At 47.1% G+C, this 139741-nt stretch overlaps 9 protein-coding genes across 9 annotated transcripts; 4 read left to right on the forward strand and 5 right to left on the reverse strand.

The window, feature by feature from the left end:
- The first annotated feature begins 2084 nt into the window (after positions 1–2084).
- On the forward strand, positions 2085–15893 carry FHIP2B (FHF complex subunit HOOK interacting protein 2B). The gene is made up of 17 exons (XM_056860398.1): positions 2085–2143; positions 2744–2822; positions 5321–5490; positions 6715–6819; positions 6958–7065; positions 7988–8203; positions 8383–8579; positions 9494–9602; positions 9749–9825; positions 9955–10156; positions 11210–11379; positions 11766–11906; positions 13487–13577; positions 13817–13960; positions 14380–14520; positions 14732–14835; positions 15788–15893. The coding sequence occupies exons 1-17, from the start codon at positions 2093–2095 to the stop codon at positions 15891–15893; spliced, it is 2211 nt and encodes a 736-aa protein (XP_056716376.1). The 5' UTR covers positions 2085–2092.
- A 1879-nt stretch (positions 15894–17772) lies between these two features.
- NUDT18 (nudix hydrolase 18) lies at positions 17773–21687 on the reverse strand. Its single transcript, XM_056860742.1, has 3 exons — positions 21538–21687; positions 19825–20038; positions 17773–18374 (listed from the first exon to the last, which is right to left on the reverse strand). Exons 1-3 carry the CDS (start codon positions 21685–21687, stop codon positions 17773–17775), a joined length of 966 nt encoding a protein of 321 aa, XP_056716720.1.
- A 4111-nt stretch (positions 21688–25798) lies between these two features.
- REEP4 (receptor accessory protein 4) lies at positions 25799–32441 on the reverse strand. Its single transcript, XM_056860484.1, has 7 exons — positions 32196–32441; positions 31366–31442; positions 29795–29915; positions 28819–28932; positions 27356–27485; positions 26127–26317; positions 25799–25920 (listed from the first exon to the last, which is right to left on the reverse strand). The coding sequence occupies exons 1-7, from the start codon at positions 32439–32441 to the stop codon at positions 25861–25863; spliced, it is 939 nt and encodes a 312-aa protein (XP_056716462.1). The 3' UTR covers positions 25799–25860.
- A 9386-nt stretch (positions 32442–41827) lies between these two features.
- Positions 41828–58805, forward strand: SFTPB (surfactant protein B). Its single transcript, XM_056860762.1, has 11 exons — positions 41828–41904; positions 47801–47934; positions 49041–49112; positions 52356–52481; positions 52778–52927; positions 53646–53732; positions 54624–54807; positions 55904–56052; positions 57132–57212; positions 57875–57982; positions 58770–58805. Exons 1-11 carry the CDS (start codon positions 41856–41858, stop codon positions 58803–58805), a joined length of 1176 nt encoding a protein of 391 aa, XP_056716740.1. The 5' UTR covers positions 41828–41855.
- A 1699-nt stretch (positions 58806–60504) lies between these two features.
- Positions 60505–73908, reverse strand: USP39 (ubiquitin specific peptidase 39). The gene is made up of 13 exons (XM_056860302.1): positions 73677–73908; positions 70900–70969; positions 70391–70485; positions 69208–69344; positions 68394–68546; positions 65973–66198; positions 65442–65519; positions 64266–64337; positions 63262–63446; positions 62640–62782; positions 61444–61579; positions 61015–61101; positions 60505–60613 (listed from the first exon to the last, which is right to left on the reverse strand). Exons 1-13 carry the CDS (start codon positions 73906–73908, stop codon positions 60563–60565), a joined length of 1665 nt encoding a protein of 554 aa, XP_056716280.1. The 3' UTR covers positions 60505–60562.
- A 133-nt stretch (positions 73909–74041) lies between these two features.
- On the forward strand, positions 74042–81393 carry C14H2orf68 (chromosome 14 C2orf68 homolog). The gene is made up of 5 exons (XM_056860103.1): positions 74042–74179; positions 76380–76597; positions 79140–79255; positions 79670–79815; positions 80831–81393. Exons 1-5 carry the CDS (start codon positions 74042–74044, stop codon positions 80951–80953), a joined length of 741 nt encoding a protein of 246 aa, XP_056716081.1. The 3' UTR covers positions 80954–81393.
- A 9280-nt stretch (positions 81394–90673) lies between these two features.
- On the forward strand, positions 90674–97252 carry TMEM150A (transmembrane protein 150A). The gene is made up of 7 exons (XM_056860578.1): positions 90674–90797; positions 93297–93344; positions 93460–93546; positions 93799–93866; positions 95509–95636; positions 96069–96246; positions 96990–97252. Exons 1-7 carry the CDS (start codon positions 90733–90735, stop codon positions 97229–97231), a joined length of 816 nt encoding a protein of 271 aa, XP_056716556.1. The 5' UTR covers positions 90674–90732; the 3' UTR covers positions 97232–97252.
- A 3072-nt stretch (positions 97253–100324) lies between these two features.
- RNF181 (ring finger protein 181) lies at positions 100325–106010 on the reverse strand. The gene is made up of 5 exons (XM_056860782.1): positions 105922–106010; positions 105619–105758; positions 102014–102123; positions 101844–101918; positions 100325–100407 (listed from the first exon to the last, which is right to left on the reverse strand). Exons 1-5 carry the CDS (start codon positions 106008–106010, stop codon positions 100348–100350), a joined length of 474 nt encoding a protein of 157 aa, XP_056716760.1. The 3' UTR covers positions 100325–100347.
- Positions 106011–112201: 6191 nt separating this feature from the next.
- Positions 112202–114650, reverse strand: LOC130487303 (vesicle-associated membrane protein 5-like). Its single transcript, XM_056860789.1, has 2 exons — positions 114454–114650; positions 112202–112466 (listed from the first exon to the last, which is right to left on the reverse strand). Exons 1-2 carry the CDS (start codon positions 114535–114537, stop codon positions 112308–112310), a joined length of 243 nt encoding a protein of 80 aa, XP_056716767.1. The 5' UTR covers positions 114538–114650; the 3' UTR covers positions 112202–112307.
- Between the last annotated feature and the right edge of the window lie 25091 nt (positions 114651–139741).

The raw sequence follows: 139741 nt of genomic DNA on the forward strand, positions 1-139741 counted from the left end.
GGGCAATAAAATTCAGCTCCAAAAACAACAGACACATAATACCATTTATTAAGACCAACCAAAATGTCACAAAACAATATGCAATCTTTTAGTACTTTCAAAATCCTTCATCAGGCTGAATGTTAAAAACAAAAGGACAGAGGGAAGAAAAACACCTGGAAAAAGATCCCTTTGTTTGCAATCCATAGGATGTCTAACCTGGATAGCCCAGGTTAGCCTGATCTCATCAGATCTCAGAAGCTAAGCAGGGTCGGCACTGGTTAGTATTCAGATAAGAGGCCACCAAGGAATACCAGGGTTGTTATGCAAAGGAAGGCAATGGCAAACCATCTCTGTTAGTTTCTTGCCTCAAAAATCCTACTGGGTTGCCATACATCAGCTGTGACTTTAGGGCACTTTACACACACACAGGATATCTAAAAGATACCTAGCTTTTTAGACAGCCACACCCTGTGCCCAATGAAGTCAACTAAGCATCCTGCAGGCATCCTGTAGGAGGCACACAAAGTGGCCTTAACACCCCAGCCTGAAACCCCCCCCCCAACTTTGTTTAAAATCCATGGATTTTAATTTGGGCCAGTGCAGCTACCTGCAACCATATTCTGTTCTGAGGTACTTCCCTATCCCACAGAACAGCCTCATCCTTTGGGCTGGAACAAGAGAACCCTTCATGACTGCACAGGTCCTCCCTTGCCGAGGATTACGAACCCCATCTTCGGACATTCTTGGAGATTTGAAGGCAGTGCCCGAGAAGGATGAAGTTTAAGAGAGGGAAGTGAGCTCAGCGGGGATGTGATACCATCTACCCTCCGAAGCGGCCATTTTCTCTAGGAGAACTGATCTTTGTGATCTGGACAGCAGTAAAATTCCGGGAGAACTCCAGGCTCCACCTTGAGGTTGGTAACCCTAGCCCTGCCCTGCAGCCTCACGACACCTGGAGCGTCCCGACGGCTGCTCTCGCAGGTAGGCAGGGAAACAGACCGCTCTGCTGAGCAAGGACAATATTTCAAGCGCGATCAGGCACTGATGTGGTAAACGGGGGTTCGGGGCTGGGGAGAGAGAGACCCGAGATCGTTATCAAGAAAAACAGTTTATTCCAGCTGGTCACCCAGTCGCTCTAGCAAGCAAAATAACTGGGCCCCGATTATACTGGGGCGCACACTTTTAACCAAAATTGATGCCTTGAGAGGACGTGTCAACAATCCATGCCCATCAGGTTGTTTACAAAGACTGGAGCCTCTAGAGCTCAGGCAGTTATTTCCAGTTCCAGTTCTTGTTATTGTTCACTGTAACTTTCCCCTGACATTTACCCTACTAACTTAGCACACACACACACACACAGCTAGCTAGTATCCAGGCAGACATTCTTCCCCTGGTAACTCAACACACACACATAGAGTTATCCTGCCCAGCAACAAGCTAATCCCTTGCTGTCCTAATACATTTTCAATACATTTACAGAAAGGAAAAGAGGTCATTACAAACTTATTAAATCAGACTGCTTAAATGGCTCTTCCATATTCAGGGGAAATCTATCTGGCTGTCACAGCACACATGCACACGCTCCGAGCCCCACCCGCCTTTCCTCACCGTCCGCAGAGCACTAAGCCCAGAGCGGCCCCGAACGCCACGGAGCACCGGCCCCAAGGACATGACGGCCGCGGAGACAGGCGCTACCGCCGCCTACTTCTCCTGCGCCTTTGACCGCCGAAGGGCCCCGCCAGGTCGCGCGAACCCTCGTCGCGGGCGGATGACGACAGAGACACAACACTCTCCGGTCGCCTCGGAGATGGCGTCTCGTTTGGCGCGCAGGAGAGGCGGGACATGCGTTTGTATCTCCTTTCTCATTGGGGCCCGCTTCTGATATTTGTGAGGGACTGGGCAGCGGCCCTATCAGAAGCGGCAGCCTTTTGTTCCCCCTCCCAGAGGTGAGCTTGCTTTGTCTACGTCTTTCTGCCGCTCCACCCCACCCACCCACCCCACCCCCCAGCAGGGAAGCCGGAGCAGGTTGGCACCGCCTGCTGGGGGGCGGAACAGGGCCGCCGCCTGGCCCCCGGCGGCTCTCCAGCTCATTGCCTCCTACCGTGCAGCCATGGCCCTGCTCGGTCGCCTGGGCGCCCTCCTGCAGCGGGCAGTGGCGACGGTGGGGCACGGGGCATCCGGCGGGGTGGGTGGACGGTGAGGAAGGATCGCGGTGGGCGGCGGCGAGGGCCACCGGGGATCCTGCCCTTCGTGGCTCACTGAAGGGAGGGGGAACGGTGTGGGAGGGGGCGAGGCGACACCAGCGGTCCCTGTCCCTACGGTTTCCAGCGCTGGATTGGGAAATGCCTGGAGATTTTGGGGTTGGAGCCTGAGGAGGGCGGGGTTTGGAGAGGGGAGGGACTTCAATGCCATAGAGTCCAATGGCCAAAGCAACCATTTTCTCCAGGTGAACTGATTATATCAGCTGGAGATCCGTTGTAATAGCAGGAGAGCTCCAGCCACCACCTTGAAACTTGATATTGGACGTCGTTTCGTCGGAAGATAGCCATTGTGCTTGATTCAATATTGCTTTCACATTGTGAATAGCTTTGTATATAATTGTATTCTTGTGATAGTCTTTATGTATAGCACTGTTGTTTGATGTCTTGTACCTTTTTTGAGTATATGTTTTGGATATAATTGCCTGCACTGTTTTCTTCCTGCCACCACCTGGAGATTGGCAGCCCTACCTGCCCCCCTTCACCGACTCTTTCTCCTGCAGGAGGAGCCCGACATAGATCTCCTAGCAGCCTTCACGGAACACTGGAAGGGCCTCACCCACTACTACCTGGAGACTACCGGTAGGTGTCTCAAACTCCCCCGATTATGTTCCCTGGTCAGGGTTATTATTACTCGGGACAAAGACACTGGGAGAAGAGGGATAGAATATCAGGATGTAACCCGCCCATGAGGGCTAAAAGGCCTCTGAAAGCCTATCTAGAGGACAGCTGAGTAAAGTGGCCTGGGTATTTGGCAGAACTGAGACACTTCCTTCCCGTCTCATGAGGACCCTTAACTTGCTTTTTTGAAACTTACAGCACAACAGATTTTTAAAAATAAGCAGAAAATTAAAGTGGCACTGACAGAAAGTTTGCAAACAGGTTTTCAAAGGCTGACAAATGTAGAACGTGTTACGCTGATCCAATCCTAATCTGGAGGCTACAAGAGCGTGTATAACGGTGGGTGGGTCCTCATTTCCTATTAGGTGCTACCGGCACATCTGTCAAAACTGGTTGCAGGCACTTCTGGCCAGAAAGGCTTCCCTCGTGCCTTGGAGCACAGGCAGGTCCTGACTGCACCTCTGATAGCATACCTTGATCCTTTTTTTTACCCTACCCTGATTTGAGCAAGACATCTTTCTATCACCAACTGACACTTCAATATTATTTTTAAAGTGTCAGAAATTTCCATTAACAGTAATTATAAAATAGATACATGGTTTGGTTGGGAAATTACCAGGTTTGGAGTTAAGCATAGGACTGGTCTCTTCCAGTTGTGCCTACTTGGGGTTTTGGTGCTGCTTCAGCCAAGATTCTGTGATTGGGGAGAATGCTTTCTCACTTGCTGTGTGTCCTGGCCAAAATAACATTAGATTCAAGTGTCGGTACCTGGTGCCAGGCAATCCGAATAAACTGGAGGTTCTGTTGGTGTACTGCCCAACTAGCTATATAATGGATTTCCTGCTTCAGCTTCCTAATATGGTCTTGGATTCGGTGCCAAACATCATACTGACAAGCTCATAGCAGCCGTGACAAGTTTGGGGTTACCAATAAGGTTCTGGGCCCTATGTAGATGGTATTTTGGGTCAGACAAGGTATGTAGGGTCCAGCACAATGAGAGAGATTTGAAGATGGGAAAGATGTCAACATTGCTGTTGGTCTGTCACAAATCTCTGTCCAGTAGACTAACAGTGTGTTCAGATATTCATAAGACTGGAGAGCTAGTTCAACTGGTCTCTCCTCCCCCCTACCCCAATTCTAACATGGTTACAGATGGTTTCTTGATGGCCCTGATGGAGATTTCTCACTGACATGGCTGGCAGTCCTATCAGCACCATGGTCTACATTTTGAATTCAGAGATGTGTCTATTGCCAGTCAGTCATTCCCAGTCCTCTGCTCCCATTGAGCGAGACCAGGGAGCTAGAAGTCATGAAGCATTTGGGATATCTAGATTGCAGATGGAGAAGTTGGAATAATCTAGCTAAATTTAGGCAAGAGCCTATTTGAAGACTTACTATTTACTTCCTTACTACCATCACATGCACAAGCAGAGTGCTTCGGGGTGTTGAAGAATCTTTTTTATGAGGAATCCAAGGAAGGTCAGTGTTTTCAGGGCTCAGATCCGAGGCTACTGCTATAGAATACAGGTTGTGTAAGTTGTGGGGAGGGGTCGTGGCTCAGTGGTAGAGCATCTGCTTGGCACGCAGTAGGTCCCAGGTTCAATCCCCAGCATCTCCAGTGAAAGGGACTAGGCAAGTAGGTAGTGTGAAAAACCTCTTCCTGAGACCCTGGAGAGCCGCTGCCAGTCTAAGTAGGCAATACTGACTTTGATGGACCAAGGGCCTGATTCAGTATAAGGCAGCTTCATGTGTTCATATGTGAACCCTCAGTGGCCACTGTAATTTGCTAAACTGAATAAAATTGTTCATATCTTCCCTAACTGGGGCTCTGTAAGTGATGTAGCAAGTTTGTAGATGTTCTCTTAGCACCACATAGTCATGATTGCATGGATGAATTTCACTAACTGCAGCTATTCTAAAGAGGGCCTTTTTAGTGTTATGCACCTGCTTTGCTGCTGACTGCCTCAGGGAGATTTGCTTGGTGCCATCATTATTTTCATTCAGATGTCAGGGTGGCTCTCAGTTAGCTGAGCTTTTTAATACTTATTCTGACATGTTCTTGTGCTGCTGCTGAAATCAGAATGTCCGCTGTTTGGTTTTACTGATGTACTTCTTACAAGTAAAAGCCATTTTAAGACCTTTTAAAGAGGAAATGTGGGGTACACTTTAAAACTATAATACAAGTCTGGCAATTTATTTATTTAGAACATTTTTGAACATTTTTATGCCACCGTTCCTCCCAGTCAGGGTCCACAGCCTGATCACTATCTCATCCATGGCAATATAGTATGAATCAACATCCAGTTGAAAAGAGTCGGGCATTAATGTTTTGCAGACAATAATGCCTGGTGTTTTTCATCAGTCTTTATTAGTAGTGACTTCAGGAAGGAGTGAATGGGATCCCATGTACAACGAAAGATGGCTTTTGTGTGTTTGATAAATATTTGTCTCCTTTCCAGATGAAAACAAGCCAGCAAAGCAGACAGACATCCCCTGGCATTTAAAACAGATGCTGGACATCCTGGTGTACGAGGAGAAGCAACAGTCATCAGGAGAGACAGGACCCTGCTTGGAGTATTTGCTTCAGCACAAAACGTTGGAGACTCTCAGTACCCTGGGGAAAGCTGAGGTATTGCTTCATTTTTGGAGTCCCTCAATTTGTGTGGCTACCACTGGCTGGCTTTACAAGTAGTGGGAAGGGGGGGAGAGAGAGAGAAATGGTGGCAATATTTTTAAAGTGTTTGTGTAGATTATCTTAGTAATATTACAGGTTCATTATTAAGGTAGATCAGTATTACTATCCTTATTGGTGAAGAGACAAAAAGCTAAAGCTAGAAGGGTATTATTTTCCTAAGGCCTTCTAGTCAGTTTGTAGCCAAACTGATAAGTGAAATGGGGACTTCTTGAATCACAGCTGAATCATACCACCTCTCTTGCAATGAACATTCATTTCTTGTCTTTTCTTTTTTCCCATCTTGTCTAACATCTCAGTTCTTCTCTTTATGCAGATTATTTGTGCCATATCTCAATGGCCTTTACCTTTCTTCCCATCTTTGAGATTCTGTAATTTCCCCCCTTGCAAAAAGGTACATCTTTCACTGATCTGTGGTACCTTAAAGCCATGTCAGTTGGTTTACCATCTGTGGTAGTTTAGCATCTCTTGTAGTTTTACTTAAGCGGGCTGATCCAGAAGTCCTACACCAGAAGACAAATCACAATAACATGTAACTTCTGTGCAGGTCTATGTGGAATTGAGTCCCATTGGGATCCATTGAACTTGCTTCTTGAGAAACATGGTTGGGTTTATAAAAGGTTACATCATAGGCTAGCAGTAACATCTTTCTAGTGTGTGGTTTTTGAATGGCTGCATACCAGCCTTTCCTATTTGCCTTTCATGTCCACTTTCAGCTCAACAGACCTTCCTTCCTTACTGCTCTCTCTTATCTTTTTATATGGTACAATTGCATGAGACCACATGGGAAATGGATAGAATCTTTAACCCTGGACATGCCTTTTGATAGTGGTGCCTTCAGTATGAAACCCTCTCGCAAAAGAAGATTGGCAGGGCAGTCTAGCTTTACTTTTAGGAAATAGGTGAAATGCTTTTATTTGCGCAGGAAAATTGTTTTATTGGCTGTTAATATGCTGTGTTTTCTCTGGTTGTTCGTTTTGGATGATCTGTTTATAGTCATAGCTATATTGTTGCCATACATTGTTGTAAGCCACCATGAGGGCTCCTTGAAGCCAAGTTACAGGATATAAATCCAGTGAATAAAGAATAGTACATGCTGTTTTCACAAGAGATGTTAAATGGGTGAGACCCCTGCTCTAACCTTCCTTTTCTGGTCCCCAGTATCCTCCGGGTATGAGGTCTCAGGTGCTCCTTTTCTTCAGCCGTCTGCTGGGACAAATGCAGTGTCCCTTGCTGCATTACTTGAGTGTGTACCGGCCTGTCCAGGTGAGCATGATGCTTCTCCTAATTGCATGTGTGGCTCTCAGTGGCTTGCAAGTGGTCCCCTGGGCCAGAGCTCCTTCGGGCGTCTCTTCCCAGTTGCTTCTTGGAGCCACTGCTGATTACCCCAATGTCCTCCTGCAGAAACTCCTTCAACTGGGCCCAGAGCTCGAGAATGAAATGATGCAGCTTGTTGCTGTTTTGTGCCCCAAGATCAGGCAGGAACCTGCCCTGCTCCCCTATGTTCTTGAGGTGAGGGATTGTTGCATCTCTTTTTGACCCTTATGTCATGGGCCGGGGGCAGGCTGCATGTAGCTGTTCTGCCTCTAGGTCTGCCAATGTGTAAATGCTCCCTGTCCCTGGCGGATATGTACTTGATTGCTCTGTCCAATGGAGGTGAAAATCAGACTGGTTCAGAAGGAGTGATGTTGGGGCTGGGGCTGAAGTTGCATCTGCCTTGTGGCCTAGTGATGCAGTTGCTGAAACACCATTGTCTCCCCACTAGGGTTGCTAGCCTCCAGGCGGGACCTAGAGATCGCCTGGAATTACAACTGATCTCCAGACTAGAAAGATCAATTCCCCTGGAGAAAATGGCTGCTTGGTGGATGGGCTGTATGGCATTATACCCTGCTGAGTTCCTGCCCCTTCCCAAACTCCTCCCCTCCCCAGGCTCCACCTCCCCAAATCTCCAGGAATTTCCCCACAAGGAGTTGGCAACCCTATCTCCCACCCAGCTGGACCCACTGGGCTTCCCACTGACTCTTCCTTCTCCCACCGCCTAAGTTGCCTAAATGGCCTAAACAGCGCTAATGGCATTGTTTATTAAAGGTGGAGCAACAAACTGCTAGGGAGCTGGAGGTAGCACAGCTCTTTAAACAGTTTTTCTTTTTCTTTATGGATAGAGTTTGGCAAACTTTTTCCCCAACGGTTGGCTCTTACGGTTGATGGGCTAAGAATCAAGTGGAACTAGTTTGTGTGGAGAAGTTCAAATTGCCATGCGTTCTGCTGCCAAGGCCTATTGGAAAGCCTGCAGATATCTAGCTCATGCAAACGCTGTTGTCTGTTGAGGAGCCCCATGTGAGCTACACCCTCTTTGGACTGCAACTACACTTTATTTCTGAAAATAAATCCAGACAGTGAAAAGGTCTTTCTCTCCCACAAGGGCAAGCACAAGGGCAAGCATGCAGCAAATGGGCAGAGCATGGATCAGCCCTTCCAACTGCAGGAAGCAACAGTTGAGCTCCCAGACCCTGTGAGCACGGAGACAGCCCCCGCAGAGCAGGGCAGGAGGTTGTGCTCAGGGGAAGTTTCCTGTGGGGTGTCACGTGTGGAACCGGTCTCCCCTGGATCAAACTTGGTGACCTCTCTGATCAGTTTGTGCAAGAGCAAGGTATGGAGGTGTAGCACTGTGGAGGGAGGGGGAAGAGAACATGTGCGAAACAACAGCTTCTTGCTAGTCCTACTCCCTTTTCTCTCTCTCACCTTGCCCTCCCCAGCATCACAGCTGGAAGGAGAGGGTTTCCAGAGAGAGATGAGGCTGCAGGAGTGTAATTTTTTCATCCCATGTAGAAGAGGAAAGTTGCTGTAAAAGCTCAAGAGAATCTGCTGCTCCTTACCAGTATTGATCGTCCGACAGCTGCTCTTGCTCTGGCACAAGACAGCATGCTGTGCCCGCTGGTGGCTGGCCATCTCTGCACCCTATACGATGCCATCCCTGCTCATATCGACCCTGCCAACCTTGCCATGCTTCAGCCAGTCAGTTGGAGGTAGGAAGCTCTCTGGGTTACACTGGGATGCCATTGGAACCACCCATGTCGCGGCAAGGAGTCCTAGGCCCTGGCCCATAGGCAAGGAAAGAGGCCCTGATTTGCATAGTTTGATCTTTTGCGAGGAGCAAGCTTGGGTGGGTGTACAGTTGAGATATCCAGTGCTCTGGTGCCGAATACTGATGGGATCAAGAAACCCTCATTTGGGTGAGCAGGGAACTGATAGTAGGTTGATTCTGCCCTCCCAATCCATCATCATGGCTTGCCCAGACCAGAGGATATTCTGAACCCCTGGTGGCAACTGCTGGGTCCCAAGTTGCCTCATACACACTCATGAATATGAGTGTGTGTGTGTGTGTGTGTGTGTGTGTAAAAAAGTGCAGACATGGAGTGCATTTTTTTCATCTTTGATCCAGCAATACTAATCTGTTACATCTAGACTGTATTACTGTAATGCACTTTACACGGGGTTGGCCTTGAAGGCAGCTCAGAAGCTACAATGAGAAGTAGGGTGAGCATGCCACCACCTGAGATTCAAAGTACAATTTGGGCCTGGGTGGATATTTATCCGGCAGATGCAACAGGAGCTGTTGGAGAGAGTGCCTGGTCCTGGGAATTCACCTTGGTAACAGTCTTTTATGAGCAGGGCCTACCTCTGGGTTATGCAGTAATTCGCCTGTGCTCCCTGCTAGAGGTCTGCTTTACCAGTGTAGAAAAGAGGATTTCTTTCTCCTAAATGGACATAGTGAGGAGAGTCCACAGCCAATATGAAGAGGGCTGCCTTTGGCTATTTCTGGGATCAGGCTTTCTTCCCATGAGGTTGTCAGGTTCCAAAAGGGAGAGGCGTCTTGTTCCCCACCACTACAGTGTCTCTATCTTGATAGCAGTTGGTGAGTTTTTTTATCTTCTTGCAGGTTGCAGGGCAGCTCTGCTGAGGAGAACTCTTTTCCAGGACAACCAGACCTGGAGGCTTTCTTTGCCTGGCTTGACTTCTGCGATTGCCTTGTAAAAGGGGCCCCTCCGGTAAGAAACTTAAAGCCATCCCTCTGCACCTGCATGTATTTTTGTGGCATTGGCCTCCTAGCTGACTCTAGTTTATGAAGGCATGTGAAATTGGCAAGGGGGAGCAAATGGCAGAGTTGTGACATAATAGTTTTGCACCCCACCAGATCCTTGCACGCCCTGTAGCAGAGGAAGTGGCTCAGAGGCTCTTCGTGGGACGTCTTCAGCCTCATCTCCTACAGATGTGAGTCTGGGCTCACTGGGTCAAGAGAAGGGGGAGCTCTGAGCAGTTGCTTTGCCAGCAGAGCCCAGAGGCCTTTCAAATCCACCACCAAAAGCTGCTCTGCAAATTCAGCTTGGGCTTTTCTGGCAGGTCGGAACATGGCATTCTCATCTCAACGACCATTCTGACAGGCCTGGTGAGACAAATCCGTGCTCCTGCCCTCCTCCAGGAGCTGGTGGTATTTCTGCTGGGGACTGGAAGGAAGCCTCGAGTGCTTGAGAACCCTGACTACCAGCAGCACCCCTCTCTGTGCTCCCAGCTGATCGAGCGCTGCAACCATCTGTCCGATGAGGTGAGCAGGAATACTTTGGACACACAGATGCAGATGTATATGGACTTAGCCTGCTTTGGCTCTTAAGCCAGGGTTCAGCCCCTTGTTTAATTTCCCAAGGAGTTGAGCTTGTGACTGTCCAAAGGTTACGCTTGTTGCCTTGGAAGCTCTTTGTCTCTCAAGCTTCAGGTGAGCATGAGCAGGAGCTAATCTGGTGAACTGGATTTGTTTCACCGCTCCTACACACGAAGCCAGCTGGGTGACCTTGGGCTGGTCACACTCTCTCAGCCCCACCTACCTCACAGGGTGTCTGTTGTGGGGAGGGACAGGGAAGGTGATTGTAAGTCAGTTTGAGTTTCCCTTAAGTGGCAGAGAAAGTCGACATGTAAAAACCAACTACTCCTCCTCGGTGATGAGGAAAGGACCATTATAATTGCTCCATGCAATGCAGGGCTGCTCCCTGGCATTCAAAGCATTCACTGGAGCTGAGCCTCCCTGGCTCAGATTAAGCTCTGCACCAGCAGCCCTCTGGCACTTCTCCTCCTTTGCTGCCGCAGTTTGCAGTTTCATCCACTGCTTTGCTGGAGCCAGTTACTCTTTAACCACCAGAAAGATCATAGACCTTAGTCAGCAGCATCTCTACATAAGACAGTTGGGAATTCTTAGAGCTAGTTTGTGATGAAACCCAGGTCTGGGACTGGATTTTCCAAGCCCCAATATCCCCGTCGAGCCCAAATCAAACCACAGCATGGGCTGGAGGCTCTAACCTTTGCTGGCCAGCGATCTGAGCGTGGGAGGCCCTTGTCTTCCCAGCCCTGCACCACCTTTATTACTTTCTGCAGACTGGCTGGAGCTGTGTGAGCTTCAAAGGGATTGTTTCAAGATGCTCACCAGAAGGACTTCCCTGTTTAGAAGGAAGGTTTTGAGCTTATTTTTCATAACCTGCAACCCTCTTCTCTTCCCGTGGTATTCCTGGCTCCCCTCTGTTGGGGAGTGGGGAAGGTGACACTTCTCAGCTTGGAGTCCCAAGCAGGATCGCATTGGCACTTCTGTCACTTTCCTGCCTTTCTCCAGATCAGCATAGTCACCTTAAGGTTCTTTGAGGAGTTGCTTCGGCTTCCCGACCCACACATCCTACAGAATCTGGTGTTGCGCAACCTGGAGGAGCGCAGCTACATCCTGAGAAGCCCATATGGGCAGGAAGAACACTACAGCCGAGAGCAGGATCTCTATGAGGATGGGCTGTAAGTGGGTTTGGAAGGGGGAAGAGCGGGAGAGGTTGGTGGGTAGAGCTAAAGCTGCCATCTTGATGCTTCTTCCCAGCATGGTGTAGTGGTTAAGAATGGTGGTTTGGAGCAGTGAACTCTGATCTGGAGAACCGGGTTTGATTCCCTGCTCCTCCACATGAGTGGTGGAGGCTAATCTGGTGAACCAGGGTGGTTTCCCCACTCTTCCACATGAAGCCAGCTGGGTGACCGTGGGCTTGTCACAGCTCTTTGAGCTCTCTCAGCCCCACCTACCTCACAGGGTATCTGATGTGGTGAGGGGAAGGTGACTGTAAGCCAGTTTGATTCTTCCTTAAGTGGTAGAGAAATTCGGCATATAAAAACCAACTCTTCTTCTATCCCAGCGGAGAACTGGAAGAGGACCCCTATTTTGTCGATGGATTCCCGACTGTGGGTTTCCAAGCCTCTAGAAAGCCAGCAGTTCCTGCTCCAAAGCAGCCTGTCCAACCTGAGGAGAAGATGGATGTGAAGGAGGTGGTCAGCAGGTAACTGAGAAGGGGAGGTGGGGGGGAAGGGAAAGGGTTCCTTAGCCCACAGTCTGTGCCCAGCTCAGGTGCCCTTTTGGAGCTCTGTGTCCGGCAGCTCTGACCATGAGGGATGGTGTGGCTTGGCACGGAGCTTTCTACACAGACCTGGCACGAATGTTGGTGGCCAAAGCACTCGATGGCATACCAGCAAGGAGGTGGAATGCCAAGTTAGCAAGGTGATAAATATGGAAAGGAAGCCAAAGCTCCCACAGCAGATTCACTTCTGGCTGGCTGGTGTTTTGTATTTGGTTGGGAAGGGAGTTGCGTTTGATTCACCCTGAGTGTTAGTGGAGCACTGGTCGTTTTTGCACACACTCAATAAAATTAATTTATGACTTAAGAAGTGGCATGGGAGCAATCCCTTGGCCTTGGGTTTCCTCCATATCCTGAGGATGCCATTTCTGAAGACAGGACGAACTTGTGCCTATCCTAAGTAGCTAGCCATCTGGCTGGCTTCCTAGCTGGGCAGAGCGACTGTGCATTTAGTTTGGGGCATGATCGGGATCTTTCCCACAGAAGGGCCTTAGCACTGGGAGAGGCACTGCTGCGTGCTGAAATCTGAATTTTAAAACTGGTTCCTCACCGGACTTAATATAGGGCTGCATTCTGCATAATAATCCACAATAGCCATCCCTGGTGCCAAGATCATAAGTACATAACCCAGCTAGATTGGGCTTCCACAGTCCTAAATATGTTTATTCAGAAATAAATCCCATTTGATTCAATAGGGCTTACCCTTAAATGGTATTTGATTGCCGCAGCAAAGGGGTCTCCCAGTCTGTGCTTTAAAATAACCTTTGCTTTTCAGCTATGGGCCATTTAATTGTTGCTGCTTTGCAGCCATGGCAACCCTGTTATTGACTTAGTCAGGGTTTAATATATGATTTTATCTCCAGGTCACTGTTGCACTTACTTGTTTTCAAATGGCCGGCACAGGTTTTTTATTGGTTTGCAGGCCTGTTTCTGATAACACTAAATAGTCTTCTTGTATGACAAGTCAATAGTGAGATTGTCAGGTCTGCAAAGAAAAAAATGACCAAAGAGGCAGTGGCTGGAAGAAGCGGGACCCACTTTAAAGCACAACCAACCAGGAGATCTTTCTGATTGAAGACTGTAAGAAAACAACTAATAAAAAAAACTTGTTTTATTAAAATGCTCATGCAAAACAGCTGAGAAGGAAGGGATTGTTAGCAGGGCGTGGTAGTCACAATACAACCAGGAAATGAAAGGACAAGCAATACAGAAATATGGGTCTTCTCATCTATGCCACCAGCTGCCAGGCGCTGCCACTCCCACCTCAGTGCTGCTTTACCAGTTGCCATTAGACAGGCAGATGTTGGGACTACGTTCAGAGTCACATAAGCTTGTCTTTTAATGGGGGAGGGAAGAGAACAGTGATTATTTTGATTCTCCATAACGGAGTGAATTAATGATGTCCATTCTGGAGAAAATGGCTAATGTGGAAGCAGCTCTTGTGTTCTCTGCACACTCGTTCCAGAATCGGGTCTGAGAAACCAATTTGCTGCTCTCTCTTTCAGTTTCCTTTGCCTGGTTCCTAGTGAGGCAAAGACCTCCGCCTACCTGGAAGAAGGAGGATATGACACTTACGTCCATGATGCTAGTGGGATAGTGAGTTACTGCTTCCATGTCCACCCCACCCACCCCGGTCACAACCCATCATTATGACCCACCCCTCTGCTAGAGCATGCATGCATTTTCCTTTGCTGGTCCCCACTGAGCCTCACGTAGCTCTTTAGGCTCTCTTAACCAGGGAGGGAGCCCAATGCCATTCCCAAGTCACCACTTCTGCGCCCCTTCCATCTGCTCCAACTGCCAGACCGTGACAAGATTCCTTTCTCTTCTGTCAGTTTTGGGAATATCATGCGAACACATCCAACTGGAACTGGCCCCAGGCTGCTCGGCCCCTGGAAAGCTGTACTGCAGGATCCCACTTTTATGAGGGCCACTTTCTGAAGGTGTTGTTTGACCGACTGACACAGATGCTGGATCAGGTAGGGGAGAAAATGGTTTGGAACTCAGCCTGCCTTGCCCCAGTGTAGTGGTCCTGTTGTTTGGCTTAGAAGTGGTGGAAAGGAAAAAGCGACTACTTCTCCCTTCTGGGGAACCGTCTTCAAAGCAGAGGAGGTGGGAGGGCCCCCTCATGAAGCCCCTTCCCTCTCTTCCCACCCTATGGAGGAGCCTTCAAATGCTCCTGGCTATGGAACAATGAAATTGATCACGTTTGCATATGAATACTATACATAGCAATACTGATGGTTGCTGAATGGGTAGTGGGGTCAGGGCCAAGCATGTGATTTTTCTCCTGTTCCCCTGCCCAACCCACTAGGTGCAATTGTTCCCAGCAGCAAGTTATGAATGAAACCACACAACTCTGCTGTCTGCCGCTTCCAGTGTTGTTCTTCCTTTTCAGCCCTATGGTGTCAACCTGCAAGTAACGTCGGTACTGTCCCGCTTGGCCCTCTTTCCACACCCTCACCTGCACGAGTACCTCCTGGACCCCTACCTGTCCCTGGCCCCAGGCTGTAGGACCCTCTTCTCAGTGCTGATCCGGGTAATGTCCTGCCTCGGAAGGGGCAAAGACAGGAAAAAATTAAACTGCATGGGGAGGAGAGGGGGGTGGAAATGCTGCATGGCCCCAGGGCCCTTGTGTGGGTCCTGAAGCAAGTGCCTGCCCCCGGCAAGTGAAAGATGGCTGGCCTGCCTGCCTTTTCACTCCTTCAGTTACTTTCAGCTCAATGCTTCCTTCCTTCCCATCCTTCCAGGTGATTGGAGACCTGATGCAGAGAATCCAAAGGGTACCAGACTTCCCAGCCAACTTACTGCTGGTTCGGAAACGTTTAATGGGCTTGGTCACAGAAGGACAGCAGTGAGTGTTGTGCTAGTTTGATGTTGGGGGAGGGGAGGGGTTTTGGGACAAGATGCAGGCTGTCGGGGGTGGGACTAAGCTCCAGGCTTGCTTCCTGTTCCTCATCGTCTTACTTACTTCTTGCCCATGCCTACCCAGCTCTTCATTGCAGGCTGTGGCCCTGCTCTGGCTGTGTCACATGGGCAAAAAGGCATCCAGTCCGTTGCAGAGCTGATGTCCCCAGGGGCCTGCTGTGGCCTCCTGTCCCTTATGTGGCTCAGCACTGTGGTTGGCTTTCCTCCCCTTAGTCAGCTTGGTTGGACACCCTTAGCCTAATTCAGTGCAAGCCTTGTACCTGCTGTATGTCATGCAAATACTGGAAGTTAAAAAGGGAGTGGCAACTTGATATTCTCTCTAGAGCAGGATTTAATCCAACAGCAGGTGTCACACTGAGCAGTACTGTTTTCCTGCTTACTGTGTTTTACCTATGTATTTATATGCTGCCCTTCCTCTGAGGAGCTCAGAGCAGTTCTCAGGATTGTTTTTCCTCTCCACAACCTGGTGGTGGCTTGCTTTATGATTGGGTGAGGATTTGAACCTTGGTCCCTCCCCCTCGTCTTATTCTAACAACTACACTTCACCCTGCTAGAGATGGGCATGACAGAGCTGCCCCTCCTTTTTATTCCAGAGTGAGCATCTGTGTAGTGGGGGGAAAGTATAAGCTATAAGTATAAGCTATATATAAGCTATAAGTATAAGCTATAAGTATAAGCTAGGAAGCATCCAGGTCCGGTGTGGTTGTAGGCTTGCCACTGTACCGCTCGATTGTAGGAGGGTGAAAATTCTTACCTACCATGCTGGGGTTTTATAGAGCTAAAAAAGTGTGCATGAAGTACTTTCTAAGTGCCAAGCAGTAGTGCCTTAACTCCAAGACAATTGACATGGATGGTAAAAATTCTTTCCTCGCATGCAGGATCAGCCACCAAATGCTGCTGGAAGGGGTGATCGTGCTGGAGGAATTCTGCAAGGAGTTGGCTGCCATTGTCTTTGTGAAGTCTGCACCAAGGGGCACCCTTTGATACACACACGCTAGGACACAGGTGCAGCTTCAGTCAAGGCCTGGAAGGACAGGTAGCCCTGGATATGCTACAATCCCACCAAATTCCGTGTGCTCCAGACTCCTCGAGGGCTTCCTGCTGTTTTTGCTTGCAGCCAGAGGCTGGCTAAGGCACCTGTGGCAGCTACAGGCTCTGTGCAGTTGAGAGCACAGCAATCATTTGCAAAGCTGCTACCAGCCGTAGCAGTTCGCTCCCCCAGGGAAAAGCAGAAACTGACATCCTGCAGGACCCTGTTGAGAGTCCCACCCTGTCCTCGGTGAAAAAGGCTGGCTCGGGATCGAAAGGATCCAAAGGGGTGAGAGCTGACACCAATATCAAGCCAGACAACTTGATCAAAGGGCATCGACTCCCCCCCCCCCGCGCTTCTTCATGGTGTTGAGAATGTCATCCCAGCTTCTCTGCAATCAAGTTCTCCATCTCTGCTGCAGCAAGAGAAGCCCCAACTATTAGTTGGTCTCAAGAGTGGTGTTCAAAGCAGATGGGACTACCTCTCCTGCCTCCCAATGTAGCCTGCCCTGCCTCAGCCACAGGCTATTGTCCCGACACCAGCACTAGAGGACTTAAATGAGTCCTGCCCTGTTTGGCATTTTCTTCTTTCTGTTGAAGGTATGGATTAATGGGTGCTGCTTTCAGGATCTGTCTTGTTTTATTTAATGGCCTTTGACAGTAGTTAGCAATCTACTCTTGCCTCTTCTCTTGTCACCCTTTCTCGTCCTGCCTCCCCAGGAAGAACTTCTCCGTTCTTTGTATCTTGTGTTCTGTCACAAAGCCTGCAAACGTGAGCACTAAACTTTCTGAACTGAGTGGACAAAAATTGCAGGTGGAGAAATCACACCAGCCTATTAATAGGACTTTTACTCTGACAGATACTCTCCAAGTGCAATAAATGATAGACAGGGGAAACTGCCTACAGCAAGCTGGTGCAAGTTTGCCATCTCAAATTATGCCCCTGTTTACAGTGCTGATCATATTGATTGTTATCAGTGCCTCAAATAAACAGCAAGCTGTGGGGAAAATCTTGCAGGAATTGGGTTCTTGGGGTTATTCGCAGTGGCAAGCCAAATGTATAGCAACCTTGCGAGATACTTGGGAACGAGCGAGGGGTTTGGGCATGGTCTGTGTTCTTTCATTATGAAACACAATGCAGGTCCCAATTATGTGCCTTCTAACCCCTCCCCCCCGCCTCCATTAATCAAAAATGCCAACCACATGGAGGACAGTGGGCTTTTATTTGTTTTGTACAAAGCCATAGGCACTGCCATGTTGAATTCTGCTGGAGAGGCCCCAGCAAAAAAGCACAGTTCTGAGCCTCAGGCTCCCTTTGGTCATTTAGGATCACACTTTTGCAACAGTGTCAAGGATGCAGAAGTAACGTCCTAATATTGCATAAGCCATGCGGTGGACCTATTGGAAAATATATGTTCTTCGGATGTTAGAAACTGGCAAACTTCAGCCTCCCTTGCAGAAGAGGCAGGGATTCAGCTATAGCCCAGTATTCCTCAAGTGATAAAATTAACACCAGTGAACTCCTGGTTTTAGACAAATATGCAATTTCATGCAAAAGCAGAAATGCTGTTACTCTCAATGGTACTTTAGGCTGCCCCTAGCCTCCTGCTTCCATTCTATACCTCACCAAAGCACCTGCCCAGCATCAAGCTGCATGTGCATCTTGGCATAGCCAAGGGTTTTTCTGGTTGGAAAACTAGTTCTTCCAAGTTAGAATGCAGCTTTAAAAGACCTAACAGTTTAGCTGTTAGGGATGTGCCTCTTCCCTACCCCAGGTAGCCAAACACCATCATACTCTGAGCTGTTCCGTCCCTTGGACCAGGGAGTAGGGGACCTAACTGTGAATAGGGATAAAAGATGATGTGCTGAGCCTCTGGAGGACTCTGTTCTTCAGGTCCTCATCCTCAACCTTCCACCACCGGAAGGCCTTGCTCTGCAACTCCGGTGGTTTCTCCTTTGAGAACTGGCCAGTGTCCCCAATTGTCACTACTGTGTTGAAGCAGATGCCATCGCTTTGGCCTGGTTCCTTGCCTAGGTGCTGTAGGCCAAGCAAGCCCTGAACCTGTACCACCACGGCAGGGGGTGGCAGGCACTCCTGGAGCAGCCGATGAACGGCCGCCAGAAGTCCATTGCCCAGCGCTGATGGAGACATACTATTCACAGACACAGGCAAGTGAGATCTCGCTCCACCCAGGAGCACCCACAGAGCACCTCTACTGTTAGAAAACACGGCCAGCAGCCGCTGGCAGATCACAGCACAAGGCAGTTCCGCAGGCAGCGTAGGTGGGTGACCTGGGTTGGCTTGATACTGCAGAGCAAGATCCATTAAGGGCACAATATCCTGGGATCGTAACGGCAGTGCAGGAGACTTCCGGTCCCACCATTGGGCTTGCAGCGATTCTGCATCTGCATCCTTCAGGCCTTTCAGGGTGCCACCTAGAGAAACAACATTTGGTGTCAAGGCAGCTGTGCCAAAGTGTCTGTCTCTCTCTCTCCCCCTCTGGTGCTAACTCTTTTTGCAACAAACAATGAAATAGAGAAGCAGCGGTAGAACAAAGATACTTGTGGTGGCTGGAGACTTTCTGCTGTACAGCAGTAGGGGAATGATTAATCTTTTTTAAAAAAAACAAGCAAAGCTCTTCCAAGTAGATATTAAGCAATAACTGAGATCTTTCTCCAGTGAGCAGAAAGAAGGAAAACATTAACCAGCAACTAGCCCCGCGGTGCAGAGTGGTAAGCTGCAGTACTGCAGTCCAAGCTCTGCTCATGACCTGAGTTTGATCCTGATGGAAGTCGGTTTCAGGTAGCCGGCTCAAGGTTGACTCAGCCTTCCATCATTCCGAGGTCGTTAAAATGAGTCCCCGGCTTGCTGTAGGTAAAGGGAAGATGACTGGGGAAGGCACTGACAAACAGAACCGTAAACAAAGTCTGCCTAGAAAACGTTGAGATGTGACATCACCCCATGGGTCAGGAATGACCTGGTGCTTGCACAGGGGACCTTTACTTTTATGGAGAGAATCACATTTCGTCTATCTCCTGAAGCATTCTGTATACCAAACCTGTGCTTGAAATCAAACTGACTGAGGTTAGTATCATCCAGCAGAGTCTGGGGCTGCATCACCACCACCTGCTCAATAATGGGACAGGATGAAAGCTGCAAAAGCCATCTGAATCCAATTAAGATAGGTGTTGTTTTTTTTAAGGATTGGTCTTAACACCGTCTCTTTCAAGGCAGCAGGCAGCACCCATCTTGTAAAGAAGTATTAACAGTCTCCTGGGCCCACCCAGTCAGATGAAATTAGCCATGAAGGCCATTCCATTTGACTGGCTCTTTCTGAAAACAGAAACCATAAAAAGATATAGCAAGCATTTATGCAAAATTTCATAACAGTGCAATGGATGTACTTCTGGACTGGCACAAGAGGATACGGTCAGTGGCCTGGCCTGTTCTAACTAAATTAACTTATTACAAAAGAAAAGGAAGATTAAGCCCTGTAAACAAAGTCTACCTAGTAAACGCCAAGATGTGATGTCACCCCATAGGTCAGGAATGATCTGGTGCTTGCACAGGGGACCTTTACTTCAGCGAACACACGTTTACAGTCAGCAAAGGTCACCTTCCTCCAACTCCTCCCTAGGGTTCCCCTTCTGGATTGTTAAATTCAGTATTCTCAAGAGTAGAGGAAAGATTCCCCGTAGACTTGGAGAGGGATGGCTGACCCACCGAACTGTTCCTCCCGCAGCACAACCACCGTTAACCTCAGAAGGAAGAGGAAACAAGCCAGTTTCCTTCTACTGGCCGCTCAACCCAGCCTTCGACAGGGCATCCAGCGAGGCTTCTCTCCAGCCCCCCTCTGCCTCCCCGCTGGCCCCCCCAAGAACGCACCAGTGGGTCTTGCCAGGAAGACGAAGCGCAGCCAGGAGGGCCCCCGCTCCTCGACGGCCAGCAGGGTGAGCGGCTGGCACTCCAGGCCTGTCTCCTCCTTCACCTCCCGCTGCATGGCCTCCGCGATGGTCTCCCGGGGCTCCATCCGCCCTGCGGGCAGGTACCACGCCCCGTGGCACTCCGGCTTCGCCTCCTGCATCACCAGCACCTCGTTCTGCGGGGGAAACGGCAGCCGCGCTCTGACTTAGGGAGGGAGGCCGTCGGGTAGAATCATAGAGTTGGAAGGGACCACCAGGGCCATCAAGTCCAACCCCCTGCACAATGCAGGAAATTCACAACTACCTCCCCCCTCCACACCCCTAGTGACCAGAAGATGGCCAAGATGCCCTCCCTCTCATCATCTGCCTAAGGTCACAGAATCAGCATTGCTGACGGATGGGTTGCCCCATCTTCGCCACCAGCGGGAGGTTTTTGGGGCGGAGCCTGAGGAGGGCGGGGTTTGGGGAAGGACTTCAATGCCATAGAGTCCAATTGTCAACGTGGCCATTTTCTCCAGGGGAACTGATCCCTATCAGTGGTAATAGCTGATCTCCAGCTAGGACCTAGAGGTTGTGAATTCAAAGTCAAAGCACAAGCACAAATGAACCCCCAATAAGGTGATTACAATACAATATTGCTGTTTAGAAAAATATATTGAGAATGCGAGTCTCACAAGCACAACCTCAGTTGAGCAAACAAGAAATTTACAAAATATTGTTGAAGGCTTTCACGGTCAGAGTTCATTGGTTCTTGTAGGTTATCCGGGCTGTGTAACCGTGGTCTTGGAATTTTCTTTCCTGATGTTTCGCCAGCAGCTGTGGCGGGCATCTTCAGAGGAGTAACCCTGAAGGACAGTGTCTCTCAGTGTCAAGTGTGTAGGAAGAGTAATATATAGTCAGAAAGGGGTTGCGTTTGAGCTGAGTCATTGTCCTGCAAAAAGTATCAAAGGTACTTTGATTCATCTCAAACCCAACCCCTTTCTGACTATATATTACTCTTCCTACACACTTGACATTGAGAGACACTGTCCTTCAGTGTCACTCCTCTGAAGATGCCTGCCACAGCTGCGGGCAAAACGTCAGGAAAGAAAACACCAAGGCCACGGTCACACAGCCCGGATAACCCACAAGAACCAAAGAAATTTACAATTGGTCTGAGTTAGACCCAATATAATGACGCAAGAAGCATTACAAAACAGTAAGCATAGGCACGTCATGAGACGACAAGAGTCACTGGAAAAGACCGTCATGATAGGAAAAGTTGAGGGCAGCAGGAAAAGAGGAAGACCCAACAAGAGATGGATTGACTCAATAAAGGAAGCCACAGCCCTTAATTTGCAAGATCTGAGCAAGGCTGTCAAAGGACATTCTGGAGGACTTTCATTCATAGGGTCGCCATGAGTTGGAAGCGTCTTGACGGCACTTCACACACACACACAAGCATAGGCAAAATGCTCAATTTTTTCAAGTCCCTACACATAAATTGCAGCAATCAGGCAACGGAAACAAGACGTTGTGCAATGGAAATCCGGTATAATTCCATTTCATATGAAGCTTTTTCAAGCTCTTAGTCCTTCCGTGCACAATTCATTCAATATACGAAGGAGTGTGCCTGCCTTGCATGCATGGACCTGGAGGTTGGCAACCCTACCGCCGCCCGGCCCTCCTGGCTCACCTCCTGGTTCAGCAGCACCGCCATCACGACGTAGCAGGTGTTCCTCCGCAGGCGGGCGGGCTGGAGAGGCGGCGGGGGCCCGGCGTCGTACTCCTCCGGGACGGGGCAGCCCTTGCCGCCCAGCAGCAACCCCAGCTCTTCTTCGGCCATACCGACGACGCTCTCTGCGCATGCTCAGAGGCGCCGTCGCCCGGGGAAGCGAAAGCGACCCGCCCCCCCCGCCGTTTCTGCAACGGCAAAGGGGCGGGGTTATGCGCGCGCATGAGAGGGGGGAGGAGTAGCAGCAGCGGCCGGTGATGACGTCGGCGGAAGTGGAGTGACGTCGCCGTCGCCTTCAGAGTCTGGGGAAGTGGGGGGCCGGGGGAGGGCCGGGGGGAGGAAGGGCCTGAGCGCTTCAGGCTCGCCATGCGATGAGTTTGCTGAACCAGCCTATGCAGGAAAGAGTAGCTGATGGGGTCTCCCTAGATAGAACCTCCATGTTCAAAGGCAGTATTATTATTTAGAGATAGAAAAGGGCAAGAGTCCAGTAGCACCTTAAAGACTATAAAAAATATATTTTCTGGCAGGGTATGAGCTTTCGTGATGCCACAGCTCCCTTCTTCACTTGAAGATTTAAAAAAATAATTAATTAAATTAATTAATTAAGCAATTAAAAAAGGACAAGAGTCCAGTAGCACCTTAAAAACTAACAAAGATATTTTCTGGCAGGGCGTGAGCTTTCGTGAGCCACAGCTCACTTCTTCAGATACAGCTTAGAATGTGAATCCATCTATCTTTAAGTAGAGGAGAGTGAATTCAGACAAGCATTAGTATGTAAATGTTAACAGTATGTCAATGTGAATAGCAGGCGTGATGGTATTAGGCGTGGTATGCAGAAGAGTCTGTGATGTCCAGGGGAGAGATGGGTGTGGAGAAATCAGCATTGGTCAGGAGCCATGAATGCAAGGTCTTTATTCAGCCCAGGTAAATGCATTGACTTTCGTTTGAATATCAACTGTAATTCAGCAGTTTCTCTTTCCAATCTCCCTTTGAAATTCCTTTGTAAGAGAACTGCTACTCTTAAATCTGCAACAGAATGTCCTGGAAGGTTGAAATGTTCTTCCACTGGTTTTTGAATATTGTGGTTTCTGATGTCAGACTTTTGTCCAACTGACCTGTTTGTCCAATGTAGATCTACTGCAGACAGACTAACACGGCTACCCACTGTGAATTATTTAGAGATAGACTGCCTCTCTAGGGACCTGTTCCAGGCGGCTCACAGAGTAAAAACATAATAGAAGTAGTATAGTTCTGCATATCCATTGAAAGTTTTGTCTCCAGCTCCCGGAGGGAGGGGATTTCACAGGCGGCGGCTTCCCACCCAGCTAGTCTTGTGGCAACACTGGGGGAGTTTTCTTGGGGCGTAACCGATAGTTCAGGAGCCACGTGGCGCAGAGTGGTAAAGCTGCAGTACAGCAGTCCAAGCTCTGCTCACGACCTGAGTTCGATCCCGACGGAAGTCGGTTTCAGGTAGCCGGCTCAAAGTTGACTCAGCCTTCCATCCTTCCGAGGTCAGTAAAATGAGCACCCAGCTTGCTGGGGGGAAAGGGAAGATGACTAGGGAAGGCACTGGCAAACCACCCCGCAAACAAAGTCTGCCTAGTAAAAGTCGGGAGGTGACCTCGCCCCATGGATCAGGAATGATCCGGTGCTTGCACAGGGGACCTTTACCTTTTTAACCGATAGTTCTGTGAAAGATCTTCTCACCCTCTGACTTAGGGGCAATTGAGACAATTACTGCTAGAGCCCAGAGCTCACTGGTTTATAAAACAGCATGTATGAGATTACCAGTGGCAGAAGCCTCACTTAAAATCCAGCCAAACCCAACAGTCTGCAGGGAGGTGACAACAGAGGTTGAGAGACTGCAGCTGGGTGCTCAGACAGATCAAGCTTGCCATCTTTGTAATTTTACATCTATGTGGTGCTACTCGGAGATGTTTACTGGAGATTCTGAGGTCAATAGTATTAGATATGTTAAATCAGGGTAAATAAGCTGAAGCTTAGCTCATTTTTATCCAGCTTTTTGTAACTTGCAAGGCAGCACCTACAGGAGTCAAAATCACTTTTGCCATTTGACTAAGTTCCTTAGGGAGGTATTTCTTAGGTGTGCTAGATTCTGGCCCCATGGCATACTTCCTGCTCTCCCTCTGATTGACAGCAGGTGGCAGCAGGTAGAAGCCAGAGGTGGGTTGACTCAGCTGGAACTAGATCCAGGCCCAGTACAGGAAACCAGACAGAGAACATAGCTAGTCCAGAAGATGTTTTAGCATGTTTGGAATGAGGTCACATTCCAGTGGAAGTTCACTGCTTGGGTGAACTCATGGAGTCAACACTGCTCTAATATATTCAGGACTAAATTTAAGCAGCTGCCGTGGAAAGATCTGACTAAAGACGATCTGACTAAAGTTATGCATCCTCTAGCAACCTCCTGCTAGGATGCTGGGGCTTGCTATTTTTTATTTTAATTGAAATATTAAAATTATTATTATTATAAGCTGCCTTGAACTCTAAGGAAAGGTGGGATATAAATGTTTTAATAAATTTGCGCAAATACATAAAAAAACACTTTTTATTAGAGCTGCCTTTAGAAAATGTTTGGAGATGGCAACTTGGTTGGCATTGTGCTGGCTGGGGGAGTTGACTTTGCTTCTGCAGCCAGCATCAGCAAGACACACTACTTTTGGGGGAGGGGGGAATTCAAGCTTAGTCCCGACACTTGCTATTCATTGTTGAGGTCCTTTGCAAAGCCACTGCCATCCCAACCATGCTGCTCAGTTAAAGGAGGATGGAGAGAGGAAGACAGAATCCTCCAGTGACACGATCCACCACCAGCTCTAGGAAGAAAGAAAAGCCCATGGGGGGATAAGGTGGGTTTGGCCTCCAACTGGTATGTCTGCTTAAGGAAGTTGCTGCACTTGCTGAAAGGGGATGCATTTGCCTTATTGCCAAAAAGCTTGGATATGCATGGAGCCAATCCTAATCCAAATAGCAAATTGAACTGTAACTGGCTAGCAGTACAGACCCCGTTTCTGGCTGTTCTTTCAACATAAACATACACTGAGCCCCACTCACCCCACACACACAGCCTTCACACTAGGACGGGTAGTGGAGACTGGCTTGGGAGTTGGATACCACAGTAGCACCAGCCCATTCCATTCCTCCTCTATGTTCAGGCACATGAGCCAGCAATGCGAGCACAAGTTACCAGTTGCCCCACAACAGTCAGGTAGGAAGGAGACAAGCAAGTATTTAGCCTAACCAGCTTCAACTCTTCTACAGTGCTGCCTCTTCCAACTAGCTTAAAGGTCAATATGTGGGCTGGAATGCAGAGGGGAGGGAGAATGCGCCTGCCTCCCTTCCGCCCCTCCTTTTTTAACAGTTTCTCTTTAGCCAGCCTCAATATCTAACCCACACAACCTCTGAAACAAACAGAATGAAGCCTAGCTTAGATTTAAGAACACATATTTAATTAATATACATTCAAAACACACACAAAATACAAAGACACTCAAATCACATTAGTTAACCAAGTTTGGCTCTTTGGAGACAGAGAGACCCACAAAAGGGGATATTTAGTTGCAAGGTTCTGGCTCTTTTTTTTTCTTGCAACCCTAAGCAGCAGGGCAACATAACAGGCTCTGAGATGCTGGTAAACAAGCTGCCAGGAACATCTGCTCAGAGTTCAGCAAAATGCTGTCACGTGTCATTAAAAAAAAAGATGTCCCAACTTCTGCACATTGATGCACAGTGCCAAGTTGCGCTTGCTCTCCTGCCACTTCAAGAGTGCCATGTACTTGTGTTGGTGAGGGCACGTGATGGCAGGGGGAAGATTGTTCCTAATAAAGGTACCTAAATTGAGCAAGATACTCAGACACAGTTCAGAAGCCAGCAAGGAGAAAATGTAGTCACTGGTTTGAGTCAAGGCACCATTGGGGGGCGCAGGCACAAGAGCCAAACCTGCCAAGAGACAGGAGGCACCAGGGTTGCTACCGGCTCAGCTGCCAGCAGCACACAAGGGCTGCCAGCCAGCAAACCAGGTTCCTCCTCAACTGTTCCCCCCTCCATGAGAGGCTCGTTTCAGGAAGAAAAAAAAGCCTCACCCCAAGCACAACCACTTGCACAGAGAAGCAGCTCATTTGGAGCCACTTTGTGTCCGATTGGGGGGGGGGAACCTACTCACAGCTCCCTGAGCAGGGTCAGCAATACAAGCTGTGACGCACCATTAGAACCCCCCTCCCATTCCATGTGCTAGTTCATTTGTCCAAGAGGGTTCTCTGAAGTGGCCTAGCTGTCCTCATCCACCACCTTCTTTCTTGGGCGGCTTCTCACCAGTCTAGTAGAACCCTGCAATTAAAAAGGGGATAAGTGAGTTGGGAGGGGGGGGCTGTAAACACTCTCAAACCAAGGGCCGAAGTTCCGAGTCAGCCAGGTAGATGCCGACACTCCCCTCCACCCCACATCAGTACCAGGAGATGCCACTTCAGATTCTGGACCTCCACCTGAATTGTGTAGACACAGCAAGGGCCTTGCCCAACCGATGGATGCTTTACCTCCTTGGCCGAAGGCTTCCTCTTCACCAGCCGAAGGCTCTGAGTCCTAGACAGCGGCTTGGAAATTAAAGGCTCCTTGCTGCGGGCTTTGGACCCAGGGGAGAGCTGAGAATCTGACCAGCAGTCCTCCTCATTGCTCTCGTACTCCACCTGTCGGGTAGCGGTCCTGTGTCCGAGAGGGCGAGTTGCAGCTGTTTGAAGGTAAGGACAAACAGCCTTGATCAAAACAAATGCAGAGGTTAATCCACAAGGCCCTATCTAGAATGACCTCATTCAGTATGTTAGCCATTGAAGTGCCATCGATGTATAACAGCCGTGATTTGCCTCTGGAAAACACCCCGGTTTGTCCTTCGGAAAATCCCCAGAAGGTGAAAGGGCACCCATAAAGAAAGCAGCTCTCGCTGGGTCTTGCTTGCATAATTTCAAACCCGGCATAATGTATATCCCACAGCTCAGGGAGCAGTTGAGTCTCACATCAAGGATAGAATAGACTGCAAATCAAGCACGGGGCTCCCAATCCTAATTTGTCCCAGGGAAGGTTAGGAGGGAGGCACACTTGCAGAGCACAAGCAAGAGGTTCAAACCTTTCCCCGTCCCTCCTCCCCAATTACATCGCTGTTTCTTTTCCCTGCCCCCAAGGTCAGGCTTGAGACCAAGCCCACTGAATTGACAATCTGGGATGTGGGGGCACTTGCATGGGAGAACTGGCAGGCACAGAAAGGGTTAAGTGCACACACACAGACTCCCTCCCCCAGATCTGTGTTTGGGAAACCAGTTTGCCAGCATAGCAGGTGTGCTTGTCCAAGGTCATCCAGGGATGCTCTCCGGGCTGCACCAGAGGGAGCAATAAGGCCCCTCCCTTGTCTTGCCTGGAGCCAAGGCCATGGGGTTCCTCCCCCCCCCCATTCCACCTGGTCATCTAGCAAGTGATCTAAGGGAGAGAAAAGAAGCATTTCCTCCCTTTCCTCTCCCCTTCCTGTCCTACTTTTCTAGTATGTCTCAAACACTGCGGCAGAAAAACAGAATGTAGATAAAATCAAAGTGAGGATTGCAGAATTGTGCTTCTTGGACAACAAAAGGTTGGGCAACTGTTTTAAGTGGTGTGATCTTGTTAGCTGCTCTTTAAGGTTAATTTTCCCATTTGCATTCTGATTCAAGCCGTTCAGATCCCCCTCACACTCAGAACCTGCAAGGGCAGAGAAAACCACACAGATTAGCCAAGCTCTTACTTCTTGGCCGCCGCTGCTCCTGCTCCTCCAGGTAAAGGGGGTCCGAAAAGTGAACCGGGCTTGTGTCGGGAATCGAAGTCAGATCCTGCATGCTGAAGCTCCGCAGTCGGCCAGCCAGGGCGCCCTGACTCTGGAGGGAGAAGGAGGAAATGGTGAAACAAATGGAGAATATTTCCATCTTCTAGCCAGCTCTCCAGAGGCAAAAAGGGTGCAGGAAGAATCCACAGTGGAGCTCACCAGAAGAATTTCTACTGCCAAGGAGAAGAAGCTGCAACCCACCACTAACACATTTCACTATGATGAATTAACAATTTAGAATTTCTACAGGTGGGGGTGATTTTTTGCCAATTCCCCCTCCCAAAAGAGACCTCTGATTCCTTCCTCAAGCTATTCTGGGGGGTTCCCTGTCCCCAGAGTAGCATTTCAGGGGTTGTTTTGGGCTGCTTCAGGCAGGGGAAATGAACAAAGAAATCACCCTTCCTCTTTGCATGCAAGGACATTATGGGCAGGATGCATCCCAGTGTCCATATTCATTTGAAGGAGTGCTGACAGACTCATTGGGGGAGTAGGTGACCCAGAACTATTATGGATGGCAGGAAAGAAGACCGTTGACTGAGAAGAGCAAGCACATGACAATAGGAAGGCAATAGGCTCTGCAGCTTCTGGCTAGCTGCCAACATTGGTTCTCAAGCAATTGATAGGAGCTTGATTCTTATGCCAAAACCAGGTTAAAACTGAAAAGAAGCTAGACATAAGGCCTAGGAAGGCCGGACAGGAGAGAGGGAGAAATGATAGAAATAAGTACTTGTGTGTGTTTAGAACATGAAGCAACCTACTAAGAAACTCACTGCCAGATACCAATGCAATCCCCACCCATTCCATTGACTGGATCCCAGCCTGCTGGTAACCCTAGACTTAACTCCTCCCCCAATAAAGCTCATCCATAGAGACAAAGAGCTGCTCCCACATCAGTAGGGCACTACCAAAACTAATATCAGTGAGGGGAAGGGACACCGCATCCCTGCCAGTCAACTGGGCTGGTGGTCAGGCCCTTTAAGGTCTCGGCACAGTGAGCGGAGGGATAAATGCTCTGATTAGAAGTGGTTGGAAGAGGTTGAGGACAAGGGGGGGGTCTGGCCACACTTCAGGCAGCTGTGGGTGGTCTAGACCTCTTGCAAGGGCAGGGAACCTTGCTGGAGGCCATGCCCACTGACCAGGCACAAGGGGCCTTGGAGGAGACATAAAACAGGGCAGGATGCCAAGCCGAAGAGGTGGGACACCATGGTAGTGGTACCTGTGGAGAGGAGGAACAAGTCGAAGGTAGCCCCTCACCTCTCCATTCTGAGGTCCAGCAAGCCCCATGGAAATGGAGAGCACAGGTGGTGAGAAGGAGACCCCACCACCATCAGATATGGCAGGACCTCACATCCATCTCCCTTCAAAGAGTCAAGAAACAGGGTTACCTTTGCTGCAGCTTGGACAGCAGCTGTGGCCGCCACATTAAGGCTTCTCTTCCCAAAGCTCACAAGGGTCTCGTAGCCACGCTCTTTGGCTTGCACAATGAACTGATCGATTTCCTGCAAAAACGGCGGGGGTGGGGGTGGAGATCAAACAGAGGTTGCCTATGTTTAAATTAACCTGGATGGAAAGTAGCAGTGGAAAGCTGTTTTGCTCACTGGCTGACCATATCCACATGTGCCCAACACCACCCTTGAGGGTTTGTATCAGAGCAGACAGCAGCATCAGTCACTGGAGGAAGCTTCACCCAATGGATTGTCTGGAAGTCCATGAGCAGTGCTCCAAAAGGCCACATTCTGCCCACACAATACAGGCCTGATTGGCTGTGTGCCAATACAGGCCTGAACATGCCTATTTGCACCAGGTTGATAATTGCACACAGCTTATATGGGAGACAGATACATCCCAGCATAACAACTAGACAATCTTATCAGATGTTTGTGGAATTGGTAATATATTATACAACCCTTACATGCCTGATCTGTTTTATATTGCCTGTATATGTATTTTTATCTTTAAATGTGTGCATGGTTTACATGGGTTTCAAACAGACCACTGAGGAAGGCCATATAGGCCGAAACGCGTCTGGCATGTGGTTATACATATCAACCTTAGGAAATGCCATTGTGCTGTTTTAACGTTTTTAAATAATTTTAATATTGACATAGCACTTCTAAGAAATTATATTTTCATTATATATTTTTTCATCCCACCCAACCTTGGGTACCCAGCTCATGCCTATTTTCACATTGCACTTCCGCAGAGCGAATAGCAACAGCTTCCAGGACAGCGGATGACAACCACTCTTGAATCCAGAACAGGCTTGTAAACAGAGGAAGAAGCTCAGTGGATGCCAGATTCAGCAGCACCCACATGACAGCCTGGCCTCTTCTAGTACAAGCAGAGCTAGATGGTATTTACCTTCTCCTTGTGAGACAGTGTAGGATGTATGAACTTGCGGTACAGCAGGCTTGCCCCCCTCGTGTAAGGAGATAGGAGCCACACTACAAAGGCCATCTTGATCTCGTAGTAGAAGGGAAACCTGGGCAACAGAAGACATGACAATGAGGCCAGCTTGGCTACAGGAGGACTTGAGAATGCTCAGCACCCGCCAGACTTCCAAGGAACTCTTTTCCCAGTCTGGTAGAGCCTCCCAACCAACCCAAAGGTTCTAGAGCATCATCGCAAAGCTCAGGGGCGTGTCTCACTGCGGTCATGCACCTGCTTTAAAAGTGCAGAGGTGGGTTGGAATGAAAGAACGTCCCTTTCCAGTTAACACAAGCATTGATTTTAAATGCGCTGCGGTTCAGCTACTTTTTGTAAGCTTTCTTGGGCATTACAACATTAGTGATACTCTGGGGGTTTTTTTGCCACAGCCATGACTATTAATTTGTGTAGTCAATTTAAGGGCATCTATCTTTTTTAAAACGAACTCCCCCTTCGGCAGGAAAAACTTAACTGATCTCTGGGCCCACTGAGGTGACCCTTCACGTATGATGAGAGACAGACCAAGATTAATGCACACTATAGCAAGTGCAGGGTGGATCAGTCATTGGATGCTTCACCACTGACCCAGATCAGCCCACACCAGACCCAGAACAAGTAAGTCACATACAGTGGGGCCCAGACCCAGTTTGCACCTCAGCCCACACAAAATTGTCACCCATGGATCCATATTTCACACACACACACACACACCTTCTCTGTCTGGGATTCCATAAGACCATCAAACCCAAAGCCACATTAACTAGCAAAAGCTCCAAATTTGCAATTCCAGGCACTGTGCAATCATATTATGATAAAGGGAGACTCACTAACTTGATATACATAAATCCATGCATCACCCTTTAGTGGAAGGCACAACTAATTTGGGTCTCATTACCAAAGTTCACAGGTGCTCAGACCCTGCTGCCCACGTGATCATAGTACTTGAGCGGTCTGTCAAGTGGCACCCAAGTATTTCTTAGTAGACATACTTAGAACGCAGAGAGATGCACAGTGCCTTATAACCATTCTAAAAACAATACACCGAACTTCGGAAATTAAGTTACAAGACTCTAATCAATAATTGCCATCAGGGGTCTGAAAATGGCCCTGTCGACAAGAGATATAAAAATCCCCCCAGGAACTGTTACGTCAAAGGAATGACAAGGATTATAATCAAGAAATTGATTTCTAAAAGCCCGATTCAGTGACGTTAGCAAGCATTTTACACCTTGGGTGCAGCCACGCCTACCAAGCAGCTTCAGTGACAGCCTTAATCCAAGAGATTAAAAGCAGCCATTCCAACAGTTAGCAACAATGCAAAATAAAAAGGCCGGTAAAGCCTGGCAGTGTATGCTGCAAAGGCCCTCCCTCCTCCATTCTCTCAGCCAGCAGCTTGGGAAGATTAAGCCAGTTACAAAAGGCTACAAGGAGCATATCGGGCCAGAACTCTGGATCTTTTGGCCTATGTAGGCAAAAATCTGAATCCAGGAACTGCAACAGCTCACCAGGAAATGAAGGTATCTGCCACAGTTTCCGTAGCCATGAATAGGGCAAACACAATCCAATACATCATCCAGCGCACCTGTAAGGACATAGGGTGGAAGGATTAGAGGACACCGGCTTTCCCCGTCAATCAAGAGTGACGGGGCAGGGGAGCGAAAGCACGGAGATAGCAGAACCTGGGCTCAGACGTTCCAATGTTTTATTTCAGCTGAGGAATGCTACGTTCCCACTTAGCTGTAGTATCGCTAAAGAATTTACTTATTTGGGGAGTTTATATGCCACCTCTCCAGAGTCCTGTTCGAGGCAGCTTTCAGACAAAAACAGCACCATAAAATTATAAATTATCAATATAGGCTCTCTCAGTCCCACCTATCTCACAGGGTGTCTGTTGTGGGGAAGGGAAGGCGATTGTAAGCCAGTTTGATTCTCCCTTAAGTGGCAGAGAAAGTCGGCACATAAAAACCAACTCTTCTCCTATGCAATGTAGGAGGCCTTTTTAAATTAAAAAAACGAAGTACAGTGGTAATTGTTTTAAAATAGACAAATTAAAATACAAAGCTATAAAAAATGGCAAGGAAACTGGCTCACTTTATTAAAAACAAACAAAAACTTTTCAACCTAATGGTGAAAAGAAACATACAAGCATGCCCTGTAGCCAAAATAATACCCAAGGCCAGAAGAGCAGAGGTAGCTGCCCCAGAAAACATAGCCCACCCCCTCACACACATTTGCTCAAAGACCGTTCACACACTGCTCCTCCTCACTCCATGTATCATCCTCCTACAACTACTTGGAGCAAGAATTTCCTCCATTGTTCTCAGCCCCAACTCACGTATTCCCGGATATTCTTTGTTTTCACAGCCTTGTAGGAGGCGTAGGCAGGATACAGCATCCCAAAGAGCAGCCTGTAACGGAAAGGAGGGGTCAGGCAGGTGGGCCACCATCTGTACAACCCTGCCAACAGCCAGAGGCAGCTCCGCTGGCCCCACCGCTGCACTTTGGCCTTCACGGCTTCCAAAACCACGCTGGCCCCGGGGAGGGGCGCTCCTGTTTGCCCTGACACAGGAGAGGAAGGCATAGCCCAGCCCAGCTCGAGAGCCTTCCGGCTCTCCCTGCTGTCCTGGCAAGAGGGTGCCGGGCCCTGCCGACCACAGCAGCACTGAGACAGGGACAGATGCAAGAAGCTACTCCCAAGGATAAGTCGATCATTCCTGGGACCTTCCCACGCACATGGCCGCCGTTGCACAACGGGAGGCAAGACCAGCTCTGCAAGCTCGGAGTCCATGCCTCCACGTAAACAAGAGGGTGGGCCAGGGCACCACTACCTTGTGCCTCCTAGAGGGGGAGCCAAGTGGCTTGGGGGAATGGTTAAGAGAGCCAGCGTGGTGTCGTGGTTAAGAGCAGTGGTTTGGAGCGGTGCACTCTAATCTGGAGAACCTGGCTTGATTCCCCACTCCTCCACATGAGGGGCGGAGGCTAATCTGGTGAACTGGGTTGGTTTCCCCACTCCTACACACGAAGCCAGCTGTGTGACCTTGGGCTAGTCACAGCACTCTTTGAGCTCTCTCAGCCCCACCTACCTCAGGGTGAGGGGAAGGCAAGGTGATTATAAGCCAGTTTGATTCTTCCTTAAGCGGTAGAGAAAGTTGGCATATAAAAACCAACTCTTCTTCTTAGAACAGGGGTGGGGAACCTTTTTTCCGCCAAGAGCCATTTGGATATTTATCACATTATTTGTGGGCCATACAAAATTATCAACTTAAAAATTAGTTTCTTGGGCGGTCCTAGCAGCTCCATAGCTAACAACTCTTCTGCAAAGGGGGAAAATGTTTCTTTTCTCGGCAAAATAAACTCACATCTGCCTTGAACAGAGGCTATTCCTGTCCGCGGGAGGGGGTGGATCACCAGTCTTAGATCCTTCTGAGCTAGAGATCTGTCAGGACCCACGAAGGGCCAGACCAAATGATTTCGCGGGCCTTAAATGGCCCCCGGGCCTGACGTTCCCCACCCCTGTCTTAGAATGTTGGATTTGGAAGACCCAGTTTCAAACCCCCACTCAATCACAAAGCTCACTGGGTGACCCTGGGCCGCTCATGCCTTGCAGGGTTGTCGTGGTGGTAAAATGGAAGGAAACTGGTATGTGCCAGCCTGAGCTCTTTGGAGGAAGGATGGCATTAAAAATGTGGTAAAAAGATAAACATAAAATTGCCCACATCAACACAGCCCAAGCGCTCACAGCCAACAGGCAAATTCTCACACCAGAACAAGCCCCGCTTCACCCTCCTTTATGGGGAGTGAAACACAGATACTGCTAAACACTGCCCCCTTGCTCTAGAGACACGGGTGTTTGGGGATGACATTCAGGAGCTACAGCAAGCCAACTGAATCCACATTATTTGAGGGAGTATGAACAAGATCCTCACTCCAAAAGGTGCCAAACAGCTCTAGAACCAGATAAATCACTTGAGAGTCAGCTGAAAGGACTGACTGTCTCCAGTGTAGAGGAAGACAGAATTTAGCCAGGGTGAACACATGAGGCTGCCTTATACTGAATCAGACCTTGGTCCATCAAAGTCAGTACTGTCGACTCAGACAGGCAGCAGCTCTCCAGGGTCTCAGGCAGGGGTATTTCACATCACCTACTTGCTTAGTCCCTTTAACTGGAGATGCGGGGGATTGAACCTGGGACCTTCTGCATGCCAAGCAGATGCTCTACCACTGAGCCACAGCCCTTCCCCATAGGGTGCATAGGCTGTCTTTGCATAGGCTGTCTTAATATTTAAGATGATACCAGGGAATTAAAAACACGCACATACAGTAGAGTGTAACTGTTTTCCATACCTGCTGAGAATTCAGGGCAAGACTAGATTAAACCAGAAGGGAGCCAGTTCAGACTTGCTAATCCTTCGAGCCCAGGGCTTAGACCTCTTCTTTGGGGCTGGGCTGCCACTCCCTGGAGGTCAGCACCCACACAGAGTACTACTGGGAGGGGAGGAGGGCTTTGGTGTGCAAGTCCAAAAAGCAAAGCCGCCCCACTGCGGAAGTAACTGCCAGACTCGACGCTTTTCATTAGCTGCGGCACTAAGGCAGGAGAGTGAATCGCAAGGCAAGCCGCACGACAAAACGTAGCCCATAAAACGGGGTGGTGGTTGTTTTGCCACTTACAGGAGCCGCCCAGGGAGGTCAGGAAAGGCCGTGCCCTGGAAGTCAAGGCCAGGGGAAACCAACTAGGAACCAACCCCAAAGTGAGCGCCGCCAGAGCAGCCGACGTTTTTCTAAGCTGATAACATCTGAGATGCGCAGATTTCTTCCAACAGCACTGGAGGAGTTAAAACCAACTGCAAACCCCATTTTCGGGGTGGGTGGGTGGTAGGAACAGGATTCTCACCCCAGAAGGTGGCCAAACGGCTCTAGAACCAGATAAGTCACTTGAGTCTCGCAGCTGAAAGAACTCTTTGGAGTTAAAGGAGCAGGGATCTCCCCGGGGCCTTTTTAAGGAGTCGCTCTCAGGAACAGGGACCGCCGCTCCCTGTCCCGCTGGGAGTGGCGGCGCCACCGAACCCACAGCAGCCGGTCCGGAGCGGCTGCTCAACCCAGCCGGGCTCGACGGTGACCGCCGCAACGCGCAGCCCTGCTTGCCCCCGTGCAGAAGGGGCCAAGGGAAGCACCCCCAGGAGCTTTCGTTGCAGCAAAAAGTATAGAATCACAGAGTCGGAAGGGACCCCCCCAGGGTCATCCGGTCCAACCCCCTGCACAATGCAGGAAATTCTCAACTACCTCCCCCCCACACCCCCAGTGACCCCGGACTCCATGCCCAGAAGATGCCCAAGATGCCCCCTCCGCGGCCGCCCACCCGGGGCTCATTGCAACTGCGAAGCTGCCGCCCCTGCCGCGCTCCCCAGCTGCCTGCGGGAGACGCGATCGGCGAGGCTTTGGACGTGCTCTGCGCCTCCCCCCCAGCCAGACTCACTCCACGGCGCTGCACAGGATCCGCGACACCATGGCCAGAGCCGCTCCGTCGGGGCCGGAGGAGACCTCGCTACTTTGTGTCTGCTCGACGGTTGCTGCGGCCCCTGGGCGTTTCCTGCCCTCCCATTCGCCGCCTGCCCTCCCGCCCCTTGCAAACAGGCCAATAGGAAGCGGCGGCGGAATCCTGCCGGGCTTTGAAAAGTTGCTGCTGAGACGAGGCTGTTGCAAAGGCGGCGGTGGTGGGGAAAAGGAGCCGCGGTCCGGGCTCGCCTGCCAGTTTGGAGCCGTCGAAAAGAGCAAGAGTCCAGTAGCACCTTAAAGACTAACAGAAATATTTTCTGGCAGGGTAGGAGCTTTCGTGAGCCACAGGCTCACAGTCTGTCTGCAGTAGTGGAAAAGGGCCAGAGTCCAGTAGCACCTTAAAGACTGACAAGAATATTTTCTGGCAGGGCGTGAGCTTTCGTGAGCCACAGCTCACTTCTTCAAATACAGCTAGAATGTGAATCCATCTGTCTTTAAGTAGAGGAGAGTGAATTCAGACAAGCATTAGTATGTAAATGTGACTAGCAGGCGTGATGGGATTAGGTGTGGGATTAGAGTCTCTGTGATGTCCAGGGGAGAGATGGGTGTGGAGAAATCCGCATTGGTCATGAGCCATGAATGCAAGGTCTTTATTCAGCCCAGGTAAATGCATTGACTTTAGTTTGATTACCAACTGTAATTCAGCCGTTTTTGTTAGTCTTTAAGGTGCTACTGGACTCTTGCTCTTTTCTACTACTGCAGACAGACTAACACGGCGACCCCCTGTGGATTTGGAGCCGGTTCCCTTCCCGGCCGCTACGCTGAGCATCCCGCGTGAGAAAGCTGAGCTCGTCTAGATGGCGATGCCGAGCGCAGCCCCTTCCTCGCGAGGAGGTGGGGAAAGGGAAACGAGGCTCCGTGGACGGGGCTGGACCAGGCAGGGACTTCCCCGCCCCGGCCCCCTTTTAAATGCTACACGTGCTTCCCGCGACCGGTTTGGCTGGCAAGTCCGCTTGGGCTTCCCCGCGAGCCCACTGCAAAGCGTTGGAAACCCGTGACTGCTGTGCTGTAACTGAAGGCAGCGTGCGGAGCCGCTGTGCTTATGTTGGAGCCCGGGCCGGTGCTCCCGTTAGGCGAACTAGGCGGTCGCCTAGGGCGCAGACCTCAGAGGGGCGAAGAACTGGCCCGAGGGGCACCGTTTTTAAGCAGATTAGTTTCTGTACAAAAAATGCAGCCGACAATTTATATATTTTTATCTTAAGACGAGTACCACAACAGTACTATGGAATATAATTATAGCGTCTTTTAAAAGGTTTTATAGGAATGCATCAGGCTTTTATTTTATTTTCTACAAGACATCTATTTTTGAAAATTGGTTAGCAAATGGTGGGGGGGGGGGGCAAGTAGTTAGCCTTGCCCAGGGCGCGAAAAAAAACGGCCCCGGCCCTGGTTGGAGCGCAAGAAGCCGGGCCCTTGCAGAAGGGCGCAGGGATGCTCTTTGCCTCGCCAGCATCATGGTTAAATCCAGCTGTGTCGTCCCCCCACCCCGCAAGTCAGCTGGCAGGTCCCACGGTCGCTCTCGCCAGGCGGGTTAAGCAGGAGAGGCGGCCTTTACCAACCCCAATTTAATGGGAGGGAGAGTCTAAATAAAGTGGAAAATCCACGTGGCTCACAGCCTCCTTTTCCTCACCACGCCTCTTCCAAATCTGGGGAAGACTGGAGTTTGGGGAGCATTTTCCTTTAGAGTTTGCTCCAGTCTTCTAGAACAGGGGTGGGGAACCTTTTTTCCACCAAGGGCCATTTGGATATTTCTAACATCATTCGCGGGCCATACAAAATTATCCACTTAAAAATTAGCCAGCCAAGCCCCAAGCAGGCAGCTGCCCCAGGTGACCAAACAAAATGCAAGCAAGTAGGCAGGCATCCATTCGGTGGCACACTTGCCCACCTGGTGGCACAGGATGGTCTGTTGCACCAGCCAGACATAGCCGTCCAGCCACACGCCAGAGTTGCTCCTGTTCCACATGGTAGGGGGCGGATTTTACAGCGGGCTCCTGCTACCTCGGCCTGCAGGGGTGAAGACACACTGGCTACGAACTCGCTCCCCCCCGCCGTGCATTCTGGCCCTGCCCCCTTTAACTTGTTCATTATCGCCACTTCCGCCCCCAGCCCTCTTGTAGTACTGAGGGAATACGTTTCTCCACCGCCCAGGTGCGAAAGGGTTAACATAGTTTTTTGGGCAGTCCTAGCAGCTCCATAGCTAATGACTCTTCTGCAAGAAGGAAAAAGGTTCCTTTTCTCAGCAAAACAAACTCACATCCGCCTTGAATAGAGGTTATTCCTGTCCACGGGAGGGGGCAGATCACCAGTCTTAGATCCTTCTGAGCTAGAGATCTGCCAGGACCCATGAAGGGCCAGACCAAATGATTTCGCGGGCCTTAAACGGCCCCCGGGCCTGACGTTCCCCACCCCTGTTCTAGAACAAGGAGCCAGCATGGTTAAGAGCAGTGGTTTGGAGCGGTGGCCAATGATCTGGAGAACCGGGTTTGATTCCCCACTCCTCCACATGAGCTGCAGAGGCTAATCTGGTGAACCGGTTTGGTTTCTCCACTCCTCCACATGAAGCCAGCTGGGTGACCTTGGGCTAGTCACATTCTCTCAGCCCCACCTACCTCACAGGGTGTCTATTGTGAGGAGGGGAAAGGAAGGTGATTGTAAGCTGGTTGAGTCTCCCTTAAGTGGCAGAGAAAGTCAGCATATAAAAACCAACTTTTCTTCTGTTCCATGTGATTCTGGGATATTGTCCTCCTATATACTTCTTGCGGTTTCCTATAGTATGAGGTGCATTGCAACATATCTGTTATATACACTTGAGAGCTTGCAGTTTGTATCATTTTAGTTCTCCTTCATAAAATTAAAAGGTATTGAATATATAACTTTTCCTTTGGATTCTTCTTTGAACTGACAGGTTTGTTTATAATCAGCTTGTATCACTATGCAATGTATCATTTCATCCCCATATGGTAAGATGTGCATGCAATGAAACTCATTGCATTCATTTACTATATTTGTTGAAAAGGTATACCTTCCTTCTCCCAGAAATGTCTGAAACGTCTTGCAAAAAACACAAAATCAACATCTGTTTCAAAACACTGCAAAGATAGGCTAATGCAAATAACAATCAGCTGCCAGTTTTTGGACAATGTCTTCTGGGAGAACAGACTTACCTACTCTATGACAGGAATCCTCAAAGTGGTGCCCACCAAGTGCTTTTATAAAGTGGGAGGGGCTAAGTAGGTGGTTTGTCTAACAGGGCTCCTGGTTGACTGTGCAGATCGAAAGCCATCCTCTTAAACAGAGCTTCTACTTGAAATGTTGAAGAGTTACTGCATGAACACATGAAGCTGCCTTATACTGAACCAGACCCTTGGTCCAGAAAAGTCAATATTGTCTACTCAGACCGGCAGCAGCTCTCCAGGGTCTCAGGTAGAGGTCTTTCACATCACCTACTTGCCTAGTCCCTTTAACTGGAGATGCCGGGGATTGAACCTGGGACCTTCTGCATGCCAAGCAGATGCTCTACCACTGAGCCACAGCCGCTCCCCTAGAGTCTACCCTCTCTCCATTACATTTTGTGGTTGGCTCCACCTTCCGTAGCAGCCATTTTGAGAGTGTGCCCACTGCCCTGTATCAGAATTCCTAAGATGCCCACAGGCTCAAAAGGGTTGAGGTTCTCTGTGACATTAGAGGAAGGAAGGAGCTATCCACACTTCTTCCAGAATGGCTGTCACAGGGTGTAAAAATAAACCTTCACTTCACAGGGCAGGGAAACCATTACAGAAGACACAAATGCACTTGGCAGATCACTGGAGCCACCAGAAGAGATGTGCTGGCTGATCTAGATTGGCAAGCGGGTGTGGTTGAGGTGTGTTTAAGAATAACCCATCCCTTCTACCCAAGGCAGCTTACAAAAATTAAAACATTAAGATGCAAATTAAAATAGTCACAGCTTTAAGAGTATTCTAAAACTCTGGGCCTATATAAAAGCAGCAAAACAAACAAATCAGGAAAAAACAGCAGATCACCAATAAAAGCCAGGGAAACTAGAAAAAACATAGCAAAAGAATTTTTAAAAAACACAAAAAAGCACTCAATCAAACTAGAGTTCAAGCTTACTCCACCAATGGCTCTCCTTGAAAGCATGGTCTTCACCATCCTCTAAAATTATGAGGCTGAGTAAGCCTCTTGTGACAGGGAGTTCCAAAGTTTGAGAGGCGTGGATCAAAAAGCCCTTTCCTGAATTTTCCTGCACTCAAGGTGGATGCAACAGGCCAAGACCAGGTTCGGGGGGAAGACCGGTGTAGTTTTCTTTGAGTAATTTCTCAATATCAGAACCAATAGCAGGGGGCATGCATGAAAAGAAGGGTGATTTTAGCACATTTCTGCCCTAGCAATGGTTCTGAACTCAGGGGTCCTGGAAATGTGAAGTAATAAGAAAGCATAGAGCATCACCAAGCATTTTTGTATGCTGCCAAGTCATTGGCTGGACAACTGTGAGTGGCTGCACCCTTTTCTTCCCTGTAAGAATGCCCCAGAAGAAAACATCAGATGGAGGATTGACAAATGCAGAGAGTTTGCTTTCCCATTCCTGTAATAATTTGGAAATCTTATCATGCCTGCTAAAACTCAACCTTTTTAGTAATCTCAAATAGAGTCCCCCCCCCCTGTTTTTCTCCTCCTCCCTCCTTATACTGTAGATCTGTGGGCATAGCCTATGTCCAGAAGAAAAGCAATTTTGCATGTTTGCATTGTGGATGCATGCATAGTTTGAACTTCAGAGTCATCTTGGGGCATGGAGAGCAAAGACACATTTCCCATCTGTCTTCTTCTGCCAACAGTTCTAGAACACTTGTCAAAGATGACCTCCTCGTCCACTCGAAAGAAATGAATGGCTCTATTCAGGTGCTGTTTACTCAGTTATGCAAGTCCATTTCAAGAGTCCCACTCGGCTAAATGAGAGGGAAGCCAAGTGCGTAAATGTACACTCCTGGAGGGAGGAAAAGGCACACCTGGTCACCCTAGGCCCAGTCTCCCTATCACATGTCTCTGTCTCTGCAGCTGATGCTTTGCCACCATTTGGATAAAAGGAGATAACCATGACCCAGTTCACATAACGAGTCCTCTAGCGCCTTAAAGGCTGGTTTTAATTTCTCCTTAAATTTGCTCCCTCTTCTAACATAAAGACTAAATGAAAGAGGAACCAGGTATTGACGCCAAGCCACCTAGGATTAGTCAGTGCCTGAATGGGAGACCACCGGGAAACCCAACCCTGAAAGCAAGATGGATTTAAAGAACCAGTGATTGAAATCTTTAAGGGAATTTCAGCCTCAGTCTTCCATCTAGTATGGGGATGATAATCCTGATTTTACAGGGATGCTAAGGACAATTGAGAATGTGCATCTAAATACTCAGGAAACGCTGTATAAATGCAAACTATTTATTAATGATGGATGTTCTCTAGACAACCTTCCTTGAGATGGAGAAGCCCAAAGCTGATGCAATCTCAGGAAGCCACAGATATACACAGAACTTTGAGAGGAGGAAGACAGAGCAGGAGGAATAAGACAGGTGGGAGAGGTTGGATAGCACTGAAAGGCCTGTAAATTGCAGAAAAAGGGGGACCAATGGGGTGGGGGAGTTATACATCCTGCTCCCCACAAGAATCAAATGGGAAAATTACTTCGTAGAGAGACTTTTCCAAATAAAAAATGAGTGGGAAAAAGAAGAGTTGGTTTTTATATGCCAACTTTCTCTACCACTTAAGGAAGAATCAGACCGGCTTACAATCACTTTCCTTTCCCCTCCCCACAACAGTCACCCTGTGAGGTAAGTGGGGCTGAGAGAGCTCCAAGAGAGCTGTGACTAGCCCAAGGTCACCCAGCCGGCTTCATGTGGAGGAGTGGGGAAACCAATCCAGTTCACCAGATTAGCCTCCACTGCTCATGTGGAGGAGTAGAGAATCAAATCTGGTTCTCCAGATCAGAGTCCACCACTCCAAGCCACCGCTCTTAACCACCACACCACGCTGGGTAAAGCTGTTGTGAGAGGGGTAGAGAGAGGGGGAAACTCTTGGCTGGGTGAGTTCCCCAGGACTGGAATGACTGCAAGGGTAAACTGTGATTTGCAGCTGAGGAGCACAATTACTTAGCCATTTTCAAACACGAAGAGGATCACATCCATCTTCCCTACATCTCAGAATCTGGTGGTTGTTCCCCAGCCCCAAGAAATGGGGCGGGGGAGTGGCCACTCTCCCAAGTAGAAGACAGCCTCGAAGACTGGTGTGACTGAAAACTCCAAGAACATGAGGCCTCTCACTGGGAGTGATTTCCATGGGCCCTCCTTGTTGGCTGGGCTCACTGGTTCTGCTCTTCCCAAGCAAGCCCCTCCTTATCCAGCAGTATTATAAAAGGAATACCTGAGCACTTTGGTATGAAAATACAGCATGGCCATGTTGCAACTGCTTCTGCTCACCTTGCTCTGTGGGGGCTCAGGTAAGCACCATTGGCTGGGGACATGGGGAGGAATTTTCACCTCCAGGTTCAGAACCTGACCCCAAGGTGACATGCTCAGAGTGAATACAGATGACCACTTTCCAGAGGGCAGCTTACTATGGGGAGCATGTAATCGCTTAGTAACCGGTCATCTATACTGTATTGTATTGTGTTGCGCAGGGTCCTGTGTTACCCCAGGAAGAAATCTGGAAAGGCAAGGGAATGATAATGTTCCACTCACCATTTGGCAGGACAATATTTATTTAGTTTTATTTAGTTGTGTGTTTTTTAATTTAGAGCTGCATTTGACTAATTTAGTTTTTATTTATTGGCAGTCCTCATTGTTATTTTAAAGTATGTATTTTTATAATTATTTTTGAAAACAGTATAAGCCACCTTGAGTTTTGTAAGAGAAAAATATGGCTAATAAATGTTTTAAATAAATAAGTAAAAGTATTGTTGGGTCATGTAAAGGAGAGGACTTTGCCAGCAACTGTTATTATCTTGGTCATTCTTATTATTAGACACATTGGTGAATCAAGAGCAACAACCCTACAAGGAGAGGTTGTTATCTCAGGAAGCTGGCAGTATAAATCTTGAGAGTGCAGGGAAGGAGGAACGAGGACAGTTCAAAAGGGATGAATGGGAGCAAGTGTGTCCACATATATTTGGTCTTGTTAGGCTGGGAAAAAGACAGGAGTCATGTCTGAACAGTCAGCCTCCACTTCACAGAGCCCCCTGCTATGCCCACCTTATACATATGATGACATTTGCAAGCCTAACAAAATGGGAGCTGTATACAAGTAGGGGAGAATGGATGGAGGCTTGCAGACTGCAGGGAGTCCTCCCTCTGTGTATGTGTGTGTCTACATGCACAAAAAGGCCAGGTGTCTAGCATCAGGTAATGGGCAGATTTTGCTCTCCTCCCAGCAGGGTCTCTTAGTGGGGAGGGCTGTGGCTCAGTGGTAGAGCCTCTGCTTGGCATGCAGAAGGTACCAGGTTCAATCCCCGGCATCTCTAGTTAAAGGGACTAGGCAAGTAGGTGGTGTGAAAGACCTCTGCCTGAGACCCTGGAGAGCTGCTGCCGGTCTGAGTAGACAATACTAACTTTGATGGACAAAGGGTCTGATTCAGTAGAAGGCAGCTTCATGTGTGCAGCGCTTTACTTTTCCCCACTGAAATGAATGGCAACGTGAGAAATTGGGAGGGGGTGATCAGAGGTACTACTGGTATGGGAATAAAAACCCAACCCTGGCTATGCCCAATATAAGCAGCTATTGAGAATCAAACCCATCTGCATTGCCTTCTGCTGGTGGATAGTGGGCTAGAATGCTGGGGACTGGCTAAGATGGATAGATTTGTAAACAGAATGTTAAACAATGCTAACAACAGTAAGAACTCCAGCAGGTTAGAAGGATAGAATTTTCTCAAGGTAATAATAAATTCTAGGTGGCAATATTCAAGATTGATCATGACAGGTAGTCTGCCTGTAGCAGTAGAAAAAAAGGTCCAGTAGCACTGGCAAACCACCTCTGTTAGTCTCTTGCCATGAAAACCCCCAAAAGAGGTTGCCATAAGTCGGCTGCGACTTGACGGCACTTTACACACACAGCAGCACATTAAAGACTAACAAAATTTCTGGGTACGGGTATGAGCTTTTGTAAGTCACAGCTCACTTTTTCAGATATCTTCCATTTTGCTAGGTTCATACCCTATCAGAAATTTTATTAATATTCAAGATACCGGTAGTCATATTTCACCAGCTTCTGTAAAGGGAGAAACTTCAGATTCGACACAAATACCACTGCACTCTGGCACAGCTTTCTAGACAATATTGTATAATGTCTAGAAAGTGCTTGGTTTCAGTGGGCTGCACACCTGGATTCTTCTGTGACTCTTCAAGAGCTCCTGAAGCAGAAAAATGTCTTGGTCGGGTGTTTTGTGGGTCTTCGCTGCCTTTTTTAGGAACTATGAAGAAATTGAAACCTGCTGCTTCTCAAAAGCAGGCCAGCCTCTCTTTCTCGCACCAAATGCCAAGCCTAGCTGAGCAAACAGCATGAGTGGGAACATTGTGAATCATGTCCACATCATCAGGAGAAGCCAAGGAGAGCCAAGGGGGGACCTGACCTGACTGCAAACATGGAAAATTACTCAAGTGTATCAGTTCCTTGTCCTAGAGTGAGACCCTTTACCTCTTAAAGTATTGCAAAGGATGTGAAGTCAACAGAGCTGAGGAGTGTGTGAAGGGCTCATGCGCACAGGACCTGATTGGCATTAGCACTGTTATTCTTATGACACTTTCCAAGGTCCTCACACTTTTGGCCCAGCCACTCTCTCTTAGCCTAACCTGCTTCTCGGGGTTGTTGTGAGGTTAAAATGGAAGAGGGGATAACAATGTTGTAAGCTGCTTTGGGGAGGAAAGGCAGCATTATTTAGCCCGATCTCGTCAGATCTCAGAAGCTAAGCAGGGTCAGCCCTGGTTAGTATTTGGATGGGGGAACATCCAAGGAATACCAGGGTTGCTGTGCAGAGGAAGGCACTGGCAAACCACCTCTGTTAGTCTCTTGCCATGAAAACCCCCAAAAGGGGTCACCATAAGTCGGCTGCAACTTGACGGCACTTTACACACGCACACAAGCTGCCTTGGGTCCCCAGTGGGGACAAAAGTAGGGTATCAGTATCTAAAACCAATTTTTAATCCTGTGCTGGTGGGTGTGGCTAAGAGATACTGACTAACCTGGGGCCAACTAGGGAGCTTCATGCCTGAAAGGCTGCTGAGTCCCATGTCCAAACCCAGCACTTAGTCTACAGCTTAGTTAGTTGTTCTGTTGCCTTTACCCAAACTGGCTAAAGGTCACCTTCCCCTCCCTCCCCTGGTATTATGTCACAGGCTGGCTATGTCATTTCTAGGGTTGCCAACCTCCAGGTATTAGCTGGAGATCGCTTGCTATTACAACTGATTTCCAGCCAATAGAGATCAGTTCACCTGGAGAAAATGGCTGCTTTGGCAATTGGACTCTATGGCATCGAAGTCCCTCCCCTCCCCAATCCGACCCTCCTCAGGCTCTGCCCCCCAAAACCTCCCGCCTATGGTGAAGAGGAACCTGGCAACCCTAGTCGTTTCCCTTTTCTAGTATAGTCTTCTACTCCTTGGTCACTTCTGGTGAGTTGTTTTGAGCCCCACACGGTGACTGGCTAACAGTTACATTTTATTTATTATTCTTCAGTATTTTATTTGGTACATTTTTTAATCCTTCTTCCATCAGGGTGATGTATCTCATACTCCATTTTATTGTTACCTCAGCCGCTCTGGAAGGAAAGTTAGGCTGAGAGAAAACGACTGGCCCAAGGTGATCCCCCTAAACAAGCTTCATGGCATGGCAGGGATTTGAACATGGGTCTCCCAGATCGAAGTCCACCACCCTGGCCACTATACCAGGCTGGCTTGTATTTTAAAGAATTATATTCCACCTTTCAATCAAATAATGTCCAATTCAAGAGCCTTGGCTTCTGCTGAAATGAGTCTCCTTCTGGATAATCTCTTGGTGGTCAGCAGCAAAGAGAGGCATTAGAGGGATGTGAAATTAAAACTTTCCCCCAACGTTTTGGTGTCCCTGCTGATGTTGGTACTATCCTTATGAGGTTCATAGTGAGCTCTGGTGAAACACTCTTCTGGGAATTAGGCTACCAATCAGTGACCGTTGTAGTTTTAGTACTGCAAACAAGGGGTTAAGTAAAACTGTAGGTCTTCTGAACAAGCCCCATGAAAGGGAGTTGTGAAAGAGTGCAGCTAATACAGGACCTCTCCCTCATTTCAATGGGTTTTGTGATTGAGAACTTCCTGGTTTATTGTTCCCATTGTATGTCCAAACCCAAAGAATAAAGAACTATATTTTTCTCTGTTTGTGGGACACAGCAGGGAGAGGAGCTGGACTCTACCAAGGGCAGGACTGACATGACAGATGTCATCTTCTTTCCCCACACTATGAAGAGCTGGGAGAGAATTGTGGCAAAACCTCACTCAACCTGGAGATCACTGGATGGTTTTCAGGCCCATCACTCCCCCTCTCTTAGCCTAACCTACCCCAAAAGGATGTTGTGAAGATAAAATGAAGGAGGCACATGTATGTGAACTGAAGTAGCTTGAAGGGTATTATTTAGGTAGTTATGGTTACTTGGACTGTGAAATTACTTTTCGCTTGGAAGGTGAAAATTCAATTTTTTAAATTACGTACCCTTCCATTGCATTTATAAAATGTATATTTTCTTCAAATAATATCAAAGAAAACAATACATATGGTCTCAAAGAACCAGCAAAATACATGTCCCAGTATTCAATAAACAACATCCAGTTTTTCACAAACATTTAATCTTCCTTCTCTTTTGTAATAAGTTAATTTAGTTAGAACAGGCCAGGCCACTGACCATATCCTCTTGTACCAGTCCAGAAGTACATCCATTGCACTGTTATAGCAAGCATTTATGCAAAATTTCATATCTTTTTATGGTTTCTGTTTACAGAAAGAGCCAGTCAAATGGAATGGCCTTCATGGCTAATTTCATCTGACTGGGTGGGCCCAGGAGACTGTTAATGCTTCTTTACAAGATGGGCGCTGCCTGCTGCCTTGAAAGAGACGGTGTTAAGACCAATCCTTAAAAAAAACAACCCCTATCTTAATTGGATTCAGATGGCTTTTGCAACTTTCATCCTGTCCCATTATTGAGCAGGTGGTGGTGATGCAGCCCCAGACTCTGCTGGATGATACTAACCTCAGTCAGTTTGGTTTCAAGCCCAGGTTTGGTATACAGAATGCATCAGGAGATAGACGAAATGTGATTCTCTCCATAAAAGTAAAGGTCCCCTGTGCAAGCACCGGGTCATTCCTGACCCATGGGGTGATGTCACATCTCAACATTTTCAAGGCAGACTTTGTTTACGGGGCTGTTTGCCAGTGCCTTCCCCAGTCATCTTCCCTTTACCTACAAGCAAGCCGGGGACTCATTTTAACGACCTCGGAAGGATGGAAGGCTGCGTCAACCTTGAGCCGGCTACCTGAAACCGACTTCCGTCGGGATTGAACTCCGGTCGTGAGCAGAGCTTGGACTGCAGTACTGCAGTTTACCACTCTGCCCCATGGGGCTCCTGATTCTCTCCATAGCTTTTAATTATATCATGGTATCTTTCTGAATCACCTTCCTAATTTGGGAGTTGGGTCTAACTTTCTGCAATGGTACTTGCTTGCTCCTACCTGGTAGGTAGATTCCAGAAGGGAATTTCTGCTCCATTTCCCAGCAGCTAGAACATGGCACGCCATGAAGTTCTATTGTATCCCTTATACTGGGTCATATCTTCAGGGAACTGCAGGGTGAGGTTTTCAGGGGACTTGGAGTTAGGGTTGCCAACTCCGATGTGGGAAATTCTTGAGGATTTGGAGGCACAGCAGTATATGAGGAAGAGAGGGAGCTCAGTGGGGATGTGAGATCACTCTAAAACCTCTGTTACTTGTAGACCTCTATGGTATACTGTAGCTTCAGAAGACAGAATCTATGGCATACCATACAGTCTGCTCTCCAAAGCTGCTGTTTCCTCAGGGGAACTGATCTGTGTAGTCTGGACATAGGGTTACCAACTCCAGGCTGGGAAATTCCTGGAGATTTTGGAATTCAGCCTCGGGAGGTCAGAGTTTGGGGAGAGGAGGAAGTTTAACAAGGAGATAAAATATGTGCAATGCTTTGGACACTCAAGCTAAGGCTTATTATTGCCCTTATTTATTCTGCCTATTGATTCTCTGGCCAGTGGCTGAAGCACTTGGCCATAACTCCTACAAGAACACATATTTCTGTCTCCAGTACACTGCTACTTATACAAGCCTGGTCTTCTCTTCTCCTTTTCCAGCCCTGGCCAACAAGATCTCCATTCACCATCAATGTGCCCAAGGTCCTACATACTGGTGTAAGAACCTAATGACTGCCATCCAGTGTGGCACCTTACAACACTGTATGCAGACAGGTTGGAACTGGACCACCCATGTAAGTATCTGCCAGTCTCTTTCCCCACCAGCTCTTCCTCCCTTTCCATGGCTCAGTGGTCATCACAGAACAGTGTGAGGAAGGACTGATTCTTGGAGAATCTGCTGCTGTACTAGACACCAGGCAAGGGGCAAAGACAAAATATTGCTGCTGAGAGGCACGATGGGTCCCTACCATTCACTTAGATGCCTGGGAGATAACTTTTCTGAGGGCCTAGTTCCATGAGATGCTTTCCCCCAGTATTTATATATCATATCTATAGTCTGCCTTCCTTGCTAAGACTCGAGGCAGATTACACAGAGTAAGGCGATGCAATCAGTAGGATGACACATCTAATAATCAGTGTGATAGAACCAGGCTTGCAGATATTTGAAACAAAGCATAGAATATTAGACATGTATAAAGGAAATGTGTACTTTGTACTCAGGTGCTATGGTTGCCACCCTCCAGGTGGGGCCTGGAAACCTCCCAGATTAATAACAACTGATCTCCAGTCTACAGAGATCCCTTCCCTTGGAGAAAATGGCTGCTTTGAATGGTGACCTCTATGGCATTATTCTCTGCTGAGGTTCCTCCCCTACCCAAACCTTGTTTTCCTTAGGCTGTACCTCCAAATCTCCAGGAATTTCCCAACTCATAGAATCATAGAGTTGGAAGAGGCCATTACAGGCCATCGAGTCCAACCCCTTCTCAATGCGGGATCAGCCAAGAGCATCTCAGACAAGTGTTTGTCCAGCCACTGCTGGAAGACTGCCAGTGAGGGGGAGCTCACTACCTCCCTAGGCAGCCGATTCCACTGCTGAACAAATCTTACTGTAAAAACATTTTCTCTAATATCCAGACAGTACCCTTCCACCCGTAATTTAAACCCATTGTTGTGAGTCCTATCCTCTGCTGACACTAGGAACAGTTCCCTGCCCTCCACTAAGTGACAGCCCTTCAAATACTTAAAGAAAGCAATCATCTTCAAACTCCTCCAAGTCACTCAGACTTTCCTTGTAGGGCTTGGTCTCCAGGCCCCTGATCATCCTCGCCACTCAGAGTTGGCAACCCTAGCCCTGAGCCAGCCTCCGGCCTGTGACGTCCCACTTACTCTTGTCTCCTAGGAGGATTCATGTGCAGACTGTAAACAGATTGTCACCATCCTCACTCGCATGGCCAAGGAGTCGTTCTTTAAGGTAATCAAGAGAACCAGGTAGCTCATCTTCTATTTACCACAACCTCTCTTATCTGTTCCTTGTCCCTGGCAAATCATTATTCCTATTCTTTCCTTGGGCAGGGGCCATCTTCCTTGAAATGTTATTACTGGGAGCTGCTAGTTTTCTTTGTCAAGTGTTTAGCTCTCTTCTGCATGGGAAAGGGCACGTCTGCCCTGGAGCACATCCATGTAAATGCCTTTAAATGAACACTAAGGCTCCCTGTACAGTATACAGTCTGCCATTTCTCATCTTGCAAGTATTGATAATGTACTGCAGAACAATTACGTTTTTTCTCTTTCAATAAAAGAAGCTTCCCACTCTTGGCTTTTGACTCAGCAGAAGGCAGGGCATTGGAAAGGAAAAAGGGTTTTTATTATGTATGTGTGGGCGAGGCACGAGACCGGAGATGGAGTTCCAACAGCAACTGCTTTATTAGAGAACAGGAGCAGAACAGAACTAGAACTGGAGAACTGTGTAATGAACTCCTGCTTATATGCCCACTCTGCCGTGCAGGGCCACACACCCCAAGTCCATGATTGGGCGGCTGCAACCTTTACAGCCAACAGGAACACACAAGTGCCTAGGCTTGCCACGCCCCTCAGCTCCACCAGCGGGAGCTTTGCGGGGCCGTGGTGGATGTGCGCCATACAGTTTCAGCTGAGGTTGCCAGAGCATCCGCGTCGCTTCTGGGTAGACCTCAGCCAGCCGGCGGGCAACCCAGTGGATTGGCGGGGTTTTACCCACCAACACTGGGCACCTGGAAACCCTACAAGCACTGGAGCCTGGAGAGGCTCCAAGCTCAACAGAGTTTCAGCTTCCCGCTGCATACATAAGTTTTGTTTTGTTTTTTGCCATCAACTCACATCTGACTTATGGCGACCCCGGTGGGGTTTTCAAGGCAAGAGACGCTCAGAGGTGGTTTGCCTGCCATTGCCTGCCTTTGAGTCATGTCTCTGGTATTCCTTGGAGGTCTCCCATCCAAATACTTGCCAAGGTCGACCCTTCTTAACTTCTGAGATCTGATGAGATCAGGCTAGCCTGGGCTGTCCAGGTCAGGGCAAGATGAATATAGCAGATAGCAAAATGCCTCCAGCAATAGGTAAGCAGGGCTTGTTAAGCAAGCCTTGGAACGAGAAGTGAGTTGACATGCACAGCCCTATTTCCATCTGTGAAATTTTGGACAGAAAAACTGTAAGTCATAGTTTAAAATCCACAGAGTTTGGTCTAGTAACAGTCTACAAGAAAAAGGCATCCCACAGATGAGGTGCCACAGCCTAGAAGGCCCTGTCTTTTGCAGCCCACCCACCTGACTTCTAAAGGTGGGAGTCACAAAACAGAGCTTAGGATGGAAGATCTCAAAGCTCAAGCAGTCTCCTATGGGAACAAGAGGCCTTTGAGGTGCCTTATTCCGAACTGTTCAAGGCTTTAAAGGCAAGGATAACTTTGAATTGAGCTTCGGAAACACAACAGGTAGCCAGTGAAGTTATATAAGTACTAGTTTAATGTGTTGTCATTGAAGTTTCCAAACCATTTTTAGTTTCAACCCAAGTGTCCAGAATGTGCAGCTTTGCTAAATAGTTACAAATCAGTGGAGGCTTGAGGGAGGGAAAACCTAGTGGGAACCCAGTCTCTGCAGAGTTCCCAGACCCTAACCAGCTCCCTGAGCCTCATTCCCTCTACATCAATACATCAGCCGTGTATAAAGCACTTGTCCTCTTACGTGTCCAAGAGGCCCACCCTTTGTTTCTGTACATGACACTTAGTTGAATCTAAGCTGGCCTGGGTCTGGTCAATGCCTAGATGGGAGACCTCCTGGGAAAACCCTTCCTACCCCATACACATTTGCCACCTGAATTTTCATGGATGGAAGATGCAATATAAATGAAACCATTCACAAATGGCCCCTCTCTTAAAAGTGGAAGTCAGGAAAGTACAGAACCTACCTCTTTGTGTAATTCTCCTAATGCCATTATTTGGTTTTCTAATGCACAATACTTACCTCCTTTTCTGCTTTCACTAGAGCATTGCATGATGTTTAATCAAATAAGTCTGCATATATTTTTATATATCTGGCCTTTGGCCCTGGGAGAAAAGCAGGTATATAAATATTTTAAATACATACATTTTAAATATGAACAGAACAATAATCTTAAAAAGCATTCTTCTTATTAGTATTATTATTATGCACCATGGCATCATAGCAGGCTCTAGCATAGGAAGAGGCATTCCTGGGTGGTGGTGGTGGTAGGGATGCCTCTTGTAAAATGATGCTTGCCAACTGCAGTTGTAAGTACTTGCGCTTACAAATCTGCAGCTTGATTCATTGAAGGCAGTCTTCTTAATTGATTAAAACACATTTAGTCAAGCTAACCACTCAGTTGACCAAACATTGCAGCCCCAGTAGTTGCAAATGCAGGAGACCATGGGTAATCCAGCAAGTGCTGCTCATCTCTGTACCCTCCAAACAGCCCAACTTTTAGTTGGGATGAGTGATGGTAAAACAGACATCCCATAAGAGACAGCTATCCCTCCCTAAGCTGACTGTGTGAATAGCTGCCAGAGAGGCAGGCTCAAGAGAAATGGACAGACATCCCAAGCCTACCCATATGTCAGGTCCCGGGCGGGGCTAGGAGGCTGGGTACTCGTGCGGTCCAAGGTTGAGTCAGTGGAGATCAAAACACGAGTCCAAACGTGTCCAGAAGAAGAGTCATGAATCAAGCCAAGGGTCGGAGTTCCAGGAATTCAAGCCGGTCGGAGAAAGGGTCAGAACAGAAGCCAAAGTGGATGCGAAGCAGTCCGGAAACTGAATCATTGCTTCCACAGAGAAACCTCCCAACAGCCTGGAATATATGATTCTCTGGTGGTGCACTCCTTTGCCCCACTAATTACCTAGCTTGGCTCCTGTCAGTATTCAGGGCTTTGTGTTCGCCTATACTCCCGTGCATTCCTGCTGCGGGTGTCTAAATCTTTGCGTAATCTTTCCCTCAGCCTAGCTACAGGCGGGGGTGATTCTACCAGCTGCAGCTGTCTCTCCTCCTTATTACTCATGCTAGGAGCGGGGGCCTTTGATAGAGACCATTTGCTAACTTCCGAGGAGGTAGAGGGCCCAGCCTCTGCTGCCAACTCATCTGGGAGCTCTGTCTGTTCAGTGTCTTGGTCCCTGCTGACCACGACACCATATTGCCTCCCTCCCCACCTATTCCTACTATTGTCCTCACACAGGAGGCCATCCAAAAGTACCTGGATCATGAATGTACCACCTTACCGCTGCAGACGCTGATCCCACGTTGCCAGACACTGGTGGATACATACTTGGACCTCTTCATCTCCAGCCTGGAAGGGCGGATCGTAAGTAGCCCCTGTTGGACCAGATCTGCCATGAACCCTTCCTTAGTTATTTAGTAACCCAGAAGCTGACTGATAGTGGGGATGGGGGTAGAGAAGCTAAGGTGGAAGCTACTGTAGCATGAGAAAGTACAGAGGTAGGACAGAAGACAGACATATCTGGGCCAATCCAGTGTGAAGATCTCCTGCACAAGCATCATGGAAATGAAACTATTTGCTCTTGGCGTGTGCAAAAGAGCTTCCTCGAAAAGTTCAGAATGGACTATTCATTTCCCACCCTGGATCCTTGTGTCCTTCAGAAGCCCTTGTCTGTCTGCACAAAGTTGGGCCTGTGCCACTCTGAGCCGATGGAGAGCGAGAACACCTTCAACACACTGGTTCCAGTGGTGGAGGAGTTCTTTCAGTTGCTGCAAGGCAAAGCTCTCATCACACCCAACAGCCAGACCCAGGTAAGGACTGCTTCATCATGTTGACCCTGCCAAACCTAGATGAAGGGGAACAAGTCTTCCTCCCCTAATGCTAACTTTAATCCTGCATGAACCTAGGCACAAGTCCAAGGTGGTGTGTCATGGCCCCTTGATCAGTAGGGTTGCCAGCTCTGGGCTGGGAAATACCTGGAGATTTTTTTGGGGAGGGAGCCTGAGGAGGGTGGAGATGGGAGGGACTTCCATGCCATAGAGTCCAACTGCCAAAGCGGACATTTTCTCCAAATGAACTGATCTCTGTCGCCTGGAGATCAGTTGTAATAGCGGGAGATCTCCAGCCACCACCTGGAGGCTGGCAACCCTATTGATCAGGAAGTGCTTTTGCTGCCAAGGACTTTACCTGCCTGGAATTACCCACTACACAAGAAATGCAGTGAGGGAATTGGATGATAGAGATCTTCTTGCCTAGGATATAGGCAATGATCCCAGTGGGCTTAGCACTGGGCCTATGGGGATGGGGGTGAACAGCCTCAGCAACAAAAAATGGAGAAGGAAGGGAATGGTACCCATCCGTGAGCCTGGCCAGAACAGGACTTTTTAGGCCCAAGGAGCCACTGACCAGAGGGGGCCAACAGGACCAAAACCTTTCTGCTCCAGGATGAGCAAGGCACGAAACCTAGTCCTGCTTCAGCGTGGCTTTTACCGCAGCAACAAGATGCTTACGCTTATTGCTTTTTCCTAGAAACCAGGGGAGGAGCTGCCCATTCCCCTGCCTCTCTGTTGGATGTGTCGATCTTTTGTAGGCAGGATAGAAGGTCTCATCCCAAAGGTACGGAAGCCATTTTCCTTCTCACGAAACAGGCGCAAACAGGCACAGAGCTCAGCAGCTTGAGCATCTACATCTTCTATCTTTAAAAACAAACAAACAGAACTTCTAACCTGACGGTGTTAATTTTGTGAATATGTCAGGGGCAACTATTAAAACCTCTGCAGGGACCAAGGTGCCTGGATTCCCTATCTCTGGAAGCAGCAGACAGCACCCTCCATCACTTAGAGCAGAGATGAGATTTCTATACTCTGACTCATTCTCTGTGCACCCCTCCACCCCCACCCCACACACAAGCAGGAGTCATTCAGGCCAATGAAGGAGAGGCACAGGCTTCTTGTTTATTCTTGGTGGGGCACTGGGATTGGGTCCAGCACACTGTCCCCCTTCACAGGACACTCTGGACTACCAAAAGAGGGTGCCACAACTATAGTCCTCCCCATCATGCTATCTATAGTCATCTAGCCTTAAGTGGCACTGAATGAGTTCTAAAAACTTTTGCACAGCACTTGCACAGCACAGGACTTTTGCACAGCACTTGCAAGAGCATGAGAGTCCTTCTTTGGTCCGAACTGCCTATGGCTACAGCTGCAAAGTTCAGTAGGACAAGAGTTTTCAAGCAACTTACTAGGCCCAGAAGGGCTGGCAGCTCCACCTTGGCAAATTCCTGGAAATTTGGAAACAGTGCCTGAGGAAGGTGGGGTTTGGGGAGGGAAGTCAGCAGAGATGTAATTCCATAGAGTCCATGCACTAATGCTGTCGTTTCCTCCAGGGGAACTGATCTCTGTAGGCTGGAGATCAATTGTATCTCTGGGAGAACTCCGGGCCCAACCTGAAGGCCCAGTCAAAATCTCTCAATTTAGACACTTTAATTAATGCTTGCTTTTTCTTCAGGAAGCGATTGCCAAGTCCCTGTCGCAACTCTGCCGGATTCTGCCAGCAACCATTGCTGGAATGTGCCAGTGTTTGATGGAGAAATATACCGTAATCATTGTTGATCTGATCCTGGGCAAGCTGGGGCCACGCCTCATTTGTGGGATGATGCTCATGTGTGCTACAGAAGAAAACTGTGGTCCAGGTACGAGGCTAGCCAAGATGAACTCTCTCTCGAGCTCAGGCATGTATACAGACGTGTTTCTCCCCAGGCCACTTCAAGCTAAGTGGAAACTCTCCAACGAGCTTTTTCCCATTGCCTGTTGTACGGTCAGCGCTGCTTGGGTTAGTGACACAGAGAAGGCAACTGGCATTCTTTATGCCCGTCATTGCCTCCCAGACCTGCACAGCCACCAACTGAGTCCAAGATCAGTCCATGAGATGCCACCGGTGCTGCTGGGAACTGGCTTGCTCCAAGAATCTCTGGCCAAGCACAGTCTTCCCTCTTGATCTGCCTGCACATCTAAACAGGCTGACGTTGCATTTATTTTCAGCACTTGGGCCAAAAAAAGTTGCCTGTGCCTGGAACAGGGTGTGATGATCTCCAGAGCAGCAGATGCCGGATGGGCGGCCCTGCTTTATAATTGCCAATAGATGCCAACACAGACAAAGAGATATTCCTAAGAAGCACCCAAGATGCCAGAGCTTAGAGAGAGAGAAAGCCAGTGCCATGCACTTGACTGCCCTGGCGGTCCCTCTCTCCCTCGTCTCTCAACCCCCACTACTGCCCATCAATCCTGGTGGACTGGCTGGCTTTGAGAGAGAGGATAGCACACTTCCACCTGCAGCCACAGGACATTTTTCTGACCCCCTTCCTGCTGAGGGGAGCTTGCAGTCTACAACCGCTAGGAAGCCACAAAGTTCCTTAATCTCCCTTCCCCTCATGTCCCTGGAATAGACAAAAATCATTGGCTGGGGCTGAATAGGAGGTGGTAACAGCTCCTGTGCAGCTAAGGACTTGGGAGAGCTGTCCCTTCAGTACGATGGGCAAGCCAGTTTTTCAGCACAGAGTTTTTATACCAAGGAGGGTGGCTTCAAAATGGCCGTAACAGGTTAGCTGCCAGGGCTGAAATGCAGATGCAAAAGTGGTTTGACTTGCCACGGTTATAACGCGGCTTTTATTGCTCAATCCGGAAAAATTCGGAGCTGCCATGAATAATCCAAAATTTGCACCGATGCAAATCAGATTTTAAACCGCAGCAAAGCTCCGTGAAAAATTCTCCTGTGTTTCTCCACTACAGAGTTCGATCCAGGGCTTCTCCCTTGCCAGGCTTGCCTCGCTATCAGCAGCCAGGTGAAGTTGTCCCTCAAGGCAAACAACACCCGAGCCGAAATAGAGGCAGCCTTGCTTAGCACCTGCAGCAGCACCTATCCAGACTGGCAGGAAGAGGTGAGTGCCCAAAGAGAGGAGAGAGCGACTGCTGGCCCAGGACTCCCTGCCCAAGTCTTGGCTTCACCAAAGCCCCCAAAATAACAGGAAGTAGTTTCTGCTCAAGCAATATCTGAAATCCACATGGAGAGACATTGTGGGACTTTAAGTGAGATGAGGGAAACTCTAGACAATGGGGTGGGGGGAGAAACTGCAAACTGCATGTTTTCAAGGCATTATCCCATTGCAGGGCTGCTGGGCAGGGAGAGCTTGGAGCTAAGAAGAGGCCATCGTACCTTCCCATAGCTCCAGCTCTTGCTAGCAGATGCTTATTCAGGGGAAGGCCTTGGCCTCTACGTGTTGTTTGTTGCCTGGCAAGGGGAACTGGTTGGCCACAGTATGAAAAAAAGATGCTGCTGGTCTGACCCACCAAGTCAGACCAGCAGCACAAGAAGGGGGCTCAGGTAGCTGTTGTCCAGCCGAGTGCCGCAGAGATCCCATGTAACAACCATCCTCCTAAAACTCACACAAGGAATATCCAGCATTACACAAGACAATGTATTTTTCTGTTTAAAGAGGAGGGTAGGATGACTTGGAGCCCTCTCCTCCAAAGGTCCTATGTGAACGACAAATAAAGTCCTTGCGTTTGTTTTTGGCAGAGACGCCACCTTCTGCCCTCCCAAACATCTGAGAGGCAATCAGTGATAAGATGGGTGATAGGAATTTATCAATGCAGCAAGGTTAGGTTGCATTGAGACAAGAGGAACTATACACCCTCCTGCCATCAAGCAGAGAGATGGTTTCCTTTCCCCAGCCATACAGGATAAAGTGATCTGTAGACACAGTGGGGTATTAACAACTTCTACACCCAGGAAGCCAAGCTTCCAGGAAAAGAAACAGATATAGGGTTGGGGATGCCGTCAGCTTTTTCACTCAGTTTCACCCAATTCCCCTCCAAGGCCCTTGTACATTCAAGTCCCATGAGTCTCAGCATAGCCTTTCTGAGTGGTCAAAGATCATCTCCTTCCTTTCTTGCTAGCAGAAAACCTGGATGAATCCAACCCAGATTATGCTAAAGTTATTCCCTTACTCTTTTGCAGTGCAAAAGCTTTGTCCACCAGTACCAGTTAAAGTTGGCTACCCGGCTTGCAAAATCATGGAGCGCCCAGAAAACATGCCAGGTATGCCAGGTCTGTCCACCATGGACACCATCCTTCAAATGCCTCTGTAGATCCAGTTCTTGTACTGATGAAGATCACAACATGGAGTCTGCAAAGCATCCGGAGTTTTCTGAAGTGTATTTACGTAGCAACAACCAGTTCTGTGGGCAGGTGCCGGCACACAGTGAGGAATTTCCCAGGGTAAAACCAGCTCTGTTGAGCTTGCCTCTCATCCTTAAATCAGCTCTCAGCAGCCTCCATACAGTCAAACCTCATTCAGCCCCACTCTGTTCCATTTACCGTATTTGTTCACTGACTTTTTCTGTTAAGCATTCAAGGAAATGGGCAAGTCAGCTGTAGGAAAAGGTCAGTTACAAAAGTCTCCAACTGATTTGTGAAGCAATTCATGCAGAAAAGCGCTGGATAAAAGCTACTAGAACTCCTGGGTTATGATCACGTAGACCTCAGCCTCCGGGGATTATCAGCAATAGGTGGAAAGGGGGAACATTTCAAGCTGTTAACCACAAAAGGCCACCTCATAGGTCACGGACACCTCAGAGTGGCATGACTTGGCTTAGGAAGGCAGTTCCAGTGTACAAGGCAACAGGACTACTATTTCCACTAAGGCACGGGACTGCACTGACTTCTCTTCCTCCTGTTTGTTCTCTTACCTTTGCTAACAGGAACTGGGTGCTTGCGTGGCTGAGTGGGGGCTGTTTCCAGGAGACACAGCATGTGCCCAGGGTCCTACTTACTGGTGCTCCAGCTTGAGTGCTGCTGAGCAATGCAAGGTAAGAACCTCGTCTTGTTTTATGGGAAAGCCATGTTATCAGACAGCTGCCTCATGCAGCAAACGCAAAACCACCACTGGCTGCCAAGATCATCAAGCACGTGGCAGCTACACTCATAGCTTAGACTTAGAAGGGCAGGCCCAGCTTGGGCTTTATGGACACCATTCCTCTATAGCCTCTCTTCCTCCTATGTTTGTATTTTATGTTTTTTAAAAGGTTGCAGACTTCTTTGACAACTCGTGATTTTTATGTCATTACTCACACCCACCAAGAGTCTGATGGTTGATGGGCAGCAGAGAAATCATTACAATAAAATATTCTCAGCCTAGAAATGCTGCTAGGAAGGCAGGCTAAAGAGATGGGAAGGGAAGAGAGTTGGCACGCCATAGCAGTTACAAGTGTAGGATTAGCATCTGAGACGACCGAGACCGAATCCCTGCTGTGCTGTGGAAGCTCACTGGGTGGTCCTGGGCCCATCGTAATCTTTGTTGTGAAGATAAAGCAGGGGAGGGAGAACAATGCAATAAACCACTCTGGGACTCCATTGGGGAGAAAAGTGAAATCTAAAAATAGGGCTGGGCCTCTAGGACACATGGAGCTTGTTCATACAACCATTTCTCACAAGTGAATGAATTTCAGCAGGTTTGGCGACCTAAACCTTTGAATGGCCCCAACACAAAAACCAAGCTAGAAGCATACAAGTACTAAAAGAACCTCCATAGACTGTAGCCTCCATCACCCTTTTGAGTTGGGATCTAATTTCTCCCCCTTTTTCATGCTCTCTTAGGCTGTGCAGCATTGCCAGACTCATGTGTGGCTGTAGCCAGATAAGAAACCAGATGCCAGTGGGTGCTGGGACAAGCTCCTGCCCTCTGACCCCAGCCATTTGGATTCTTCCTGCTTACTGATCATTGCTGGGAGGCAGAATGTAAGAGGTTTGCCTACTGTGAAATATTAAAACTCATCTCAACACAGCACTGACTCGTCTTTGAATAAATGAGAACCATATACTACAAAGTAACTGCTTCTCTTTTTGTGCTCACAGATTACAGCATGAGGGTTATTGAGCAGCAAATAAGGCAGACTGATGTGACAGCTCACAGTGGGAGGAGAGGAAGTAAGCAGGGGCAGGAGGTTCTGGGGAAGATGCAGGAAAAAGCAAGGGATGTACAATGGGTTGGATCCCATTTAAATTACCTGCATGCAAGTGTGACTTCCCCACCTTCCCCCTTCTGCTGTAGCATGAAATATTCCTCAAGGGCCTCTCCTTGGGGGCAGGGGACTTCTCAGAAGCAGCATAAGGGGGGGTGCCACAAAAGGTAAAGGTCCCCTGTGCAAGTACTGGGTCATTCCTGACCCATGGGGTGATGTCACATCCTGACGTTTACTAAGCAGAGTTTGTCTATGGGGGTGGTTTGCCAGTGCCTTCCCCAGTCATCTTCCCTTTACCCCCAGCAAGCTGGGTACTCATTGTACCAACCTTGGAAGGATGGAAGGCTGAGTCAATGTTGAGCCGGCTACCTGAAACTGACTTCCGTAGGGGATAATCAGCATAAATCACCTAACACCCTGCACATGAGGATTTTTTACCATGGGATTAAACCCAATATTGTCCTGCACCTGAATATGGTACAGCTTCTGATTTAAAGTAACACCTTGCTTGGCATGTCTTTAAAGTAGTTTAAGAGCCATTGTACTGCCACTCCAAAAAAAGGGGTGTGTGAACCTTGAAGAGGTCATCTTATAAGAAGCTTGGCTTGGCAAACAAAGACGAAATTCAGTGAGCCTATGATTTCAAAGCAGTTCATTAGGAATATTCTAGCTTTGATTTCCTGCATGGTGTGGGGAGCTGGATTAGATTGCCTGTTAACTCTTTTGTCAGAAAACCAGGCTGGGTACCCACTAGTTACCCACCAAGAAACGCCTGCCAAGGCCTCCTTCCATCAGGAGCTGCTTGAGAAAAGGGAAGAGCCACAGCGTCTGCCTTCACAGCTATCATTGCCTGGGTGACCACTTCTGCTACAGCGGCTCATTCACAAGAGTAAATTGGCCAGTCTTATGATTTTAAATAGTTGTGGTTGGCAATGCCACTCCTAGTAGTTCATGGTAGAGCTTGTAGCTCAGCACACTCATAAACAGTATGAAGAAATAGCTACATTAAATGGAACTCTCTAGTCTATCGCATTCCTACGCAATTTCCAGAAACAATTGTTTAAAGACAGAAAATGTAAAAAAAAAAACATACATTTAATGCACAGACTCAGAAATAGCACAGCACACAGGAAAGGTCCTCGCTAGCCACTCAGCATCCAGGGTGGTGCCTGAACTGATGCCTTTCCCAGGCAGGCCAACAAGATGGTGAAATGTGTGGGGTAAGCCACGTCCAAAGGCTGTGACCTGGGCTGTGGAAGGGATACAACCAGCAACTAGGGGCTTCTAAAAGGGACAAGTCCGCCATGCTCATTTGCTGGCACAGGCAACTGCTTGATTGAACAATCCAAGTTTGGACTCTCAGCAGAGGAAAACTGGTGAGCCCAGCATTCTGCCCTCTTCATCCTTCAGTGGCTCCCATCTGCCGTCTCAAGCTCCTTGCTGGTTGGTCTCCTCTTCATTGTCTCTTCTCTTCCAGATCTACAGAAATAAACCAAATCTTGTTCTAGTTTGGTGACGTATTTTCTGAACCTTCAGCGGCCCGTTTTGGCTGCATGCAAACCTGCACTAAATCTTCCAATCAAAATGAAATGACATGCAGATTAGGTTCAGACTATTTGCTTTGTTCACCTCATCCCAATAGCAATGTTTTCAAGGGTTTGAGCAGAATTTGAATTGTGTAGGAAATGGGGTGGGAAGCACACACACAGAGGGAAATGACCTGCACATATTGAGTTACCAACTTCCCTGGTATCCTGGCCTGCCTCTGAAACCCAAAGCCAAGTGACCCTGCCTCTGTACGTATGAGGTTGGCAGCTGATATCAGTCAGTGCTTCACGTAGATGAACCACCTCTGCCTGCTGACAGGTCCCAGCACTCACCTGAATGTAAGCCTCAGACAGCGTGATCATCTGGGGGAGAATGTCGGTCACCTGCAAGTCTTGCAACTCATACCACTTGCCCGTGCCCTGCCAAAGCCATAAGACAAGGGGGTCAGATGTGGGCCAGAAAGGCTATGTGTGTGGAAGGAAGACAATATGGCACAAGTGGTCACTCTGCCTAGGCTGGAATTTGGATTCAGACAAGTCAGGAAAGGCCTAAAGAAGGTCTTTAAAAAGTAGCTGAGGGCCAAAGAATGGGTCTAGGGAACAAAAGGGAAGTGAACTGCTTTGAGGGCAGAGTGCTCATACATACAATGTGCTTATGCTGCCAGGAACATTACAATCCATCTGGGAAAACAGGAATTAGAACTGCTTGGAGCATCACTGCTTACTGCAGGAGGCAATAACAGCAAGCCTGAGCCAACTCACATGGTGCAGCACATGGATCCTGTATGCTCCTTCAGCTGGCTTCCCATCATGCACTATGTTTGCGATGAGGTCATAGGTTGTGTTCTTATGCACAGCCTGTACTTCCTCAGAGAGGTATTCCCGAAGATCCACGTTCCTGTAGCAAAAAAAGAAGCAACCATCAGGGCTGTGCTTTACTTGCCCTGCAACAACGAGACACAGGAATGCCTGCAGCTTCCCTTTCCAAACATAGAATGCCATAAATCTGCACCTTTGGTAAGCCTCCCTTCTGGTGAGTGGACTGTCCTATATGCTTAGGGTTTGTACATCACTACAACCCCCTTCCTGCTGTGCTTTTGCAGGAGGTAGCGACAGCAGCAAGGTGCTGCTAGCACCATCTTCAGAATCCCCACATGCAGAAGATAAAGCTAGAATTGTAAACACTTTGAATACCGCTCCTGATGACAGCATGCTTGAGCCAGCCCACAAAGAAGTTGGGGGAGGAAAAGAAGGGTGATTTCCCTGGGCTTCTTTCAGAAGTCTCAGCAGCAGGGAGTGAAAGAAACCAACTGGAGAGGAGTCACTGGCAGCTACAGATTTTGTTGGCTAGTAATCCAAATCAAGTTGGTGGACTGACTCACTCTTAACATGGTCCTTTGGCAGAGCTCTCCTTCCTAACTAGATACTCAAAAGAACATACCGAAAAGTCAAGACCGCTGGCAACTAGTCACCAGCAAAGCCCTGACCAACCATTAGGAGGGGATGAAGGGAGGAGGGCCAGCCATCCCCAGCTGCTAATCCTCATGTGAGGATCTCTGTACCACATCTCAGGTAGTGATGTAGACATTGTGCACCTCATGGGACAAGCCACAGAGCCCCAATTTATAACTGTTCTGAAGGGTACTTAAAGAGAGATCAGTCTTAAAATCCACGTCAATGCTACCTTTCACCAGCAAGATTTTATTTTCACGTTTCTTACCCAAACTCTGGGAATTAAATTAACTAGAAGCCAGTCAGCAAATGCCTTCAGAGGTGACACTAATATGAAGCTTCCACCCATCTAGTCATCCAAAAACACAACTTCAAAAGTATCATCAGCCTCAAGGTTTATGCCTCAGACTCAACTCCAAGTAGACTCAATTCCGAGTTCCAGAAGAGTCAGTCCAACAGAGCCAAGGGGACAGAGCTACATCACATGGCAACATGGTGCTACTTACGTGATGGGGAAGTTGACAATGGTTGGGTTCTTCTCCACGAAGAAATTGTTCTTGGTGAACCTCTTGATGCAGAAGATGAGGTATGGAGGCAGCTTGGTGAGCTGGAAGCGCTTCAGGAAATTCTCCTTGTAGGTTTTATATTCCTGAGGAAAGCAATTTTTGCAGATATACCATCACGGAGAACTGGAGCTAGATCATGTATTTAGATTTATATCCCACCTTTACTCCCCGGCAGAGGCTGCAGACAAGTCCTCTTGCCTAGCACAACTGGCTTGGCATTGTCCTGTTAGGTTAAAAGGGGCTCCAGTGGCCAGTACACACTCAAGAGCACTGGGACAGCCTCTGGAGTCCTTTGGCAAGTCCCTATATGGTCAGCTCTCAGTCACTGCAAGACCACCAGCTGCAAAATCACGGCAATCTCAACTTTGGTTTTAAGAACAAGTTTTAAATTCAGAATGGAGTTACTTGTAAATCTTTAAAAAATACAGGATAGGCATCCGGTGGGACTTCCCGGTGATCAGAGGGTATGATGTTTGCAGTTACTGCAGTACATTTTCACCCTCTACACCTCTTCTTGGGAGAGATTAGAAAAGCAGAAGGGACCAAATGGGGGAGGACTTACCTTCTCCATAATTCCATTGAACTTGGCCAGGATGTTGAAAAGTGGCACTTGGGGAATAATGAGCTGCTCTTTCTCATCTTTGTAAAGGGGGGCTGTGGGGAGGTCCAGGGTCAGGTACATGAAGGTGGATTCCACCATTTTTTCCTGGTACTCATCATTTTGGAGTAGCTGTTCCTTCTCCTCTGCTGGCTGAGAAGAGGAGACAAAGTGACCACCATTAGCAGAGCTGTTTGATGCTCTGGAGGGGCTTCTAATGAACAGATATGGCTTCTGACGACCACCACCCCCTTTCTTCATAAACTATTTTTTGTGCTGTCAAGTCACAGCTGACTTACAGTGACCCCATAGGGAATTCAAGCAAGAGACGTTTAGAGGTGGTTTGCCATTGCTTGCCTCCATGTCACAACCCTGGTATTCCTTGGAGGTTGCCCATCCAAATACTAACCAGGGCTGATCCTGCTTTTGAGATCTGATGAGATCAGGCTAGCCTGGGGCTATCCAGGTCAGGGCTCTTCTAGTTTCCAAATGCCTACATATTCCACTTCACCCCAAAGGCAGTCAATGGATAATTCATACAATCAGTAGAACAAATTCTTAAGTATGTGGCAGCTTGTTATCATTCCATCATACCAGGAGTCAAACATGAGGAGAAAATAACTCACATATACTTCATCTAGAAGCAGTCTCATGCATATACAAACAACCCTAATAAAGCCCCATCAAGCTACATGAGCTACTTTGTGGTGGGCTGTCTTTGGGATTTTGCAGGGAACTTTTCAGTCCCTTCAATGTAGTTCCTGTGCTATTTGTGATGAATCATTGCCACTGCAAAATTAAATTCTACAGTCACAAGAAGGATTCTTCTGCTTTGTGCATGACGAGCACTAATTAAACTTTCCACAATGGCACAGAGATGATTAACTCCCTCTTACCTTCAAGACTCCTCCCATGTACTCCCCCCTCCCCCCGTTCTGTGAGCAAGAACAAGCCCATTTGTAGAAAACTTGCCAGATCTGGGTGTGGCAATTTCTTGGTGAATATCCGCATGGAGCCCTGGAACACATCTGTCACGATGGCTGCAAAAACAGACAGTGGGGGGGGGGAAGAGTTACTACTCATTCATTGGTCCTTATTTCTCCCTGCCCCTTGCCCAGCTTGATTAGTGGATTCCCTACGCAATACTGTAGGAATTGTCTAGGTTCAACAGTCACTGCTCTGGGTGCAATGCTACAGATGATGGTATCCTTGCACGGCTGTTATGTTTTCATGGGCTGCACAGGAGTGTATGCCTATCACTCCTCCCCTATAAATCTAAGCCACAGTACCAAGATTTTTCCTGCTCTCACATAATTTAAGTAACCCTGCCAAGAACTTCCGGCTTCAATATGCGCCACTTCTTTCTTCGGGCAGGCATCATCTTTGCTGTCCCACAAGTCATTCAGTTTTGCCTTGCTTTCTCCAAGCGGCAAGAGCTGGCCGAGTCTAACAGCGCCATCCGAAGCGTAGTTGCTCCCTTCTAAATCCACTGAAGTCTGTGATGCTTAGAAGGATGCAATTCTGCTTAGGACAGCACTGTAAGTAACACTGGGGTTAACGGGCAAGAGAGTAGGCCCCTCAATTGTCCTCTGCAGATAGGCAGACTACAGCGGTGAGGAGGAGTGAGATGCATATTCTCAATACTCTCTTCCCAGAGGTAGCCACTGCTATCTCCCCCTCATCTCACATTTCCTAGGAAAACCAGAACAAGTATCTCTGCTGATCTTCCCCAGGTAAAGGAGACGGATGTTTATACGTTCCTGGCTGGATATTAGGGGAAAAAATTTACAGTAAGAGTCGTTCAACAGTGGAATCAGCTACCTAGGGAGGTGGTGACATCCCCCTCACTGCAAGTCTTAACCAGCTTGTCAGGGATGCTCTAGGCTGATCCTTCATTGAGCAGGGGGTTGGACTAGATGGCCCGTATGGACCCTTCCAACCTTATGATGCTATGATTCTGTTCTATGACTCCTGCCCTGCATCACTGAAGAAACATACTTCTGAGAGCGCTCAGTTGTATAACTGGACTGCACAAACTACCACAGAAAATGGCCATGCAAACCGAACTCAAGAACATCCACAGTCGGCACTACAAGCACCAAGAGCAGCAGTGCCACTCAATAAGGCAAAAACCTTGGACTTACTTTTTTTCTTCTTCTTTGTCCCACCAAGGGCAGAGTGCAAGGCATTCAAGAACCAGGAAAGGAAGTCAACTCCATCACCTGGAAAACAGAAAGGATGGACAGCGTGAAAGGAGGATGTCTGGGGGCTGTTGTCAGATACAGTGATGACATTAGAGGTCCAGCCTCTATGGTTAAAGACAAAAGGTCCTCTTCATCAGGCAGGTGATCACAGGTTTAAGCCCTCACAAAGGATGGGAGCAATGTACTCAGCACTACTGGCAGCCTTGGACAGTAACTAGTCCGGTAATTAACATATAATCTCGACGGGCAGCCATGTTAGTCTGTCTGTAGCAGTAGAAAAGAGCAAGAGTCCAGTAGCTCCTTAAAGACTCACAAAAGCTCATACCTTTGCCAGAAAGGTTATTAGTCTTTACGGTGCTACTGGACTCTTGCTCTTTTCTACTGCAACATATAATCTGCACACCACTTAGCCCCCTCCCCCAACAAAATTCCCAGACTGCCGCTTTGAGCTAAGCTCCTCCCCTGCCTTACCTTGCTTGGTGATCTGGAAGTTCTTCTTGCTGCACAGAACTACAGCCTGCAGCATTTCATGGGGAGAAACATGAGCTTTGAAGTTCCGGGGATTCCACAGCTTCCTCATGAGCTCCCCAAACCTTTGGACAAGCAGAAACATGATGTCTCCAGGAGGGCGCTGGATGTTCTTATAGTTCTCCTCCTCCAGGAAGTAATTCCGCAGGGGCGGGACATTAGATAGTGCCTAGTCATACATATTAGAAGTCAGCGGCAAGGTATACCCATTTCAATGTATAGCCCACTCACCCTCAACTTGCTGGGCAGTATCAGAGTTAGTGAATACAATATAACCCACTAAATTGATTTTTAAAAACGTCAGCATTACTGACTCCTTCAACAATCTTGCTCTAGTTAATTTTGTAGCCCAATAGCTGCTAAGCAGCTGGGCAGTGAAGTCACTGGTTGTGAGGAAGGGAGAAGAGCACTCCCGGCATTGCATCTTCCTGTTTTCCCTGCCCTCCACTTATGATCCTTTCATCTGTGCATGCTTGAAGCTCTGAGATGACACAACCTACCCAACCACTGTGGTCATATTTGGAGGCCCTGCTTTGGGTGCCCCCGGTTCCTGAGATTAGGCAGGTGGCAATCCAAGGGATGGCCTCCTCAGTAGTGGCACCTGAACTCTGGAACTCTCTCTCCCATCTCCTACCAGTGGGTGTTTTGTTTGGCACTCCCTTAAGCGATCTCTCCTTTCTGCCCAACTTTTTCTTTCGGACATATTTTAACTCTGGTTTTGTTTGAATGATGGGTTTTTTTCTTTGTTGGTTCTAATGGTTTTTAAGATGTGTGTTTTAATTTGTCAGATGTCTTGGTGGCCCTTATGAGGGCAGAAAAGCAGGGCATAAATTTTGTTAAATAAATAAGGGGCGTTCCTACCAAAGATGCCCATCATAATTCCTCATACTCCAAGGGTGCATTTAACCAACAACTCCAATTTCAGCCAAACATAACCTACATGATGGTTTTGACTCTGGAAGAAAACAAGCAGGATTTCACAGGTAACATCTCCTTTGCTGAGGTGAGGGCAACAGATAATGGAACTCTCCAGTGCTGATCTCAGCAGTCAAAGTTTGAAGAGTTTGAATGCTGTAACCATCTACTTGGCTTCAGTGTTCCCATTCCAACCTCCACAATGTAGCTGCTTTCCCAAAAGAACTGCACTGGAAAAGCAGTAACCAGGAGCATTAACAAAGTTACCACCCAGCAATGACTCAATGGAGCAGTACAGGGTTACAGCGAGGATAAAATGGGGGCGTGGAGAAACTGAACTCCTTGAAGACAGGGAAGAATAAAAAGGGCGGAAGGGGAATGTTTTATCCTGATGTTGCGCTGCAACATTTGCTAACTACCAGCAGATTCTAATAAAAGGATCAAGAACCAAAGATGGAGACCGCAAAGATTTCAAATTGCTTAAAAAAGGGAGAAACAAAGACACAACGCTCTAGCCCACAGGTGCACAATTCAAATAATTAGGTGGGCCAGAAAGGGGCTGACAGAAGTGAAGAGGGCACCTGACTTTATACCCCACTTTTCTCCCCAAATGGGGACCCCAAAGTGGTTTACATCTTTCTGCTTTCCTCCATTTGATCCTCACACCAACTTTGTGGGGCAGGTTAGGTTGAGTGAGGGACCAGCCCATGGACACCCAGCAAGCTTCCATAGCAAAGTGAGTATTCAAACCTGGGTCTCCCAGATCCTAGTTTGACACTCTAACCACTACCCCACGTGGCCACAGCAGTTGCCTGCAGACAAGGAGAGGGAGACTCACAGGTGTAAACAGGCTTGTGTTCCTTGCCCTCCTGCGAGAAAGCTTCTCCTCAAGAGGGGCAGGGCTCCACCTGGCCTAGTGCCATGGCTGGATCCTTCCCTCTCTGGAGCTGATTCACCAGTAATCGACAGTCGGGGTTCTTATGAGCCTCCTCATCTTTATGCCAATAAAGGTTGTGTGATGATGAGTCTCCTCATCACCTGGACAGATGGAGAGGAGAAACTTCCTGAGGTGTGTGCATCAGAACTCTACCTCCCATCTCAAAGAAAAGTTGAGAAGTGGCATTCTGACCACTCCCCACAGGAAAGGAAATGTCTCCCTGAATCCTAAGGCTTGCACATTTCTCAGTCGCAAGCCTTAGACTAAAGCTGAAGTGCCAGTTCCTCCCTTTCCCAACTACAAGAGAGGGGTACCATGAACCACACGACACAACTGTCCATGTCACTTGTTGTGCACCCCTGCTCTAGCTACAAGTGGTCCCACAAGCAGCCTCTGGATAACACAATACACTTGTGACAATGCTTGACAGGTAGCTGAGCCTACCATGAAAGTGACTGTGGAATGGTCACAACCTGTTGCGCATTTATTTCAGTGCATTCAGAAAACATTACCTGGAGTATCGCATTGGCATAGTCATTAGCTTTGATGTTGTTCAGTCCCACAATGCCAGGCAGGTACGTGGTGCCATCGTAGGCTCGAGAAAGTTTGGCCTGCTTGTCCAGGTTGGATATTTGCTGCTTAGTGAAGGTGGGCTTCAAAACATACTGTAAAGAGGAAGGAGAGAGCTCATCAGGGTCAGTCTAATCCCCCCCCCTTTAATGATAAGAGTGGAGAGAGGGGCACTTTAAACAGCAATGTGCTGTTTTCCAAAAGACAAATACATCTGCGCCTCCACACTCAAATTTTCAAAGTGACAAAAATCAAACAGCCAGGAAGCATCTTCCCTAAATTATTGTTCTAAAGTTATTTTCAAATATAAGCAAAACCCGATCCAGCTATTAACAATTAAGAAGTCTGCATTGGCTGAGGAATGCAGGAGATAAAGTTTGAATTGTTAACATTTAAAATTTTATTGTTATATTTATTTTTTTCAGAAAAAAAAGAATTAGATGTATACCATGAGTTTACAACTCAGGACATGAAGACTGCAAACACATTTACCGCTAGCAATCCAATCCACAGATATGAACTACAAGGGAAGCAGACAAAAGAAGCCTCCTGTGACACAACAGAAACTGCTCCTGCTATATAACCCACAGGGGTAGCAACCAAACAACTTTTGAAATAGCCCAGGAAAGCTTCTGTTTCAAAAAAGGAAAAGGCCAACAAATATTACAGTGTTCACTAGACCATAATCCTGAGCAGCATGCTTGGGCTGACCATACACACACACACACACACACACACTCCATCAAGGTCACATACAGTGATATCCTCAAGGGACGAGTCGATGATTTCATAGTTGTCTGGCAGGCAATAGAACTTCAAGGTGTGAAGGTTGAGGAAGACGTGGTGGCTGAACTGTACACTGTGAATGTAAGCGTGGGACTTCAAGCCTCGACCTACAGGGAAGAAAAACAGGGAAACCACGATGAACAGGAGAGCATCTTACAGTTGTCTTCTGGCAGCTGAACGAATCTGGAAATCCTTGAAAACACAATTAAGGCTTGAATAAGAAAGAGGAGGTGGAGGCTTTGAAGGCATCTCATTTTAAGATGGGGGAGAGGAGAGAGAAAGGACTGCAAGAAAGATGAAGGGTCAGAGTAACTAAAGGTAGTGAAACAAAGCAGGCGGTGGGCTGAAAAGTCACCATGAGTAATGGGAACCGTTGAAGAAGAGAGGAACAACATAGGACTGGAGCAATGGATAGTGGCTTGGATCCTAAAGTGGTGTTCTATTGGCACAGCAGCAGCTCTTCTGATGGAACAGCTTGTCTGTCTATGGAGGAGGGGAGGGAGATTTTTGCCAATTCTGCCCTCCAGCTGCAGACTCCCAATTTCCTCCCCATGCTGTTCCTTAGGGTCAGCTGACCTGAAGAAGCACAACTTCAGGGGACCCCGGAGATAGTAGTGAAAGGGGGAAGCTGCCTTCCTCAAGTACAACCCTGCTTGTACTGCTCAAGATCCAAGCCACGATTGGCAATTAGGCAGGTGTACAAGGGAGTCTGGGGACTAAGGAGCCAAGTAAACATCAGGTCCTACCCCAGACAGGGCAACCGTGCCATAAGGATTCTACTGTCATTGCAACATTGTGACCCAACCCTGAAGGGGAAACAAAAATCCCAAAAAGAAGTTGCATGGGGAGAATGAAGTCCACATACTGATTGGAACTGGCCAGTTCTTGAACTGCAAGTTTCCAGGAGGATCATAAAAGAATACTACCACAGAAACATGATGGTAACTCCCCTGCCCCGCCTGAAACACAGTTTCAAAAGTTTGTTGTGAGCAAAACAGATACATGCAACACATCTAAGCCTATATTGTGGAGACCTGTCCTTTGTTTTGCATGAAGCTAATGACTACTAAAGAGTGCCATCTGATTCTGAGGCAGTACTCCCCAATACACTCTCTTTGATGGACAGGGAATTCTAAAACGAACTCAAACTCACCTTGGAAATATTTTCCACATACCAAACACGCGTAGACATTAATATGTGACAGTGAGATTGAACACAGCTTCTCAAAATCAAAGTCCAGAACACTCCTAGAATAACAGAATATTAAGTAATTAGTTACCCCAGAGCAGCCAGATGCCGCAACCCAACAGCACTCAGCAGTATCTGTGGAATTAAGCCATTATTTCCAACAAGGCCAATCTTACGAGCATGGTATTTCAGAAGACTGCATGTGTCGCCCATCTCTACTTTCACATCAGCATGGTAAGAATGATGTGACTCTAAAAGAGCGGTGCACTTGTCTAACTGTGCCACTCTTACATGTATTAGGACCAAACACCATTACTGCATCTAAATCCATGCATGCATAGGAAAACAAAAATAACTTGGCAGGCTTCAGCCACCTACTGATTTCTGCTGCTAACAGTGTAAATTTTCAGTCACTATATACATTAATTTAATGCTCCCCACCACTACACACTTCATTTTCCTTCTATACTGACTTGTTTATGGTGTCCAAGTATGGGCAGTGCCTGCTCCGCCGATCCTCTGGGTCAAATCGACCATACTTCACTGAAATAGGCAAGCAGAAAAGGCAAGTGAGAAATGCTATAGGGTCTTCAGCACCAAAGGATAAACAAGCAGTCCAAAATACGTGCATTCAGAAAAAGCCTCACAACATGTACTGACCTATCCATAACAGGAAAAAATTGTATTTAATTATAAATTTTCATGGGTGCTTTTCTATCAGAAGTACTGAAGTGATGTACAAAAAAAGGAACAGAGAAAAATCCAATAAAACCAACCCCAAAGATACAGTAGCATAAAGGACAACAAAAGCAGCAACATTATCTCCTAAATTCCTCAGCCAGTGTCATTTTATCTGCTGCGGGCGAGACGTGACAACTTCTGTTGAATGGCAATATTTACAATTACAACATCTGTTGGTATCTAAATAAGGCCCTGCAGCATTAAGTATCTCAGAGTCCTCTTTGCTCCTGGAAACTCTAACTGAATCAATGCATAAAACAAAACCTACATTTGTCTATAAATACTTGAAGTTGGTTAATAAATACAATATGCAGAGCCTCAGGAATGAATGGAATAAGGAGATAGATCGCCCTATTTTTCCAAAGCAATGGCATATAGCCCCTAAGTTATACCCGCTCTCTCTATGGACTTTAAGTGACTTATTCAGCCACATTTTGTTTGGTAGAACTTTCACTGTGCACTAGTGCTCCATACTGGACATGAGGAATGAAAGCATTCACCAGTTTGATTAAATGATTATTGATTAGTAGCCTTGAAGGCAATTCAGAATCCAGCTAATGCAAAACACAGCAGCCTAGTTACTGCCTGGAGCTAATCATGGTGGTGGAAAGCACAATCAACTCGTGGCTGACTTATGGTGACCCTGTAGGGTTATCAAAGCAAGAGACAAGCACAGGTGGTTTGCCGTTGCCCGACTCTGCAGCACAACCCTGGACTTCCCTGGAGATCTCCTATCCAAGTACTAACCAGGACCAACCCTGCTTAGCTTCCAATATCTGATGAGACTGGGCTAACCTGGACCATCCAAATTACAAGCTAATCATATACCAATTTTGAAAGATTTGCATTGACAGGCAGTTTATTTCTAGATTCAGTCCACACTGTTGGTTATTACCTTGAAAGGAGTTCATGGCCCAGGACCCTAATACCTTAGGAACCATGTCTACGCAGAAGATCAAGCTTAATTGGTAGTTCTAGCTGGCAAGCCAGTTAGGACAGTGACTACCCTGTGCCATGGAAGGGGTAGCATTCTGGAAGATTTGTCAGTCAACTAAAAAGGGCAGCCTGTAACATTTCAGGCTGGGCTTAGAACCTGTTGATGTTGTTTGATAACTGGTGAAATATGGTGTTCTGGTATGCATTGCTTTATATAGTAAAGCTTTAACACAGAGTGGTAAGCTGCAGTACTGCAATAAAAGCTCTGCTCATACATGAGTTCAATCCCAACAGAAGTTGGTTTCAGGTGGCGAGCTCAAGGTTGACTCAGTCTTCCATCTGAGGTCGGTACCCAGCTTGCTGGGGGTAAAGTGTAGTCAACTGGGGAAAGCAATGGCAAACCACCCCGTAAACATAGCCTGCCTAGTAAATATCATGATGTGACATCACCTCATGAGTCAGTAATGACCCGGTGCTTGCACAGGGGACTATTTTTACCTTTAATCTTCTGTGAGCCCTAATTATGAGAAAAACAGAATACAAATGCTATAGTAAGTTTATAGAAAATAACTTGACAAAATTATCCTTTCCATTCTGCTTAATATAAGCAGAATACACCTGCATGCAATTCAAAAGCATGTAACCTTTCACCCACAAAGAAATACAACTGATTTTTATAGGCCTCTTGGCCAAAATCACAAGGCAGTAAGGTTTGTCAGTCAGCTAACCCCCCCCCCAAAAAAAGCTCCATACACTGTGTCAGGAGTGAACAACTCTTTTTGATTCAGTGACACCCTAGACAGCCAATTAGTTGATACTCCATTACCTGGACTCAAGTACTGTTATTTACAGACATGCCACTGAATAACATTTTTCATCAATAGAGTGCTTTACAGTCTTTATTATTTAGCCACACTATAACTCTGCAAGGTAGGTGACTCCTCTTTTACACATAGAGTGATTGAGCTTGGGAGTATGATTTGCCCATGACACAACTCCATGGCACAGAAAACCTTAATAAATTGCCAAAGCCATATCCCGAACAGGTGCTTGCACCTTTAGGAAACATATAGGAACCCCCCCCCCTCTGCTTTGAGTTTCATTTTTGCTTGAGAGAAAAGTGGGCCCACCAAGCCTCGAGCTGCACCGCTCTCTCTACATGCACCGCTCTCTCTAACCGGCTCTTGTTTAACCCGGCTCGAAAGTGAGTTCCATGGAGACAGCTCATGGGAACTATTTTAATAAACAGAACACTGATCCAATCCTTTTGTAACACCCATCCTAAACTAGTGGCTACCATATCTTGTAGCACAGGTACATCAGAACATAAGGAAGGCCATGCTGGATCAGACCAAGGCCCATCAAGTCCAGCCGTCTGCTCACACAGTGGCCAACCAGGTGCCTCTAGGAAGCCCACAAACAAGACGACTGCAGCAGCACCATCCCGCCTCTGTTCCACAGCACCCAAGATAATAGGCATGCTCCTCTGATCCAGGTAGTTCCACAAGATAAGAGATTTCATAAACGGGTACATTCGTGACAAGTTGGTGGTTCGACTACCCCACCCACCCACCGGTGGGCTCCTCATCCTCGTCGTCCTCTTCAGGCTCCCGCTTAATTCGGGGCTCGTCGTCGTCGGCCTCTCGCTTCACGCGCACCACGTCCCGGCCCACCAAGCCTCGAGCTGCACCGCTCTCCCTACATGCACCGCCCTCTCTAACCGGCTCTTGTTTAACCCGGCTCGACAGCGAGTTCCGTGGAGACAGCTCACGGGAACTCCGCTCCCGTTTCACCCGCACGGACATCGCGGAGGCTGAACGACCATCCGCGTGTCTGCGCATGCCCAGAGCCCTGTCAGGCGCACACGGATGCCGTCACTCGAAAAGCGCCGGTTAATCCAACGGTAGTCAACGCCGCCCAGAGACCTTCAGACCGCGCATGCGCGTTGGAGGCGAACCTGTGTGGAAAGTGCGCGCGCATAACGTGTTCTTTAAACCCGACCTGTATCCGCGAGCCCGGCTAATGCATGTTTACTCGGGAGCAAGTCCCAGTCATTTCAGCAGGACTTACTCCCAAGTAAGCGAGCAAAGAGTTGCAGCCTGTGCTTGCTATGTGGTGCAAACGTAGCCTTCCATCAGAATAGTGGTTGCACCATTACACTAATCTCGGTTTATACGTGGCACTCTCGAGTGCAAAGCCCCATACGTATATGCTTTTGTCTCAGCCAGCGTCACCTGTAAAACAGGCTTAAACGGTTTCAAGCGCCGTTTGAAAAGGAAAAGTGGAGGGGAGCAGGAAAAGAGGAAGACCCAACAAGAGATGGATTGACTCAATAAAGGAAGCCTTCAATTCGCAGGATCTGAGCAAGGCTGTCAAAGATAGGATATTTTGGAGGACTTTCATTAATAGGGTCGCCATGAGTCGGAAGCGACTTGATGGCACAACACACACACACATGCAGCCGCTATTGGTGGTTTAGCTTTCCAACAAAATTGTGGCTGCACCGTTACACTATCGGTTTATACGTGGCACTCTCGAGTGCAAAGCCCCATACGTATATGCTTTTGTCTCAGCCAGCGTCACCTGTAAAACAGGCCTAAACGGTTTCAGCCCTTTCCAGTTCCCAACTCACTTCTCCGATGCACGGGCGCGTACGCTTTTTAAACGGACGTTTGCCTAAACTACTGTTATGTCAGGAATTGCCGCCTCTCTGATCCGAGACCAGCCTTTCCCGGGCACCTTGGGGCGATGTTGGTTTCACTGATGCCCGGCTTGACCGAGATCAGAACATATGAAGCTGCCTTATACTGAATCAGACCCTTGCTCCATCGAACTCAGTATTGTCTACTCAGACCGGCAGTGGCTCTCCAGGGTCTCAGGCAGGGGCAGTGCCGGATTTCCGTATAAGCTAAACGAGCTATAGCTTAGGGCCCCACTCTCTTGGGCCCCCCCAATTTTTTTTAAAGGAAATAATAATTATTTCACTATTAATATACTTCTTCTTAATTGTATTTCAGTTCAACAATTACTTTGATAAAATATATGTTTTGTCGAAGGCTTTCACGGTCAGAGTTAATTGGTTCTTGTAGGTTATCCGGGCTGTGTAACCATGGTCTTGATTACAAGACCACGGTTACACAGCCCAGATAACCTACAAGAACCAATATATATTGTGTTATGTGCAAATGGCTTTAGATACCTATTAGGCCCATAAATTACCATATAGCATATTCACAGTGGGTAGCCGTGTTAGCCTGTCTGCAGTAGTAGATCTGAAGAAGTGAGCTGTGGCTCACGAAAGCTCATACCCTACCAGAAAATATTTTTGTTAGTCTTTAAGGTGCTACTGGACTCTTGCCCTTTTCTACTACATATAGCATATATTCAACACAAAAAACAGCGACAATTTGTTGTTGACAAAGGACAGCTGGACATATAAAGGGCCCCATTACCTTCAATAGCTTAGGGCCTCATCAAACCTAAACCCAGCCCTGGGCAGGGGTCTTTCACATCACCTACTTGCCTGGTCCCTTTAACTGGAGATGCCGGGGATTGAACCTGGGACCTTCTGCACGCCAAGCAGATGCTCTACCACTGAGCCACAGCCCCCTGCCCTGAGATACAACATGGTGATGTGGGGCCAGAAATCCATGAATACAAGAGATCCCACCCATAACATTTTTATGCAGGATGCCAGATTATGCAACATGAATAGACTACCATACATAGCCGCCCCAGCAGGTGATAACACCATATCACTAGACTTGCTACACTAATTTTGCATCTATAGTGCAAAAAAGGCCCAGGATGGCCTGATCTTGTCAGATTTCAGAAGCTAAGCAGGGTCAGCTTTGGATGGGAGACCGCTAAGGAGTTCCAGGGTCTCTACATAGAGGCAGGCAACTTGACCACACTTACCAATGCAACAATTTGATGACCACTCAGTCTCTGCTTTGCTTGAGAGAACAATACAAAATACATAGAGGCATATAAAGGGCCCCATTACCTTCAATAGCTTAGGGCCTCATCAAACCTAAACCCAGCCCTGGGCAGGGGTCTTTCACATCACCTACTTGCCTGGTCCCTTGAACTGGGGATGCCGGGGATTGAACCTGGGACCTTCTGCCCGCCAAGCAGATGCTCTACCACTGAGCCACAGCCCCTCCCCTCTGTGGGCAACACTGGGGTGATGGAGGCGACCCTTCGCCCCCACGCAGGGGGCTTCGCACCGAGCAGGAAAGCGTGAGCCCCAACGTCTCTGTCTTGGGCAAGGCAGCTGTGGGAGGGGGAGGAGCCACAGCAGCGCTTGGGGGCGGCGCTTCGCTGGCTCCTCCCCCCGGGGGCTGGCCAGTCCGCCGGCGGGTTCCGGAGGCGGAGGCAGCTTTCCATGGACACGGAGCGGGGTCGTCCGGCTTGGGGGAGCTGCCGGCCGGGAGGGCGCCTGGATATGAGCCATGGCTTCGTAAGGCACATCAGGCGCAACCAGATCGCCAGGTACCGGCTGTGGCGTGGGAAGAGCCTGCGAGGGAGCGGAGTAACCCCCACCCCCAAGCCCAGGCAGACCTCTCCAGAGAAACCCCTTGGGGGGGGGGGACTGAAGAGCCCCTGTCGCGTTAATAGAAGCGCTTAGCTTTTATGCAGCTGGGTACAAACGCGACGCATGCGCTGTATCGAATTTCCGGGCTGACAGCGATTGCGTTCTGATCTTTGACAACAGCCCCGCGAGGTAGAGCCCTGTTATTGTGGCACGCAGAGGGGAGGCCGAAGGAGAGGCCTCCTGGGGAGGCCGGGGCAGAGGCGAGGTTTGAAACGGGGCTTCTTGTTTTGCTCCTCAGTCTTCGTGCACCTCCCCCACCCCCCCCGTTACAGCCGCTTTGGGGGGCTCTAGTAATCTTAATGTTTTAGTAGAAAAGGGCAAGAGCCCAGTAGCGCCTTAAAGACTAACAAAAATATTTTTCAGGTAGGGGGTGAGCTTTCGTGAGCCAGCTTTAACCAAACCTATGAGAAGAAGAAGTAGAAAAGGGCAAGAGCCCAGTAGCGCCTTAAAGACTAACAAAAATATTTTTCGGTTGGGGGTGAGCTTTCGTGAGCCACCGTTTCAGCGCCGGCCCCTCCGCTCCAAATGCACCGCCGCCTTCTTCTCATAAGACAATTCACAGTGGGTCGCCGTGCTAGTCTGTCTGCAGTAGTAGAAAAGGGCAAGAGTCCAGTAGCACCTTAAAGACTAACGAAATTTCTGGCAAGGTGTGAGCTTTCGTGAGCCACAGCTCACTTCTTCAGATACAGCTAGAATGTGATACAGCTAGAATGTTAATATTTTAGTACCTCTTGACATACACTGTCTTGGTAACCCTTACAGCGGCCCTATAAGGTAAGTCAGTATTATTGCTCCCATTGGAGAATAAGGTGATAGTTTTGCAGTGCATTCCTTTTTTTTAATAATTTCTTTTTATTTTTATAACATAAAATAAAAATAAACAAACACAATAATAATAATATACAAAACATTTAAAAAAGAAAATACAAAAGAGTATCTATATAAACTTATCAATACATTTACGATTACAGAGTAGATAAAATTGGAAAAACTGAGATACCCCTTTGATACCCATTGGAGAATAAGGTGATAGTTTTGCAGTGCAGTGAGGTTATGCTTAACTCTAATTGTAACTCTTCAACATTTCAAACAGAAACTGTTTAATGGTGTGTTTTTTTAACACACTGAGCACATGAAGCTGCTTTATACAGAATCAGGCAATTCGTCCATCAAGTTCACTACTATCTACTCTGACTGGCAGCAGCTCTCCAACATCTCAGGTCAAGGCCTTTCACATCACCTACTAGTTGGTCCTTTCAAGTGGAGACGCTGGGGATTGAACCTGGGGTTTTCTGCAGGGTGTGTTGATGGCTGCCAACTTGGAAGGCTTTAAGAGGGGAGTGGACATGCTCATGGAGGAGGGGGCTGTTCATGGCTACTAGTAAAAATGGATACTAGTCATGATGCGTACCTATTCTCTCCAGGATCAGAGGAACATGCCTGTTATATTAGGTGCTGTGGAACGCAGGCAGGATAATGCTGCTGCAGTTGTCTTGTTTGTGGGCTTCCTAAAGCTACCTGGTTGGCCACTGTGTGAACAGATTGTTGGACTTGATGGCCCTTAGTCTGATCCAGCTTTGCCTTTCTTATGTTCTTACGTTGCCAGGCTCTACCACTGAGCTATAGGCCTCTACAATTTAAACTGAACATACTGTTCTAAAATATTTTCTTTCATACATACGGGTTACCTTCAGTCATGCAGTGAAGATCCTTGTGCTGTGGTGGCTGCTGCATATCCAATCATAACCCCTATTGAGTAGAAGCCCCATCTGGCATGCCCACTTGGTAAAAACACTTGGTGGGTGCCATGGTGCCCTTCACATTGGGCTCCTATTCTACTCATATATACAGAGAGAAGAAATCCTTAATAACCTTCCTGTATCAACAATATTACCTCACTTTTTGTTGTTAAAACTGGAGAGTACATATAGTGGAGGGGCAAGACAGAAAACTGGTACTATGTTAAACATTACAGAAAAAAGTCAGATTTAATCATTGCTATTCAATAAAGGGAAAGATGCTACTCTTCTTTTTCTTTTCTTTTTTGCCATCAAGTCATAGCTATTTTATGGTGACCCTATAGGGTTTTCAAGGCAAGAAACATTCGGAGATGGTTTGCTATTGCCTGCATCCACGTCACGACCCTATTCATACAATAACTTCTTTTATGATTCTCTGCAGGATCAGGATTAAAGAAAACAACTCTGGCTGCAATCATGCTAGAAATTTTGGATGAAACAGGTTGTTTAGGAAAGAAAAACATTGTATGAGATAGGTTAGGCAATTAAAGAAATTCCTCCATCATTAGAAAAACTGAGAAGTCTCAATTAATAGGTGGAAAGCTGTATGCAGGAGCGCCTTCTCATCTGTGCGTCACTGCTCAGCCTCTCCAAAGTGTCCCATTAAAAAACCCCTTATGTCTTCTCATTTCCTTTCCAGGGATGATTATGACAAGGAGATGAAGCAAGCCAAGGAAAAGGTGAAGAAGAGGCATACGCCAGCCCCAGCCCGGCCCAGAAAACCAGATCAGCAGGTCTATCATCCCCGTCAGAGATGTGAGTTTGATCATCCATATGTCTTGTCCAGCTTATTGTTTTAGTTCCCAAGTGGCAATTTTCTTGAGAAAAGGAGAACAGTATTTATGCCCAGGGCTAGATTATGCTAAGTACTTTCAAAGAACCTGACTCGTTACTGCAGAATATTTTAATCCCAAAGCAGATTCTTGTGGCCAGGATTTAAAACAGCCTATGTGAATATCTTTGCCTTTGTTATTTGTTTACTTGCTTCATTTGTGATCTGCCTTTCTCACTGAGACTCAAGGCAGATTAAGAAATTTTAAACATGCAATAAAACTGGATAACACAATCAGGAAACAAGGCAATAAAAAGTATAATACCTACAAAAATAATGCAAGAAAAACTGAGAAAAACGGCCACTTCTCCTAGCCTTTCTTGTTCATTGCTTTCCAGGTAGAGTGGAAGTCACATCTGGCCTGGAGTATGAGGGCTCCAGTGAGAGTAGCTCCAGTACTGAACTAGACCCTTATGGACCAGCACTCTTCTGCCTGGAATATGAATCTGACAGTGGCGAGATCACCTCAGTTGTTGTGTGCCAGGTACAGGGATTCCTGGCATGCTGGAGCCAGGCAGAGATTGGGACTCCTTCATGAGTGCCATGGGAAGGAAGCATGAGCTATGCTAGGACTCGCAGACACCAAACAGTTACATAAGGACATAAGAAAAGCCCTGCTGGATTAGACCAAGGTCCATCAAGTCCAGCAGTCTGCTCATACAGTGGCCAACCAGGTGCCTCTAGGAAGCCCCCAGACAAGATGACTGCAGCAGCACCATCAGTTAGCAAGTGTCAATAATAGGCTGCATCTCCCCTTCTCTTTTGAAGGCTGGGTGGTGTACATTGTAGCAGGAGGCAGGGATAGCACTCATCCTGCAGAGTGCCAGGAGCCAAAATGGATCAAATACAGGGCAGAGTGGGGAGAAACACTTTGTCAGTTTCATCTTCTAGCACAGCATGGGCATGGATGTGAAACAGAAAAATGACTTCTTCGGGATAGCCAGTTTCCATTTTGTTGCCCGTGGCTTCACCAAAAGGTACCTGAGACACTTATGCAGTCACATTCCAAGTTGCCATGGCTTTTCTAGCTAGGGAAAGAAACACATTTTCTCAGTAATAATGTATAGTGGCTTGAATGCTAAGGAAATGTGATATTGTGGAAGTAGAGCACTTGGTTCAGGGAAGATGTCTGGATCCTACATAACATGTAAGCAACAATTGTGATGATGGTCTAGAAAGGCCCATAGGCCTTCATTTCCATCAGTGGCGGAATGGGAGAGAAAATACCAACTCAGCTTCTTCCTCTACTGTTTACCTCCCAACCCTCTCTTTTTCCTTTTAAGAAAGGGTTACCTAGGAGAACCATGCATCCAAGCCATGTGCTAATCCAAAGTGTCTGATTGGGAAATGAAAACAGAGAGGCAGGGTGGGGGCGTGGGGGGAATCCTGAGTTTGTTTTTTTTAAATAATTTTCCTGGATGTTTATCATCTGCTGTGTACGGCAGTGTATCTGTTCTGTACCCATCCTTTGTCAGTGGCCCATGTACTTCTTCCTACAGGACAATGACCCTGATGAGGTGGTAGAGAAGATCAGTGCCCAGAACCAACTGGATCCAGCTATGCGTGAGGCCCTGAAGAAGCGGGTGCTGGAGGAGCTGGAAAAACGACGGGTAAAGCGCTGAGGCTCAGCGGAGATATCTGTGTTGTTTGCCTGGCTGCAAAATGCTTTCTGCAAAAGGGGCAGTGAACTTGTCCCACAGCAGTTGGCTTGGAGGCTTCAAGAGGGTCAGGGAGTTAGCTGAATCTTATTACAGGTACCTGCTTCCAAGTAGTGGCCTGAGACTTTGTTGTCTGTGCCTAAAAGGAGTGAATGGAAGGAGCCAGGGCTGCAGGAAGAGAATGGCAGCCAGAAATGGCCCAGGGATTTTTTGAAAGCTATTCAGGAAGACGTAGTCTAGCTGAAACCTAATTGGATGGCCTCTTACAGCTCTGAGGAATGGTATCATAACTAAACCCCTATATTGTGGTAGCCCAGCATCCTTTATCTCCTCTTGTGAGTTCCTACTCTGCTGGCTGTTAAATCTCTAGATTAGGTGAATTCACACCAAGACAGATGTTTCACATTACTGTTTTACATTATCCTGAGTGAAGCATTCAGTTTACCTTAGCCATGACCTGCAGGCAGCTTTACAGATCGAATTCCCCAGGATGATTGTGTTATGAGCCTGGAGGACACTGTCAGATGAGCAAGACAAGCTACGAAGCAACAGAGAAGCAGTTGCTGAACTATACAGAAGGTATAGGGCTTCCATGGGGCTGTTGGTAGCAGTGAGCCTTGTAGTATATACATCTGGTCCAGACTCAGATTTGACCCATACATGTATCTTTCTACAGTATCCTGTTTCAAAATGCACTGGTTCCAGATCAACATCTCATTCAGATTGTGTAGGCTGGCTTCTTTCTAGCATGTTATTGGCATTGATAGGCTGTAAAACAGTTGACTGAGCTACATCTGTCCTTCAGCTGAGTTCTCTTGGGGCTAAAAATGCTGTTGCGTTAATAAACATTTTCAGAAATTTGCTGCATTATTGTAAATAAATGCATGAAGCTTGTTCTGTCATTTGAATCCTTTGCTGCAGCTAACAGCAGCGTACTGGGATATGGATATGTTCTGACTTTCCCACACCCAAGGAAGATATCAATCTGTTTGTTTCCTGTGTCCTCTCATTCCACTTGTCCAGTATCCAGCTTGTAACACAAATCTGCTTTGAGTCTAGTCTATGATGCAATTCAAATACTCAGAATCTAACAGGTAAAGTTTACTTCTTCAACAAGAGGTTGGTCCAACCATTTTAACTGACAAATGTCTCGGAAGGATTCGGTGTCCAAATGACTGAAGTCAAGCAAGATAATGAAGTGCTATTTTCTTCAGAATGGTTGTCTTTGCTTTATATATTCATTTCATATGTGTTCATGTGTCTGGATTTGCAGGGGGGGCACAGGGAGAAGCACCATTCTAAAGTTGAGAAGAGGCTTAGTAGGTCAGTCCTAGGTTGAATCCCTGAGCGTTTCCAGTAAAGATTTCTATCTTGTAACTTGTTTTTCCCCAATACATTTTATTGCGTTATAGAAAATTTAAATCTCATTCACTAGTTACTGACAACTGCAACAAATCCACACCCACAGAATAAAAACAAAAGTTCGATCTGTTAATGTAGGAAACCAGTGGTGTCTCTTTGCAGCACTTGGAAGAGCACATTTGGAGTCTTGCATTCAGCTATGAATGGAAAAAATTTTTGAAGCAGAGGGGGTTCATTGAACTCTGAATTCTCAGCAATCTACACAAATATTCTGAAGTTGCATGAAAAATAACTCCAAGATGGTGTAGCTGATGTTTGTGGGTCTAATAATAGTATTTCCTGAGTACATATGGGGACATCTAGGGCTGTTCCAAGGTTTGGTTCCTGGGTTTGTTTTTCAGTTGGATGATCCCTTGTAGTTGGTGAGAAGCTGTTTTAAGTTGGGGGTTGTCTGAAAGCAACGAAAGGCCTGCTACCCCAGGCCCGTGAAAGATAATTATCTTTATTCAGATGAGGCTGTGAGTCATTGATGATGCACCGAAGAGGATTAAGTAGTGAGCTGTAGGTGACAACCAGTGGTTTTTTTTTGTTTTTTGTTTTAAACTTTCTTTGGGTCTGCCTTGTAGCATGCTGGTTCGGGGTACCATTCTGGCTTTTTCACAGAATTGCAGATCAACCATGCACTGTCCAGCCTTTCTATCCTTCAGCTTGGCTTGCAGGTCCAGCAACTGCTGTCCGCTGTCCACCACACCCAGGCAACCATTTCTGCACCTTTACAGTACAATCCTAAACACCAGTGGACTCAGAAGTGGGTAATTCTGTTACCTATTCTATTATTAAGACCAACCAATTGCTTTTGTTAATAAATGGTTTCCAGTTGGCAAAGGCGTCAGGCAAGGATGTATTTTATCCATATATTTTAAATCGTTATGCAGAACATATAAGGAAAACTGGATTAGATTTAATGAAGGTGGAGTAAAAATTGGTAGATGGAATATGAGCAATTTGATATGCAAATGACACCACATTACCGGCAGAAGATAGTAAAGACTTGACACAACTACAGATGAAAGTTAAAGCAGAAAGTGACCAAGCAGGATTACAGCTGAACATCAAGACAAAAGTAATGCCTACTGGGGAATTATGCAACTTTAAGATTGACTATGAAGAAACTGAAATTGTTCAGGATTTTCTATTCTTTGGCTCCATCATCAACCAAAAGGGAGACTGCAACCAAGAAATTAGATGGAGACTGGGATGGGCAGCCATGAAGGAGCTAGAAAAGTTTCATAAGTGTTAAGGATGTGTCACTGGCAACCAAGATCAAGTTAATTCTTGCCACAGTATTCCCTTTTATCATGTATGGGTAAGAAAGCTGACAGGAAGAAAGTAGATTCCTTTGAAATGTGGTGTTGGAAGAATATGGATACTGTGGACCGCCAAACCCCCCTCCCCCCACACACAAATAAGTGGGTTCTACATCAAATCAAACCTGAACTGTCCCTAGAACTTAAAATGACTAAACCGAGGCTATCGTATTTTGATCACATTATGAGAAAACAAGAGTCACTGGAAAAGACAATAAGGCCAGGAAAAGTTGAAGACACCAGGAAAAGATGAAAACATGAGATGGATCGACTCAATCAAGAAAAACACCTCTCAGCAAGATCTGAGCAAGGCTGTTAACGATAGGATGTTCATAGGGTTGCCATAAGTCGGAAGGGACTTGATGGCACGACACACACGCAGTTTCTGGATTTTGCAATGGACAATCTACTTTTTGTCTCCTTTGGAATTTGAAAGTCCTATGCAGCCTAAAGACATTTATTTCAGTAGGAGTAATGATGCATAGGATTGCACTGCCAAGTCTCTACTTCGCTCGCAAGTGTTGCCACAACCTTAAGTAATTGGGGGGGGGGAGCGTGGCTGTCCAGTGAGGCTGAGCAGCACTCCCGAGTCCCGGGCCTTACACACCGAGCACGATCTGCCCCACAGGAGCCGCATCATCCAGCCCAGGAGCCGACAGGGGCCGCCATGAGCCGCGTTGCCTCAAAATACACGTGTGTTAAGTGCCGTCAAGTCGCTTCCTGCTCATGGCAACCCTATGAATCAACGTCCTCCAAAATGTCCTGTCTTTGAGGGCCGTGGCTTCCTTTATTGAGTCAATCCATCTCTTGTTGGGTCTTCCTCTTTCCCTGCTGCCCTCAACTTTTCCCAGCATGACGGTCTTTTCCAGTGACTCTTGCCTTCTCATAATGTGACCAAAATATGACCGCCTCAGTTTAGTCATTTTCGCTTCTAGGGTCAGTTCAGGCTTGATTTGCTCTATAACTCATTGATTTTTTTTTTTTTTTTAGCAGTCCACGGTATCCATAACACTCTTCTCCAACACCACATTTCAAAGGAGTCTACTTTCTTCCTGTCAGCTTTCTTCATTGCCCAGCTTTCACACCCATACATAGTAATGGGGAATACGACGTGCACCTGTGTGTGTTAAGTGCCGTCAAGTCGCTTCCGACTCATGGCGACCCTATGAATGAAAGTCCTCCAAAATGTCCTATCTTTGACAGCCTTGCTCAGATCTTGCAAATTGAAGGCTGTGGCTTCCTTTATTAAGTCAATCCATCTCTGGTTGGGTCTTCCTCTTTCCCTGCTGCCCTTAACTTTTCCCAGCATGACGGTCTTTTCCAGCGACTCTTGCCTTCTCATAATGTGACCAAAGTACGACAGCCTCAGCTTAGTCATTTTAGCTTCTAGGGTCAGTTCAGGCTTGATTTAATCTCTACCCCACGGATTTGTGTTTGTTTTGGGGGCCAGTCCACGGTATCCGTAACCCTTGTTGCAGTAAAACGGGTTTGCGGGGGGAGAGGGAGACCCGAGATCGTTATCAAGAAAACAGTTTATTTGCAGCTGCTGACTCAGAGGCCCTAATGGGCAGAAATGTCTGAGTCCCGGTTATACTGGGGAAGAGAGATTGATCCCAATTCAAGTTACGACGATACATCCACAAGTTATGCATATCTGATTGTATTACAGACAGAAAGGCGACTCAGACAGTTGCAGTTTCATCCAGTTTCTCCTATCCTTGTTTATCGTTCACTCTGACACTCCATGCCTCTTAGCCCAGTGACCCAGTGCACAGAGCAGGCTTGTAGCTAGGCAGAAATTCCTTCCCTGGCAGTCTGGAAGCTGATTATTACCGGGAGATCTCTGGGGTACTGTCACGTGCTCCAAATGCATGCCGGGCCTAATTCCTCAGCCACATCAACACAAAAAACTACTGTCGAAGGCTTTCACGGTCAGAGTTCATTGGTTCTTGTAGGTTATCCGGGCTGTGTGACCGTGGTCTTGGTATTTTCTTTCCTGACGTTTCGCCAGCAGCTGTGGCAGGCGTCTTCAGAGGAGTCGCACTGAAGGACAGTGTCTCTCAGTGTCAAGTGTGTAGGAAGCGTAATATATAGTCAGAAAGGGGTTGGGTTTGAGATGAATCAAAGTACCTTTGAAACTTTTTTGCAGGACATTGACTCAGCTCAAACCCAACCCCCTTCTGACTATAAATTACTCTTCCTACACACTTGAGACTGAGAGACACTGTCCTTCAGCGTGACTCCTCTGAAGATGCCTGCCACGCTGCTGGCGAAACGTCAGGAAAGAAAATACCAGGACCGCGGTCACACAGCCCGGATAACCTGCAAGAACCAACAAAAAACTACATTTCCCATCTGCCTCCGCGCCTTCCCCTCACAACCCCCTCCCCCCCGGTTTTGCAGGCGGGGTGGTTCTGGTCACTTGGGTGGGCGGCTGGGGAAGGGGGGGGGCGGAGGGGCCGGCCTGGCCTCGCCTCGCCCGCCCGCCTCTGACGGTCTGCGAGGGCTCCGAGGCGGCGCGCTTCGTCAGGCGGCAGTTGGGAGCGGGTAAGGGAGTCCGCGGGAGGGGGGGGGACGGCGGTTGCCCCCTCGGAGGAGCGGCCGCGCCGAGGGCCCTAGGCGCGGCCTCGGTTCTTTCCTCCTCCCCCGCCCCCGAAGTGGGCTCGCCCGGCGGACCCGGGCTTGAGGGCGCTCCGTGCCCGAGGGAGGCCTGCTTGACGGGCCGGCGGGTTGAACTTTGCCCTCTTGGCGTCTGCGCCGGCCCGTGCGGCCTGCGGCTTCGGAGGTGGAGCAGCCCGGCCGGAGTTGGGCCAGGCGCGTGCGGTTGGCTTTCGCGGGATGTGGGCGTCGGGCCTTGGTGGCGCGAGGAGGGCCCGGCGGGCATCTCCGTCGCTTGGCCGGCGAGGGGTTGGAGCTGCGGGAGCCAGATTGAGGTGATCCGTGTGCCAGGTGTGCGGGCAGAGCAACGGTTGGGAAGTCTGCTGAGATCCCAGCAGGTCGGGATGGGGGGTGGGGGAGGCCTCGGGAAGCGTTTCCTTTCCAGGCAGACTGCATGCTTGTAAATAGGTGTGGGGGTGGTCAAGTGGTAGAGCGTCTGCTTGGCATGCTCTAGGTTCAATTCATGCTCTAGGCATGCTCTAGGTTCAATCCCCAGCATCTCCAGTTAAAAGGACTAGGCAGGTAGGTGATGTGAAAGACCTCTGCCTGAGACCCTGGAGAGCTGCTGCCGGTCTGAGCAGAGAATAGTTACTTCGGTTCTTGTAGGTTATCCGGGCTGTGTGACCGCGGTCTTGGTATTTTCTTTCCTGACGTTTCGCCAGCAACTGTGGCCGGCATCTTCAGAGGAGTAACACTGAAGGACAGAGACACAGTCTTTCAGTGTTACTCCTCTGAAGATGCCTGCCACAGCTGCTGGCGAAACGTCAGGAAAGAAAATACCAAGACCGCGGTCACACAGCCCGGATAACCTACAAGAACCAATGAACTCTGACCGTGAAAGCCTTCGACAATATAGAGAATAGTTACTTTGGTTCTTGTAGGTTAACCAGGCTGTGTGACGTGGTCTTGGTATTTTCTTTCCTGACGTTTCGCCAGCAGCTGTGGCAGGCACCTTCAGAGGAGTAACACTGAAGGACAGTGCCGGCCACAGCTGCTGGCGAAACGTCAGGAAAGAAAATACCAAGACCACAGTCACACAGACCGGATAACCTACAAGAACCAATGAACTCTGACCGTGAAAGCCTTCGACAATAGTTACTTTGATGGACCAAGGGTCTGATTCAGTGTAAGGCAGCTTCATGTGTTCATGTGTAGAGGGTCAAGTTCTTATTGTGGTCACCCAGACCACTTCCCATTCCGGGGGAGCCTGGCTAGCTTGCCCCTGGCTCTGCAACTGGTGTCCAGGGCAGGTATTTTCTCTCCCTGGAGATGGTCTTCCAAAAAGTGGACCGCCAGCTCTTCAGCACAGGTTTGGGGTGGGGGAGGCAAGGGGCATATTCCTTGTATAAATACCCTGTTCTTGTGTGCAATAACAAGAACCAACATGTCCTGTGAGTGGATGCAGGGATCTGGGGAGCACCAGCAGCATGGAAACACAGGGTAGCGGATATTGTTTTAGATGAACTGTAGTAGAGACAGTAGAGATGAGTCAAGTTTATTTGTTCCACTTTTCAGTCTCCTGTGGCATCTTTATTGGCCGGCAAGGGTTAGAGCTGCAAAAAGTTTGCAGCAGCAAAATATCAAGGGCATATCAGAACAGGAACTGGAAGTAAAACCGAGAAGCGAATAATGGACCAGCAAAAAGCTCCGGGAAAATTGTTCTTGGAAGGAAGTGCCACAGCAAAAATAGCAATAAAAGGGTGAGTTGTGCTGCACAGCAAGTGAGGTCTGCAAAAAAAAAAAAAAAAAGACAGGCCTCAGTCAGCACTGTTTTTCACATGGCAAGAAGTATTTAGTATTTTCCAGTGGTGACAGTGTAGATGGGAGAAAATGCACTTTTAAGTTTTGAATTGGAAGCATAAGGTGCACCACGAACAACTTATTTATATAAAACATACATTCTTCACTTAAACCTGGCATTAAGGAGAAAATATAGAGCAATATATGATAAATCTAAAGCTATTAGCAGACTCTTGTGTATTCAGGGGACTGTGTGAATTGCTTAGTGAAAGATCTAGTGTGTGGCATAAAGTCTGATAGAAAGCCAGATTACTGAGCGAGATTTAATTCTAGAACATGCAGGGGATATAGACAGGTGGCTACACAGCAGTTGCAGTGAGCTGCAGGCAGTAGAAAAGCAAGCAAAAGCTCTAGAGGGCATAAGTACTGTATTAAAAAAAGACAATCTGAGAGCAAAATAAACCCTAGCACTAATGGAAGCGCCAAACAGAAATAAGTGTCAGAAAGTTATGCACAAAGAACCTGCTATATGTGGCACTGGCCATAGCATAAATTTTGATCCAGGATATGGGAAACCATGCAACAAATATGGTAATTATTAATACTAATAATTGTGTTAAACTGTGTAAAACTAGAAAACTAAATATATGTCTAATAAATACTCACAAAATTACAAGTCAATCCAAGCTGAATCACTTCTGCATTAATAAACATCAGTAATGCACATTGGGAAACTATTACAAACATTTGATGAATATAATCTGAATACAGATATTAAAATGGCATATCTGCTGAAATCATAGCTAGTAGATTTTGATATACAAACTGCAACTAGATCTAAGGCTCATGACTAAAGTTAATGTGATTTAAAAGTCATAGAAACAGATGTAGAAGAGCAATGGGATATTGATTCAGATTAGAAAGATATTTTAAGAGCCTAAACTGTTTACCAGATTAAAAATAAATTCCCAAGTAACTCATGTGCCTTGTAAGTGTCCTGTGGCATTGAACTGTGTGGAAAAATGAAGGCTATACAGACATTAGATGAGGATTGTTTTCTGTCCAAGAGATATAAAACTGTTCAGTTTTAAGAGAATGCAAATGTGCCATTGGGTTACACCATGTCAAGGACATCTGAGGCATAGCTTCAAATCTACGATGCTGTAGTTGAGATGCCCAGTCCAAAGGATGAACTACATTGATTTCCAAGAGAAGATAACATTTGCTAGACAGGCAGTCTCAAACATGGCAGCAGTGATACCACTGGCCCAAGTTGCTGAGTTTGGATATCAATTTATGAAACCGCTTCAAGCAACAAAAGGGGCTACAAATGAAAACTGATGTATTGAAGAGTTACAATGTGAAAACAACCTGTGAATGTCCATACATACCAGTTCTTCAGGATTAGATGCATCATTGTGGCAGACACGCTCACTTTTCTTGTTAAACCTGTATCTGTAGCACATGCTTCCGAAGCTCTGACAACTGCCCAACTGACCTATGCTCAAACAGAAAGAGAGGTGTGTTTGGATGCACAAGATCTTACTGATCGATGGGAAAACAGTCACTCTGGAAGCCTGGAGACCATCCAACTGTCCTTGCCCATATAAGAGATGCTTCCAGGACAGGGGTTGGGGTGGCTTGTCCTGCTGTTGGCTTTGTTCTATGCACAGTCCTGACTTGGTGGCATTTTTAAGAAGGCTGAAATTAACATATTTTGGAAAATATTCTAATCCTAAGCATTCCCTGAAGACCCAAGATCTCATGAGGCACAGGTCTGAGAAAACTAGAAAATAGCCTGGCTGGGAATCCAGCCATTTCCACAGCAAGGCAGCAAGCTACCTCTGTTTAGTGAGTCTTTGGACTGTGATGTTGGCAATAGTCTGGGCAGCAGGATCCACCAGTCTTGACAAAGATGCAGTTGAGTGGCTGAAGGAGGGAATGGGGAGGCCAGGGTAGCTATAGACTAGAAAGTAAGTTGATTTTGTAAGAATGCAAAAAAAAAAACACAAATCTGTAAAGGAGAAAATATTGCATTACGAAGTGTATGAGTTTTCTGACCTTTGCCATGTGAAACCACTTTCCTAGCAGCTTACTGCAGCTGCCCACTTGACAGGGAGAGCAGGAGGTCAGCGTGTACTGCTTTGTGAAACACACGGTGTCATGATCTTACTTGAGCCAGGACTGATTCATGATGGCGTCAAGCATGATTGAATGGAGGACTATACACAATGCTTCTGATTTGGGACAGGGACAGGAATCCATTGTGGCTGACTTATGATGATGCTTCTTTCTCAGACTTTGGCTTGCTTGTGTTTGCAAGGGTCAGCAGAACCTGTTTCTACTGAAGCAAAGTTTGAGATAGGCTAAGGAACTTTGGTACTGCAGTGCCTTTACTTATCCCCACTAAACAGATGTTATATTTTTGGCAAATCTTGATTCGATTCCTTTTCTCTTTCTGCTTATCTTCCAGGAGGTGCTTTCTGATGGTTCCAATTGGAGGCTTTTGCTGGTAGCTGGTACCCACTTGCCCCTTCCCCTTTCCTTCCCCTCCCTTCCCCTCTCATTTGAATTTCCCCCCTCCCCCACACACCTGTTGTGTACCTTCACACACTAATGACAGCGTGGATCGTCCTCCCCATTAGCCTCTCTGCCTTCTCAATTACTGGAATATGGATTGTGTAAGACTTGCTATCTTCTTTGCCTTTATTTTTTTGGTCTTTAGAAAGGGGAAGAATGTGTGGCTGACTTGTGGGTTGTGTCAATTAAGCACCAGGTTTTTCTTCTGTCTGTGGGCTCTGACCTGTTGCTATAAGAACCTATTTTGGAGGTTGTGCTGGAAGACTGACTTCCCCAAGGATACTGTTAAACAAAGCTGTCATCAGCCATTGTTGCTCTGCCTTCTATGGGTGTAATCGCCTTCAAACTGTAAAGCGTTTTTAATAATTTCCTGCTAGACATCTCAAATTGAGGGATTTAACCCTTCCCCCGCAGTTCTTGATTGTTCTCTTGCTTTGTATGGCCTGCTTATCTGAATATAGTCTCAAAACATCTGGGTATGTCCCTGGTAGGGTATACTTTTGTTTTAGTGTTATTTAAAGGGCACAGCTGTCCTGTACTGATTGCTGTGAGGCAGCATGTGAGTGATTTGCAGAATCCACCCACCTTGGTGTGTGCAGCTCTTAAAAATGTTTAATGTTTTATTAATTGCTTCCGGCAGCAGATATAAATGTTGTGCTACCTGCTGCTGTCTAGCACCAAGGTGGGTATGTTTCCCCTTGGAGAACTGACAGCAGCTGTTTGAACATGAAAGGTATATTCTCCCACAATTTCGCAGTGACAGTTACGTTCCTGGTGAAAGGGATTCCTCATTGTGGCTGCTTCTCTATAGTAGGTTGTCTTCATCTCAACAAAGGACCAGAAAACTAGGTGTGTCCTTAACTTACCCTGCAGTACCTTTTTGCAGCCACAGAGAGGAACTCTGTGAGATAGAGAAAGAACCATTAAGTATCATTGAGATACAGCTCACCTCTTCAAGATGACTAACATGTATTGTAGTTTGGCTCATGAGCCTGCTCCATTCTAAGGGAGCAATGCTATGGTTTGGTTTATAAGAATTCTCCCAGACAATGCTAGCATCAGGCACTGAGCCAGCTTGGGTAAAATGCTCTGGCTCTTAGGCCCAAGTCAAGCTTTGGAGCATTGGTATTGTTGCCACTGACAATTGCTTTGCATTGAAGACTACACAGCTGTGGGAAAATCACCTTCCTGGATCACATGCAAAGTGCTGGTGCTGCACAAGCAAAAATACCCCGTGCAAACAAGCAGATTCATTTGGGAGAGAAGATTCAAATGCTCATGTAGTCACAGGAGCCCTGATCTAAATGCAAGGCATTGTTAGTACAAAGCTGCAAACCATCTCTAACCCAGAAGGCTACAAGCCTAAGGGTACAATCCTGATTCTGTCCTGGCATTTGGGGCAAGTAGCTGTCACATAGCAGATTACTTCCCCAAACAGACCATTGGTCTTTGTGATTGTGACCAGCGCCCCTTTCTTCTGGTCTGAGTTAGTCTGGTCTTGATGGCTTTTCATGTTGGCAAGATTGCTGTCCAGAAGGAAGCAGATTTCCTTTCTCTGACACATTTATGTGTAGAGGCCTGTAAGGAGGGGCAGGAATTGGCAGCAAATATGCAAGCAGGAATTCAAAAATGACTTGTCAATCTAGAACTGGAGATAGTTATCAAAGCTGAGCTTGTGGAGGCAGCAGAGGTCAAAGGTGATATTCCCAGAGGCACGTCTGGGCACGTTTTCTGGTAACTTCTCCCAAAAAAAACTGGTTTGAGAAGGCAGCTCCTAAGCACTTTCAACAGCTGAAACTTTTCTCTGACATTTGTCTTGGTGGAATCATACAACTGTAGATGGGCAGCTTTTACTGCAACTTGACTCCTTACACTGGGAGGAAGGTGATGATCTGGAATCCCTAATGTGTGGAATGACTGATGCTTTTCAATTCCAGCTTCTATGAGCAAATGAGCAATTGTGTCTCAAGACAGTTGGCTATGTAACTGAAGCCTGGGGGGGTGGGAAATCAGGGCCATCCATTCCAAGTCAGGACTAGAATGGATTCCAGGGGAAAGGGAAAGGACCCCTCCCTGTCATCTAGTTGGTGCTAGGCTTTCCATCTTCCTTTAAGCTGCTGATGTGCACTGATCTATTATTGGGGGGTGGGGGACAGTTGCATCCTTGAACTGGTCCTAATACCCTTTTCAAAGCATGCAATAGACCCACTGGTGATCCAGGGAGAAGAGGAGACACTTGGTTTTGCCTCTGTTAATTGGGCAGCAAGAAGAGTTCACTGTTGACCTTGGCCCTTATGTCTTCAGGAAGTCTACCATAAACATGAATTCTCCTCTGCAAAAAGCAGTATATGGGCATCCTAGAAAATCTTATTCCCATCCACTTCAAGGGAACTCATTTAAGAGATATTTTGTCTGCTTTTAACTAATAGAGTGTATTTAACTTTGGGAAATTAGCTTTAAAAGAGGGTGAGTGTATTATTCTTTGAACGATTTCACCTCGCCCATCATACTGTTATTTTAATGCATGCTTGCTGCACTCTGGTTTAAATGCTAAACCCTCCATTCTGCACAGTAAGTCTTGCTCTTTCTGCTCCTCACAGGTATGCCATGGCAGTGATGAATCACCACGTATGCCCTGTTGAGAACTGGTGAGTCTTTTCATCATGCAGAAGGATAAAATTCTCTGAGACCCATTGTGTTCAATGTGTTTGCCTCTTCCCAGAGATCTCAACAACACTAATTAATATGTTCTAACTGTTGCAGGTCCTACAATGAGTCCTGTTCTTCTGAAACCGCCAAGCATGGCTACCCAAAAAGCTGCTGCACCTTAGAGGATATCCCTTTGATCAGGTGAGGAGGAAGGAAGCTTGGGATCTTCAAAAACAGGAGGGTAACTGTTTCTGCATCCCTGGGGACAAGCCAGTTCTGGCCTGGAGAACAGCTTGGGTGCAGCAGGGGCAGAAACAGGAGCTTTGCCAGGTGTGGTATCTTACGGAGGTGTTAGAAGGTCATAAACTGGGCAACAATTTTGGGGGTGAATGCATTCATGCTGGTTCTTCTTGGCCTTGCTAACCATTTGTTTTTCCTTTTTTTTCCCTTCAGTAAATGCGGCACATACCCTCCTGAAAGTTGCCTCTTCAGCCTTATTGGAAATGTTGGGGCTTTCATGGGTGAGTGCTTCACCCTTTTTGTTCTTTGTTGTTGTTTTTTTGCCAACCTTTGACCATTTAGCTGGGAAGACAAAAAGCTGGCCAGTGGCACTAGCCCTAAGACGATCCATCCATTGGCCCTTGCCACTTATTGGCCTTGTGTCTCCTCTCCCTTCCTGAACTATTTACTGCCCAAGGGAGGTTCCCGGCTGAGCAAAGTTTTCCAGAGTAGGTGCCAGATCTTCAAGGGGAATACAGGAAGTCTCATTTGCAGAGGAAACTGCAACTGCTCAGCAGTGGATGCTAAACTGTCCCGTGGGACTTGAGGAAAAATCCTGCCTGATTGCCGAAGAGGCAGAGATGACCTAGGAGGGGCATCCTGAAGGTTGACGAAGGGCTTCCTGGAAATATTCGTGTGAGCTTCAGGGCTAATGGGACGTACACGCTGAAGAGCTTTGCAGCCCAGAGTTTTTTGTTTTCAGAAATAAAAATGGTAGTTGCTAGTAATACAAGATGCACATTAAAATAATACATATTCCTTTGGGAAAAATGCTGACTGAGACTCTAAGAAACATGTGTAGGCTATGGTTCAGTTGTTACTCACACATTCAGTAGCTGACAGAGCTTCTGCTCCCTCCCCCACCCCAATCCAGAAAAGGTGCAAGGCAAGTAAATGTACAACTCACTGGAGAGAGCATGCATGTGTTCTGTGGGATTGGGGTGATACTTTCCCAAATGACAGTGTGAATCTCCTTCTTATGGTGCTATCAGGAACTTTTACCTGCATTTCCATTGTTGTATGTTCTTTAGTGCTGTGAGAAGAATGGGGGGAATGTAAGCAAGTCAGAAACAAGTTCTCTAAGAACTGTAAAATTAATTAGTAAACATTTATTAGCCACCCTTCTACCTTGCAGGAACTCAAGGAGGCTTATAATGCAAACAGCAAAAACAACGCAATAAAATACATTAAAAATCCACCAGTTTAAAATCAACAATTTAAAACTGCCGATGGGCAGAAGAACTGAAACTAAACAAATGTCATCATGAATAAAACCATCTTCAGCTGCCTTCTAAAGGTCGGGGGCAGGCACACCTCCCTGGGGAGGTTGTTACATAATCGTGGCGCTGCCACTAAAATGTTTACAATAACTTATTTACTTTTAAAAGTTCTTTACCACTTCTCCAGAACCTGCTGGAGGCAACTCACAACTAAAACAATAAAATACCAACAAGTATATAGAAACAAGGAGCCCTGTGGCGCAGAGCGTTAAGCTGCAGTACTGCAGTTAAAAGCTCTGCTCGCAACCTGAGTTCGATCCCGACGGAAGTCGGTTTCAGGTAGCCAGCTCAAGGTTGACTCAGCCTTCCATCCTTCCGTGGTCGGTGAAATGAGTACCCAGCTTGCTGGGGGTAAAGGGAAGATGACTGGGGAAGGCACTGGCAAACCATACTCTTTCAAGGATGTCTTTGCCATTGTATGGACCAGAGGCTTGCTTTCTGGACCTTTCTGCACTCATGGAATCGCAGCACAGCTTATGAGATGTAAAAAGGCAGCCGCTCTGAAGGGCCAACCTCCTTTGTTTCCTTTCAAACAGACTTGGAGCAGCATCTGTGGTACCCCCTCCCCAAGGATCCAAACTGTCTCTCTTGCTTCCCCCAACAGTGGTGGTCATCTGTTTCCTGCGCTATGGGCAGCTGATAGAACAGAGCCACAGCTCCTGGGTGAACACCACAGCGCTGATCACAGGCTGTACCAACGCTGCAGGCTTGGTCATGGTTGGCAATTTCCAGGTTAGTGAACAGAGGTAGTGGGGGTGATGGTGGTTTCCCAAGCAGCAAAGCAGTCCCTGTTTGGAAATGTTATTGTGAAGTCCTTCCCAAGCCTTCTCTTCTGGAGTGGCCCCTTTCCCCTGTCATTGGGGAAGTCGGATTTTGGTCTATGCTGGAACAGAGGTCAGTACAGGAGAGAAGCTCCTGGAATACTTGGGGGCAGAGTAGGCTTTCTCTTCCAGAGTTATCATTCGTACTGTGCAAGAAGAGGTACCAATTCAGTTGGATGCATCAGATCTCAAAATGGGGTGTGTGTGAAAGGTTTTGTTCCCTAATGATTTGTTTTGGCCTAGAAAAGACACCATCGCTGCCTCCTTTTTGTGGGAAAGGTTGGAGGCAAGAGTAGAGCAAAATACCTTCAGTGCCTGTGTCTGGCCTTTCCCTGTGCCGTAGGTGGACTATGCGAAATCTCTTCACTACATTGGAGCTGGTGTTGCCTTTCCAGCCGGCCTGCTCTTCGTCTGCCTTCAGTGCGTCCTCACCTATCATGTTGCAGTCTCTGCCCTGGACTTCTGGATGGCGCATCTCCGTGTCTTCCTTACTACCGTGGCCTTAATCTCCCTTGTCCTCAGTATCCTTTTCTAGCAGCAGATGCCAGGTCACTTGGAAGGGGAGGGGGAGGGCCTTCATCAACCAGAGGGTTCCTTTCTCCTGGGTGAGCTTGAAGTACCTCCATGGTGGAAAACTTCACCTCATGTTCTTGGAGCTTGGGAGGAAGCAGGCTGTATGGCATCACATGAAGCTGCCTTATACTGAGTCAGACCATTGGTCAAGACCACTGTTATCTCCTCTGACAGGCAGCAGCTTTTTGGTCCTGACCAGAACAGAGGGCAGTAGAGGGAAGAAACTCCTGGAATAGTTGGTGTCTAGTATAGGACTGCTACCCCATCAGTTTAACTAGAGATGCCCTTGGTTACTTGCTGCAACCCCCCCCCCCCCCCCGCCTTTGCTTGTGGTCAGCACAGGAATAGTTGCAGCCAGCTGTGCTGGTCCATTGCTTCAAACAAGGAGTTAGGTGTGCTGATCTGTTTGTGGGCAAAGGATAGACTGGGAGACACACCAACAGCCCCCTAGCCAGACAAGCAGGCTCTGTATGCTGGGATCACTGTTTGCACAGGGAAACCCCACCTTGCAGTCCTAGCAGTTAAGGACCATATTCCCTGCAGTGTCCAGCCAAAGTTTAGCAGGACCTTATTTCTCCAGCCTTACCTTGGCATGCCACCTGCTTCCAGTATGGAACAGAATCCTTCTTCCCCCTTCTCCTTTTGTAACTCCAAAGCTGTCCTGCCTTTCCTTTAACCTCAGTTCTGTCAGGTGGCATCTTCTTCATCCACGAGAGCTTCCACCTGCAGCATCTGGCTGCCATCTGCGAATGGCTTTTTGTCATCGACATCCTGGTCTTCTACGGCACTTTCACCTACGAGTTTGGCGCCGTCTCCAATGACACCTTGGTGGCTGCACTGCAGCATTCGAACAGCAGGGGGTGCAAGTCCCCAGGGAGCAGCAGCACTTCCACACACCTCAACTGTAACCCTGAGAGCATTGCCATGATATGAAGGAGGGGCAGGGGAAGGCTTACTTGGCCATCCCATCCTGCAGCTGCAGTGAGCTGCCTATCTTTCCTTTTCTTTTTTTCCCCCAATGGGGGAAGAGGGGCATCTTCTCCCTCCTGGTGGTTTTTTATACCAAAAGCTTTTTTTAATTAAAAAAAAAAGAGTGTTATTGCTGCCAACAGTTCCCTCACCCCCCCTCCCTCTCCTCACTCAGCGTGCCACTGTCCAGCTGGGAGCAGGAGCCTGTTTGTGTCTAGGTGCTGGAAGGGGAGATGTGCTGCAAAGCAGCAGGGCTCTCAAGGTCCCCAGCTAGAGCTTTGATGATGGCAACCTTCCCTTGCCCGTCTTCGCTGGGGTATTTTAGGGAACAACCATAGGCAGGTCTGCTGAGAAGTCCCACTTTACTCATTGGGACTTACTCCCAGGGAGGGATTGCAGCATTAGCCTCTTACTGCCCTCGGAGCTAGTGATCCAGTGCCAAAGGGAACCTCTGCTGTTTCCAGCCTCATTATAAACAGTGCCTGATTCCAGTTTCCCGGAGAGCAGGGGGCGGAGTTTGGCCACCTAGGCTTGGGGAATACTATTTGGGTGCCTGTAATGATGGCTGGTCAAGAGAATATGATTGCGTCTCACTGCCACTCTCCACCTACCTACCTACCTTTCAGTGTAAGTACATGGACATAACCAAGCTGCTACAGGAATGCAGGAGGTGCAGATAGTTCTAGCGACAAAAGCCACTCGCTCTCTTTGGATGGGCTCCTCCTCCCCTGGCGTATAGGAAATAATTATGTCTCTTACCAACACAAACCACGATGCCTCACACTGCAGCTGGAGTAAGGACGAGGGACAAAACGGGGCCTGCCCACAAGCGGAAGGACGGACCTTCCCTCTTGCAAGACTGTGTCACATACTGCATTTCCTGGCCTCTCCCATTGCGGGTTGCCAGCTGGGATGGGCAACAGGGACGCTTCTGGTCCTCAGCCCCACGTGTCTGCGCCTGTTTGTTTGGGTGGAATGTTTGGATATTTTTTAGAACTTTTTTTATATATCTATATAAAATGTGTATAAAGAGAATTGTATCAGAGCAGCTCTGTCCTGTCTGTGGGAGGAAGAAATAACAGAAGGGGCACTCACCTGCAGCATGCACATGTTCCATCTACTAATTGTACCCATGTGCCCGGCACTCAAGGGGAGGAGGGTCTAGAGCTGGAGTGAGAGTGGCCAGTAGCAAAATGGGCTTCAGCTGGCCAGAAGTGCCACTAGTGGTGAGAATTCCTTATGGTGTTTGCCTTTAGGCTGGGATGATTGTTTTAAAACCCTCTTTGGTGCAAGCCAAAAATTGGAACGGAAAAGGCAGCAGGAGTGTCCATGTAGTTATTCTAGTGTCAAAGGCTTGAGTCCTTGGCATCCCCTTCAAGCACTAGTGCAAGTGAGAATGTCACAAACTCATAGTTGTCGGCACAGCCCTGCTTTTTCTAGATGCTGGAGCCGAGAAGTGGAAGTCCTGGCTCCAGGGCTCCTTATTGCTTCTTGCCCACTAGTTCCTTGGCCTGCCTACAAACTGTTGTCAGTGCAGGCTGTGAAATTTTAGGTCCTGAAGCCAGGCAGCCAGGGTTGGGAGGGGAAAGGGGGAGCCATACCATGCCTCCAACTGTTTTATGTGCTCTATGAAAGGGGAGGAAAGTTATTCTACTGAAATATAGCTCTGCCAGGCTCACAGCCAAGCTTTGCCATAGGAGAACTCTGCGAGCAGACATTCCCAGAACACTGGAGCATATCTACACCGTGCTTCTAGGCCACACCTGCAGCACACAAAAGCCAGTTGCAAAAAACCATCCCTCAACCGCTGTGATGAACAAAGGGTAGCAAGCGTGAGGACAAGGGGGGAGAAATGGGGCAGCAGCCAGTAGGACCCTACACAAACATCTACCATGGCTGTGCTAGTCCCTAGCCAATTGGAGTGTAGCAACACACAAATTAACTTTGGCTATTATAGCAGCCAGTCAAACTGCCCCAATCAGGTATGCGAGCCTTTTACTGGGTTCTGTTGTGCTGCTGTTATTGCATATAGCAAAAAAAGAAGGCAGGCCAAGCAGAGCTGTTTGCAAGACCCAACAGCTCACACATGAAGCTGCCTTATACTGAATCAGACCCTCGTTCCATCTAAGTCAGTATTGTCTACTCAGACTGGCAGAGGCTCGCCAGGGTCTCAGGCAGAGGTCTTTCACATCACCTACTTGCCTAGTCCCTTTAACTGGAGATGCTGGGGATTGAACCTGGGACCTTCTGCATGCCAAGCAGATGCTCTACCACTGAACCATGGCCCAATCCCACATGAGCCAGGGGGCACCTGCTCCAGAAGTTGCCTTTTTTTCTGGGGTTACTGGCTGTGTACATTCCCAATGCACAGCTCTTTTGCAAGAGTCTTGTCGTACATGTATATTACAAAATAGTGTTATACATGTCTGATCTAGGGCCAAATTCACCCCGTAGCATCTGCACTGATCAGAAGAAGCAACATTCACAAACATGGGATCCCCCACTTTTTTTTTTTTTTTTACAAACTCCTTTCAAAAGTATCTGAAGGATGCTTCACCCAAGATGAAGCTTCCAAAACAAAATGGGACTGGTTTGCTGAATAATATGAATTCATAAGATTCACCCCATTTGCAAGAGATGTTCTGATAAGTCAACCTTAGAGCAGCCTTGTGTCATTCAGGGTCAAAGAACAGCATACGCTTATCCATTTCTTTAGCTCACAGAGTAGTCTGAGCTGCAGTCTGTCCAGTCCGCATGCAGCTACCCAGGACTGGTTTCCATCCTTTCTGGGGGAGAGTAAAAAACCAAACTTTTTTTTTTTAGACACCCCCCAACAGATTCCATCACAAGGAAGGATACAGAAAAGGCACACCATGCAGAGAATTTAATAAGCATGGAGGAATTTATTCCTGGATTCTGGAAGAAGGCAATGTTTCTGTGTGAAAAGCCCTTGGCTGGACTGGAGAGAGGCAGAATTCTGTGCCAAGAGCACCCTGGCCCCTGCCAGCCATGGAAGAGGTTGCGGGTAATCCTCCAGTGCTGGGGAGGGGAGTACAAAGGGCTCAAGGGGAATAGCTGTGTCATGTGTACATCGCCCCATGAAGGTACTCCAGTCGGTGTGCCTGCTGTTCCCTCCGCATCTGTTGTACAAAAACAAAAGCTTCAGGTGGGTAACTGTTCTTTAGTAGTACAGCAAAATTTGAGTCCAGCTGCACCTTGAAAACCAGAATTTCCCAAGGTACAAGCTTTTGAGAGTCAAAGCTCACAGAACAGAATTCTATTTGTGTCTGACACAGCAAAGATGTGACTGATAAAATTTTGCTGGTCTTCAAGGTGTTACTGTACTCAAATGTTCTACAAAAAAAAAGAAGGATTTTATCACCACCACCCCATCTCAGCACTCTAGATACGTCTGGCATGTAGCACAATCCCTGGGCTTGACAGAATGAGGTAACTTAAATTTATTCCACAGAAAAAGGCCACATTTTCACACAGAGGCATTTAGCTGAAAGATACAGGTGGTGTCAAGAGTGGCAGTTTCAGCTTGACCAGCTGCCCCTGAAGTTTCTCCACATTGACACACACAATAGGAATTGGTAGGTGAGCTCAGACAAAGCTGCACATTTCAGCTTCCTCTACATGTACCTTCAGCTCTGCAAAGGTTTTTACAGCTCTTCCCAGGGTCTTCTTTCTAGAGTGTTATGACATCATCCAAGCCAAATTTAATAATAACTCCTAAGCATGCACACTGCTTTTGAATGCCTGGCATAATTTTTAGAACAGGCTGCAAGGCAGGTCAGTGGTTGTAGGAATAATGTTGCCTAAGACCATCTTGCTGGGTTTACAAGAGGTGACATCAGAACTGTTGGCTTGCCCAATTAACAGCTCAGATGCTTAACCAACACTGCTCTCTCTCTCACCAATGTATAATGTGCGGGATACAATAAAGGCTTGGTTGGAGAGGTGGACAGACTGGCCCCAAACATGTAGCTGCATCTTGTTGCTTCTGTCACCATCCCTCCTTCAAAAGGTTGATGTAGGTCTTTGTGATGAAAGACCTTAAAAGCACCATGGATTGCAGTGAAGCTATTTTAATTAATTAATTAATTGTTCTTATTTCCCGCTCTCCCCAGCAATACTAGGCTCAGAGTGGCTTACAACAAAATCGGAACAAGTTAGATTCCATAAATATATTAAAACCATTTGTATAAAAATAAAACAGCCCCATAAGTATCTGTAATCAATAGAATCAAGAAAATCTGCATATAATGCATAAAATGGTGCTCCTCGGTGTAGTAATCGGTGTGCCGGGCCAAGGAAGAATAAGTCAGTGGGCAAGGTTCCCCATGTCTAATAATCAAACTAAATAAAGGTGTTAAAGAAGGGGGGCAGCAGGGAGGCTAGCCCTGATTGACAAAACTGTTGTTATATTTAGACACCATCCTGAAAAATAAACTGAGCCTGTAAGGTATGCCAATATTATTAACTGTGGAGGCCTAGCAACAGTGGCTTGTCTAATCTTGCCTGCCTCTCTGGTTCAGAGCTAAGTCTTCCAGATTTACAGCCCATCACTCACCTTGTCCTGTTTGAACTCCTCATATGTTTCATCATCAGTAGGCAGCTCATAACGACAGAGGGGACAGGAGTTGGTCTGGACAAGAAAGGAAGACTGAGCATCAGTGTCCCAGGAAATGCCACCCCCCCCCATCAGTGTTAGTTAAGAGCATCTCCCGTGCTGGTTCCCACCTTTCCAAGCCACGGAAGAATACAGTCTGTGTGGAAGAAGTGCTCACAGGGCATCTTTCTGACTACCTCATCCTCCTCAAATTCTAGCAGGCACACAGGACACTTCAGCCCTGGAAAAGTGCAGAAGAGAGACATGTGGAAAGAGGGAAACAATGATCTCAGCGGGTGGTATGCTTCCACTACAACAACAAATGGCTATGACTTTTCAAACTGTGCTCCAAAATCCCCTAAAACGGGGTTCCAAGATGACTCAAACCCCTTATGTAGACCTTATGCAAACCATACTTCAATACATTATCATTCAGTACACTCAGTGTTTTCCCCTGGAATCCAAAGCCTTTTTTTTAGAACCGCCAGATATCTTAAAGTATATTTGCAAACCCAGGAGCAACATCACCTTTAAAATGTATAGTTTTTAAAGCTGCAATAATATATTCTCTGAATTTCAAAGCAATTATTTTATTTTTATTTACTTCATTTGTACCCCACCTTTTTTCCCCCATGGGGACCTAAAGCAGCTTACACTATTCTCCTCTCCTCCATTTTATCTTCACAACAACCCTGTGAAGTCGGCTAGGCCGTGTGTTTCTGGTCCAAGGTCACCAAGTGAACTTCCATGGCAGAGTGTGGATTCAGGCCTGGGTTTCCCAGATCCTAGACACTCAAACTACTACACCCCACTGAGAAATCACTGAGGAAAAAGCAGCCACTGTCCAACAGCTGAGGGAAAATAAGTGAGCCGCTTGGGTTTTTTCATGAGAAAAAAGTGCCCATTCTACAAGAAGATTCATATGCACAGAGGCAGGGACAGACCACTTTTGGTCAGGCCAGAAGAAGAACATTGGTGGGAGCAGAAACACAACAAATTACCTCTTGTAAATGATGCTGGACCTCAGCAAGGCCTCTAGTGTTGTATCTCCCGCTCCTGCATAAAGTGTGGTCAAAAACCTATCCCTCGATATTATGATAGTAGTGTAAAGTGCCGTCAAGTCACAGCTGACTTATGGCGACCCCGTAGGGTTTTCAAGGCAAGAGACGTTCAGAGGTATGGTTTGACATTGCCTGCCTCCACATCTCGACCCTGATATTCCTTGGAGGTCTCCCATCCAAATACTAGCCAGGGCCGACCCTGCTTAGCTTCCGAGTTTTGACGAAATTGGGCTAGCCTGGGCTATCCAGGCCAGGGTGGATATTATATATCTTTCCAAATCAAGCACGGGGCTGAAGTTAAGAATGTTACACTATGATCTCAAAGACCCAGGTTCAAATCCCCTTTCATAAAGTGCACCAAGTGGGGCCAGTCACTGTTAGGCTAACCTACCTCACAGGGTTGTTATGAGGATGAAATGGAGGATGGGAAACAATGCATGCAGCTTTGAATTCCTTGGGGGAAGGGCGGCATAAACAATGCAGTAAATATGCGTGGTCTCATTTTTTTTCTCAAGGTAGGCCTGCTCCCCTGATTAGGTTCTTCTTCCAAGGCTCTGTTTTGCCTACAACCCCCTTCACCCTCCCCCTTTGGGAAGGGGGCCGTGGCTCAGTGGCAGAGCATCTGCTTGGCATGCAGAAGGTCCCAGGTTCAATCCGCGGCATCCCCGGTTAAAGGGACCAGGCAAGTAGGTGATGTGAAAGACCTCTGCCTGAGAGCCTTGGAGAGCTGCTGCTGGTCTGAGTAGACAATACTGACTTGGATGGACCAATGGTCTGATTCAGTATAATGCAGCTTCATGTGTTCACCATCCTAGGCCAGAGGAAGTGGCTCGCAGACGGGGCCTTTCCTGTTGTGCCACCAAGATGTAGCCGTTTTAGGAGCCAGGAAAAGCCCAGGCTTCCTCTGATGTATTGGCATTGTGACAGTACCCCAGAGATCTCCCGGTAATAATCAGCTTCCAGACTGCCAGGGAAGGAATTTCTGCCTAGCTACAAGCCTGCTCTGTGCACTGGGTCACTGGGCTAAGAGGCATGGAGTGTCAGAGTGAACGATAAACAAGGATAGGAGAAACTGGATGAAACTGCAACTGTCTGGAGTTGCCTTTCTGCCTGTAATACAATCAGATAGGCATAACTTGTTGATGTATCGTCATAACTTGAATTGGGATCAATCTCTCTTCCCCAGTATAATCGGGACTCAGAGATTTCTGCCCATTAGGACCTCTGAGTCAGCAGCTGCAAATAAACTGTTTTCTTGATAACGATCTCGGGTCTCCCTCTCCCCCCGCGAACCCGTTTTACTGCAACAAGGGTTACGGATACCGTGGACTGGCCCCCAAAACAAACACTAATCCGTGGGGTATAGATTAAATCAAGCCTGAACTGACCCTAGAAGCTAAAATGACTAAGCTGAGGCTGTCGTACTTTGATCACATTATGAGAAGGCAAGAGTCACTGGAAAAGACCGTCATGCTGGGAAAAGTTGAGGGCAGCAGGGAAAGAGGAAAACCCAACCAGAGATGGATGGACTCAATAAAGGAAGCCACGGCCTTCAATTTGCAAGATCTGAGCAAGGCTGTCAAAGATAGGGCATTTTGGAGGACTTTCGTTCATAGGGTCGCCATGAGCAGGAAGCGACTTGACGGCACTTAACACACACAGGTGCACGTCGTATTCCCCATTACTATGTATGGGTGTGAAAGCTGGGCAATGAAGAAAGCTGACAGGAAGAAAGTAGACTCCTTTGAAATGTGGTGTTGGAGGAGAGTGTTATGGATAAAAAAATAAAGTAAATCAGTGGGTTATAGAGCAAATCAAGCCTGAACTGACCCTAGAAGTGAAAATGACCAAGCTGAGGCTGTCGTACTTTGGTCACATTATGAGAAGGCAAGAGTCGCTGGAAAAGACCGTCATGCTGGGAAAAGTTAAGGGCAGCAGGGAAAGAGGAAGACCCAACCAGAGATGGATTGACTTAATAAAGGAAGCCACAGCCTTCAATTTGCAAGATCTGAGCAAGGCTGTCAAAGATAGGACATTTTGGAGGACTTTCATTCATAGGGTCGCCATGAGTCGGAAGCGACTTGACGGCACTTAACACACACAGGTGCACGTCGTATTCCCCATTACTATGTATGGGTGTGAAAGCTGGGCAATGAAGAAAGCTGACAGGAAGAAAGTAGACTCCTTTGAAATGTGGTGTTGGAGGAGAGTGTTATGGATAAAAAAATAAAGTAAATCAGTGGGTTATAGAGCAAATCAAGCCTGAACTGACCCTAGAAGTGAAAATGACCAAGCTGAGGCTGTCGTACTTTGGTCACATTATGAGAAGGCAAGAGTCGCTGGAAAAGACCGTCATGCTGGGAAAAGTTGAGGGCAGCAGGGAAAGAGGAAGAGCCAACCAGAGATGGATGGACTCAATCAAGGAAGCCACAGCCTTCAGTTTGCAAGAACCCCCCGAACCCCTGTTTTTGTTGCAACGGCATAGACGAGCTACGAAGCCGGAAGCGTTCCGTAGAAAACGCACCCTCTTCCCCGCCCCCGCCTTGTTTCGCGTCGGGCGGGTTTGATTTGCTCCCGGGGAGGCCGGAGGAGGGACTCTGCGAAGTTTCGCGGAGGCCGGAGCTCGCCCAGGGGCCGCCCGGGAAGCGCCGTGGGGGCTCCGGCGAAGCGCTTACCTGCCCCTGCCTGCAGCGGCGTCACTTGCACGGTCGGGAGGCCCTCGACGACCCGCTTGGCAGCCGGGGGAGGAAGCCGGTGCGCCCAGTCGCCGCCCTGCAGGGAGCCCAGGTCGAGCTCCAGGCCGTGGAACAGAGACCTGCGCGAGAGCCAGAGTCAAGGGCTCGGCGCAGAGGAGGGAGCGCAGAGGGTGACCAGCCCCGGGGAAGGAAGGAAGGAAGGAAGGAAGGCGTGACCCCCTCCCCCGCCGGACCCCCACCCCCGCCGGACCCCCCGGGCCGGGAGCCTCGCAGGGCGCCCACCTAGCCAGCTCCAGCAGCGCCCGGCGATGCAGCGTCTCCGGCGGCCCGGAGCCTGGCTCGCAGTCGTGCTCCTCGAAGTAGGAGGCCATGGCGGGGGCAGCAGAGCCGGGGGACCGAACCCGCCACCAGGCGCCGCTCAGCCCGTTGCCATCCGGTCCCGAACGCGGCTGAGTCGACCGCCCAGGCGCGGCGGTTGGCTGGGGCGCGTTCTAGGGCTGCGCGCCGGAGCCAATCAGGACGAGCCGCGAGGTTCTCCCACGTCCACCTTCGCCTCCCCCCCCCCGGCTCTTGACTCAGCGCGCCGCATTGGAACGGATGGGTTGTTTTCGGTCCCTCTTCACCACCGGCGGGAGGTTTTTGGGGCGGAGCCTGAGGAGGGCGGGGTTTGGGAGGGGAGGGGTTTCAATGCTATAGACTCCAGTTTTTTCTCCAGGGGAACTGATCTCTATCGCCTGGAGATCAGCTGAAATAGCAGATCTCCAGCTAGTACCTGGAGGTTGAGAAAACAAAACCAGCACACGATTTCAATGCAATACTACTATATAATAAAGTGCAAGATACTCAGTAAATACTTAACTACAAAAGGACAATATGTACACTATATACAAAAATACAAAATTACTAAATATAAGGTACACAAATGCCAGTCAATCAAATTGGTTCTTATATCAAGGTAAGTATTCAAGATCTTTTCTTAATTTTTTTGTTTTTGTTTTTTTAGTGTTGCATATAAGTGTTGCAGTGCTACAGGTAAGTAGAATATAGTCCACATAAAGACCGCCGAGGAAGGGATACAAGAAGGACGTGTCGTCTAGATCGGTATCCACGTTTCGCTGGAGGCTTCTTCAGCTGATCCTATTCATTCAGAGAAAATATATTTATACAGGAAAAAATCCTCATGTATAACACGTTCCAATAGCCAAGGCGGCTGCAGGTAAGTTTCAATGTCTGAAGTACATTCTGTGGGTCTTGCAGCCTTAAAGGAGTGGGGCAGATCAGCCAGCAACTAAGCTTTTACACTCCCTGCGACCCAATTCAGGGGTGTCTGCCGGGAGTAAATCTCTGGATGTGATGGAGCTTTCTCCAAAGAAAGCCTGCATAGAATTGCAATCTTAATGGCATGCTCATACGTGCCTACTTAGAAGTAAGCCCCTTTTACATCTAAGGTATAGTGTGGGACTAGGATCTTGGAGACCCACAATCGAATTCTCACTCTGTGAGGCTTGCTGGGTGATTTTAGGCCAACAACCCTTCCTCAGCCTACCTACTTCACAGAGGTGTTGTGAGGATAAAGTAGAGGAAGGGAGAATTATGTTGTAAACCACTCTGGGCCCCCATTGGGGAGAAAAGTAGGATATAAACATCTACACCAGAGTCATTAAGGCAGCTAACGTTAAAAACACACATAATAAAAACACACCTTAAAAACAAAATATTGTCGAAGGCTTTCACGGTCAGAGTTCATTGGTTCTTGTAGGTTATCCGGGCTGTGTACCCGTGGTCTTGGAATTTTCTTTCCTGACGTTTCGCCAGCAACTGTGGCAGGCATCTTCAGAGTAGTAACACTGAAGGACAGTGTCTCTCAGTGTCAAGGGTGTAGGAAGAGTTTCCAATCTCCGGGTCTGTTGAAATATTTCCTCCCCGTAGAGGCGTTCAAAATATGACAATATTTTGAACGCCTCTACGGGGAGGAAATATTTCAACAGACCCGGAGATTGGAAACTCTTCCTACACCCTTGACACTGAGAGACACTGTCCTTCAGTGTTACTACTCTGAAGATGCCTGCCTCAGTTGCTGGCGAAACGTCAGGAAAGAAAATTCCAAGACCACGGTTACACAGCCCGGATAACCTACAAGAACCAATGAACTCTGACCGTGAAAGCCTTCGACAATATTTTGAACGCCTCTACGGGGAGGAAATATTTCAACAGACCCGGAGATTGGAAACTCTTCCTACACCCTTGACACTGAGAGACACTGTCCTTCAGTGTTACTACTCTGAAGATGCCTGCCACAGTTGCTGGCGAAACGTCAGGAAAGAAAATTCCAAGACCACGGTTACACAGCCCGGATAACCTACAAGAACCAACACCTTAAAAACATTTATACCAAACAGGAACACATCATTGGAACAATTAAAACCAAAGCTAAAATACACATACAAAAACATTAAAGATTAAAACAATGCAGGAAAGGGATCAGAGAGGGAAGAGCCAGATGAAACAAAAAAAGCCTTTATGCAACAGCAACAAAAAGGGACAGACAAGTCTCCCTGGGGAGAGAGTTCCAGAGTTTGGGTTCCACAAGCAAGAAGGCCCTCTCACAGGCCACCCATTTAATCTCAGAAAACAGAGGCACTTGAAGCAGGGCCTCCGAAGATGACTGTAGTGGTCGTGTAGGTTTGAAGAGCAGGTGGTCCTTCAGGCGTGCTGGTCCCAAGCCATATAGGGCTTTAATGGTCAACACCAGTACCTTGAATTGTGCCCAGAAACAGATTGGGAGCCAGTGTAGATGGGCCAAGACTGGAGTGATGTGGTGGCAGAACTCTGCACCGATTGAAGTCCCTGAACACTTCAAGGGCAGCCTCAAACATAGTGCATTGCAGTAATCTAATCTAGATGTAACCAGGGCATGAATAACTTCGAACAGCATCGCATTCTCTTGGCCAGTTAAAAGACCAGGATGTCACATCAGAAAAGAAGGGGCAACTCCCAATTGTCTATGGTGTAAGGCTGTGAGTTTTTTTAAAGAAAGCAAAATATAATACCTTGGGGTGGGGCTTAGTCATCCTGTAGGATCAGCCATAAGGCTGCAGTGAATCAGCCTGCATGGATTTTAATGGTTGACTGAGATAACAAGTCCACAGGAACAAAATCAAGCCTTAGAACTTAGCTGAGAGACATCCATTTCTAGTAGGAGCCATAAAGCTTCTTGGTAAACACAGTAACTGGCAACATCCTCATGAGGAGACCCCTTTCAAAGCACTGTATGGAGACTAGGCAGGAAGGGGCAGATGATCAATCGGAGATGCTGCAACTGGAGCCTATGCAGTAGGCTCACACAGGAGTAGGTTTATGTCCTGCACATGGTCCCCCAAACAATTGGTTTGCAGGGATGCATGCTTGGAGGGGAGGTCTGCCTTTAACCTGGAAGGAAGCAACAAGTATTGCTGCTCCTGGAGCACTGGGAGAGAAGTTTGCCGAGTTACAAAGGCAAGTGACCTACATGATCACCTCCCTCCCATAGGACTGGCTCAGAAACCCCTGTCTTCAATGATGCCCACATTTTACAGGTTTGTTTCAGCTTGAGCATGGTCACAAGCTTGGTTTTGTCATGAGGACATGAAAAGGGTAGCCACTGAATCATAAGGTCTTCCTTCTGTTCCTAAGCAAATTGAAAAACAACGCAAACATAAAAATTGTGAGGTTTGACATCCCATACTGAAGAAAGGGTTACAAAGGTCAATGAAGACATTGAATTGTAGTAAAAAGGGGGTGATACAATAAACATTGCAATATACGACAATAATATTCTTGCTAACCTCCACGTGGGGCTGGAGATCTTCTGGAATTACAACTGATCTCTAGATAACAAATATGAGTTCCCCATATTTTCTGGAGAAAATGGCTGCTTGGGAAGGTGGAGTCTATGGCATTATACCCTGCTGAGGTCCCTCCCCTTACCAAACACTGCCCTCCCCAGGCTCCACCCCCAAATCTCCAGGAATTTCCCACCTCAGAGCTGGCAACCCTACTTATAGAAGCAGCCTCCTGAGCTGATCCATTATACCATAGTCCTGATCCCTTTATAAGAATGCCCTCCTGAACATATCTGTTTAGTACGTTCTGCAAAATGATAAGACACATGGGGGCCTTCTAGATAGCCTCAAGAAGAGCGTTCCATACTGCAAGAGCCACCACAGAGAATGCACAAGAACAGGCAGTTGCTAATTTTACCTGCTTGCAAGGTGGCACCTTCTAGAGGAGGAAAAATAAAATGCAATCAACAGTGCTTAGTTTTGTCCTTAGAGCAGAAAATCGCAGAGCCAAAGATTTGCTAACAGACGTGTGCATTGTTCATTGCTACAAATGAGAAAACCTCTGCAGAATCTACCAACTTGCAAACCCTCCCAGCTGTTAAGTCAGTTTGCAGCCTGATGAAGCCGCCGGGTGTTATTCCAACCCACTTTTTGAGAATCAGGTCCAATTTACATGTGATGCTGGTGGGACAGGAAAACTTACCAGTGTGACATTGCACATAAAACGGGAGTCCAGTGGCACTTGAAAGACTAACATTATTCCACATGGCCAGTGTCTCATTTAAACTGGGCTCTCAGCTGCTATGTGTGCAATGTTAGTATGCCAGAGAGCCACAGCCTAGGCAGGCTTTGCCTGATGTGCTAGCATTGGAGCAGTCCAGTTTGAATAAGATGCTGGCTCCCTGCAATGGCGAAAAGGCAAGTTCTTGCTCGTCAGCATCAGGTTTAAATCAGCCTTCACAGTCCTACACTTACTGGCAGACTTCTTGCTGTCTTTGTGTTTCAACCTTGGAAGAAGACTGTCTTCTGCTTCTTGTCTTCTTTGACTTTGTCAATCATGCCCCAATTGATGCAGCAATCTGTACTTATCAATCATTTGTTACAAAGCAATCCACTTTTTATTGAACTTGCCACAAAAGATAGCTCTTGAAACAGTACAGGAAGAATTACCTATTGAATGAGTCCACACTTCTATAGCACATAAGTTAAAAGAAACCGATATTTTTAAAAATATACCATTATTTTTTTTAAAAAAACAAAGCAAAATATCTGAATAGGTTTCTTGCCGACCCTATCTAAAAATGTGAGTGTTTTTTTTAGCTATTAGATGACTTGGCATTTATGTAACTAGCGGAGGCATCTGAAACTGCCTCGACACAAGTACTCAGGGAACAGAATTCTATGGCAGCTAGGTGTGCTTTTGACTGTGTCAGCACCAGGGTGTTCTGTTGTAATCCTCCTATGTTTTTTAAATTATTCCTGTGCAACACCTGCTTTATGAGCATTGTGCATTAAACCCCATCTATTTTTTAAAAAGTGAGATTTCGTCCTCTCACCACATGGGCTTAGCGGTCTATGATTTTTAAACAACCCAAATCTAAGCAGAGGCAAATATAGTCCTGTTTTATACATTTCTAAATATTCTAAATACAAGATCAGAGAGAGGAGGAAAGATACATCTGTATGAGAATACTAAATAGGCAGCCATGTGCAAACAACAAAGTTGAAATATGTTAATGAAAATAGCAGGATATCTGGACATGCAAATTTTAGAAAGAAAAATCCTGGCAAAACATTGGCTAAGACAGAAGAAAATATTAATTTTGTCCAAATTACTTTTGCTAGCAAGACACAACCACAAAATTGACTCCTATGCAACAGGTGTCAGTTTTCACATTTAAAAAAAGGCATAAATGATAAACGGAAAGTCTGAAGGATGGTGCACATAGGTTCTACATGGCATACAGCATATAAACCCTATGAAATGTAGGCATAATTTCTGCTACAGCATAATTTACTAACCTTCCAACTTCAAGACCATCTGTGAAATTCCCTAAGATCGCTGAAAACATGGCTCATTGATTAATCACGTGATTGAGAAGCAACATACATGTTCCCAACTGCAGAGAAATATCCATACTGGCAATGCAGTTGAGTATTTAAAAGAGCAGGACTGGCTCAAGACATTCGGTGCAGAAATGGGCACCTCCCCTCTCGTCAATTAACATGAGGCACAGTCCCAGGCCAGGCTTTCCAGTACAAGCCCCTCTGAAATTAATGGGAGTTGCACAGAAGCATTCTATGGCTCAAACCGATCCATCGCCTACTCTGCCCTGCTTCAAGGCACTACACTTTCAGCTGCCAAAAGCTATTATCTCTCTCGTTTCCCCCGTAATAAAAAGTAGAGAATCTACACTCTAGATCTACTGGCAATTTTCAGGAGTGGAAGATGGGAGGACCATGTCTATCTCCCTCCTTAAACCTGAATCTGGAAACCTGGAAATGCAATGGCGTTTCTTTTCTAATCTACGTGTGACACAGCTTGCCACTAAACAGAATTGCAAACACAGGGTTGCACCATTTAAGGCTGAGCATAGATATTGCTTGGCTGGAGCCACAGGACTTGTGCCCGGACACTGAATACTACAAGAGTTATAGCTCTTGCTCCCCTACATGCTGCTGCCGCTGTAACAAATTTGTGATGGGAACGCTAGGCAGCTGCCAAGACCTGCTCAAGCCCCAAGTAGCATCAACATGCTGAGTCAAGGGAGAGTCTGGTGGAGAAGATTCTCCAATTGTCTCAATTCCCACTCAGTTCCCACCAGTGCTGGCTTTTGCTGCAGCCTCCTAGTTCCCAGAGCTGCCGAAATTGAGAGCGAGAACTATTGCCAGGATGAGGAGGAGGACAGCCCCAACTATCACGGCCGCCAGGATGATCTTGCATTTCCGGTTCTTCCAGCGCTGCTGCAGGGCTATGGTCTTTGTGGTCTTGCTGAAGGCAGAACTCTAGAGGGAAACAGCAAACCGACACATCTCCATTAGAATCCATATCCTGCAGCCTTGAGATCCCAGTGGATTCCTAGCCATACTACTGATCAGGCCCAGCAAAGCTCCCAGGTGCTCCCAGACAATTCATCATTCCCCTCCAAAGGGAAGCCAGGCAGAACTTCGCCTCTGCCCCAGTTTCAACACTGTAATGTGCAAACCTGGAACCTGGACGGTGAGGACGCTGACATACTGAGCATTCCCACTTCCATTTTTTCAAAAGCAAGTTTGTTTATTTATTCATTTATTTATTCAATCTTACATCCCGCCCTCCCCGGGTTCTCATTGTTAAGGATTGGAAGCGTGTAGGTTGTGTAGCTGCAATTCTACAAAAGCGCAGGGTGGTCCTTGGGCACAGCAGTGAGCTCCCTGGTCCCAAGCCCATACTGGTTGAGATACCAGGGCATGCGAAGGCAGGGCTGGCAGGGGAGATGGGCAGGGAGAGGGGTGCTGAACCCCTCCTGTGCTCACAAATTTCCTCCTGCCTCTCTGAGGCTATCACCCACCAGGTTCACTGCTAGTTTTGGAGCCTACCTAGGGGAAATGAAAATGACCAGAGGGGGTGAGCACAAAACAGCCTCTTACTCTCAACCACCGATTCACCCCAAGACATTCCCCCACACAAACACACACAAACCTTATATTAGCTTTTCAAGAGGGAAGTAGATTGGGGAACTCACTCATAATACCTAGTTTAGCCCTATAAATCTCCGCTTTCACTTTTCAGAAAAGAAGAAGGCTTCTAGCGGTTATGGCTGCAAAGGTGATTTACACTGTTTCAATCCTCTTTGCAGCCATAAGCAATAGAAGCCTGGTGCCTGCTGAAATCCCTAAAGCTAGAAGAGTGGCTGAACGCTATTGCCAGCAGTCCGGGTGTGGGGCTTCAGTGCCTTCTTCCCCTCCCATCTGGCAAAGCCAGAATAAAATTTTCAAGACAGACTTCCTAGCTGCTCTGGCCTTGTGACTTTTTAAAAAGTCCTATAGCGGTTAAGTTGGCATGGTTTTTACTGACTACTGTTTATGATAGTGTCATTTTAAATTGTGCTTTATTGTAACGGTTCATGACATTAGTTTAAATACATAATTTTTGTTGGAGACCACTTCAAGTCTGGAAGGAAAGAAGGAAGGATGAAAGGAAGGAAGATTATGCAAATCTCCTCAATTTGACTAAGTTATATAGATCACAAAATTCAAGTTTTTTTTTTTTACAGAACTTGGATCACCTGGTGCAGAATTTTAATTTTTTTAGCCCTAGCAGTGACGAAATCTCAGAAGCGGGGTGCGGGGGTGGGGGACTGAACATGGTGAGTGGGCAATACTGTATGTGTGTATGTGTTACCATTTCCCTATTTAGTAGAAGACTAGATTATGCTCCTATAATCAAATATATGCATCCCTTTTGAAGACTGCAGAATGCAGCTTTGTTTGGAGTAGCATTTAGTTCCTTCTCAATCCTCTCCTCAAAACAGAATCCTGCTAGCTTGCCAAATGCTATTTCGGGCTCTGCAAGGAAGAGGAATCCCTGACCTGGATGGCACGGGCTAGCCTGATCTACTCAGATCTCAGAAGCTAAGCAGGGTTAGTCCTGATTAGTACTTATGGGAGACCACCAAGGAAATCCAGGGTCGCTATACAGAGGCAGGCAATGGCAAACCACCTCTGTTAGTCTCTTGCTTTGAAAACCCTACAGAGTTGCCCTAAGTCAGTTGAGACTTGATGGCACTTTCCACCACCAAGGAAGGGGAATACCGACGGTGCTTTGTGCCTCTTGAACTGTGGGTCTCTGGGAAAGCAAGTGGAAACTATTTGAGAAGGGAAGTCCATCCACTTCTGCTTTCTTTGGGGCTGTGGGTGAGAGTTCTGGCAGCCAGCCAGCCTAATGCTGTTCTCGAAAGCAGCTATGTACCCACTGCCCAATGGCCAGCCCACCCGCTCTCCATCCTAGTACCTGGTTTCGAAGCTCCTCTGCTCTTTCATCCAGGTCACTCAGTTTGCCCTCGCGGTCCAGCACCTTGCTGTAGTTTTCTAGCATGATGTGAGTCACTTCCTCGGTCTCCTTCTGGCACTGCTCTAAATGGTTTTCTCCCTGCGACAAGAAGAAAAGAGAAAGGCTGATCAGGGGAGCAGGAATTCAGTCTCCAGTGCCACTTGAGGACAGAATGTGCGTGCAAAAACACAATGGCCCAGGGATGGTTGTTATCATGTACTCTTTGGCCAGTTATGCAGTAATGAGGGAGGGCACCTCTGGGTCACTGGTTTGCTGCACTTTTCAGTGGATTGCTTTGTGGAACTAGGAATCCGCTTGGCTGTGAGCAGGAGCAGACAGAGCAGCCTTTGAGAGTATGTACAAGCATTCGTAACCTAAGCAGTGAGGATGCTGTGGAGGTATGTTCCCTGTATCCTGTACCGCTCAAGCTTGGGACACCAAGAAACAGGCAGAAACAGGCTGTGCATGGCACTGATTGGCTACAACCCATGAGGTCTCCAGATGACCTCTCCTCTATCCCCAGAGCAGTTTTTTTTAACAATTTAGAATCACTTTTGCATTTTTTAACTTAGAGGACAAGTGTGTGTTGTACTGAATAAATGTGTATGCAGCACTTTTCAGACTTTGAAACAAAAGGCAGGCAAAGGAGAGGGGCAAGACGGACCAAGGCATCCACATTCAAATTGTCAGTAAGTTCATCAAGTTGCACTGTGAAACTGAGAACCTGTTGGAGAAAATTTGCTGCAACATCCTGTTTCATGGTATGTTTGCGCACAGCCTGACAGGGAATTGGGAGGCTGCCTGCCACTTTTAATAAAAACAGACGAGATTCTCATTTTCACTTCTGGAGCAAACAACATAGAATCATAGAGTTGGAAAGGGCCATACAGGGCATCTAGTCCAACCCCCTGCTCAATGCAGGATCAGCCTAAGCACCCCCAACGAGTGTTTGTTCAGCCACTGCTGAAAGACTGCAAGTGAGGGGGAACTCACCATCTCCCTAGGTAGCCGATTCCACTGTTGAGCAACTCTTACTGAAAAACATTTCCCCCCCTAATATCCAGCCAGTACCTTTCCGCCCGTAATTTAAATCCATTATTGTGGGTCCTATCCTCTGCTTCCAACAGGAACAGCTCCCTGCCCTCCTCTAAGTGACAGCCCTGAATGCATGTGTGTTGTTTCTTCTGAAGTTTAAGAAACCATAAAAAGTTATGGGGTTCTAGCTTTCAGATGGGCACAATCCTAAACAGGTCTACTCAAAAGTAAGTCCCATTTATTCAAGGGGGCTTACTGCCATGAAACTGTTTTAGGATCACTCCTAGTCCCTTCTCTAACTTCACCAGCCCCTTCACTAAAATGTGTGTGTGTGTTAAGTGTCTTCAAGTCACTTTCCCATGAATCAATGTCCTCCAAAACGTCCTATCGTTAACAGCCTTGCTCAGGTCTTGCAAACTATGCAGGGAATGCTTAATGAGCATATTGTTTATTTAAGGACAGTAGACATTGTAAATAATTCAAGGTTTCTCAACTTAAAAAATAAGCATGTTTATTCAGCTTACAAATTTCTGATGCTAACAATTCATAGAGAATTAAAGTATACAAATAATTGGTGGTTTGGTGACAGATTGCAGACATTTCTGTTTCTGGTTGTGAGGAAATCACTGATTTTCCATTAATTCCTTCAAAACCTCTCCTGGAAATCTGGTAGCTCTGCTTAGCAAGGCTAGCTGCAGCCCTGTGCCCAAGGGCTCCTTGACAGGCTAATTTATATGAAAAAAATTCTTTGAAGGTAAGAAGATTGAAAATTATCCCACAAACAGTCATCTCATGCAGATGCTGGAAAAGGAAACAGAAGAAATGGAAGTTGGCCTGGAATGACTCTTCCTTTCCTGCTGTGGTTCAAAGACTCCACAGGAATAACCTTTCCATGAGGGGAAACCAGGCTTCAAATCAAATCCGAATCCATCAGCCAAAATGCTGGCTTCCTGCTGCTGAATTGGTGGACCACTGATGAACCTCATCAGAAAGCCAAGCCAAAAACAGCAGGAAGTACAAGACCTGGGTCATTTTAAATGCCACTTTTTCTCAGAGGTGGCTAGTAGCCAAACTGCCTTGGTCTCTGATCCCAAGACAAGCAAGCACTGGGGACAAGAAAGTGTGGAAGGTAACTGTATGGATGAGCTCATGGAAGAGACTCTCCCCTTGAAGCCACAGGATCTCAAAACTTTACATTCCAGAAGAATACTAAAGATTTAGAGAATGTGAATGCACAAGTAATAGGATGCTGACACAGGAACAAATGGCATGGAGTACATCACTACTGGTACCTGAAAAGGTAGTTCCTGTTGCTTCTCCCCCCAACCCCCATGACTGAGATTACCCTTGCACAAGAAACCCAACTTTCTATGAAGGCTTTGGCACAAATTATTAGTTCCTTCCCCAAAATTAACGTAACTGAAATGAACAAGCACACCAGTTTACACCCACTTCCACCTCCCTTCAGAGAGCCAGCGTGGCGTAGTGGTTAAGAGCGGTGGACTCTAATCTGGGGGACTGGGTTTGATTCCCCACTCCTCCACATGAAGCCTGCTGGGTGACCTTGGGCCAGTCACAGTTCTCTCAGAATTCTCTCAGCCCCACATACCTCACAAGGTGTCGGTTGTGGGGAGAGGAAGGGAAAGTGATTGTAAGCCGGTTTGAGACTCCTTGAAAGTAGAGAAAATTGGGGTATAAAAAGCAACTCTTCTTCTTCCCCTAGTTCCTGGCTCAAATTTTAGATTGTAAGCACTTTGGTTGTAAGGTCCTCTGTAAAACACCATGCACGTTGCTGGCAACAAAAAAGAAAGTAAGAAAGCTTGGGATGGCAAGTTCTGTCCCCAGTATAAGATATGTGATAAGGACACTTCAAATAAAATTCCATAAAGATAGTTGCAAGTCTGGTATGGATGGAGGGAAAGATATTAATACTGTTAATATCTGCTCATGTATCTTTTCATCCATACCAGACCTATATCTTTATTGAATGCAATAAATAGAACTGTTGTGGTGTGTGTGTGTGGGGGGGTTCATTAGTTCCAATTGTCACATTCAGATGGGGGATGAATTTGGACATTAGATCTGGAGAACCTACCAACCGGCACCACCAGAATCACCAGTCCAAGGCACTGTTCTGCCTGCCACTGCAGGGGGACAGACAAGTCTTTTTCTCTGGTTGGAGATCATCAAGGGGATGGGTTTTCAGACAGCTCTGTACTGTAAAGGGATTATTTGCTCCCTCTGGAAATCTTTTGTTTCGAAGGAGTCAGAAACGGAAAGACACTCAGTAAGTCTGGCAGGAGAACCCTCTTCAGCCCGTAAGTTGCCTGACACTTTTCAGCCTTGGCCAACTGAATTGACGTATGCTGTTGTTGACTTCTGTGTTCCCTGCCACAACAAAGCCCTGAGGCTCTAGGTTACCACAATGCATTAAGAAATATAACTATAGTTCTCTCCTGTGAAACCTCCATACCTCACCCCACCCCAACACACACACCATTTTTGATTACAGGTCTGATATTAGTTGTGAGGAAAATGTAGAAATGTTGACATAGAAAGAATCCTTCTCAGCATGATGTCCCAGTTGCATTACTTCAACTTGGCCAATTAAAAATGACAGCAAGAAACCCCAAACTCCTGCCATTCAGCACAGAGCAGGCTTCTCACAAAGTCTGTGTAGTCCAATATCAACAGACCACATAATCCCAAGGAACAGTGGCCTTTGGTAGATGTTACCAAGAAGCATAGAGGTAGCTGAGTGCTGCCCTCTTCTCTCTCTCTCTCTTTTTTTTTGTCACTCACACACACCTTGCCAACAGTTCCCAGGAGTGGCATGAAGGTGACTGAAACGGAGCAACTTCTCCTTCCGGTTATTATTTCGTATAGTCCCCCTTTGGGAACTTCAGCTGCCCATCATTTGTGACTCTGTAGGAGCTTCACAGCTCACCAGGGGATCTCAACTGGCTCTGAATGAGACATCTTTTGGTTGAAATGACTGATTTCTCTTTGGATCAGTTCTTGTTTTGAACTGACCTCTCTCTGTAACATCCCCCCAATTTTCCTATGGTGCTTATAAATTGGCCTGCTGTGTTAACACTCCAGTGCATTTGATGAAGTGAGTTTATGCTGGAATAGAAATTTATGCTGGAACAAATTTTGTGGTGCTGGACTTCAGTTTTATTCTTCTGCTGAAGACTAACGTCGCTACACATCTTGAATTCTCCTCTTGGGCTTGGAGGAAGCATGTAACATGTTCTATGGACGGGCTGATTCCCATCTACTTGGCAGAGCAGCTTTTCCTATACACTCCTCTCTCCATCCTGTTGTGGAAGCCCTACTCTCTGCTGCCTTCTTTTGCTCCACTGGGATCAACTTGGATCTCTTTTTGATGCCCCTCTTTAGAAAGAATCATTTATATGGACTATTTACTGGCGAGTGTATTATTATTATTATTACTATGCTGGCTGTTTGATAGTGTTTTCACATTCTTTTATTATGGTTATGTTTTGTCCCAGAAATATTATAATCTGTTTATCATTTGTATCTACTGATTCTTTTATTATATGAATGCTGTAAGCCACTTTTAGTGCATTACAGAGAATGCACTCATATACTTTATAAACAAATTTGCTTGACAATCCACGCAGAGAAGGATTTTTCTAAATATTTCCTGTTGGCAGGGTTCAGACACTTGGCATAGATCATCTGATGGATGATCTCCTCCGGATGGTCCAGGACCTTGCTTGCCAATGAGAGAGGAAAGTCATCAGGATAATTTCCCCCAGCGTGCCAGGAAGTATCTAGTGGTTCAAGTGTGGGGCTTCCTGTGGGCAGGCAGGAGTGACCTGCAACCAGACAGAGATGTTTACTTCAGATAGCCAAGTTTCTATTGTTTATTTTATGTGGAGTGCTAAAAAAAAAGATTTTACACGACAAACAGGTCAAGAAGCTAGTCAAGGAAAAAGGTTTCTACAGCCTGAATTCAAAACAGAACACAACAAAAATGCCAGATTCTTACGTGATATTTGTTATGTGTTGGCATTAACTACAAATAAGTGAATCACTTATTTGTAGTTCCCCCAAATCTAAAAATTCCTCTAATGCAGGGAAGCTACCAAGATACTAAACCTCAAAAACACCCCCCTACACACACACACAGAGAGAGACCAGTTTCCTCGGTAAGCCATGCTTCCCTTTGTCTTGGAGCTGAGTAGACCTCCATGTCGGGGTTATTACAGCTACTTACAAAAGGATCACTGGACACATTTCCAGAAAAATAAAACAAAATTCCAGTCGAAATCTCTGAGAAGGAACTTGTCCCTCTTTCTTCTGCTGCTACTCCTGATTTGGTTCCCAGGTCAATTCAACTCACACCTGGCTCCAAACCACCAATCTAAGTCCAGCCACAAGTCTTTCTCTGGGAGTATATTTAATTAGCTTTGGGCTTTTTTGTGTGGTTTTATAGGTTATGGGCATGGCTGATGGTGGGTTTAATTTATTCGCTTTTTGTCTTTATTGTACTACGAACTGCCTCTTGCCTGTCATAGTACAGCTGATAAATCCCTGAAATAAATCAACAGAGAAAGCCGTGACCCTCTCACAGTCAAATCATCACACAGTAAACGTACAAAACGATTAATACGAGAGCTGCATAGTGAGCCTAACAGTGCATTCCTAAGGAGAGTTTCTTCAGTCTAAGCCCATTCATCTCAATGGGCTTAGACTGGAGTAACTCTCCTTAGGAATGCACTGTAAAACAGGCAATCCAGAATGACAGTCAGATCAGCACATACAAGTCTCAAGAAAGTCATTTGCTCACTTTAAATGTCCCCCCCCCCGCCCACAAGCATTCTGGCCAGCAACCCATTTCAGGACAGGACAGAGAGACAAGAGGCCAGAGAGAGGAGCTGGCAGCCAGAGAAGATGCATGCATAAAGTAGCTTCGTAGGTCCATAGAGATAACATCTCTCGTCCCCTGACACCACCAGCAAACACACTTGGTAGAGAATGCATGGAGTAGTGGTTAGAGTGTCAGACTGCAATCCCAGAGACCTGGGTTTAAATCCTCACTCTACCATGAAAGCTCAGAGGCCATTAAACTGTGGGCCAGCCACACTCTCTCAGCTTAACCTACCTCACAGGGTGGATGTGAATGTAAAATGGAGGCAGAGGACCAATGTATGCCACTCTGGGCTTCTGGGAGAAAGGCTGGGATAAAAATATACTAAACAAATATGTACTGAATCAGCCCATTGTCTTTATAGAAGTAAGCTTAGAAGAGGAAGACAGCATTTGCCCCTTCTGCAGGCAGTTGGCATCCACTCCGGTGGGGTCCCTGGGTACCCTTAGGCAACCCTCCTTCTCTTAGTCTCAGTGCTCCATCTGCACTGTTCATTTACACCACACTTTTCTCCCCAACGAGAACTCAAAGCAGCTTATAACTTCCCTCTCTTCCAAGTTATTCTCCCAACAACAGCCCTGTGAGGTAGGTTGATCTGAGAAAGAACGTCTGGCTCAAGGTCACCCATATAGCTTCCATGACATAGTGGGGATTTCATCCTGGTTCTCCCAGATCCTAACACAATCTCCACAGTACCTTTTATTAGGACCAACCAAATTACATATAACAGTTGAGTTCACTAGAACCCTTCATTAAACTGGATGTATACATTTTTTTTATTAAAAAATGTTTTTTTTAAAAAAGAGAACAGAAAGTTCCTCAGGACATAATAGTGAGTCCTGGTCATGCTGCTTTGAATGACACTGGCTTCTAGTTACACCCAGCTCTTTTGGGCAAGAGTCAATAAAACCATTAAGCTCCACAGAAAATAACAAATTCCAGAAGTTGTCTCTAGTTACTCTCTAAGCACTAGCCACTATAGCACACTGGCTGTAATCGTATAATCATAACAATTCATTGTATAGGAGATTGTAGAATTACTATATGATGATGCATATAAAGTGCTATGCACCATAAAATTTGCTAAAGTCATCACTGTATTGTGGTTGTAAACTAATTTATATGAAAAATCCACATATCTTCATCTGCCCCATTATCAAACAACTAGCTGGGATTGATTTTAAAAAGGCAAAGAGATTAACGGTACAATACTAAACAGTTATACCCTTCTGAACCCATTGGCTTCAATAAACTTAGAACAGTGTAACTCTTTTTAGGATTGCAATCCTAACAGTGCATTCCTAAGGAGAGTTACTCCAGTCTAAGCCCATTGAAAAGAATGGGCTTAGACTAGAGTAACTCTCCTTAGGAATGTACTGTAAGAACATTTTCTAGGGAGTAAGCCCCACTGAAGACAGTGCGACTTTCTTCCAAGTAGAACCTGTTGAGGATTGCACTGTTAGAGAATAGGCTGTGAGCTTCTCTGTAGGAGAGGAGTCTGCCCCAGAGGTTTTGCTTTAATGAATTCAGGTGCTACAAGACTTCTGTTTGGGGAGTTTTTTGGTAGTAAATTGATGCCTGGAATTTGTAGCAGAGGAAACAAACCCACATCCTTCCTTCAAGAGGGCAAAATGTTGTATCTAAAAGTTAACATGCAAACTTTTGCATTGTGGCTTCCACAGAGATGTACACCTGGTTCTCAAAGCTAGATCATCTTGCAAAAGTCACCCAAAGTAGGTACTGCAAGACAGCTAATACTGATCGTCCGCAGAATTCTACTCCCATGAACTCACAACGCCGCTGGCCTCAACTCCTCCTCCTCTGCAATCTGTAGAGAACACTGGCCTACCATACAGGGTTGTTATAAGGCAGTGGTTCTCAAACTTTTCAAAGTGGGTTAGGCTTCTAAATTAACTGTACCTTTTGGGACCCACTTCAAAGTAACTCTATGTTGCTTCCCCTCTCCTCAACACGAAAAGCAGGATTTTCACATCCGTTAACTCTTAACAAGTAGATCACGATGGGTAGCTGTGTTAGTCTGTCACTGACAGTAGAAAAGAGCAAGAGTCCAGTAGCACATTAAAGACTAACAAAATTTTCTGGCAGGGTAGGTATTTTATGATTTCATTTCTACTATTCATAAAGATTTAGCATTACTGAGCAACAGGCTGTATCTCACGGTCATTTTACATATGACATGAAGGCAAACCTACATTTGCCGTCAACCCTCCCAGCTCAACCTCTTCCTCACTCCTGACCTAGCAACCCACCTGCAAGAGTGCCCATGAGCCACAGTCTGAGAACTAAGAATTGTGTGCGTGTAAAGTGCCGTCAAGTCGCAGCCGACTTATGGCGACCTCTTTTGGGGTTTTCATGGCAGGAGACTAACAGAGGTGGTTTGCCAGTGCCTTCCACTGCACAGCAACCCTGGTATTCCTTGGTGGTCTCCCATCCAAATACTAACCAGGGCTGACCCTGCTTAGCTTCTGAGATCTGATGAGATGAGGCTAGCCTAGGCCATCCAGGTCAGGGATGTTATAAGAATTACTGAGACAACATAAAAAACCCAAAAGAAATCTTGTGGCACCTTAAACGCTGACAGATTTATTGTTTTGGAAGTTTTTGTGGATTACAGCCCACAATCTGATCCATGGAGAAAGCAGGCAAAAGGTTCAGCTCCAACTAATTAATTGTCTGAACGCCATAAGATTCTCTTTTTGCCTTTCCTGCAACAGTTAACCCAACTTCTGCTCTGGAATTTGAGACCATGGAGCTGAAGGACTTTGAACTCTCAAAAGTATTATGGGAAGAAGCCACGGAGGTCCAGGGTCAACGCCGTGGCTTCTCCAGTTAAAAGTGTCTCAATAGGAGAAGGATCTCAGTAGGCGACCAGGGAGGACGGCTGCCAGTCAAAATAAACACTCTAGAGGCCTGGTTCTGAGCCAGATCACGTTCTTGCTGTTTCCAGAGAGGCACGATGAGCGCGCGGGCACAGCAACAGTGATGTCGCGAAGTTGTAGGAAGGTGCCCTAGGGGTTGCCAATGGACCCCCAAACCCTGGAGCCAACAAAAGCTCACTTCACTAGACTTAGGGAGATTCACACTAGACTTAGGCAGATTCACACATTTACCCCAAAAGGGTTCAGTACTGTTGACAACCCATGGATTTACCTGAGGAGGGGTAGAGCTGGGTAGCCTATCCTTGCCCCTCCCTCCCTCCCCCCCCCCACAACTAGTACTCATCTCCTGGGCAAAAGGAGGACTGACAGGAAGAGACCACCGCCCACCCCCACCACACTGGCATGGGGCAGCAGAGCTAAACTTTCCCCAGCAGAACAGAAAGAGAAAGAGCATGCTTCCTGCAGGGAGATGGGCAAGGGCATGGAAGAGGTCAAGAACACCGAAGGGCACCCCCAGCCCGAAAGGGAATCATCCTCGACCCTGGAACTAAGTGCCCCATTCAGATCCAGAAAAGGGCAAGAGTCCAGTAGCACCTTAAAGACTAACACAAATATTTTCTGGTAGGGTGTGAGCTTTCGTGAGCCACAGCTCCCTTCTTCAGATACTGTGAATTACCGTTCAGATCCATTCCGCAGACAAGCGGGTCTTCACTCAGCAGAAACCACGTCGGGTCGGGGGAGCAACTGGTGCACAAACCCCTGGCTGGGTCCAACTCCCCAGCGCTGGCACACGGGACTGGTGCCCAGCTCAGCTCTGGGCTGGCGAGCAGGTTCCCCCTCCAGTCTGCCAGGACTAACCCGGGGGGGGGGAGTTGGGGGTTACCTGGCCGCAGGCCAGCCTGCAGCGCGGCCACCCGGGGCGCCCCCTGGCGGTTGCCCCGCGCCTGCTCCCGGCCGCCCCGCGCCTGTCCTTACCATGGCCAGGGCTGCCCGTCGGCTCAGACGCCGCCGAGTCGCTCAGGTCCCGCGGAGGCAGGGCGGCTGCGAGCCGGCGTGCGGCTCTCCCGGGCTCCCAGCGCCGTCTTCCTGCTCCCCACGCCCCCAGCCCCCCCAGCCCGCCGACGGGGAGGCGCCTGGCCGTCCCAAAAAGGCAGCGGGCGGGCCGGGGGTCTGCTCTTCCGCCACCGGCTCCTTCCGTCGAGGCTCGGAGCGCTGCGGGGCCGCCTTTCGCTTTCCCCGGAAAAAGCCCCGCCGGCGGTGCTCCCAAGAGCGTTGGGGGTGGGGGCCCCGGATCGAGGCCCTACGGGGTCCCCAGCTCCTGGGAGCGGCGCTGCGAGTGGGGCCGGGGAGTGTCGGACCCAGGAGCCCCGGGTTCGAATTCCAGCTCGAAGGTCGCCGGCAGCGCAATCTCGCGCAGAGCTGCTCCAAACGAAGCCCGTTGATTTGAATGGGCTCCGACTGGGGATGCTTCTCCATAGAAGAGGGCTGGCGGTGACCACGGAGCAGTCATGCTCTCGGGCAGAGTGTCAGCCTGCCTTCCAGGGTTGTGGGGAGGATACCCATCCACTCTCCATTGCTGCCCTTTCCCCATACTTAGAATAACCTTCCAGGCCATTTATGTGGCTCCATCGCTGCCCTCCTCTTCCTTCAGATTCCTTCTTAGACCCCAACTTTCCTGCGAAAGGCTAGTTGTACTACATCATCAGTGTACGTCAGCTGCGGAAGGAAGGAAGGAAGGAGGATTTTGAAATCCTCCTAAGAAGGGATGAAGAAATAGGTACATACATACTTATTGGTCCTGATTTGAGCAAAGGTCTAATTCCCTGACTTCATATTCCAAATAAAAGACAGCAAGATGGGGCCAGGAGGGAGTAAAGCAGGCTGGGGAGTCAAATAGAAAACTTGGGTTCGCCTCCGAGACAGCTGGCACCTCCCTTTCTTCTCTCGAGCACCAAGGCCAACCTTGGACAGGTCTAAAGCCCAGGAGGGAAATCTGCAGCTGAAAGGAAATCCATGGGAGTAAACTTTGGGGGAGGAATTTTGGGGCAACAGCCCCACTCACCTGCTAACCAAACCCCCTGCTTTCTCCTGGCATAGCCTTCCCAAGAGCACCCCAGATGTGATCAGAACAGAGATACAAACATAATTTTCCTCTTCAGGCAAGGCCTAGAGTTTTTCATTTTCTCCTTTATCTAGCCATGATAGCCCAATGTGATAATGGTGTTTATTTTATTTATTTACTTTTATTTATTTATTGAATTCTCACCAGATCTGTGGATACTTAAATCTGGAGACTGAAGCCATGAATAGACAAGACAGATCTTTCCAGAAACCTGCAGAAAAAGATGAAAAAAATTTAATACAAAAAAAATACACATGGGGATTAACCCCAAAAGACTGGAAAGAAGCAAACAAATGGACTTTTGAATGTTGGAATGATTATTTATATGAATATATACAATCAGATATTGTAGCACAATTGGCTAAAGATTTACCGTGGGATAGTAAAATAAGGGAAATAAAGGACAAGTGGTCTCTGTACTTGAATTGGATAAAATGCGAGGGAGTCAACCCTAATATAATTAAGACATTTAGAAACTTGTGCTCCTGGTTAAAGATTTTGGTGAGAAAATGTTGGGGGGGGGGAGAGAAAAAAGAAATGTGTAACATAGAATGGATTTAAATACAATGTATAACCTAATTATATATATAGATATATAGAGATATATAGATACACACACACACACACACTCACACACGGGGATTAACCCCCCCAATAATAGAAACAGTGCCTGTCGCTTTAAGAAACAAATACCCTCTGTGACTGTTACTAGGCAACCACAACAGTATTGCCAGCTGAAGTCTTGGTTTCTGTCAGAAAAAGGCAGAGGGAGGGGCCAGGGCCCTCTCCAAAGCTGTTTTGTCCATTGAGGGAGATCTCATTGGGGCCAGGCCTGCCAGCAGCCACCGGACTACTTGCTACCATGCACCTGGCATGACTCACCCAGGCCCAGCTGCTTGCTACTGACACCACATTAATGCCACTGTGGTGTAGTAGTTATAGTTTCACATGCAGATTTGGGAAATCCCCACTGGGCCATGGAATCTTGCTAGGTGACCTTGGGCCAGTTGGACACCCTCAGACTAACCTACCAACTAACAGGATTGTTGTGAAGATAAAATGGAAGCGAATGATGTAAGCTGCTTTGAGTCCACATTGTGGAGAAAGGCGGTATATGTTGGTAGTAAATAAAAGAATAAATATAGCTGACGATGGCGAGGAAGATATAATGTAGGTTGCTTGCTGGGTGACGAGGAGAGAAGTTAGCAGGAAAAGGTGAAGAGATGGGGGTTGCCAGGAGGTGGGAAAGAAGAAATAGTGTGGGAAAGGGATACAGAGGAAAGGGAGGTGCCTCTCACAATTCCTTGTGGGTTCCCCACCTCACAACTGGGTCTGGCCTGGCAGCCGGCACTGTGCAATTCAGCCAGACTTGGGAGCAAAGGAGGGAAAACTGAAGGGGGAGGAGATAAAGGTAGGTGGTTGAGAAGGAGGCTGGTGGTTGAGAAGGAGGCAGGGAAAGGCAAGAAGATAGGGGAGCTTTCTGGGAAGGGAAAGCAGAAACACTGGGGGAAGGGAAATGAGGTGCCCCCTGCAAGACTGTGCAGGTCCCCTGTTTGTTTACTTTGTTTATAGCCTGCCTTTCTCGGTGAGGCTCAAGGCAGATCTGCACTGTTTAAAACCATGCGGTCAGATAGCATGGGCCATCTAATCAGCAGTGCAGTAGGACTTTTTGTGTGTGTGCTGTCAAGTCACAGCTAACTTATGGTGACCCTTGGCGGGGTTTTCAAGGCAAGAGTCATTTGGAGGTGGTTTGCCATTGCCTGCCTCCACATCATGACCCTAGGATTCCTTGGAGATTGCCCATCCAAATACTAACCAGGGCCAACACTGCTTAACTTCTGAGATCCATAGAATCTCAGAATCATAGAGTTGGAAGGGACCACCAGCGTCATCTAGTCCAACCCCCTGCACAACGCAGGAAACTCACAACTGCCTCACACACACATACACAGTGACCCCTACTCCATGCCCAGAAGATGGCCAAGATACCCTCCCGCTCATGATCTGCCTAAGGTCATAGAATCAGCATTGCTGACAGATGGCCATCTAGCCTCTGCTTAAAAACCTCCAGGGAAGGAGCGCTTACCACCTCCCGAGGAAGCCTGTTCCACTGGGGAACTGTTAAGAAAATTCTTCCTAATGTTCAAACGGAGACTCTTTTGATTTGATTTCAACCAGTTGGTTCTGCTCCGACCTTCTGGGGCAACAGAAAACAATTCAGCATCATCCTATATGACAGCGCTTCAAGAACTTGAAGATGGTTATCATATCCCTTCTCAGTCTTCTCCTCTTCAGGCTAAACATACCCAGCTCCTTCAACCTTTCCTCACAGGACTTGGTCTCCAGACCCCTCATCTTCTTTGTTGCCCTCGTCTGAACACGTTCCAGCTTGTCTACATCCTTCTTAAATTGTGGTGCCCAAAACTGAACACAGTACTCTAGGTGAGGTCTAACCAGAGCAGGGTAAAGCGATACCATCACTTCGCATGATCTGGACGCTATACTTCTGTTGATACAGCCCAGGATCCCATTTTTTAGCTACCACATCACACTGCTGACTCATGTTCAGTGTTTGGCCAACTAAGACCCCAAGATCCTGTTCGCACACGCTACTGCTAAGACATGTCTCCCCCATCCTATAATTATGCATTTGATTTTTCCTACATAGATGCAAAACTTTACATTTATCTCTGTTGAAATGTATTTTATTGGTTTTAGCCCAATTCTCCAGCCTGTCAAGATCATCCTGTATCCTGGATCTGTCTTCTATCATATTTGCTACCCCTCCCAATTTAGTATCATCTGCAAATTTAAGCATCCCCTCTATTCCTTCATCCAAATCATTTATAAAGATGTTGAACAACACAGGACCCAGGACAGATCCCTGAGGCACTCCACTAGTCACGCCTCTCCAAGTGGATGAGGAACCATTAACAAGCACTCTTTGGGTGCGATCTGTCAACCAATTACAGCTCCACCTAACAGTAACAGGATCTAAATCACATTTTCCCAATTTGTCAACAATGAGATGAGTTAAAAGTCATAGAATCATAGGGTTGGAAGGAGCCATACAGACCATCTAGTCCAACCCCCTGCTCAATGCAGAATCAGCCTAGAGCATCCCTGACAAGTACTTGTCCAGCCGCTACTTGAAGACTACCCGTGAGAGGGAGCTCACCACCTCCCTAGGCAGCCAATTCAACTGTTGAACTACTCTCACTGTAAAACAAAATTTCCTAATATCCAGCCGGTACCTTTCCACCCATAACTTAAACCCATTATTGTGAGTCCTATCCTCTGCTGCCAATAGGAATAGCTTCCTGTCCTCCGCTAGCCTGAGGCTGTCCAGGTCAGTTATGCATTGTTTCTGATTTTTGTAATCCTAGCAATAGGACTAGGATTACAAAATTTAGAAACAATGCAAAACAGTGTCAGACATGATATATCAAATAATGCACAAAATGGAATTACATTGCAGTAAGAGCAGGATGATACATAGAATTAACACACAATACATACCTTACACAGTGCTAGTACAGTCCCGGTCCCTTTATAAAAGTGCCTTCCTGAACCATTCTGTTATACTATAGCCCTGTTACCTTTATAAAAATGCCCTCTGGCAATTTACCTAATTTGCTTAGGAATGTTACTTGTCAATGATTTCTTATCCTTCCGTCTCCCATCTGCACCTTCACTGAAGTACAGAAACAGTTCCTTGTATTACCAGAAGCTTCCCTTTTGTTTTCTGTGCTTTCTTTTTTTCTAGCACCTGCTCAAAGGTGTGGAATCATTTCCTTAACAATGTACCAAACAACTTTCCCTTCCTTTGGTCTGCTACTTGTTTTATGCAAAACAGTGCTGTGAATGGTGAAACTACTTCTCCACTGTGAGCCTCCACAACTGATTACCCCCTTTTGTCTGGCTCTGTCTTGTGGTGAGCGAAATTGTTAGCACTGATCAGCTCTTGTCTTACATGAGTCTCTCATTGTAACATCTTGCCTATCTTTCTTCTTAGTTATCCCAGGCAGATGAATGTACATTTCTCTGTATCTGAAGAAGTGAGCTCAGTTAGTCTTTTATAGTCTTTTGTTACTTCTGAGTAATTAGATCAGATTTCCCCCCCTCTGACAATGGGAGCTGGCAACATGATTCAATCATCTACCACGTATCAGAGAAAGTTGAAGGTTGGGGGCTGAGGTTGCAGCGGCCAGCTCTGCAGCAGATTCCTGTATGGCACAGTTATTTTATTCCAGAGTCACAAGAACAGGAAGGTAAACTTCTTTTAAAAATGACTGCTTTTTAATTGTGCCTTTGTAAGTCTTGCTACCTTTATACAATTACATGGACTGGGATCTTGATTTATGAAACTTTAGTTAAGTCCCAAAAACTGGCACAATGGTGGATGAATTTTAAACAATTGCTTGCAGTAATCTGTTTGCTGAAGCCTTTTAGGAAAGATGCAGTTGACCAAAGAAGGTCTGGCTATTCATTAACCTACAGCATTAGGGCTCTAATCTCTCCATTTATCCATGAAGATCACTGGGTGACCCTGGAGTGGACCAGTCCCTCTCAGCCAGACCTAACCTACTTCACTGTAATAATATATAATTATAATAGCAGCTGTTTACACAGCTGCTTTTCATCAGATATATGCCAACTACATTTTCTAGCCCTGCACTGGCAACTCCCAGGAGCATTTGGGAGTGGAGCCTGGGGAGGGGGAATCAGTGCTGACACCGTGACCTCACTTCCATACAATACATGGAAGGTACATCATAGCATCCATGACAATCTAGTGTGATGGGCAAAATGAGCAAAATGGAAAATTACTGAAGAATTGGGAAGGGGGCAGCAGGGGAAGAGCAAAGCCGAGTCAGGCAAGATGAGGGAGGGGCGAAGAGTAAGCTGTGTGTGCAAGATGTGATAAAGGAAGGGTGCTGGGTGTAACGAACAAAATGAAAATGAAGGCTTGAAGTAGAGATTGCCATGTAACCAATGAGATGCTTAGTGAAATGCAAATGAAGGCTTGAAGTAGAGACTGCCATGTAACCAATGAGATGCTTAGTGAAATATCATGTACGGTAACCAATGAATTGCTTGGAGTAGTAATGTATGCATGTAAGGGCCAATGCCCTGAATGTTGAAGGGCGAGGTCAGCAGTAAAAAAGTGTATAAAAGGCAATGGCTGAGGGGCCCAGTTTTGTTGGTTGCTAAACCTGCTGGGCCTTGCAGCTGCAATAAACTGCTTTCTCGAACTCCTGTCTTTTGGGTCTCTCTGTTCCAGCACCATTTTTGCCGCAACACTAGGAATTCCCCTAATCTCTGTGGTAAAGACCACAGATGTTGTGGATGCCATAATGCTCCTTATGGGTGCCCACCCTGAAGTGATATCGTGGAATCCGTGCTGTTGTTTGCCTGTCCGCCCCATTTTTTCTCCTACTGCTCCATCAAGGAGGTTGCCTGCCACTGGTGGGCAACTGGTAAGCCTAGTGCCAATGTATGAGAAACATTGAAAAGTTCTTTATAAAAGATGAAAGCATCTTGTGTACAGTTTCAGCACACTATACTGTTGGATATTGCAAGCAAGCAGAAAGTTATACTTTCGGCTCTTCAGGATGTGGTTGATCTTCTGAGTGGGAAACAAAGAAGCCATCTGCAACAGCTACTATCAGAATTGACAAAACTGTATCAAATAGGCCCTTTACTATACCTGTTTCTTCCTGTACATCAGGAAAGTAATTGTTATGCCTTCATAGGATAAAGACTTTTCTACAGTCACACATGGGGCAAACCAGGCTCGCTCACATGGCTCTTCTACATGGACATAAACAGATTTCTGGGAAGATGGCTCTTAAAATTATAGCTAATCAATTAATCAAGAGAGCGCCCATTAGAAAAATAAATTCAGTGTTGAATAATCCTAGCAATATATGCATAGACTGTATTTGTTTTAATTAATGCTTTAGTTAGCTTTAATACATTTATTGGCAATTATGTAATAAAGATCTATTTTCCATAACTTATTTTTGAACTGACGTTTCCTTCGTCATCCGCTCTGTTTCCAGGTATGCCTCCCCCCAAGAAGTCTGCACCCTCCTTAGCAAGAGCACTGATAATCAGCTTACAATATACAACAGCCATATTCCCAGGCTGCCTTTTCATCTCAAATTGTCACTGTTAGACATGATGCTTAGGAGATCGATAGACTTTTGCTTGGATTGGGCTGTTTTTCATAGAATGTGCCATTTTGCTCTTCATAAACTCTTTGTGGATTGGAATAATGTTTTCCTCTTGAAAAATCACCTGATCTTCTAGATCCCTACAAGAGACTGATTCTGCACCAACAAGCTAGTCAGCACCCTTTTCTTATCTGCAACCTGGGGTCTATTTGGGCTGTGATATGGTTCATTTCCGCCTCCCTGTTCCTCATCAGTCCCTTATGTCCTTCCCCTTTTCTCCAATATGTTTTTCCAACCTAAACTGTTAAAGTTGTGGTCCACCTTCTCCCCCTGAGGTATGGTATTAAGTTAGAGAACGGTTGCTGTAGGAACATCTGCAGGGAATTACTTTGGAGCCTTAGATTAAATTAGAGAAAATTTTGATTCAGCATTTGTTGCAAAGTTTTAACTGTTCTATGATTGAATATATGTATTGTATTTTAATTATGTTAGCCGCCCTGAGCCTGATGTTGCTGAGGGAGGGGGGGATATAAAAAAAAATTGCTAGTTAATGTCTGGGTGCAATTCAAGATCCTGCTTCTTTATTTTCAAAGCTCTAAATGGTCTGGACCTAGGATATCTTCCCTGTTTCTTATATATTCTGGTCATCCATTGCCCACAGAAATCTGCAGTAAAATTGACAGCAAGAAGGAGCAAGGCTGTTTTTTAGGGATCCAGATCATTGAGTTCAGCATTCCAGAGGAGGAACCTTGTTAGTCAGTCACAGCAAAACAAAAAAGAGTCCTGTGGCACTCTGAAGTCTACCCAGTTTCTTAAGGCAAAGGTTTTGTGAGCAGAGACCATTTTGTCAGAGGAATTAAACATGTCTTCTCTTGGCAGACAGAGCAACAAACTTGTGCAGAGTGGGCCCCAAAGACCATGAAATACAAGAAATCCAATCCATGACATTTTGGCACACAGCTTCAAAGAATGTAAGACAAGCAGAGTGAACATTCACACATGAACACACACACTTGAAGCTGCCTTATACTGAATCAGACCATTGGTCCATCAAGGTCAATATTGTCTACTCAGACTGGCAGCAGCTCTCCAGGGACTCAGGTGGAAGTCTTTCATACTACCAGGTTGGTTTAGCTGGAGATGCCAGGGGTTGAACCTGGGACCTTCTGCACATAAAGCAGAGGTTCTTCCACTGAGCCCCGGCCTCTCCTTACTAGCAATATGGCAATAAACACCATCTCACTAGACTTACCACACTACTTCAGCATCTGTAGTGTGAGAGTAATCTATCATGGCAATTGATCCTAGTTGGATAGTTTCAAACTGACCCTAGAAGAGAAAATGACTAAACTGAGGCTGTCGTATTTTGGTCACATCATGAAACGACAAGAGTCACTGGAAAAGACAGTCATGCTAGGAAAAGTTGAGGGCAGCAGGAAAAGAGGAAGACCCAACAAGAGATGGACTGGCTCAATAAAGGAAGCCACAGCCCTCAATTTGCAAGATCTGAGCAAGGCTGTCAAAGATAGGACATTTTGGAGGACTTTCATTCATAGGGTCGCCATGAGTCGGAAGCGACTTCATGGCACTTAACACACAAACAATAAATTCAAATCAGGCAAGTTCATTCTGAAAACTCCCTGTGAAAATTTATTTTCTTGAATTCTGGTGACGTTCCAGACAGCAGCAGAGTGTCATGAGAAGCTGAGATGCTCCCACCAGCTCCTGAATTTTGCCTTTATTTATAATCCATCTTCCTCACTGGTACTCAAGGTGGATTACACCATTAAAAAAAACAATGTATTATGGATGTTGTTAAGTCCGCGTGGGAAGGATTCACGAGATCAGAGACAGAGTTCAACAACACAGCTTTATTTGATTTCAGCACAGAACTAACTTACACACTGAACGTGCCCTGCTTATATGCCCCCATGGCCGCCTGCGGCCACTGCCCCCCAATCCGTGATAGGGGGGGAATACCCTCTCAGTGACCAATGGGACATGCTGGCTTAGGGCCAATAGGATCCATTTGCTTAGCCAATAGGGCGAGCAGGGTTTAGGATCCTTCGTACGGAACTCAACCTCCTAAGTCTCCCCTTGCTTATTACCCTACTAAATACGTACACAACAGATGTTATGTCAGATTTGCATCCTGTTATCTTTTTGAGCCCCATTGGTAATTTGTCATGGCATATATTACGCTGGAGGATAAGCAGGTGAATAAGCTCCCAGTGGTGTGGCTGATGCCCATAGATCCTGGGATGGGATGGCCTGAGTAGAGATGGGGACAAAAATGGCATCTGTGTTTGTTGCAGAGCCCGATTTCCACACTTTTGTCTCTGTTAAGTGGCCTGTTATCACTACAGAGCAGCACCTAGAGAGTTCTTCGCCAATAATGATAGGGCTTCTAACCAAGGCTTGGGAAAGAAAAGTGTTGGTGCTCATGATAGGCTAGAGATCATTGAAAATACAGTGGAGTGATTTTAACTGGATGCTGTAGGTCAGTAGTTCTCAGACTTATGCATCTTACATCCCACCGATCACTCTATCAAAGAACCTGGCTCCCACCATGATAGAAATAAAAGGCCCATTTTCCCCAGAAGGGCTTCTGTGTATTTACAGGCATCCTGTTACTGTATTTATCTTTACAAGCAAGTTTTAAGAACATAGAAAATTGCAGAAGCACAATGTATAATTCTTGCCATGTAAGATTGACTTGAAGTGGTACATCAAAGATGCTTGCTACTAAGCAAGGGAACAGGGGTTTAACAGAAACACTGAGTGTCCAAGGTTACTATGAGCATGCCAGAAATCACAGATGGATAATCTGTGGTAGGTAGGGTCAGCAGGAGGCAGCACATCACACTTGCAGGTAGACATGTGCATCAAGGGAGAGTGAGAATTCTTAGTAAGTGGTATGAAAACACTGCACCCCACCAGTGGCATGGGTACCACTAGCTAAGAACCACTGCTGTAAGTGATAGCAAGGGATACTCTGTCACTGTTTTGGGGACCTGTCCTGAGTACCAGTCTGCTTTCTTAATCTGTTGTGGTTACAAATCTGCTTGCCATGTGTAGTGCCTGGAATCGCCACACCTGCATCACAGCCTCGGTTTGCGGCAGCCCTTGTTCCTCTTTGGCAGTAAACCAGAGCACCGGGACTGAGGCGATTCTGCTTTCAGGCCACAAATCCATCTTGTGTATAACATTCCCCCTTTCACTTAGAACCTGCCTGCTTTTCAGAGGAGGCTGTTTACCATTAAGTTATCCAGTGAGTCTGTAGCAAAACCTCCCACCACTTGGGCCGAGACAGAAAGAGATGAGGGATCATTAGGAAATAAATGACTCCCCCCCCATCAAGTCATACTGGCAGAGTTTTCCACAGCAACCCATTGGGAGCTGGCAAGCAGTTCAGTCAGAACCTGGCATGCATATCAGGTGGGCCCAGTTCCCACACTAGTTAATGATGCAGGGGTCAGGATGAGGCAGTTTTCAGGAGGATCGGTCCAGTATTTCTCAGTAGAGTTGCACAGCAAGCAAAGTACATTTTTAAAAAATCAGCTAATATTCAAAGTGCTGGAAATGAGCTTTCAAGTTACATAGTGCGCTTCTTCTAATAAAAAAGTCCAAGCAAATTCAAAGAGGTGATGTTACATATATAATCTGTCGATAAAATGAAGTGTTGTTTAAAAAAAATACATGAAAACTTTTAAATCCAATCTGTCTGCCCAGGACCAAGTGCTTCAACCTAACATCCATTGCATATCAATTGCATGCTATATTCTGTAAGATACAATTTTCTTTTACTGAAATAGCCATTTGGCCTCTGCAACCACATAAGCTTTGGCTTATGCTTATCAAAGTAGAAGAGAGAAGCAGAGAGAGGTTGCTTAGTTGAGAATTTTTCAAACAATGAGATTTCAAGACTTTCTTCCCTAACTCCGTGTTGGCTGAATTAAGGAGATAATTCTAATTTTTTAAATAGGGAGGGGTGACTGCACACTATCAGACTAAGGTAAGGTAAAGGTCCCCTGCGCAAGCACCGGGTCATTCCTGACCCATGGGGTGAAGTCACATCCCGACGTTTCCAAGGCAGACTTCGTTTACGGGGTGGTTTGACAGTGCCTTCCCCAGTCATCTTCACTTTACCCCCAGCAAGTTGGCTACTCATTCTCGGAAGGATGAAAGGCTGAGTCGACCTTGAGCCGGCTACACTATCAGACTACAATTCTATTAATAGTCTGTTGGTGGCAGTAGAGCATACACTCGACTTGTGAAACAGAGCGAGTAGACTAAAAGGAAGCCACAGCCCTCAGTTTGCAAGATCTGAGCAAGGCTGTTGAAGATAGGACATTTTGGAGGACTTTCATTCATAGGGTCGCCATGAGTCATAAGCGACTTGACAGCCCTTAACACACACACACACACAGAGAGAATAAAAGCTGGAGAGGTCAACTCCTCATTGTGGGCTAGGAGCTTAAGTACCAGGCCAGCAGAGGAAATCCCTTATTCTCTATATATTAAAAAAAAGGGTCTTGAAGGGTCATTTCAGCCTAATAAACCCTTGACATGTTATCTCCTGTTCCAGCCTCTCTGACCAAACAAGGAGAATACAGTCTCTTGAAAGATGTTTCATTTTAATAGAATGGAGCCCTTCTGCCTTCTCCCAGAATGCCTTTGTCCATCAGAGAATGTAATTTTTTTTATGACCAGCTTGTTAAGATGGTTTCATTGCGGGGAATGTTAGTTTTATTGTGTTGTTTTTATTCATTGCCACAGAGCTGGATTCTTATTTTATTTTTACTTCCTTTTAATTGCAAGTTGCCTCAAACGGGTCTTTTGGAGAGGCAACGAGCAAATTTACTACACAGTCTCCTGAAAGCATGACTCAAATGTGGAGAATCTATCCTTATGCAATCATGGTGTGTCCACAGTGAAGCATACCAGTACCTACTCTAGGTTTTTTGTTTTGTTTGGGAGTGAACGCCAATTGCACAAGTATAATAGAGTTTATCCATTCTTATTCAAGAAAGCCCATCTAGCCTGATAAAATGTTCCCATCACATTTATTATACATCGTTATTTGAGAAACAGCGTGGCTTTCAATACCTTGCTAATGTACACCCAAAATACCTACAGAATAACTTCTCTAATTCTTATAAACCGACCATAGGGTAAGGCGATAAGGAATATTCTTGTGGCAGACATATTATAGGCCCTAGATAGTACCCCTAGGATATGTTGAGGGACACCAGAGCTAAAACACAGTAGAGCAGGGGAAAACTACGTCCAATAAAAGAAAAGGGTACTTTGTCATACTGTCTCTCCTGAAATGGGGTCAAAAATCCATATGTAAATATTGACTATTGTCCATCACATCCCAGGATACCATGAAAAACCCATGATAAACACACCCCAAATAGTGTCAAATTCCTAGTGGATTAAGAGTTGATTTCTGCAGTCAACACCATATCCAGTCAGTAACCTTTCCTCAAAGCCTGTCCACATTAGGGACATTTCTCATGTACCACCAGTATGTTTTTGCCCTCATACCTGGAAGACAGAGGAATTTCATTAATCCAGTGGTTGAAATAAAATGGAAACATTTCACTGCTCATCGCTCTGCCTATTTAATTTACACATGCTTGCAATAAGATTTCTGTGGACAAAAATCACCCGAAACCTTTTACAAACTGTGTATGGCGTAAACCCATATTGTGCTAGCCTTTCCCCCACTTAGCTGAGATTAAAGCAGACTTTGGAAGCACTTTCCCTGTTAGTGCTGGGGAGGTGTTTAGGTGCCACGGTCCTGATTCTTTTCTCCCTCTTCCCTCCCTGACACACCCACCCACACAAACTCCTCCAGCTGCATTTTAGGACCAAATTGCAAGGCTGGAGTTCTGATCTTGGCACTCCAATGTTACATGTACTTCAGCCCTGAAGGCAGATTTTTAAGCTGCAGAGAATATGGCATCTTTCCATCCATGCAATGTATAGGCTACCAGAACCCTACTGCAGTCACAGATAACCACATTGCAGCTGTAGTGAACAAGGCTAGTTACAAATGAGAATGTTTCCATTTGCTTCCAATAGCTTTTTAAAGGAGCATATGAGGTTGCATAATAATTTTAATATTTGGAGTCCCTGCAGCTAGGAAGGATGCAACTTTAACATGCAACTTTCAATACACAGAAACATGGCCCTAGCTGGGTTTTTCACTACCCAGGAATCCAGAATACATTCTGCATTGAACAACATTTGGCTGACAGTTGGCATTTTAGCTCCTTGATACAGGCACTGCAGTTCTCTTCTGAGGCTAGGGCATCTTGAAGCTGTGGGTGTTTACCGATGCCCTCCGGGGAGGCAGGACCAAATCTTATTGGCTGTCTCCTCTAGGCGGGAAACAGCCCTGAGCTTCCCACTTTCCGTCTTGCCTTTGAGGGGAGAGCAGTGTCTCTGCACAGTTCGTTACTGACTGTTATCTAATCTATTCTATTCTACTCTAAAATCTATTTTTTCTTACTTGCTGTAATTTCCTAGTGTCCTTCTGTCCTTTGCTTCCAGGCTTTGTCTTCAACTCTCTGTCTGTTCCCGATATTCCCCCCCCTCCTTCCTTCGGGTGTGGTGGTAAAATGGCGGACGGGAATCAGGCGAGGGAGGACGATCTCCTTTCTGTGGGAGATTGCGAGAGTGGGCTGGTCCAATCCGCCCGGGTGACCGCGGAGATGTCCAATGGCCGTCATCACGGTCCTTCGGACAGTAAAAGCCCGCAAGACCTCTATAAGTCGGGCGAGGAGGCGGCGACGGTGCACGGCAAGGCGGCAGCGGCCGGCAAGGTAAAAAAGGCGCGAAAGTCGGCGCCGTCGCTGGGAGGCGCCAAAAAGAAAAAGTTGACCTTTAAAACGGGCAGCAGTAAATCTAGCAGCAATAAGGGGAAGGTAAAGCGCGATCATTCCACAGCCCCCTTATTCCCCCCGCAGCCTCCTTTGCCCATAATTTCGGCCCCTTCCCTAGGACTAGACTCGGCTTCTGGACCCAGCAGTAGCGCTGGGAGGAGGCGGCCATTTTGAATCCCACTCTCCCGTGCCAGTCGGGAGTTGGTAACCCTGCTACCCTGGAACAGGTTTCTGCCATGTTTAATATTGCTTTAGAAAGACAATGGCAGATGATGCAGGCTATGATACCCTCCTTCCAATACCCTAACGCAGGGCAACAGGAGAGGTCTGTGGGCAGCCATTCCTCCACTCAGGCTTCCAGGAGGATTGAAGAGAGGGAACCTGAGTCTGTTCAGAGGGGTCCCAAGCCATGGCCCACAAAAGCAGCCATGAAAGCTCAACCCACTATGGTTCAGGAACCACGGCCGGGACCCTCTTCACATCTTCTTGATTCTGACTACTCGGGATCAGAGGAGGGAGAGGTTGATTCCGAAGAAGAATTTACTGTCACTGAGGAACAACAGCCTAGACTGTTTGCCTCAGAGGATTTTCAAGAGTTGCTAGCCAGAGCCTTGGTGGCTCTTAATCTTAATGAGGAGGAGCCTCAGCCCAAATTAAAGAGGGGAGTTAAAGAGTGCTTCCCAAGGACTCAGACTCAAAATAACCTAGTCCCTTTTCCTGAGTTTTTCCAAAAGGCTGTAAAATCTGAGTGGGAGAATCCTACATCTAATAGGCAGTTTCCAGCTAATTTGCGTAAGCTCTATAAGCTTGCTCCTCATGCCATGGAACTTTTAAAAGTTCCAGTGGTAGAAGCCCCAGTAGTAGACGTTCAGAACCCTAGTCTAGTTTCTGAGGACGGGGCTGGTTCCATCAGAGATCATCTAGACAAGAAAGCTGAGTTCCTTACCCGTAAGGCACATGAGGCTGCAGCACTCTCCATACAGGCTAGTGCCACCACCTCTATTTTTGCCAGGGCATCCACCATATGGATGAGGAAACTTGTTCAATTAATTCCTCAGGAGAACCGCAGAGTGGTCATTGGGTTGGATAGAGTCTTCAAGGCAATTTCCCTTATGGCTGACGCATCTTTGGATGCAATGTCTTTTTCCGCCAGATCCATAGCCTCCATCTCCGCTGTCAGGAGAGCTTTGTGGCTTAGACCATGGCAGTCGGACTTC

This window comes from Euleptes europaea, chromosome 14 (assembly GCF_029931775.1).
Source record: "Euleptes europaea isolate rEulEur1 chromosome 14, rEulEur1.hap1, whole genome shotgun sequence".
NCBI lineage: Eukaryota > Metazoa > Chordata > Lepidosauria > Squamata > Sphaerodactylidae > Euleptes > Euleptes europaea.

Bases quoted from the DNA above. Each gene is read 5' to 3' on its own strand.
- SFTPB (XM_056860762.1), top strand. From the start codon at position 41,856: ATGGCCATGTTGCAACTGCTTCTGCTCACCTTGCTCTGTGGGGGCTCA. The intron at 57,213-57,874 runs GTATGCCAGGTC...CTTTGCTAACAG, and splicing joins GCGCCCAGAAAACATGCCAG to GAACTGGGTGCTTGCGTGGC. The intron at 57,983-58,769 runs GTAAGAACCTCG...ATGCTCTCTTAG, and splicing joins GTGCTGCTGAGCAATGCAAG to GCTGTGCAGCATTGCCAGAC.
- RNF181 (XM_056860782.1), bottom strand. From the start codon at position 106,010: ATGGCCTCCTACTTCGAGGAGCACGACTGCGAGCCAGGCTCCGGGCCG. The intron at 105,759-105,921 runs GTGGGCGCCCTG...GCTCTCGCGCAG, and splicing joins GCGCTGCTGGAGCTGGCTAG to GTCTCTGTTCCACGGCCTGG. The intron at 101,919-102,013 runs GTGGGAACCAGC...TTTCTTGTCCAG, and splicing joins TTCTTCCGTGGCTTGGAAAG to ACCAACTCCTGTCCCCTCTG.
- TMEM150A (XM_056860578.1), top strand. From the start codon at position 90,733: ATGACAGCGTGGATCGTCCTCCCCATTAGCCTCTCTGCCTTCTCAATT. The intron at 93,867-95,508 runs GTGAGTGCTTCA...TTCCCCCAACAG, and splicing joins AAATGTTGGGGCTTTCATGG to TGGTGGTCATCTGTTTCCTG. The intron at 95,637-96,068 runs GTTAGTGAACAG...CCTGTGCCGTAG, and splicing joins TCATGGTTGGCAATTTCCAG to GTGGACTATGCGAAATCTCT.
- LOC130487303 (XM_056860789.1), bottom strand. From the start codon at position 114,537: ATGCTAGAAAACTACAGCAAGGTGCTGGACCGCGAGGGCAAACTGAGT. The intron at 112,467-114,453 runs GTACTAGGATGG...GTTTCCCTCTAG, and splicing joins CAGAGGAGCTTCGAAACCAG to AGTTCTGCCTTCAGCAAGAC.
- FHIP2B (XM_056860398.1), top strand. From the start codon at position 2,093: ATGGCCCTGCTCGGTCGCCTGGGCGCCCTCCTGCAGCGGGCAGTGGCG. The intron at 2,823-5,320 runs GTAGGTGTCTCA...TCTCCTTTCCAG, and splicing joins CTACTACCTGGAGACTACCG to ATGAAAACAAGCCAGCAAAG. The intron at 9,603-9,748 runs GTAAGAAACTTA...GCACCCCACCAG, and splicing joins TTGTAAAAGGGGCCCCTCCG to ATCCTTGCACGCCCTGTAGC.
- C14H2orf68 (XM_056860103.1), top strand. From the start codon at position 74,042: ATGCGCGTTGGAGGCGAACCTGTGTGGAAAGTGCGCGCGCATAACGTG. The intron at 74,180-76,379 runs GTAAGCGAGCAA...TGGGCAAGGCAG, and splicing joins TCAGCAGGACTTACTCCCAA to CTGTGGGAGGGGGAGGAGCC. The intron at 79,816-80,830 runs GTACAGGGATTC...TTCTTCCTACAG, and splicing joins CCTCAGTTGTTGTGTGCCAG to GACAATGACCCTGATGAGGT.
- REEP4 (XM_056860484.1), bottom strand. From the start codon at position 32,441: ATGCCTTCCTCTCCTGTGTCAGGGCAAACAGGAGCGCCCCTCCCCGGG. The intron at 31,443-32,195 runs GTGAGTTGGGGC...ATGTCCTTACAG, and splicing joins CAAAGAATATCCGGGAATAC to GTGCGCTGGATGATGTATTG. The intron at 28,933-29,794 runs GTAAATACCATC...CCGTTTTTGCAG, and splicing joins CACTGTCTCACAAGGAGAAG to GAAATCGATCAGTTCATTGT.
- NUDT18 (XM_056860742.1), bottom strand. From the start codon at position 21,687: ATGGCCGAAGAAGAGCTGGGGTTGCTGCTGGGCGGCAAGGGCTGCCCC. The intron at 20,039-21,537 runs GTGAGCCAGGAG...TTTCCCCCGCAG, and splicing joins CGGTGCTGCTGAACCAGGAG to AACGAGGTGCTGGTGATGCA. The intron at 18,375-19,824 runs GTGCGTTCTTGG...TTGTTTCTCTAG, and splicing joins CTTCCTGGCAAGACCCACTG to GTGGCACCCTGAAAGGCCTG.
- USP39 (XM_056860302.1), bottom strand. From the start codon at position 73,908: ATGTCCGTGCGGGTGAAACGGGAGCGGAGTTCCCGTGAGCTGTCTCCA. The intron at 62,783-63,261 runs GTAAGTCCTCCC...TGCTTTCCTCAG, and splicing joins TCAATGGAATTATGGAGAAG to GAATATAAAACCTACAAGGA. The intron at 61,102-61,443 runs GTGAGTTGGCTC...TGGCTTTGGCAG, and splicing joins GGATCCATGTGCTGCACCAT to GGCACGGGCAAGTGGTATGA.